Source organism: Bufo bufo, chromosome 6, assembly GCF_905171765.1.
Source record: "Bufo bufo chromosome 6, aBufBuf1.1, whole genome shotgun sequence".
NCBI lineage: Eukaryota > Metazoa > Chordata > Amphibia > Anura > Bufonidae > Bufo > Bufo bufo.
This window is the reverse complement of record NC_053394.1, coordinates 358,056,589-358,200,767: the sequence shown is the minus strand read 5'-3', so window position 1 is coordinate 358,200,767 and position 144,179 is coordinate 358,056,589. Positions and strand designations below refer to the sequence as shown.

The 144,179-nt window shown below is 45.8% G+C and overlaps 3 protein-coding genes across 4 annotated transcripts; 2 read left to right on the top strand and 1 right to left on the bottom strand.

Annotated features, from left to right (window-relative positions):
• Positions 1 to 43,218: 43,218 nt before the first annotated feature.
• Positions 43,219 to 81,378, bottom strand: LOC121005957 (glutamine-rich protein 2-like). 2 transcript variants are annotated; one of them, XM_040438814.1, is made up of 20 exons: positions 81,244 to 81,378; positions 72,641 to 72,745; positions 71,818 to 71,907; positions 68,968 to 69,030; positions 67,791 to 68,244; positions 67,384 to 67,466; positions 62,780 to 62,880; positions 62,570 to 62,684; positions 53,011 to 53,343; positions 51,376 to 51,498; positions 51,124 to 51,198; positions 49,457 to 49,621; positions 49,119 to 49,240; positions 48,646 to 48,711; positions 48,445 to 48,546; positions 47,685 to 47,897; positions 47,299 to 47,455; positions 45,859 to 46,051; positions 44,443 to 44,556; positions 43,219 to 43,376 (listed from the first exon to the last, which is right to left on the bottom strand). In XM_040438814.1, the coding sequence occupies exons 2-20, from the start codon at positions 72,740 to 72,742 to the stop codon at positions 43,306 to 43,308; spliced, it is 2,742 nt and encodes a 913-aa protein (XP_040294748.1). In that variant the 5' UTR covers positions 72,743 to 72,745; positions 81,244 to 81,378; the 3' UTR covers positions 43,219 to 43,305. The 2 variants fall into 2 exon arrangements, with proteins under 2 accessions (XP_040294748.1, XP_040294749.1); XM_040438815.1 differs by lacking the exons at positions 43,219 to 43,376; positions 44,443 to 44,556 and having other exon boundaries at positions 45,893 to 46,047.
• Positions 81,379 to 86,772: 5,394 nt separating this feature from the next.
• LOC121005956 (tripartite motif-containing protein 65-like) lies at positions 86,773 to 103,909 on the top strand. The gene is made up of 6 exons (XM_040438813.1): positions 86,773 to 87,428; positions 88,743 to 88,838; positions 98,992 to 99,222; positions 101,110 to 101,281; positions 101,362 to 101,484; positions 103,088 to 103,909. Exons 1-6 carry the CDS (start codon positions 86,973 to 86,975, stop codon positions 103,663 to 103,665), a joined length of 1,656 nt encoding a protein of 551 aa, XP_040294747.1. The 5' UTR covers positions 86,773 to 86,972; the 3' UTR covers positions 103,666 to 103,909.
• Positions 103,910 to 119,721: 15,812 nt separating this feature from the next.
• On the top strand, positions 119,722 to 139,535 carry WBP2 (WW domain binding protein 2). Its single transcript, XM_040438812.1, has 8 exons — positions 119,722 to 119,876; positions 121,797 to 121,905; positions 129,082 to 129,217; positions 131,073 to 131,165; positions 131,296 to 131,424; positions 135,163 to 135,279; positions 138,168 to 138,244; positions 139,099 to 139,535. The coding sequence occupies exons 1-8, from the start codon at positions 119,818 to 119,820 to the stop codon at positions 139,150 to 139,152; spliced, it is 774 nt and encodes a 257-aa protein (XP_040294746.1). The 5' UTR covers positions 119,722 to 119,817; the 3' UTR covers positions 139,153 to 139,535.
• The last annotated feature ends 4,644 nt before the right edge of the window (positions 139,536 to 144,179 follow it).

Genomic DNA, 144,179 nt, shown 5'->3' with positions numbered 1-144,179 from the left:
TGCTTTGCAAACCCTTTTGGCTCACTCAGGGATCCGTAGCTCCTTCTCCTCAGCTGTTCCTTGTCCAGCACTTCCAAACCTCCTTATATTCCCCTCTCACACTTCTCTGGTTGCCAGATATAGAGCTTCCTGCCTGGACATCTATTCTGACCCTCTGGAGCTGTGTTGCTGCGTTCTCTGGTTGTTGGTCCAGAACGCTACCCTCCGGATCCCTGTTATACCTTTGTGGTCTGCTGTGGTCGCCCACCTGGGTGTATGTGTTTGTCTGTATTGTCTGTCCTCTCCCTGGTGTTTCCCTCTTAGTGTCAGTGGTGCGGACTAGCGATCCCACCGGCCCGTTCACTATCTAGGGCTCATTTTAGGGAAAGCCAGGGTTTAGGCACGTGATCGCTGCACGGGTGAGGAACCCGTCTAGGGACGTCAGGGCAGTCAGGTGCCAGCTGCAAGGTGAGTCAGGGGTCACCACCTTACCCTCTCCCTTGGGCAGGGCTTTCCCTTTTCCCTCCCTGTGCATGACGCCGGTCATTACATTATATCTGGCCCTTATTTTGTGTAGGTAAAAAAAAAAATTTTTTTTACCTACTTAGAATCCAGTATGGATCAAATTGCTGCTCTGTCCAAACAATTTCATGGCCTGTCTATGGAGGTGGCAGGATTGAAGGCGTCGGTCCTCCAGCAACAGCAGCAATTACAACAGACCGCAAGCCCAGCGGTTGCTACTGGTAACCAGGTTGTTGCGGAACCCAAGGTCCCTCTCCCTGACAGATTTTCTGGGGAAGGGACAAGGTTTTTGACATTCCGTGAGGCCTGTAAATTATACTTTAAACTGCGCCCTTACTCCTCTGGTAATGAAGAACAGCGGGTGGGGGTTGTTATTTCCCTGCTGTAGGGGGACCCGCAGTCCTGGGCGTTCTCTTTACCTACTGATTCCCGGGCTCTTCGGTCAGTGGATGAGTTTTTCGGGGCCTTGGGTCTCATATATGACGACCCTGACCGAGTCGCACTGGCTGAATCAAGATTACGGAGACTCCTACAGGGAGAGCGGCCAGTAGAGGAGTATTGCTCTGACTTCCGTAGGTGGGCTACGGATACCCAATGGAACGACCCGGCTCTCAGGAGTCAGTTCTGCTCTGGGTTATCCGAAAGGGTTAAGGATGTGCTTGCATTATATGAGACCCCCTTTTCCCTTGATGCGGTTATGTCCCTTTCTATCCGAATAGATAGACGCCTTAGGGACAGGTTGAAAAAACCGGAGCCATTGGTAACCCCTCCCAAGCAGCAGTTAGTCTGTACGGACTTAGACGAGCCTATGCAGCTAGGAGGAACTACTCGTCAGGTCCGTCCTCCTGAGGCTCGCCGTAGGCGTGGGGTTTGTTTTTTTTGTGGGGAGAGGGGTCATTTCATTAATGTCTGTCCTTCTTTCCTCAGAAACAAAAGACCGTCGTAAAACTACTAACCCCAGGCTGTGTGGAGGATGTTATTTCTTTCTTTCTAGACAGTGGAGCAGGGGTAAATTTGATAGATGCCCATTTTGCCCGCACTATGGGTTTGTCTCTCTGTACTTTACAGAGACCTATTCCCATATTCGCTATTGATTCTGCTCCTCTGTCTCAGAGAAACCTCACCCACATTGTTCATAATTTACACCTTCGGGTAGGGGACCACCATAACGAGATGCTTTCATGTTATGTTCTGGAGGGGCTTCCCACTCCGGTAGTGCTGGGTCTTCCCTGGTTGGTAGCGCACAATCCAGTGGTGGATTGGCAGGCCAGGGAGATATTGGAGTGGAGTGAGCAGTGCAGAGAAAATTGCTTAAATAGCAATTGCTTAGTCTCCTCCATAACTACCATAGGCGTGCGCAGCCTATTGCATTAGGGTGTGCACCCTAAAGCACAAACACAGACGCAGCGCACGCACCTGTGTATAGACCTGCACTATCAATATAATAAAGGGAGAAGAAATCATTTTTAAACTTACCGTATATTTCGCCCTATAAGACGCTCTATTCGCCCTATAAGGTTTTAGAGAGGGACAATAAGAAAAAAAAAATTCATTACACCTCAAATCAGACCCCCAATGTCAATAAGACCCCAATAAGACCTCAGATCAGACCCCAATGTGAATGACCCCCAATCAGACCTCAGATAAGAGCCCCAGTGCCTCATATCAATCCCCCGTGCCCCATATAAAATAAAATTAAAAAAACACTTTCCTGCAACGGACGCTGCCGCTCCTCACCGCTCGCGCTCGGTAATCCTCTTGTACAGTATGCTGTGTGGGCACGCACAGTGTGAGGTCACAGCGCGGCCTCACACTGTGCGCAGCCTTTACAGTGGAGCGCATGAGGACCAGGAAGAGGTGAGTATAGCGCTTCCTGGCCCTCTGGTACTAAAAACTTGATTAGTATTCGCCCCATAAGACGCAGGGGCATTTTCCCCCCACTTTTGGGGGAAAAAATGCATCTTATGGGGCGAAAAAGTGCAGCACGGGGGTGACAGAACCAGTGTTTCCTCTAAGCCTTGGCAGCTGCTGAGCGGGATCGGCTCAGAGCTGGGCACAGCGCCATCAAAGGTGGGCGATAGGAAAACCTAAGATAATCACATCAAAGAGCATAAAAACCACTGCACCATCCCATACAATATACCGTATAACCCCTGCACCATCCTGCACAATATACAGTATAGTCCTCTCTGTTATCACTGGACATTGCTCTACATATATAAACCATATGGGGGAAAAAAATCTCATTGATCCAGAGAACGTACACAGAAAAACTAATAACCAAGAGGCTAAACAAAACCCTGTTTCTGACCCTTATGTTAAAACATAACTTTCATTTGATTGCTCTAATACCTAAAGGAAAAAATATATTTTTTTAAAAAGCTGCTGTTTCTCTAGATGACCTTATGTTGATAGTAGTGGTAGTAGTGGTAATAGAGTCTCAAGGGTCTATAAAAGCAGCTACACTATTTTTGCAAACCTTTGAGACTCTATTAACACTACTATCAACATAAGGTCATCTAAAGGAAAAAAATTCCTTTAGGTGTTAAAACATAACTTTCATTAGATTGCTCTAACACCTAAATGGAAAAAAAAAAAAGAATTGAACCTGCTTTTTCTCTAGATGACCTTATGTTAATAGTAGTGTTAATAGAGTCTCAAAGGTCTGTAAAAATAGTGTAGCTGCTTTTATAGACCCCTGAGACTCTATCACCACTACTATAATGTCATCTAGAGAAACAGCAGCTTTTTAAAATGATTTTTTTCCATTAGGTGTTAAAGCAATCAAATGAAAGTTATGTTTTAACATAAGGGTCAGAAGCAGGTTTTTTTTAGCCTCTGTCTTGGCTATTAGTTTTTCAATTCATAAAGCTCCACATGGAGCTCCCACCCAGCAGTAGATATAAGCCTGCAGGACACTTCACCTGGGCACATGGTGATGGCTCCCTTCCTATGCTGTCCCTGGCACTTCAGCAGCAGCAGGGGCCGCGCGCTTCCTGTCTTCATAATAACTGAAAAGGAAGCTACTGCTGCTGTGTTCAGCTCCCGTGAGAAGGGGGTGTGAGAGGATCAGCCAATAGCAGGGCAGCCAGCTGATACTGGCCAATCAGCAGCCTCCTCCCTTATAACAGAGCTCTGTAATGTACAGAGCTCTGTTATTGGAGATTTCAGGCCTCAGCGGTATTGCTCTGCTGCCTGCAGTGCCGCACATTGTAAACCTCAAGTCGGCTTGATTAGGGTGTGCCCAGGCACACCCGGCACACCCCGTGCGCACGCCTATGATAACTACCCTACCTACATTTATTTCGGATTTTGACGACGTTTTTTCTGAAAAGGGTTGTCAGAAGTTACCACCTCATCGCCCTTATGATTGCCCGGTTAACCTTATTCCCGGCGCAAAATTACCCAAGACCAGGTTATATAATCTTTCAGGTCCAGAGAGACAAGCCATGAAAGATTATATCTCGGAGAGCTTGGCTAAGGGACACATCAGACCCTCTTCTTCACCCATGGCTGCAGGGTTTTTCTTAGTTAAAAAGAAAGATAGGGGCCTGCGTCCTTGCCTAGATTTTCGCGAATTAAATCGGATAACTATCCGAGACCCATACCCTCTTCCTGTCATTCCTGACCTGTTTAACCAGATTGCAGGTGCTAGGTGGTTCTCCAAACTTGATCTTAGGGGGGCCTACAATCTGATTCGTATTAAGGAGGGGGATGAGTGGAAGACAGCTTTTAACACCCCTGAGGGGCATTATGAAAATTTAGTTATGCTTTTCGGTCTGACCAATGCTCCTGCCGTCTTTCAACATTTCGTTAATGACATTTTTAGTCATCTAATCGGCAGGTTTGTGGTAATATACCTAGATGATATTTTAATTTATTCGTCTGATCTGAGAACACATGAGGTGCATGTCAGACAAGTACTGCAGGTCCTACGGACGAATAAACTATATGCTAAAATTGAAAAATGTGTCTTCACCGTTCAGGAGATACAATTCCTAGGTTATTTTTTATCTGCTTCAGGTTTCCGTATGGATCCTAGGAAGGTCCAGGCAATTTTGGATTGGGATCTTCCTTAGAACCTCAAAGCACTACAACTGTGCTTGGGCTTCGCAAATTTCTATAGGAAATTCATTAAAAATTATTCACTTATTGTAAAACCCCTTACTGACATGACTAGGAAGGGGACTGATTTTTCTAAATGGTCTGACGCCGCTAAAGTTGCTTTTTCCTCTCTAAAAGAGAGGTTTACCTCAGCACCTGTACTAGTCCAACCTGATGTCTCTCAGCCTTTTATTGTTGAAGTCGATGCGTCAGAGGTGGGAGTGGGGGCTGTACTGTCTCAGGGTCCGTCTCCTGGCAAATGGCGTCCTTGTGCTTTCTTTTCTAAAAAACTATCTGCAGCAGAAAAGAACTACGATATTGGCAATAGGGAACTATTAGCTATTAAACTTGCGTTTGAGGAGTGGCGTCACTTTTTAGAGGGGGCAGTCCACCCCGACACTGTGATTACGGACCACAAAAATCTTCTGTACCTCAAATCAGCTAAGCGTCTCACCCCTAGACAGGCAAGGTGGTCGCTATTTTTTTACCAGGTTTAACTTTGTGATTACCTATCGTCCTGGGGCAAAGAATACCAAGGCTGATGCACTATCTCGTTGTTTCCCTGGAGGGGGTAATGTGAGTGATCCGGTGCCCATTCTTCAAAGAGGAGTGGTTGTTTCTGCGGTACACTCTGTTCTGGAGGGGAAGGTGTTAGAGGCCCAGGGGGACGCCCCGGTCTCTTGCCCCTCAGAGAAATTGTTTGTACCGTTGAACCTACGTTTCGAATTACTAAAGGAACATCATAATTCGGCACTTGCTGGGCACCCGGGTAGTAAAGCAACCTTGGAGCTATTGTCTCGTCGTTTTTGGTGGCCAAGGTTGCGTCAGGACGTATTGGATTTTGTGTCTTCTTGTTCTACCTGTGCGCGCGCAAAAGTTTCACATAAACGTCCTGCAGGGTCTCTATTACCACTCGTCATTCCCAATAGACCATGGACACATCTGTCAATGGATTTTATCACTGACTTACCTTTGTCTGCGGGTAAAACAGTTATTTTTGTAGTAGTGGACAGGTTTAGCAAAATGGTACACTTCATTGCGTTACCCGCACTACCTAATGCTAAGACTCTTGCTCAGGTATTCGTCAGTGAAATCGTGAAGCTTCACGGGGTCCCCTCCGATGTTGTTTCGGATCGGGGTACCCAGTTTATTTCTAAATTTTGGAAAGCTTTTTGTTCCCGTTTGGGGGTACACTTGTCCTTTTCCTCAGCTTTCCATCCTCAGTCGAATGGACAGACTGAGTGTACCAACCAAAACCTGGAGACATATCTAAGATGTTTTGTGTCTGAAAACCAAGAGTTGTGGTCATCATATTTACCGTTAGCTGAGTTTGCCATAAATAATCGTCGTCAGGAATCCACTGGCAAGTCACCATTTCTTGGTGCATATGGTTTTCATCCCCAATTCTGTAAGAGGGGGGGTCTTCTGGGGTTCCCGAAGAGGAACGGTTTTCGTCATCTCTTTCATCGGTATGGCAGAAGGTGCAAGCTAACTTGAAAAATATGGGAGGTAAATACAAATGTATGGCTGATAAGAGACGGTCGCCAGGTCCGGACCTAGGAGTGAATGACTATGTGTGGTTGTCTACTAGGAATATTAAATTGAAGGTTCCCTCTTGGAAACTGGGTCCTAGGTTTATTGGTCCTTACAAAATTGTAGCCATCATCAACCCCGTGGCTTTTCGCCTGGAGTTACCTCAGACTTTTAAAATCCAGAATGTCTTTCATAAGTCGTTACTCAAAAAATATGTTCCACCTCTAGAACCGTCACCGCTGCCACCCCCTCCTGTTGTCGTGGATGGTAATCTAGAATTTCAGATATCCAAAATTGTTAATTCTCGTCGGGTCCGCCGCTCTCTTCAATATCTGGTGCATTGGAGAGGTTACGGTCCCGAGGAAAGAATGTGGGTTCCTGCGTCTGAGGTAAACACCGACAGGCTAGTTCGGGTTTTTCATGCCTCTCATCCTGAGAGACCTGGTCCTGAGTGTCCGGAGGCCCCTCGTAGAGAGGGGGGTACTGTCACGAGGGTGTCAAGAACCACGCCTGACTCCATTATACCCGGGGTCAGGAAGTCGCAGCGGTTGGCTGCGCTCTCTATGTAAGATAGGGCTGTTTCCTTATGGTAGCTTTCTAGGTTTGCTTTGCAAACCCTTTTGGCTCACTCAGGGATCCGTAGCTCCTTCTCCTCAGCTGTTCCTTGTCCAGCACTTCCAAACCTCCTTATATTCCCCTCTCACACTTCTCTGGTTGCCAGATATAGAGCTTCCTGCCTGGACATCTATTCTGACCCTCTGAAGCTGTGTTGCTGCGTTCTCTGGTTGTTGGTCCAGAACGCTACCCTCCGGATCCCTGTTGGACCTTTGTGGTCTGCTGTGGTCGCCCACCTGGGTGTATGTGTTTGTCTGTATTGTCTGTCCTCTCCCTGGTGTTTCCCTCTTAAGTGTCAGTGGTGCGGACTAGCGATCCCACCGGCCCGTTCACTATCTAGGGCTCATTTTAGGGAAAGCCAGGGTTTAGGCACGTGATCGCTGCACGGGTGAGGAACCCGTCTAGGGACGTCAGGGCAGTCAGGTGCCAGCAGCAAGGTGAGTCAGGGGTCACCACCTTACCCTCTCCCTTGGGCAGGGCTTTCCCTTTTCCCTCCCTGTGCGTGACGCCGGTCATTACAGTTGTCAACAATTCACCAGGTCATGATTTTAAGAATTTATGACAAATTTTATCAATTTAATTTTTTTATGGTTAATTATTTTTATGACCATAATTAATAATTCTTTATTGAATTATTACCCCCCGACAGCACGCTTGAGCGCAAAACAGCCGTCGCCTGTGACAGAGTGAGTCCCCACACTAACGACCATGTTTTAGGGTATTTTCACACTAGCGTTTTTATTTTCCGGCACTGAGTTCCGTCCTAAGGGCTCTATACTGGAAAAGAACTGATCAGTTTTATCCTAATGCATTCTGAATTGAGAGAAATCCGTTCAGGATGCATCAGGGTGTCTTCAGTTCAGTCTTTTTGACTTTTCAGGATGGAGATAATACCGCAGCATGCTGCGGTTTTATCTCCGGCCCAAAAAACTGAACACTTGTCCGGATGACACAGGAAAAACGGATACGGTATTGCAATGCATTTTTCAGACTGATCAGGCATTTTTCAGACTGATCAGGATCCTGATAAATCTGAAAAATGCCTGATCAGTCAGAAAAAAAATGACATGCGTTTGCATACAGTTTGCCTGATCAGGCAACGGAACTGCCTGCCGGAATCAAACAACGCAAGTGTGAAAGTACCCTTAAAGAGAAATAAAGAGACTGCAAAATAATCCGGTGAGTGCCGCAATTTTTATCTTCTCCTCACATCACAAGTGGTCTTAATATTGACTTACTCCCTCTATGTAATTTGTGCTTAAGGCTACTTTCACACTTGCGTTCGGAGCGGATCCGCAGGGCCGGCCTTAGGTGTTCAGGCGCCCTGTGCGAGCTAACCTTGTGGCGCCCCCCCCCCCAAAAAAAAAATAAAAAACACTGCTTGTTGCTGGCATCATGGCATATGCTGGCTGACTATCCAACCAAGTAGTTACCAGCCCGCACATCCCAAAGGCCGGTGTAATGTTATACTTCCCTACTTCGTGAGATTTCCCTACCTTCGTCACTTCCGGTCGCACCGGACATGACGTGAGGAGGTGTGCCGCGCTGCGCAGGCGCACAACGACAGGTTAGGGAAATTTCACAGCAGAGTGCGCATGCGCCAGGAGCCTCGCCGGCGGTTAGGGTAGGGAAAAACTATGGGCCAGTGCGCAGGCGCAGTGATCGGATGGATGTTCTCAGCTGGACACCGGTCGACACTGCGCATGCACCGGGAGCCTCACCAGCGGTTATGGAAGGGAAAAATTACGTACGGGCCAGTGCTTTTTCCCTACCCTAACCGCTGGTGAGGCTCCCAGCGCATGCGCAGTGTCGGCCGGTGTCCAGCTGAGAACATCCATCCGATCACCGCACCTGTGCACTGGCCCATAATTTTTCCCTACCCTAACCGCTGGCGAGGCTCCCAGCGCATGCGCACTCTGCTGTGAAACTTCCCTAACCCGTCGTTGTGCGCAGTGCGCCCCCCCAATATAATAAACATTGGTGGCGCAGTGCGCCCCCCCCCCAATATAATAAACATTGGTGGCGCAGTGCGCCTTCCCCCAACACCCCAGTATAATAAACATTGGTGGCGCAGTGGGCCCCCCCAATATAATAAACATTGGTGGCGCAGTGCGCCCCCCCAACACCCCAGTATAAACATTGGTGGCGCAGTGTGCCCCCCCAATATAACAAACATGAGCGCAGTGCGCCCCCCCAATATAACAAACATTGGTGGTGCAGTGCACCCCCCCACCCAATATAATAAACATTGGTGGCGCAGTGCACCCCCCCCAATATAACAAACATTGGTGGTGCAGTGCACCCCCCCACCCAATATAATAAACATTGGTGGCGCAGTGCACCCCCCCCCAATATAATAAACATTGGTGGCGCAGTGCGCCCCCCCCCAACACCCCAGTATGATAAACATTGGTGGCGCAGTGGGCCCCCCCCCAATATAATAAACATTTGCACAGTGCGCCCCCCTAATATAATAAACATTGGTGGCGCAGTGGGCAGTGCCAATGAGGGTTAAAAAATAAAAAAATAATTAACTCACCTCCTCCAATTGATCGTCTTCTGTTCTTTCTTCATGACCTGTCAAAGGACCTGTGGTGACATCACTGTGCTCATCACATGATACATCACCATGGTAATGGACCATGTGATGAGCTCAGTGACGTCACCACAGGTCCTGAAGAAACAGGAGACGGCAGCTACGCGATCAACTGGAGGAGGTGAGTTAATTTTTTTTAATTATTTTTTAACAGTCATTGGCACTTCCCACTGAGCCACCAATGTTTCTTATACTGGGGTGTTGGGGGGGAGGGGGGGGCGCACTGTGCCACCAACGTTTCTTATACAAATACAGGAGGCGGGTGCCGGAATCACATAGCCGGCACCCGACCTCTGTGACAGGGAGCTGCGATCAGCGGCAGTTAACCCCTCAGGTACCGCACCTGAAGGGTTAACTCAACTGCAGCTGATCGCAGCTCCCTGTCACAGAGGTCAGGTGCCGGCTATTTGATTCCGGCACCCGCCTCCTGTATTTCTATTTCAGGTCAGTTATCTTCATTGGTGGCGCAGTGGCCACAGCCCCTCCTCCTCCTCCTCCCGTCTCTCTTCTTATTGGCAGCGGCGGGGGCAGCAGGCAGGTCAGACACAGGGGAGGGGGAGATGGAGGGGGAGATGGAGGGGGCGCCCCGAGGGAGAACTCAGAACACAAGTGCCGCCTCGCCTGCTGCCGCATATTACATTGCGAGCTGTCGGCCGCCCAGCGCCCCTGTTGCTATGGCGCCCTGTGCGGCCGCACAGCCCGCACACCCCAAAGGCCGGCCCTGCGGATCCGTCTGATGTTTCATCAGACGGATCCGCTCCGATAATGCAGACGTTCGCATCCGTTCAGAACGGATGCATCTGCATTAAAACTTAGAATATTTTCTAAGTGTGAAAGTTGTCTGAGCGGATCCGTTCAGACTTTACATTGTAAGTCAATGGGGGACGGATCCGCTTGAAGATTGAGCCATATGGTGTCATCTTCAAGCGGATCCGTCCCCATTGACTTACATTGTAAGTCTGGACGGATCCGCTCGCCTCCGCACGGCCAGGCGGACACCCGAACGCTGCAAGCAGCCTTCAGGTGTCCGCTCACTGGGCGGAGCGGAGGCTGAGCGCTGGCAGGCGGATGCATTCTCAGTGGATCCGCCTCCACTGAGAATGCATTGGGGCCAGACGGATGCGTTCGGGGCCGCTCGTGAGCCCCTTCAAACGGTGCGCACGAGCGGACACCCGAACGCTAGTGTGAAAGTAGCCTTATCCAGTACTTACCTTATGAATAGTACAGTGATCCTTCAAAATACAATGGCCTCTTTTCTGACCCATCGTAAGTTGAAACCAGACTCAACATACAATGCTAAAGGTAAAATGGCTGTATTAGTTGCTAGTTATCAGCTTTTCCTGACTGTTATATGTAAGGACTTGTTTATTCTGTCTGTCATATGCTTATTTTTCTTAAATCTTCATTTTTTCTTTTATCTTGGATGACATTTTGGGCTTTGGAACCGATTACTCAAGTTACAATGGTTTCAACATAAAATGGTCATCCTGGAACCAATAGAGATCTATCATAGTTTTGCCAGTGTATTTTTACTTTTCAGGTACTTGGGTTTTTTCCCGGACATTTACCTCACATACACCTTTGGGGTGGGGGTGATGTATTACTGTTGCCTCTTCAGCAGTTTAATTATAACTGTATAGCCTGACATTTCACCTTCCTGGTTGCATGTTTCCTAACCATGCCCGTTCTGTATCTAATTATCTTCTAATGCTTAGTTGTTATTGCTTACTTAATGGAAATCTACTTCACTTAGGGCACAATACTATGGTATCTGTCCGATGCCAGTTTACAGTTGTTCTTCTCGTCAATTAACCCCTTCAGTACCGAGCCACTTTTCACCTTAAATCCTAGGCCTATTTTTGCAAATCTCACATGTGTCACTTTATGTGGTAATAACTTTGGAATGCTTTTACTTATCCAAGCCATTCTGAGATTGCTTTCTTGTGACACATTGTACTTCATGACAGTGGTACATTTGAGTCGATATATTTTACCTTTATTTCAAATTTGGTAAATTTTGGTAAAATTCACAATTTTCTAAATTTGCATTTTTCTACTTTTAAAAACGATAGTAATTCCTCATAAAATAGTTATCAATCAACATTCCCCATATGTCTGCTTTATGTTGGCATCATTTTGTAAATGTAATTTTATTAGGATGCTAGAAGGCTTAGAAATTTACATTTTCAACAAAATATCCCAAACCATTTTTTTAAAGCACCAATTCAGTTATAAAGTTATTTTAAGGGGCCTTACATAACGGAAACCACCCATAAATGACCCCATTTTAGAAACTACACCCCTCACATTATTCAAAACTGATGTTACAGACTTTGTTAACCCTTGAGGTAGTCCACAAGATTTAAAGGAAAATGGAGGTGAAATTTCTAAATTTCACTTTCTTGGTAGATTTTTTTATGTTAATGAATTTTTTCTTGCAACACAGCAAGGGTTAACAACAAAATAAACCTCAATAAATATTACTCTGATTCTGCAATTTACAGAAATACCCCATATGTGGCAGTAAACTGCCCTATGGGCACGTGGCAGTGGTCAGAAGGAAAGGAGCACCATATGGATTTTGGAGGCAGATTTTGCTAGAATGGTTTTCAGGCACCATTTTGTATTTGAAGAGACCCTGACGTACCACTAAAGTGGAAACCCTCAAAAAGTGACCCCATTTTGGAAACTACACTGCTTAAAAAATATATTAAGGAGGGTACTGAGCACTTTTACCCCCTAAGCGTTTTACAGAATTTGGAAACACCTGGCTGTGAAAATAAAAATGTAATTTCTTCCAAGAAAATGTTGCTTTAGCCCCTAATTTTTCATTTTCACAAGGGGTAACAGGAGAAAAAGCACCCCATAATTTGTTAGCCATTTTCTCCTGTATACGGCAACGCCCCATAAGTGGTGGTAAACCGCTGTGGGGGCACATGGCAGGACTCAGAAGAAAAGGAGCGCCATATGGCTTTTGAAGCGCAGATTTGATGGATTGGTTTACGGGTGCCATTGGTTTTTATTTTTTAAGTTATTGTCTTATGTGGGGGCTCATTTTTTGTGGGATGAGGTGATGTTTCCATTGGTACCATTTTGGAGTACATAAGACTTTTTGATCGCTTGGTATTACACTTTTTGTAAGGCAAGGTGAAAAAAAAGTCTTGGCATCGTTTTTTTTTTTTTTTTTTTTTTTTTTTTTTTTTACGGCATTCACCTGACGGGTGGATGATGTGATATTTTTAAAGAGCCGGACGCTGTGATACCTTAAATGTCTACTTTTCTCTTTTTCTACAATTTTATTTTTACTTTATTTTGGGAAAAGGACTTGTAACAATTTTTTTTTTGTAAAACTTTATTTCTTCTTTTTTGTTTAAATTCACTTTTATTGAGTTTTTTGAACACAATTGACATAAAAGCGGAAATGAAACTGTACGTACAGAGTACACACTAATGTACATAAATTGTGAACAAGTGTTCACAAATTGTTCAATAGGGTGTTACATAAAGTGTACCAAAGGTATACATAAAGTGTACGAAAGATATACAAAAAGTGGCTACTATAACAATACACCATTTCGACTTTTCCAGCTAACTGGTGCAAAGTTGCCATAACTGGGGGTAAGACATGCCTCTATTAGGCAACCAGCGGGTTTGAGTAACCCACCCCTGCCTATGATACTAGAAAAGCTACACATAACATTAACCCCACAGACACATTAGACAAGACAGACAAATACAAAGGACCAAGGGAAAGGTGGGAATAGAGGGGGGGGGGATGTGTGTATAAATACTTCTTTCAGGCTATACCTCTCCAGACTCTCCACTTGTTCCAAATTTTAAGGAAGGACTCATGTTTCCTTTCAGTCCAACTGATAAGCTCTTCAAAATTGTACACCTGATCGACCTTCAAATACCATCTGTCCAGTGTAGGGGGCAAAGGTTGTAACTAATGTAGCGGAATCAGTGACTTCGCCACAGCCAGAAAATGCGTGATAAGATTTGATCTAGAAGGACGGTCCTTTGGTTTGGCTAGGAACACCATCGCAGGGGTAATTACAAATGAAGATTTAAGGAGACCTTGGATGGCTGCCTCGATTTGTTTCCAAAAAGAAGCAATAGTGTCACACGTCCACCAGATGTGCAAAAAAGAGCCCCTAAGCTTCTGACATCTCCAGCACTTATCAGATTCAATGACCTTATGCAGGAAAAGGGCTTCAGGGGTTTTGTACCAGTGACTCAATAGCTTATAATGACTTTCTTGAAGTCTACACAGCGAGAGAAACCTTGGGCGTGTGACAAGATATAACGTGTCTCTGAATCTGTTAGAGTAAGGCCGAGCTCTCTTTCCCAGGAGCCCAGATAGATCGGCTTTAGCTGATGTGAGTTTATCACAAACTGTTGATACATGAATGAGATCTTCCTCACTCTGGTAAGGTCTGATACTATCACACGCTCGAAATCTGTGAGATTCCTAACTACTGTGTTCAAAGCCAAAAACTTAGAGCAAATATATCTGAAATGAGTGTAATAAAAGGACATTGTCACTGCAGGTATATTTGCAGGGAGGAAGGTCTTAAACGTTTCCATGGAAGGAATTGACCCATCAGAGAAAGCTTCTTGCACCGTCCACCTCTTTAGATTGCGCCACAAACCCTCCTTGGCCAAACCTGGTGAAGAGAGCAGGGCTGGTAGCGAGGACATTGGCATTAGCGGGGAAGGTTTTGGAGCTAAAGTGTTGCCCATTTGTCTCCACACTTCTACTGGGCCTTGTAACATTGGGCTCATGTCCCCATACGATCTAGGTTTGGATTTTGGAATCCACAGGAGCCCTGAGTTATCACCACCGTCCTCCATATTAGTTATGGCAAAGGGGTCAAACTCTCCCACTGGGAACAACAATTGTAGCCATCTGTTTAGTTGCACTGCCCTGTAGTAGGAAAGAACATCTGGAAAGCCCAAGCCTCCAAACTCTTTCTTTCTGATCAACATAGAGTAAGACATCCGTGATCTATTGCCCTTCCATAAAAACCTCATAAGAAGGCTACGCACAGAGGCGAAGAAGGCAGGAGAAAGCAGAATCGGTACCATTTGTAGGACATATAGGATCTTAGGCATGATGTATGTTTTCACTAAGTTTCTAGGAAATCCATAGTGAGTCATAGGATTTAAGGATCTTATTGACCTCTGTTAAAAGTGGAGTGTAATTTAAGCTGTAGAGCTCGGTTATATCTCTCCAGAGGCGGATCCCTAGGTATTTAATTGTAGAGGTCTCCCATACAAATTGTGAACGCATTTTCAAGTCCGATATTAATCGTTTGGGGATTGATATGTTGAGGATCTCGGACTTAGACACATTTACCTTATAATTGGAAATAAAACCAAACTCCTGCAGCAGTTTCTCAATCCCAGGGAGGCTAGAAACAGGTTTCGAGATCAGGAAGAGTAGGTCATCAGCGAAGGCTAGGAATTTTAGCTGTCTGTCTCCTATAGTGAATCCCTGAATAGAATTGTGCTCTCTAACTGCCTGAAGCAACATCTCCATAACTAGAACGAACAGGGTCGGCGACAGTGGGCACCCCTGTCTCGTTCCATTGGTTATTTCAAAGGGCTGGGATAGTGTGCCATTGATATTAAGCCGGGCATGAGGGGAATTGTATAACGTGAAATTCGCATGAATTAATGGTTGTGGAAATGCAAACTTTGGAAGGGTCGCTTCCATAAATGCCCATTTGACTCTGTCGAACGCCTTCTTGGCATCAATGCAGAGAAGCGCCAACGGGATGTTAGATTTGCAGGCCACATAAATATCATGGAACAGTCGGGATGTATTACTCTTCCCTTCCCTGCCCTGTACTTGTTCAGGGCCCACTATGGTGGGTGCAACAGCTTTAAGCCTATTGGCTATATCAGTTTGGCCCATATTTTCAAATCTTGGTTCAACAGGGAGATTGGCCTGTAACTTCCGCAATCAGCGGGATCTTTCCCCTCCTTATGGATCTGTCACGGGTGAAGTTTCAGATAGCTGGAACTTATAAATAAACGACTGACTGGCTTGATCCCAAACTAAGGAGCATATAGGTGAGCCCTTTAAAACCCTAAGAGCTCTCCCTGACTGCTAAGCACATGCAAGGGTCTCAATGGTAGACGATTGCATGCCCACGTACCTAAGACTGTGTGACACCTGAAAACCCTATAATAGTGAGGGGACACGACCACCGGCTCCCTGCACTTAATACGGACGGAGTCAGAGTCACCTAGAATCAAGCCAGCAAGGAAACACAATAAAGGAAAAGACTTATCTGAGCAAACAGCAGCAGCAGCCTCCAGCAGTGAACACTTCATCCAGGAACTAGTATAAACCGCAAAGTGAGGCAGTATGGGAGGGAATATAAAGGAAGACGATTAGTCTAAATAAGTGACACCTGGCAGAAGGAAAGGAGATGACAAAGTGAAACCAAAACAAAGAACGTCATACAAGAGGTAGAGAAGAACGTCTGTCAGACCTTCTCACAGAACTGGCGGTGACAGGATCAGGGTAATAAACGCTGAGTTTGCCTGGGCAGAAATCTACCTGTAAGCAGGGCATTGCATACCTCAGTCAAGCGGGGTATGATAATTGCTTGAAACGACTTAAAGTACTGTAGGGGAAAGCCATCTGGACTTGGACTTTTCTTTGGGGAGAAGCTGTACAGGATGAGGCTATCTTACCTGTCCCGTTTCAGGTATCTCAATAATATTCTGATGTGGAAGGTAGGGTTCTTTTTCTTAAGGGTACTATTGCATCCAAAACGTATACGCTAGCTAATTTACGCAACAGAAAGACTGCATTATTCCTTTTGTTAGGAGAGTTTGCTGGGAGTGTTGCGAGGAAGAGTCTAATAAAGGGTTCAAGACCAGATTTAGGTCTCCCCCCAAAATGATTTGACCTTCAGCGAATAGTTTCAGGGTCTCCAATACCTGAATCAACCAGGTTATCTGCTTCGTGTTTGGGGCATATATATTAGCTAGCGTAAACGTTTTGGATGCAATAGTACCCTTAAGAAAAAGAACCCTACCTTCCGCATTAGAATATTGTTGAGATACCTGAAACGGGACAAAGATGTCCCGTTTCAGGTATCTCAACAATATTCTGATGCGGAAGGTAGGGTTCTTTTTCTTAAGGGTACTATTGCATCCAAAACGTATACGCTAGCTAATTTACGCAACAGAAAGACTGCATTATTCAGGGTCGTAACTAGAAGTGACTGGGCCCCACAGCAAATATTTGTAAGGGCCGCTCCAGCGCGCTTCGCACCTCCCTCCTCCTGTGTAAACCCCACTCCTTTGGCACAGTGTAGCGGTATACTGTATATTGTGGGGCACAGTGGATGCTATATGTGTATAACAAACATATTTCATATGAAAACTTACAGTTACTTGACCCTTGGGGATCTCGGACGCCACTTCTACACTGTGGCCGGGGGCTCGGTGGAGCTGATGTTGTGCTTTATCCTAATGAGAAAGATTTCATAATAAGGATTTAGAGAAGGGGCAGAGGGATAGCAGAGCAGGGAGAGGCTGGTGCTGCTACTAGGGGGTCATACCATGGGGGAGTAATAAAGCCCACTATAATGCCCCCCCCCCCAGTTGTAATAATTCTCCTTATAATGTGACAGTGCAAAAATACCCCCTTGTAATGCCCCCAGTTGAGCTAATGTCCCCATAGTGCCCCCATAATGTCCCAGTATAAAATACCCCTATATAGTGCCCCCAGTGAATTCCCCCATAGTGTTCCTCTCCCCCCTTCCTGCTAGTGCCCCCCATAATGTACCAGTATAAAATGCCCCCTATATAGTGCCCCAGTAGATGCCCCTCAGTGTCCGGCCTCTGATAGACTGCCGGCCTAGTGTCCCCCATAATGCCCCCCAATAATGTGCCAGTAAGTGTCCCCATAGATGCCCCCCCATCATGTGCCAGTATCAAGCGCCTCTCTCCTCCCCCCACATGTCCCAGTATCATAGTGCCATCTCCCCCCCCCCAATGTGCCAGTATCAAGTGCCTCTCTCCTTCCCACCCCCCATGTGCCAGTATCATAGTGCCAAACCCCCCCATGTGCCAGTATCAAGTGCCTCTCTCTTCCCCCCATGTTCCAGTATCATAGTGCCATCTCCCCCCCCCAAAAAAAGTGCCAGTATCAAGTGCCTCTCTCCCCCCCATGTGCCAGTATCAGTGCCTCTCTCCCCCCCCATGTGCCAATATCAAGTGCCAACCCCCCCCCCCTCATGCCAGTATCAAGTGCCTCTCTCCTCCCCCCCATGTCCCAGTATCATAGTGCCATCTCCCCCCCCACAAAAAAAGTGCCAGTATCAAGTGCCTCTCTCCCTCCCCCCATGTGCCAGTATCAGGTGCCAAACCCTCTCCCCCCCCCACCATGTGCCAGTATCAGGTGCCTCTCTCCCCCCCAGGTGCCAGTATCAGGTGCCAACCCCCCCCCCAGGTGCCAGTATCAGGTGCCTCTCTCCCCCCCATGTGCCAGTATCAGGTGCCAACCCCCCTCCCCCCCCAGGTGTCAGTATCAAGTGCCTCTCTCCTCCCCCCCATGTCCCAGTATCATAGTGCCATCTCCCCCCCACACAAAAAAAGTGCCAGTATCAAGTGCCTCTCTCCCTCCCCCCCATGTGCCAGTATCAGGTGCCAACCCCTCTCCCCCCCCATGTGCCAGTATCAGGTGCCTCTCTCCCCCCCAGGTGCCAGTATCAGGTGCCAACCCCCCCCCCCCCCCCCCGATTTGATACATATGCAAATTAACCTGGGATGAGTCAGAGCTTGAAAATATGACTCTTCTCTGGTCACACAAGTCAGATATGACTCTTTTATGTTAATTTGCATATGTATCAAATCGTTTTTTTAACACAATAAAAGCACACAGAGCTATGGGGACTGGGTATTGCGGATGTGCTAGCGGCCATCTAGCAACCCATGTCATCAGCTCTATACCCAAAATTCAGGTGACAGGTTCCCTTTAACCACAAGACCATAAGAATTGCCTTGCTGCTGACTGAAAAAATATGAGACTTCTATTGTTATAGCTGGCTAAGTGTACATCTATACACATGACAGCTGCTCATATATAGAGATATAGCAGAGCTGAGTGTGCTGGGACAGCTGTCATATAGAGATATAGCAGTGCTGGGTGTGTTGGGGAAGCTGTCATGTGTATAGATGTACACTTAGCCAGCTATAACAGTAGAAGTCTCATGTTTTTTCAATCAGTTGTAATGCAGCCTTTATGGCTGTGAGGGTAAATGCTTTGCCACTGATACATTGGAGGTTGTGGGTTCGAATCCCAGACACATCAGGAGACTTTAGGAGACAGTAAGATTAGATCACATTAGCGAGGGGGCCTGGTCAGCCGTTGCTGCTGTGAAGGGGCCCAGAAGCAGCTGCTTCCCCTGCTTCCCCGGTAGTTACGCCACTGGCATTATTCCTTTTGTTAGGAGAGTTTAACCCCTTTAAATTAAAGGTAGTGACAACTATATCTGACATTGTATTCCCGTGTCAGTTGACCCAGCGCAGGTCCAGAGATTGGTAGTGTGAGATCTGGCTAGAGAAGATATGCCAAATCAGGATTCAATGACAGACGTTACTGGAGAAGGTGAGTGAGATATACAGGTGAAGTGGATAGGAATGAATGGGGGGGGGGGGGGGTGAGGCAACAGACGAGGATTAAGACTTTAGACAGACAAGACAAGGACAACAAGTAAGAACCTTACAGATAATAAACTGTCAATGAACAGATTCTAGTAAAGAAATACGATATCTTGACAAGGGGATATTATAGGCCTAGGCCCAGAAAAACAGGTAATGAGGTGCGTCTAGCCTGTAAAGACGTACCTGTAACAAATGATAGCTCCCTTTCACCAACGCCCAAATTTGGGAATGGGGAAAGCGAATGGGAGGGAGGTCAGGGTAGTCAGACAAACCTAGACATGTCGCGCGCCCCAGACCACCTATAAAAGACAACTACAGGTTTGCAAAGACTAAGTAGCCTTGATGCTTAAAGACATATAAAGTAGTAACCTGTAGTGCTAATGATACAGCCTTGGCCACCATACGCAAAAAAAAAAAAAAAAATTGTCCCAGATAATAACTTAAGCCAAGAGATATTAGTATAATGATAGATATACTGTGTATGTAGAATTTTTCTAATGTGTTCAGCATAGTATGCTCCCATAGATGAGAGGCTGTGTGGGTGGAGCTGCAGCAAAGTGAAAGTAAAAATCCCAGCATGCATCACAGCAAGCATCTTCAGAGGAGTGGTCACATGACATCTCTGGCCAACTGTGATACCATAGTAACAACAGCACCTCAGGTGTCATTTCATCACAGACAAGTCAGCATAATGATGAGAATCTCCCATTACCAGCAATGAATAAAGATTATTACCGTTCACAGAAAATAAAGTGATCAGTACAGTACAAACATGTTAGGCTACTTTCACACCTGCGTTTTAGGTGCGGATCCGTCTGGTATCTGCACAGACGGATCCGCACCGGTAATGCAAACGCTTGTATCTGTTCAGAACGGATCCGTTTGCATTACCATGAAGAAAAAAAAAAAAAAGTTTTGACTTACATTGTAAGTCATAGGGAGACGTTTTCAATTGCACCATATTGTGTCAGTAAAAATGGATCCATCCCCATTGACTTACATTGTAAGTCAGAACGGATCCGTTTGGCTCAGTTTTGTTAGACGGACATCAAAACGCTGCAAGCAGCGTTTTGGTGTCCGCCTCCAGAGCGGAACGGAGGCTGAACGGAGGCAAACTGATGCATTCTGAACGGATTCTTATCCATTCAGAATGCAATGGGGCTGAACTGATCCGTTTTGGGCTGCTTGTGAGAGCCCTGAAACGGATCTCACAGGCGGACCCTGAAACGCCAGTGTGAAAGTAGCCTAAGTCTATCTATGAAATATCTATCTATCTGCCTATCTATTTATCATCTATATATCTCCTATTTCATATATATATCTACGGTTCATCTATCTATTTATCTATCTCATATCTATCTATCTCCTATCTATCTATCTATCTATCTATCTATCTATCTATCTCCTATCTATCTATCTATCTATCTCCTATCTATCTATCTCCTATCTATCTATCTCCTATCTATCTATCTCCTATCTATCTATCTATCTATCTATCTATCTATCTATCTATCTCCTATCTATCTATCTATCTCCTATCTATCATCAATCTATCTATCTATCTCCATCCCATATCTATCTTGTATCTATCTATCTCCTATCTATCTATCTATCTATCTATCTCATATCTATATATCTTCTATCTATCTTCTATCTATCTATCTCCTATCTATCTATCTATCTATCTATCTATCTATCTATCTATCTCCTATCTATCTATCTATCTATCTATCTATCTCATATCTATCATCAATCTATCTATCTATCTATCTCCATCCCATATCTATCTTGTATCTATCTATCTCCTATCTATCTATCTATCTATCTATCTCATATCTATATATCTTCTATCTATCTTCTATCTATCTATCTATATCTCATATTTATCTATCTATATTCTATCTATCCCATATCTTTCTATCTAATATCTATCTCCTATTATCTATCTAGCTATCTATCTCCTATCTACCGTATTTTTCGCCCTACACAAGACACACCTAGGTTTTAGAGGGGGAGAATAAGATTTTTTTTTTTTCATGACACCTCAGATCAGACCCACAATCAGACCTCAGCTCAGACCCCAATGTGAATGACCCCCACTCTGACCTCAGATAAGAGCCCCATGCCTCTCATCAGCCCCCCAGCCTCTCATGTGCCCCCCAGCCTCTCCCTCTTATCAGCCCCCTCTGGTAACTAAACCCCCCCCTAGAATTAATCATTGGTGGCAGTGGTCACAGGGTCCCCCTCCTCCCCCCATCATTGGTGACAGTGGTCAGTTCCGATCGGAGTCCCAGCAGTGTAATGCTGGGGCTCCGATCGGTTACCATGGCAGCCAGGACGCTACTGAAGTCCTGGCTGCCATGGTATGTTAGTGAGCAGCATTATACTCAAGTGCGCCCGTGGCCGCCGGGCGCTCCTTCTTCTGTCTGTGCAGCGCATTGCTAATGCTTATAGCATTAGCAATGCGCCGCACAGACCTATGAGAAGAAGGAGCGCCCGGCGGCCATGGCTCACGTGAGTATAATGCTGCTCACTAACATACCATGGCAGCCAGGACTTCAGTAGCGTCCTGGCTGCCATGGTAACCGATCGGAGCCCCAGCATTACACTGCTGGGACTCCGATCGGAACTGACCACTGCAACCAATGATGGGGGAGGGGGACCCTGTGATGTCATTGAAGGTTTCTTCCTCCACCCAGCAACATACAACACCAAGGGTCCCCGAAAGGTGAATTTAATTGATTTTTTGAACGGGGAGATGGTTAAAAAAAACGCTGGCTCCCTGCCCTTTGTTTGAATCCATGCCATGGTCACTGCGTCTGCGCCGTGCAATTTACTCTCACACCCGATATGAGTGGTATTTTCTGTAGTTCTCTCCTCAGTTTAATCCCTGTTACGTCCCCAATCTGGGGTCCATTTATTAAATTGAATTTTTTTTATCTGCAAGGTATTTGTGAGTGACACCCTGTAACGGTATGAGTGGTGGGCTAGCCAGTGGCCACAGTACAGTCTGTGTGGGCCAGACACACACTGGCTTGCAACTGGGATATCACAGAAAAATATTAAATTGAATTTTTTTTATCTAAAAGGTATTTGTGAGTGAGTGACACCCTGTAACGGTATGAGTGGTGGGCTAGCCAGTGGCCACAGTACAGTCTATGGGCCAGACACACACTGGCTTGCAACTGGGATTATATCACAGAAAAATATTAAATAGATTTTTTTTTTTAAATCTAAAAGGTATGTGTGAGTGACACCCTGTATGAATGGTGTGCACACAGTACTGTCTGTGTGGGCCAGACAGTCACTCACTGGCTTGCAACTGCTATTATATCACAGAGAAATAATACATATATAATTTTTTTTTATCTGCAAGGTATTTTCTGTCACACCCTGTATGAATGGTGTGCACACAGTACTGTCTGTCACTGAGCCTGCAGCCTCTCACACAACACAGGCAGGCAACTGCAATATATATAAATATAAAAATAAAATAAAAAGCAGACTGATGTACCAGCCCTGAAAAGGGCTTTTTGGGGTGCTGTCAGGACGCTGTCCTTACAGCAGATGAGTCTGTGGACACAGAACACTGCCCTAGCTAACGCTTTCCCTATTAGATCAGCAGCAGCGCTGTCCCTCCTCTCACTAAGAATGCAGATTCCGAATGAATCTAAAATGGATGCTGTACAGGAGGTGGGAGGGTCTGGGAGGGAGGGTCTGCTGCTGATTGGCTGGAATGTGTCTGCTGACTGTGAGGTACAGGGTCAAAGTTTACTCAATGATGATGTATAGGGGGCGGACCAAACATCGCATATGTTCGCCCGCCGCGGCGAACGCGAACAAGCTATGTTCACCGGGAACTATTCGCCGGCGACCTATTCGGGACATCTCTAGATTTAAGGGTATCAAATGGTATAATCTTCAATATTCTGTAATCCACCATGTCCACAAAGCGAAATATCTTACTAGAAAACCAAGGCCGGAAAAAAGAAGCATGCAGACCTGTTGGAAATATTGGATTAAATAGGAATGAAGTCATGGAAGATTTATCAGATGCTAAGGAGAACCTCTGTCTGCAGAGCTTCCATATGTTGTGTGTTTCGGCATCAGTGTGGTTGGCAGCCGAGACCATATTAGAGAGTTGGGGTGTACCGGTGCCATCCATAGTTTTTCTATTTCCATCCATCTGGAGTATGCAAAAAGGTTTTACCAAGCTGGGATACGCCGTAAATGTGTCGTCCAGTAGTATTTGGTGACATCAGGTACTCCCAATCCTCCTTCTGTTTTAAGGGCTGTGAGGGTGCTACATGATATCCTATGTCTCTTTCCATTCCATATGAATCTTAGAATGGAGCATTGTAGAGCTCTTAATTCTTTTCCCGGTATGGGGACCGGAAGTGTTTCCAATAAATATAGTAGTTTAGGTAGAAACTACTATACTATACTATACTACTATTTAGGTAGAAGCTGCTATACGACCAAAAAGGGAAATAGGCAAGGGCATCCATTTGTTCATAAGGGTTTTAAGCTCTTGAAAGAGGGGAGGAAAGTTATGGGCATATATTGAGGCATATGTTTGAGTCAGTCGCACTCCTAACAATTTCTGACGATCTGCCTGGTTAGAGGGCAGTTGTTGTGGAAGAGAGTAGAGAGAAGCATAATATTTTTGAAAAAGGTTGGAGATAGCTTTAGGGTCATATGTTACATTGCCATTTGACTGCCTTAGGGCTGTTGGTGTTCCTGTAAGATTGAAGTCGCGTAGCTGACGCGCTAAAAGTGTATGTGGTTTATTTCCCCACGCGTAAAAGCGTTGACGGGAGTATAAGAGTAGTTTTTCTGTTTTTGAAAATGCCAACTCTCGTAATCTAGCACGTAAAATGACTATACATCATAACAGATGCCGTGAGCGATGCGTCTCCAATTGAAGCTCCGATCTTTTTAACTGGTCACTGACAGTCGCATACTGTAGGTTGCAGTCTTTTTTTCAGCCTTTTGCTATACAATTTCCTCTAAAGACAGCCTTATGTGCCTTCCATAATGTTGCCACAGAAGAGACAGAAGACTGATTGATAGAGAAATATTCGGATAAGGTGTCTTGGAGCTTTTGCCTGGGTATGGGTCTAGTAAGAAGGGTGTCGTTCATACGCCAATGACAGGTCTTAGTGTAATTTCTAGTTGTTTTAATGAGAAGTCACCTCATCTTGTTGCCATACCGGACAGTCGGTGCATACCTTATCCGATCAAACCCCTGGTCCTGCCGGAATAAGGTAATTACCAAACTAATATAATCCATTCTATTCCCAGCGCTGGTACCGAACATTAGTTTGTTCATTTTTATTCTTGTACATACCACTTTGGATCGGAGCAGCCGTCATCCAATCAGGTACTCAGCAGCGGCTCTGTCTGCCTTAGTGCACATAGAGAAAACCTAATAGCGATAGCGCAGGCACTATTGTATACATATACCTAATTAATGAGAATGGAGATCGGACCGTGATCTGACCATGTGATGCTTCCCACTTCCGCATCATCTAGCAATCTGGGGGTGGGTATATTACCAAAAAAATAGTCAATGCTGGTGTGCGTGTTATGAGGGTGAGAATAGAAGGTGAAAGATTTTGATGTAGGGTAATTTATCCGCCACAGGTCATAGAGTGCGAACTTCCGGATCAGTCATCTAAAAAGACGTGAAAGTCTCCTTTGTTTGGAAGCAATCTAGACCCAGAATAGCTTATGCCACATTTGCGCAACCCAAGGGCAAGGGTGGATTGGGCTTACCAGATGTTAAAACATACTACTGGTCTATCCTACTCCCCCTTCACTCCAAGATATTAAACCCTAACAATAGTAAGCTAGGCTGCCAAATTGCTCGCAGGGTAATATCCTCTTCTGATATGGCAAACCTATGGAGGGTTCCTATCGGCCCCAACTCAGGACGTAACCCCTCCCTATTATACAGGGGTCTACATGCCTCATGGGCTAGATTGTCCTCCCTTCTTAACTTCCCTAGAGGTCCCTCTCCTTTTATGCCTATCAGACTTCTTCCTTTCTACATATTTGATAACTATGTTGACACATACAACCTCCGGTGTGCCTTTGGTGATAGCACTGTGGGTGATATACTCAAGAATAAAGTGGTCCCCTCCCTCTGTGATCTCCGGGCGTCGTTCCAGGTCTCGAAGTGGTCTCATATCCACTTCTCTCATTTCAACTCTATCTGCCGACAATACTTAGATATGGTCCATAACAATTATATACCGACATGGTATGATACCATTTTACACTCCGCCACTTCCAAGAAAAAACTGATCTCACATTTCTACAATAAATGACTAGAGTCACACATTCTTGATAAACCAACATTTATTTTACAGTGGGAAAGAGACATGCAAGTAACTTTTAATATCAGAGATGTCTCTAAGATTCTTAATCACTCGCATGGTGCTTCAAGATGTGTCAGATTACAGGAAAATTCATATAAGCTTATTACGCAATGGTACCGGTCTCCTACTATACTACATAAGTTTGACCCCTCCATCTCTCCGTTCTGTTAGAGGTGCCATAAGGAACCTGGTACGAACTACCACATATAGTGGACATGCCCCAATATTGACCATTACTGGGAAGAGGTGTCAAAAGCTGTCCAAAACATATGCTCCACCAAAGAACCCCTGTCTCCCTGAACTTGCCGACCCCACAATACGATTTGAGCAAGTTTTCTGTCATCACACCTTATTGCAGCAGCCAAAATTCTCATACCTCTACACTGGCTATCAGCACAAGTTCCCTCCCAGCTGATTGGATACACAAAGTTTACGAAATTAGCCGAATGGAAGAACTCTCTATTTGGGAAAATCTTTCTCACGATGTCTACCCAAATATGTGGTCCCCTTGGTTTCATTGGAGTAATATAGCTAACACTATTCCTCCCATCTCCAGTGTCTAGGCCTTAAGTTAGCCTCCTTTCTCTTAAGGGGCCGACGTATTCATTTGTCATAAATGGTTCTCAGTTTCAGTGTACTCTACAAAGTACAAAGCGCCAGGTAGCTCTTATATTGTCATTACCGCTTTTTTATAACTGTCTTGCTAGTCATGAGACCCCAGGTTTTTGTTTGTCTTTGCTTATGTCAATTGTATTAACAATGCGTTCTTTACGCTATTTGCATTTTGAAAAAGTAAATAAAGATTTGTTAAAAAGACGTGAAAGTCTACGCTGAGAATGGACTGTAGTTCCAGCCAGGGACATTCTATCCAAATTTTCAGAAAAAGAAACATTAAAGTCTCCCCCTACCATCACTGCTGCTGGAAGGTAGCGACAAAGTTTCAAAAACACCTTGTTTAAAAAGGAAATTTGTGCAGAGTTCAGAGCATAAAGATTACACAATATAAGTGGGTTGCCCTGAAAGGTTAGTTTTAAGTATAAAATATCTACCCTTTGGATCAGAAAGGGATTCAGTCTGTAAGGGGCAGCTAGCAGATAACAGAATAGCCATAAGTAATAAAACAAAGTTCCAGCACTCACGTTTTCTTTGGTAGCTAAAATCCTCGTCTTTATTCAGGCAGTAGAAACAATGTACAGGACATCCACCCACTAGTGCAGCAACATTGACGCGTTTCGAACGAAGTTCTTATTCTTAACTGTGAGCAGTGTCTTTTCCAGGGATTAAATACTGGACTGGAAACACATGGTTCCACCCCCACCTGGAGAGATGGGGGAAGGGAAAAGAAGGAAAAGGAGGAGCCCTCTGTTCCCTGTATAAGGCACTGTTCACATTGAAAATGCAAAAAGCATCCATCTGAATTCGATGCCTCTATATATAAAGTGGCAATTCCCATAACCAAGATATAAAATTACATATGCAAAATATTACAAACTGTCCTACATAAATATATAAGCATATACATATACAAATATATTGTAGGCAAATCTTGTTCCTCTAATGGTCAATAGAAATGCATAAGTTCATTTTTCACATTAAGACCATTCGGATGTCTAGTATCTAAATCAAAAATCCAAAAAGCCTCCCTCAATCTCACCAAGCGCTTTAGATCACCTCCTCTTTTCGGTAGTTTTACTTGTTTGATCGCAAAAGCATTAAAATGTTTCACATTGCGTTCATGTTTCTGTATAAAATGTTTAGCCACATTGGATATGTTCACACTGGCAGGATTGCTCCAAAATTCTGACTTTGGATTTTCTGGTGGTGCAACCCACATACATCATCTCACAAGCTGTGCAGTGAATAACATATACAACCCCAATAGAATTACAATTAATATACGATTTAATAGCATATATATGAGAAGTGTTTGCATTATGGAAAGTTTTTGTATTCACTACATAATTGCATGTGCGGCAGCGAAAACTGCCACACCTGGTGAAGCCTTTGTAAGTAAGCCATGTATCGTCCTTCTGTTTAAACTGTTGTGTATACAAAGAAGGGGATAAGTTGTTCCCTATAGTTCGAGGTCTACTAGAAACAATCCTACATCCTTGTCTCAACATACAGTAAAGTGCATCGTCATCATACAGTATTGGCAAATACTTTTTAATTGCTGAATTATTTCAAACTGCTTGCTGTACGTTAAGACAAGTGTAGGCATATCCTCCTTAGTTTCACATTGATCAACCTGTGTAACTTTATTAGAGCTTTATATGTTCCTATTGCTGATGTCACCTCAATCATTCGCCCCTTTGTATTTCTTTTTCTTTTTAATCCTGTCCCTGGGAGAAAGAATTTGTAAGGGGAACAAAAGTTCCCTTCTAGTTTTGTTTCTGGAAATTGCCAGACCTCTAGATATCATCCACCCAGGGTAAGCTCTTTGTGCTAGCCGCATTTTAGCAATCTGGATTTCCCTTTCAAAAGCCGCAAGTGTGCTACAATTTCTATGGGCACATGCGAACTCTCCCACAGGGATCGATTTGATCGTGTGGGCTGGATGGTGACTGTCCGCATGTAAAATTGTATTTCCCGTCACTTCTTTAAGAAATGTTTCTGCCTGTATTATGTGTCCCGGTATTCCCGAGAGTTTGAGATCCAGAAAGTTAACACAGTGTTGGTTCTCAGTCTAGGTGAAATGTAGGTTGTAAGGATTATTCTCGAGATACTGCATGAAATCTTGTATGGCAGGTACATCGCCGCTCCAAATAAGGAGCATATCGTCGATGTAACTGCCGTACCACACAATATACTCTGAGAATGGACTGTTAGTATTATATACTAATGTCTCCTCCCAATAGGACATTGTGAGGTTAGCCAATGAGGGCGAGCATTTCGCACCCATTGATACACCTGAAGTTTGGACATAATATATAGAATTGAAGGTAAAATAATTGTGAGACACCAGGAACTGAGTCACAACAAGAACATAATCAATGAACTCATGAGAAAAACTGCTATACTTGTGCAGGTGAAATTCGAGTGCAAGCATTGCCCCATTATGTGGAATCGAAGGATACAAAGAAATTACATCCACTGTCAACCATCTGTAATCATTAGCCAAGGTCATATCAAAGAAGGATCTCAAATCAACAAAAATCAGAATACTGAAAATAGAAAATTGGACAATCCTATTATATCATCAAAAAACGAGTCCAACGTGCGGGAAGAAAACATGCGAATACCTCACACCAGATCAACACGTCAACAGAAAAGATAGTATTAGATCAACAACAATTTTCATTGGATGTAATAAAGTTACGTTAAAACCAAGCACACCATTGTTTTTCTTGTGAAATTCCCAATAAGTTTGATGTGTCACATGACTCTCTTCCTATTGAAAAAACAAAAGTTGTATTCAAAATGGCCGACTTCAAAATGGCCACCATGGTCACCACCCATCTTGAAAAGTTTCCCCCCTCACATATACTAATGTGCCACAAACAGGAAGTTAATATCACCAACCATTCCCATTTTATTAAGGTGTATCCATATAAATGGCCCAATATTGTGTGGTATGGCAGGTACATCGACGATATGCTCCTTATTTGGAGCGGCAATGTATCTGCCATACACAATTTCATGCAGTATCTCGAGAATAATCCTTACAACTTACATTTAACCTACACTGAGAACCAACACTGTGTTAACTTTCTGGATCTCAAACTCTCGGGAATACCGGGACACATAATACAGACAGAAACATTTCGCAAAGTGATGGGAAATACGATTTTACGTGCGGACAGTCACCATCCAGCCCACACTATCAAATCGATCCCTGTGGGAGAGTTCACACGTGCCCATAGAAATTGTAGCACACTTGCGGCTTTTGAAAGGGAAATCCAGATTGTTATGCGGCTAGCACAAAGAGCTTACCCTGGGTGGATGATATCTAGAGGTCTGGCAATTGCCAGAAACAAAACTAGAAGGGAACTTTTGTTCCCCTTACAAAGTCTTTCTTCCAGGGACAGGATTACAAAGAAAAAGAAATACAAAGGGGCGAATGATTGCGGTGACATCAGCAATAGGAACATTGTGGTAATGTGAACAGTGCTGGAAGGTGTGTTGTCCCACCTCAGGTACCTCAGATGGGTGAGACAGATAAAATCCAGAGAGTGGCAGTAGTCTCAGCAAAGCATAGTTTGCTGAGACTTTTTTGTATACATTTTCTGGGCTGGATTTTACTTGGACTGGTGGCTAGGCTTGGTAGAGGGAGTTGCCAGTCCACACCCTTCCAGTACGGGTTTTCTTTTCTACCTGAGGTGATCGCAGGTGAGGCCTACAGTAATCAGGCTCGCATAAAGCGCCTCAGAGTAGGTCATTCTGGGAAGGGAGAAGTGTCTGTGATACTGGAGCAGAGGCTCTGTGTGTGGTCAACAGTCAGGAGGACTGAGGGGCCACAAGGCTATGCGAAGCCTGATCTCTGCCCTGTGTGTACTGATGCTTGAAGAGTGGAACCTGCTAAGGCTTGGAGCCTGAGACACTGACACTAAGCGGTACTTAGAGGTGAGTCAGGGAAACCTATATGTTTAGGTAGAGCCCAGACGGGCAGGAGTTTGTTTTGTAAAACTGTTTATGTTTACGCGGACATGCCGCAATAAAACACAGTTTTGGCCCTTAAATCCTGGTGTCTGTGAAGATGTCTGTGAGTGTGACCCCCTGAAAGAGAGCTACCCCTTACAACATATATAGCTCTAATAAAGTTACACAAGTTGATCAATGTGAAACTAAGGAGGATATGCCTACACTTGTCTTAACGTACAGCAAGCAGTTTGAAATAATTCAGCAAACAATTAAAAAGTATTTGCCAATACTGTATGATGACGATATATATTTGTATATGCTTATATATTTATGTATGACAGTTTGTAATATTTTGCATATGTAATTTTATATCTTGGTTATGGGAATTGTCACTTTACAGGGAGTGCAGAATTATTAGGCAAGTTGTATTTTTGAGGATTAATTTTATTATTTAACAACAACCATGTTCTCAATGAACCCAAAAAACTCATTAATATCAAAGGTGAATATTTTTGGAAGTAGTTTTTAGTTTGTTTTTAGTTTTAGCTATTTTAGGGGGATATCTGTGTGTGCAGGTGACTATTACTGTGCATAATTATTAGGCAACTTAACAAAAAACTAATATATACCCATTTCAATTATTTATTTTTACCAGTGAAACCAATATAACATCTCAACATTCACAAATATACATTTCTGACATTCAAAAACAAAACAAAAACAAATCAGTGACCAATATAGCCACCTTTCTTTGCAAGGACACTCAAAAGCCTGCCATCCATGGATTCTGTCAGTGTTTTGATCTGTTCACCATCAACATTGCGTGCAGCAGCAACCACAGCCTCCCAGACACTGTTCAGAGAGGTGTACTGTTTTCCCTCCTTGTAAATCTCACATTTGATGATGGACCACAGGTTCTCAATGGGGTTCAGATCAGGTGAACAAGGAGGCCATGTCATTAGATTTTCTTCTTTTATACCCTTTCTTGCCAGCCACGCTGTGGAGTACTTGGACGCGTGTGATGGAGCATTGTCCTGCATGAAAATCATGTTTTTCTTGAAGGATGCAGACTTCTTCCTGTACCACTGCTTGAAGAAGGTGTCTTCCAGAAACTGGCAGTAGGACTGGGGGTTGAGCTTGACTCCATCCTCAACCCGAAAAGGCCCCACAAGCTCATCTTTGATGATACCAGCCCAAACCAGTACTCCACCTCCACCTTGCTGGCATCTGAGTCAGACTGGAGCTCTCTGCCCTTTACCAATCCAGCCACGGGCCCATCCATCTGGCCCATCAAGACTCACTCTCATTTCATCAGTCCATAAAACCTTAGAAAAATCAGTCTTGACATATTTCTTGGCCCAGTCTTGACGTTTCAGCTTGTGTGTCTTGTTCAGTGGTGGTCGTCTTTCAGCCTTTCTTACCTTGGCCATGTCTCTGAGTATTGCACATCTTGTGCTTTTGGGCACTCCAGTGATGTTGCAGCTCTGAAATATGGCCAAACTGGTGGCAAGTGGCATCTTGGCAGCTGCACGCTTGACTTTTCTCAGTTCATGGGCAGTTATTTTGCGCCTTGGTTTTTCCACACGCTTCTTGCGACCCTGTTGACTATTTTGAATGAAACCCTTGATTGTTCGATGATCACGCTTCAGAAGCTTTGCAATTTTAAGAGTGCTGCATCCCTTTGCAAGATATCTCACTATTTTTGACTTTTCTGAGCCTGTCAAGTCCTTCTTTTGACCCATTTTGCCAAAGGAAAGGAAGTTGCCTAATAATTATGCACACCTAATATAGGGTGTTGATGTCATTAGACCACACCCCTTCTCATTACAGAGATGCACATCACCTAATATGCTTAATTGGTAGTAGGCTTTCGAGCCTATACAGCTTGGAGTAAGACAACATGCATAAAGAGGATGATGTGGTCAAAATACTCATTTGCCTAATAATTCTGCACGCAGTGTATATATAGAGGCCTCTATATATAGAGGCACACGACAATACAATTTTTTTTTACTGTCTCCATATTCTGAAAGCCATATTTTTTTATTTTTTTTGGGGCGACTGTCTTATGTAGGGGCTCATTTTTTTCGGTATGAGTTGATGGTTTGATTGGTACTATTTCAGTACTTTTTTGATCGCTTGGTATTACACTGTGATGTAGGATGACAAAAAATAGCTTTTTTTTTTTACACTTTTTTTTTTTTTTACGGTGTTCACCTGAGGGGTTAAGGTCTAGTGATATTTTTATACAGCAGGTTGTTACAGACGCGGCAATACCTAATATGTATACTTTATTTATTTACTTTTTGAAACAAAAAAATCATGTTAGAGGCATATTTTAATTTATTATTTTTTTGGGGGGGGGGTGATTGTCTTAGGGTACTTTCACACTAGCGTTTTTCTTTTCCGGCGCTGAGTTCCGTCCTAGGGGCTCAAATCCGTAAAAGAACTGATCAGTTTTATCCCTATGCATTCTGAATGGAGAGTCCGTCCTTCAGGATGCATCAGGATGTCTTCAGTTCAGTCTTTTTGACTGATCAGGCTTTTCAGAAAAACGTAGCATGCAGTATTTTTACCTCCGGCCAAAAAGCCTGAACACTTTGACTGAACGCCGGATCAGGCTTTTTTCTCATTGACTTGCATTAACGCCGGATCTGGCGCTGTGTGTTCAGTCAAAACGGATCCGGCTTTTGCATGTTAAACCCGAAAAATGTGAAAAAAAAGTTAAAGTCCATAAATGGCGGATCCGTTTTTTCCAATGCATTTTTTCATTGTGATCAAAATCCTGATCAGGATTCAAATGTAATCCGTTTTCACACGTTTTTACGGATCCGGCGGGCAGTTCCGGTGTCGGAATTGAACGCCGGATTAAAACAACGCTAGTGTGAAAGTAGCCTTAGGTAGGGTCTCTTTCTTTGTGCGATGAGATGACGGTTTGATTGGTACGATTTTGGGGTGAGTATTGCTTTTTGATCGCTTGGTATTACACTTTTTGTGATGTAAGGTGACAAAAAATAGCTTTTTTGACACCGTTAAAAAATTTTTTTTACAGTGTACACCTGAGGGGTTAGGTCATGTGATATTTTAATAGACGTGGTTGTTACGGACACGGCGACACCTAATATGTCTACTTTTTTTTATTTTTTTCACTTTAAACATGATTGTTTCAGCACAGTTTTTATTTTATTTTTTCAATGGCGCTCAGGTGAGGGGGTGGATCATGTGATATGTTTGTAGAGCCGGTCGTTACGGACATGCCAATACCCAATATGTCTGGGGTTTTTTTCAGTTTTTTTTTTTTACAATTTTATGTTTTATTTTGGGAAATTTAATTATATTTTTTTTTTTTACTTGAAACTTTATTTTATTATGAAAAACATATATTTTTTTTTTACTTTTTTTTTGTCTCAGTCTTGGACTTCAACTTCTGGGGTATGATCCCCTCGGCAATGAATTATAATACAACCTGTATTGTAATTCATTGGCTGTCAGCTTTTATGGCTGGGTCTCACAGGCTTCCGTAGAATGCAAGCCTTGATGCCTATGCAAGGCATTGGGCTTGCCTTCTCTGCCATCGGGTCCCTGTCACTGCAGCGTGAGGACCTGATGGGGAAGCGGAGGGCACCCGTACCCTCCGCGAACCCTCTGCATGCCACTGTCAGCTTTGACTGTGGCATACAAGGGGTTAATATGCCAAGTCTATGCCGCTGATCAGGAGGGCGCTGCTCCTGCACCCACACAATCAGCCCTCCGTACATGTACGGCACTGGTCCTTAAGTCACGTCCACCAGCGCTGTACATGTACGGCGAGGGTCCTTAAAGGGGTTGTCCGAGTTATGAAAAAAATATATATAGCACTGTAAATCTGATGGGCAGCAATATATAACTGAGTTAAGTTTAAGGTTAATTTCCCTGGTTCTCTTCTGGCTCTTTGTTTACCTGCTGCCCTGAGTGACATGTCTGCCTGCTGGGATACTCAGCAGCATGTTGTATGTGTAGGACTACAAGTCCCAGCTGTACAATGACACTGCTGACACACACAGGATCTTCCCCCTACCTGTTCTTGTGCAGAACTCCTTTAGTCTGTGAGCTCCTATGCATTTGTCTCCTCACTGCCTGCAGCTACTCAGGGCTGGATCCCTGAGTCTGTGCAGCTGAAGGGGTTAAGAATCCAGGGATAGAGCAGAGGGAAGTGAAGGGGGGCGTGGCCAGCACAGTGGTCTGGTGTACAGACACACATCTGCTCTCTCAGGCTTGTGCACCAATCATCATCAGAGCAGGGAGAGAAGCTGACATCACAGGTCATGTGACCCTCAGTGAAATCTGAGAAACCAGCAACTGGAGATAAAGTAAGTGAATTGTAAAGTCCTTTCATTTGCCTAGTTAGAAACATACCGTACAAAAAAAAAAAAAAAAAACTTGGACAACCCCTTTAAGGGGTTAACTTTATTTTTGGTCCCACTTTGGGACTTCAACTTTTGGGGGTCTGATCCCCTTTACAATGCATCACAATACTTCTGTATTGTAATGCTTTGGCTGTAAGTATATTACCAGTGTAATACACTTACAGCTTCCAGGGGGCTGGATCTCACAGGCTCACACGGATGGCAGCCACGATGCCTAATGAAGGCATCGGGCTACCGTCCAAGCCATCGGGTCCCCGTCACAGCATGTACAGCGCTGGTATCCTACGGGTTAATGCACCATGTTATTTTAACAGCACTTGCTGTTGGTGGCACTGATCGCCTTCTCTCCCTCCGTTCAGAGGTGAAATTACAGCATTTTCATGCAGCCTCTGCTAGTGGAGCTCAGTGCAAAGTATTATAGCTTCCATTGCACTGTATAAATTCCTATGCAATGAGCTCCCCCTAGTGGTAGTTGCAGGCAGACTGATTTGTACTATGAGAAGTGAAGGTGGAGAATTTATAAATTTATCTATGGCAGTTGTTTGGTGTAAATATATTGATAAATTTGTTGTTCAGAATGAGCGCCATATTTTTGACGCACCTGTTTCATTTTTTCCAAAATAGAAGTCGGATAAAGTGAGTGAGGCCAAGGGCAACTTTTTTATTACAATTTTTTTTTATTAAAATTTATTTTGCTTAATAAAAAAAAATTGTAAATTCGTCTGGGGCATTGTGCTTTGTGTTCTGAACTGAGTGTTCGACGCAGGAGTACTGGGAAATTAAAGTGGCACAGGTTTGCTACAGCTCCTATGAGATCTGTGTATGCCCCTGGTTGGTGGTCAACGGCTACGCTGCTTCCCCTCTACTCTTTGTGGGTACGCTACAGTATGATGCACATTGTGTCCGCTAGACTCTTAAGCGCTTGCTTAGCAACAGCTACGCTAATCTCTCCTATGTTTTGCAATCATGCTTGTCATGACGCTGTAGGTTATGATGCATCTGATGCCTCTTCAACATTATACATCATTGACGTTTCTGTGACGAGGCCGGAACATGTGCAGCAAGACCCTGAAGAGCTGGAGCAGAGGATGAGAGTGGTAGTGGCCCTGGTGATGATGAGTCATGGTGTACCCCCCTCAGGCCTTCACTTTGCTGAGGTCTGTGCAGTGAACGAGGGCACCCTATATTTCATCAGGGCACGCCTGTAGCTATGGTAGTTTTGGGGTGCCCTTGATGTTAAAGGTTCGTGTGGGTGCGAAGCAGGGCATGAAATCGTGTAATGGCCAGTGTGTGTTGAAAGTGGGAGACCAGGCCAGATGAAACCTAACTAGAGTCTTTTTACTGTATGCAGAATTGAAGTTGTAATACATCCAGCAGTAGTTTTACACAATGCAAGTCCTCCAAGATGTCCCAGCATGAGCTAAGCAGATGAATATGGCATTGGCCCTCAGATTACTCTGGCTAAAATATCTTCTATAGGGATCTCTGGCTAATAGCTGTGCTCTTGCAACCGTGTCCACTATTCTGGATGCACAGGGTGTCTTAACTTGTTATCTCTCTGCAGCAGTAGGGTCTGGATCACTTTAAACTGGGTTATCTTGCTGTCTCTCTCTCGCTTTAGCCATGCACATCCTCCTCCTTTAGTTTTTGCTTGCATCTCCTGGAGCTTGTAGAGGTGACTGAGGCTCCAGAGGTTAGAGCTGGAGTATATGGGAGAGGAGCACATGAGACTGCTCCTTCTTCCTCCTTTCTACAGATACTCTGATCAGAAACTTCTGGAGCTAGGGGTGGAGCCAGCCCTCACTCTGAGCTCCAGAGAAACAAACCAAACTTTGCAGATACCCCCAGGTCTGGGGTTCTGTATATCCACTTTCCATGTCTGTACACACCTATTGTCTCTTTACCATCAGGACACTTGCTTAAGTAGTCTCTCCAGGATCCAACAGGTATGTCCATCATGATCTGTTTATATTATTTTCTGATATTATATTTGCAACTGATGCTTTATGATGATATCACTCTGGTTAGGACTCACTATGATGATGTCACTAATTCATGGGTATATATTAAGTTGTTATTCATTGTATTCATGTTGTATGCAGCCAAAACATTGGAATAAACTATACACCTTTTGTTTATGTCCTTATGGAGTGTTGCTTCTACTTTCCATTTGGGACCATGTTAGTGAGTTGGTCCAAACCCCACATTGGTGAGCACCCACACTACTTTTGATTTTTGTTTGCTCCTTGGGGTGCTGTTTCCTCCGTTTTTGTATTTTGCTTGTAAGCATGAGCATTTGGACACCAAGGGGTTAAGTCACAGGGGTCTTGGAGACATCCACATGTTGTCAGGGTTGGTTTTGTTAGAGAAATAGGCTAAAGAATGGGTGACCCATGGAAGGACCTTAGTGATGTCACCAATACTTCTGTATAGCAGTATATTGTGAATTTACTGGCATCCTATTAAGTACTATTACATTGTGTTGCCGTATTCTGTGAGCCATATTTTTTCTAAAATGACATGGCTGTGTAATGGCTTGTATTTTGTGGAAAGAGTTAACATTTTCGTTGGTATCATTTTGAGGTACATACAGCTTTTTGATAGCTTTTTAGAAGGTAGGATGTCAATTTCTGGCATTTGTTTTCACCAGTGTTCATTGTGCAGGTTAAATAATGTGATCATTTTATAAACTAGATCTTTAAGAATGTGGTGATACCAATTATGTGTCCTTTTTAATTTTTTAACATAATAAATAATTTTTATTGGGGCGAAAAGGTTTTTGGATGTTTTTCTTTTCTTTAAATAGTATATTTAAAAAAATACTTATTTTTTTATTTTAGTCCCTGTTAGGATCAGGGACTTAGATTAAGGATAGGAGCCTGCAGGGTCACGCACTCCGTCATCCAAAACTAATCAGCTACTTTCACACTTGCGTTCAGGCTTCCGCTTGTGAGTTCCGTTTGAAGGCTCTCACAAGCGGCCCCGAACAGATCCGTACAGCCCCAATGCATTCTGAGTGGATAAGGATCCGCTCAGAATGCATCAGTATGGCTCCGTTTCGCCTCCGTTCCGCTCAGGAGGCGGACACCTGAACGCAGCTTGCAGCGTTCGGGTGTCCGCCTGGCCGTGCGGAGCCAAACGGATCCGTCCAGACTTACAATGTAAGTCAATGGGGACAGATCCGTTTGACGTTGACACAATATGGTGCAATTGCAAACTGATCCGTCCCCCATTGACTTTCAATGTAAAGTTAGGAGTCCCTATTAATACACTGCGTGCAGAATTATTAGGCAAATGAGTATTTTGACCATATCATCCTCTTTATGCATGTTGTCTTACTCCAAGCTGTATAGGCTCGAAAGCCTACTACCAATTAAGCATATTAGGTGATGTGCATCTCTGTAATGAGAAGGGGTGTGGTCTAATGACATCAACACCCTATATTAGGTGTGCATAATTATTAGGCAACTTCCTTTCCTTTGGCAAAATGGGTCAAAAGAAGGACTTGACAGGCTCAGAAAAGTCAAAAATAGTGAGATATCTTGCAGAGGGATGAGGCACTCTTAAAATTGCAAAGCTTCTGAAGCGTGATCATCGAACAATCAAGCGTTTCATTCAAAATAATCAACAGGGTCGCAAGAAGTGTGTGGAAAAACCAAGGCGCAAAATAACTGCCCATGAACTGAGAAAAGTCAAGCGTGCAGCTGCCAAGATGCCACTTTCCACCAGTTTGGCCATATTTCAGAGCTGCAACATCACTGGAGTGCCCAAAAGCACAAGGTGTGCAATACTCAGAGACATGGCCAAGGTAAGAAAGGCTGAAAGACGACCACCACTGAACAAGACACACAAGCTGAAACGTCAAGACTGGGCCAAGAAATATCTCAAGACTGATTTTTCTAAGGTTTTATGGACTGATGAAATGAGAGTGAGTCTTGATGGGCCAGATGGATGGGCCCGTGGCTGGATTGGTAAAGGGCAGAGAGCTCCAGTCCGACTCAGACGCCAGCAAGGTGGAGGTGGAGTACTGGTTTGGGCTGGTATCATCAAAGATGAGCTTGTGGGGCCTTTTCGGGTTGAGGATGGAGTCAAGCTCAACTCCCAGTCCTACTGCCAGTTTCTGGAAGACACCTTCTTCAAGCAGTGGTACAGGAAGAAGTCTGCATCCTTCAAGAAAAACATGATTTTCATGCAGGACAATGCTCCATCACACGCGTCCAAGTACTCCACAGCGTGGCTGGCAAGAAAGGGTATAAAAGAAGAAAATCTAATGACATGGCCTCCTTGTTGACCTGATCTGAACCCCATTGAGAACCTGTGGTCCATCATCAAATGTGAGATTTACAAGGAGGGAAAACAGTACACCTCTCTGAACAGTGTCTGGGAGGCTGTGGTTGCTGCTGCACGCAATGTTGATGGTGAACAGATCAAAACACTGACAGAATCCATGGATGGCAGGCTTTTGAGTGTCCTTGCAAAGAAAGGTGGCTATATTGGTCACTGATTTGTTTTTGTTTTATTTTTGAATGTCAGAAATGTATATTTGTGAATGTTGAGATGTTATATTGGTTTCACTGGTAAAAATAAATAATTGAAATGGGTATATATTAGTTTTTTGTTAAGTTGCCTAATAATTATGCACAGTAATAGTCACCTGCACACACAGATATCCCCCTAAAATAGCTAAAACTAAAAACAAACTAAAAACTACTTCCAAAAATATTCAGCTTTGATATTAATGAGTTTTTTGGGTTCATTGAGAACATGGTTGTTGTTCAATAATAAAATTAATCCTGAAAAATACAACTTGCCTAATAATTCTGCACTCCCTGTATACCATCGGATCTGAGTTTTCTCCAATCCGATGGTATATTTTAACTTGAAGCGTCCCCATCACCATGGGAACGCCTCTATGTTAGAATATACCATCGTATTTGAGTTAGATCGTGAAAACTCAGATCCGACAGTATATTCTAACACAGAGGCGTTCCCATAGTGATGGGGACGCTTCAAGTTAGAATATACTAAGAACTGTGGACATAACTGCCCCCTGCTGCCTGGCAGCACCTGACCTCTTACAGGGGGCTGTGATCCGCACAATTAACCCCTCAGGTGCCGCACCTGAGGGGTTAATTGTGCGTATCATAGCCCCCTGTAAGAGATCAGGTGCTGCCAGGCAGCAGGGGCCAGACCCCCCTCCCTCCCCAGTATTAAATTCATTGGTGGCCAGTGCGGCCCCCCCTCCCTCCCCAGTATTAAATTCATTGGTGGCCAATGCGGTCCCCCTCCCTCCACAGTATTAAATTCATTGGTGGCCAGTGCGGCGCCCCCTCCCTCCCCTGTATTAAATTAATTGGTGGCCAGTGCGGCCTCCCCTCCCCCCCTAATTAAAATCACCCCCCCACACACCATCATTGGTGGCATCGGAGAGTTCCGATCGGAGCCCCAGTTTAATCACTGGGGCTCCGATCGGTTACCATGGCAGCCAAGAAGCTACTGCAGTCCTGGCTGCCATGGTTACTTAGCAATTTTAGAAGCATTATACTTACCTGCGCTGTCTGTGACTGGCCGGGCGCTCCTCCTACTGGTAAGTGAAAGGTCTGTGCGGCGCATTGCTTATAGCACAGACCTGTCACTTACCAGTAGGAGGAGCGCCCGGCCGGTCACAGACAGCGCAGGTAAGTATAATGCTTCTAAAATTGCTAAGTAACCATGGCAGCCAGGACTCTCCGCTGCCACCAATGATGGGTGGGGTGATTTTAATTAGGGGGCGGGGAGGGGAGGCCGCACTGGCCACCAATGAATTTAACACTGGGGAGGGAGGGGGGGCCGCACTGGCCACCAATGAATTTAATACAGGGGAAGGAGGGGGGGCCGCACTGGCCACCAATGAATTTAACACTGGGGAGGGAGGGGGGGCCGCACTGGCCACCAATGAATTTAATACTGGGGAGGGAGGGAGGGCTGCACTGGCCACCAATGAATTTAATACTGGGGAGGGGGGCCGCACTGGCCATCAATGAATTTGACCTGAGGGGCGGCACCTGAGGGGTTAATTGTGCGGCTCACAGCCCCCTGTAAGAGATCGGGTGCTGCCAGGCAGCAGGGGGCAGTCATGTACACAGTTCTTAGTATATTCTAACTTGAAGCATCCCCATCACCATGGGAACGCCTCTGTGTTAGAATATACTGTCGGATCAGAGTTTTCACAATGTGAAAACTCAAATCTGCAAAAGCTGTTTATGCAGACGGATCCGTTCTGAACGGATGCAAGCGTTTGCATTATAGGTGCGGATCTGTCTGTGCAGATACCAGACGGATCCGCTCCGAACGCAAGTGTGAAAGTAGCTGCCACCACTCGTCATATCAGGCTGACGAGACATCTTGCATTAAATACCGCCCAAGTACACTCTACAACTGCTTGCATTCACAGGTTAGGCTACTTTCACACTAGCGTTCTGCTGTCCGCTCGTGAGCTCCGTTTGAAGGGGCTCACGAGCGGAGCAGAACGCTTCCGTCCAGCCCTGATGCAGTCTGAATGGATGCGGATCCGCTCAGACTGCATCAGTCTGGCGGCGTTCAGCCTCCGCTCCGCTTGCCTCCGCACGGCCAGGCGGACAGCTGAACGCTGCTTGCAGCGTTCGGGTGTCCGCCTGGCCGTGCGGAGGCGTGCGGATCCGTCCAGACTTACAATGTAAGTCAATGGGAACGGATCCGCTTGAAGATGACACCATATGGCTCAATCTTCAAGCGGATCCGTCCCCCATTGACTTTACATTGAAAGTCTGAACGGATCCGCTCAGGCTAATTTCGCACTTAGAAATTTTTCTAAGTTATTAATGCAGACGGATCCGTACTGAACGGAGCCTCCGTCTGCATTAATATGATCGGATCCGTTCAGAACGGATCCGATCAAGCGCAAGTGTGAAAGTAGCCTTAATAAAGCAATCTAGGTAACGCTTCTTCCAAGGTCATGGAATCGTTAGAACACAAGAAGGCTCTTATTAAAGTGAAGTTTTAATATAAAAAAAAGGACAGTGCATAGAAACAATGGGGTTATCATAGAAAATACAACATAAAATATACTGACATATACATACAAAATAACAGTTTGGAAAATAAATGAGATAAAAACAGAACTTAACCTTCGCGTAAGGTTTTAAGTCCGGTTGCCTGGGGGAGCAGAAATATCAGCCAGTCCATCAAGCTAGTGATCCTCAAAGAAATTACAGTTTGCTATACTCCATACATGTGTTAAAAAAGGGTCTGTAGGTTCCCCCACAAATCCCCCCGCCTGTGATGCCTTTTATGACAGTTTTTACGACCTCTGCTGCCCATCAGGTCTGCCTCAAAATCTTTGTATTAAAATATATTTTCGGGCATGCATCCTAGCAACTTCATATTACCTCCATCTACCTCGTCCTAATGTCCCACACACGTGTGTACCAAACATGGCGGAGGTAATGGCTGGCGTTATCTAATTGCTCCCTATTACTGAGCTCTCAGGAGGAAGCATGTGGCCCAAATATGGACTAGGCCACGTATTTATTTGATGTATATCGCAAGATAGGGGTTTCATGTGTGACCTCGGCTGGAAAGGACGTTAGGCTTTTCCTGACCCCTCTAATGGTTCTGGTCTGTGTAAGGCTTGTGTATGACCCTCACGCTATCTTCAGGTTTTATGATAGGGGTCTCCGGTCTGTGAAGTGGTTCCATCTTACTGATTTTATGGCTACCATCTCCTGACCTGGCTTTGAGCAGGGTACATGGACGAGGTTATGACCCAATATTGGAATGTAAAGGGAGGGGAATGCCTACTCCTAACAATAATTCTGATATATTTTTGCGGTGCGGATGGATCACGGACCCATTCAAGTTGAATGGGTCTGCATCTGTCTGCAGAAACCGCACAGATGTTGCCCGTGCATTGCACTGAACGGCCAGCACACGTTCATGTGCATGAGCCCTTAACCGTTCTTTTACCAGGTATGGACCATCGCTTCCAGACCGGTTGTGGTTGAGATCAATAATATGACTTGCAGCTAATGTAACTGGTGTGATCAAGTACAGAATGGATTAGTTGTCTTTATGTTGTATATACTGCTTCTTTCCAAGGGTTATGACCACCCTGCAGTCCAGCAGTGTTGGCCACGCTTGCACATTATATGAAAATGCGCCGGCCTCTCTGGTGGTCGGGGTTGTAGGAGCGTGTATATGCACACATGTGCAGTAACTCCCATCCCGGCCACTTCATATCTGCGCCACATCGGTCGTCATAACTCCTGGGCACGAGCAGTGTATAATGTGACAGAGAAATGAATCAAGCCAGCAAAGGAGGCAATATGGACAATCACAATACATTAGTAAGTGTCTATATTAACTCTGTCTACATCATAAATGCCCTTTGCTGAAGTGAGACAACCCCTTTAAATGAGTATGGCTGACATTTGTGGCATATATTTCTGCCATAGAGTGGAGAGAGGCTCGAACATCCATAACCATAACTCCTTTCATTCTCCACCTGAATTGGGCAGCTGGTAGCCACCTTACCAGGCTGGTCACAGATATGGGTCTCACATTTATCAGACATTTATAGCAGATCCATAAATGTCTAAGTTGGGTATAAACTTTTAAATAAAAATCAATAAATGAATGCCCCAACCACATAAGATTATGTTGCACCCCAGTCCAGATGTTTCCCCATGTCTGCCTCCACCATATCCAGGGAGCAGTAAGTCTCCTGTACACTCATTACTTACCTTCTCATAGCATTATGCCGCACTGACCACCAATCAAATGTTTTCAGGTAAAGTTTATTTGATATAATAGAATGTTTTTTAAAATATTTTCAGGTTGATATTCCCCTGACTTCTGTATTCTCTGGGCAACATTTGAGTTAATCACTCTGTTGATGCAGACCTCCACGAGAAGCTGAGAACGGGCGCCCCTGAGCTCTTCCTAGCAGCGCTGGGACATTAAGAAAGAAGAATGCATCGTAATATATGCCACTATTACAGTCCAGCACTGAGCATACTGGAGGAAATGATATATCATACTATACCTGATGTGGTATAAGATGGTTATTCTTCACACGTGTCCCACTAGGCCACTGCTAGTGGTAAAAACAGAGATATTCTACAGCAATTTATTTGATATGTTCCTAATGATCTGTGTTATAATGTTTTGCACTGGCTTATACCATCTGTATAGAAAATACTGTGTTATGACTTTAGATATAAGCTGTATGCTAACCACGGGTTAATCCAAGCCCTGAGATGCTTTCTAGAACAGGGTTCCTCAACTCCAGTCCTCAGGGCCCACCTACCAGTCATGCTTTCAGGATTTCCTTAGTATTAAGCAGGTAATATAATTAATGTCCATGCATCAGGACTTACCCCAAGTATTCATTCTGTGGGAAATTCTCAAATCCTGAGCGGTAGGTGGGCCTTGAGGACCAGATTTGAGGAACACTGTTCTAGAAGCAAGGCCAAGCTTAAGCCCATAGGCTGGCCTTTCCTTGTCTTACTGAGTGCGGTGTGTTAAACCAAGGCTGCTGAAGGACTCCGGTGAACCTAGGACTCCCGCGCTGCAAGGCACCAGTGCTGACCACTGAGCCACCATGCTGCCCGTAGCAGATGACCCCACAGCCACTTGCCATGTCCCCAGTCCCTGAATTCTGGAAAACCGGAGCACAGTCGTCTCTTATGTCTATTGACTGAGCCAGGGGTGAGATTCTAATTTTTTACCAGCAATTGTGAATTCAGGTTAACCCTTGCCGTATTTGTACAACATGAAACTACAGCTCACAGTATGACCTGAACAATTTGTAAGGGGATGCTGGGAGCTGTAGTTTCACAGACAAGAATGGTTATGAATGCTGTAGGTTATGAAGTAGAGCAGGAACAGATACATGGATGGAATCGGGGCCTCAGATTGGGCAGCATAACCTGGTGGCAGATCCGTTCAACACTTTACCCTTAACTTCTTCTATATGCCGCTATAAACAACATCTCGTACGGACAGCAGAAGATACCTGAGCTTCTTCGTGTGGACGGCACTTTCTGAGAGTAAGTGGCTAGAGCAGTGCCTTGAATGGAAGGCAAAGGCTGTTCGGATCCCGGAGATTTTACAAGGACTTTGGAAACTCCTTTAAGAAAATATTGAGAAATATCCATGAAAAATACATTTTTATGTGTAAGCGTTACCCAGTCAGACTGATTTACATTCCAGAAAAGAAGGCTTTTCTTCACCCAGGGAACGCTGCAGAATACCTCTTGGCACACAGGGCACATGCCAGCTACAACCGAAAAAGATTGAATATAAATCTCTTTACTGCCCACATAAAAATGTTATAAAATTTGGTTGATTTACTACTAAGTATCACGTTTCCTTACTGGACTGTCACTGTCGTTATGGGCATCTCACCGGGTGAAATAAAGAATGGTAGGGATTAATGGTAGGCCTCCGCTAACCCTTTCACTATCCTAACCCACGCCAGAGAATACCACTACCCTCTGCCGGCACTAATGTTTATGGCCGCTTCTCTGCTATTACGTATGTGAGGCACACAGCGGGCACCATTTATAGGGAGCACCCCGCTGACACAATTGTTTTCAGGGCGTACTGGTCCTGCTGTTAATAGGGGAACCCTGGCTTCCGTATATATGTGTGTTATATGTGTGGTAAAAAATTTCTTTGTACAGTATGACAGTGGTATTTATGTGCACCATATGGTGGCTTTACTCTACCTGAAACTTTGGCAATAGGTAAAATTGAGAACTTGCTTGGCTTATTTATGAATAGAGACCAAGGGGGTCAATTATCAAGATTAAATATTCCTATATTAGGTGTATTTCAGGCGCAGATTTCGGCGCATCAGCTAGTTGCGCAGCAATCTGCGACTTCTCACCGCTCGCGGGGTAGGCGGGGAAGGGGACAGGTCAGCTCATTTACCATTTTCTACGCCTGTTTTAGGTGTAGAAAAAGGTCTGAATGTAAGACAGCAAAGAAGCGGTCTTACATTTCGAACTGGCACAGGATCCGCTGGCGCCTCTTCATAACTTCGGCGGAACCACCGCCAGCTTAGGGGTTTCTTAAGACCGGCGTCTAAAACGCTGGTCTTAATAAATGCGCCCCCAAAATCGTTCTAATTAGATGAGAACAACTAATGTGCAGAGACAGAGAGTTAATAAAAATAACAGTAGAGGACTAAAGCTGGCCATACTTATTCGGTGACAGATCTCTCTCAGGAAAAATGAAAAAATTATGGCTCTGGGAAGGCCGGGAGTATAAAATGGAAAATTGCTGTGTATTCAAAGAGTTAATACATATCTGTGGGTTGGGACTAAAAGCCTTTGCTAAAGGTTGCTTGCCATCTACCTAAGAGCCAATGTCAGTTCTACTACATAGTGGCCCAATTCCTTTGAGAATATTCTTGCTCCCTTCTTACCAGAACGAATATCGGAAGATGTGGCAGAAGAACAGACGTAAAGACTCTCTTTTCTCTTCAGATTACATCCACTTGCTTTGTGATGAGTAGCAAGTTCTCTCTTGCCATCTTTAGGCTTAGTTGTTGGTAAATGGTTGCCCGTCCTGCCACGATAGATGTGCCCATCCTGGCCTAATACCAATACTTCTTCTTTCTGATGGTAAGGTGGAGTGGAAAATATACAGTCATGTACACACTGGACATATTTGCCGTTAATTAAAGTTCAACCATATTGACAATAAGGTTTTTAAAACCAAATTCTTAAATTGAGTAAAGTATGAGCACAGTCTCTGAGATGCGCAGCCTGCCATCGCTGCCATTACAAGGTGTCCAAGTCATTGTCAAATTCACATCAGTATGGGGCAGATTTTCAATGTGGACTTTGTTGCAGATTTGCTGTGAATCGGGCCTGTGTGAATATGCCTCAATGGTATGAAAGCAACCATTAAAAACTAGGTAACAAATCCTGTACTTTTCGCCCTATAAAGATGCACCTGATTAAAAGACACACTTAGGTTTTGGAGGAGGAAAATCAGAATTATTATTATTATTTTTTTTATCAGACCTCAGATCAGACTCCCAATCTTCATCAGACCTCAAATCAGACTCCCTATCTTCATAGGACCTCCAAATCATACCCCCAATCTTTATCAGACCTCAGTTTAGACCCCCTAATCTTCATCAGACGCCTAAGCTTTATCAGACCTCAGATTGAATCCCCCAATCAGACACCAGTCTTTATCAGACTGCCAAACTTTATCAGACCTCAGATCAGACCCTCCAATCAGACACCCAATCTTTATTAGACCTGAGATCAGACCCCACAATCCTCAGCAGACCTGAGATCAGACATAAGATAAATAAATGAACTTATCTCCTCTGCCCCGAATGGCACACTCTTCCTGCACTCACTGCTCCCTGGTCTTCCTCCAGGCCCCGTGCTGGACTGTGTGTCAGGTCAAAATGCATGCCTACATGCAATACATCTTGACGATATACGCATTAAGAACACAGTGCAGCCCGAGGCCCGGAAGAAGATCAGGGAGCAGTGAGCACAGCGAGCACTAGCAGAGCTATAGTCACCGTGCCCTGTGCCTCCTGCACACTGCAATTTTTTTTTCTCCACTTTTGGGGGGGAAAAGTGCGTACGGTTTGTAGCACACGGAGATTTGTAAAATGTCATCCACCTGCCTGCTGCTGTAATCCACTACAGATTTTACCTGCACAAATCCACAGGTAAAATCCACCGCAATTCCGTCCTGCGTGTATTCACCCAAACAGATCAGGAATCAGGTATATGAAGTGACAAGAGTAAAACGTTACAGTCATTATATTAGTAGCTTGTCCTTTGTCACTCCTGTCTCTCTCAATGTCTCCCCTGCCTTATGAAGCTCTTCTTACCGTTAAGCCACACTCAGTAGTGTCTTTCTTCTGCAAAGAACATGAGCTGACGACTTTCATATAACGTCTCTGTGAGGAGGTCAATGTGTGACTTCCTCCGCAGCTGCGAGAGCTGGACATGGACCTCACACTACCAAGCTCTGGTAAGCGTCCATCACTAATGGAAAAAGACATAAGATTAGCCAGGTCCAATCACTTCACACAACCTTACAATAAAGTGCTGAAGGTTGACAACCACCTATATAACATGGTGGCCATGTTACCCTACTGCTTCAGGTGACCGAGCTGCACTCCTGTGGTGGAAGCCTTGCTGACTATCCACTAAAGTTGTAACTCAATATTTTCCACACTGGCTCCAGCCTAAAACCCTCATTTCTTATACTCACAATCTCTGGTTGGAGCTGGACATTTTGGAGGTCTTCCCTAGAGTGGTACAATGATGGACGATGGGGTTCTTGAAGGTTTTATCTGAACCTCCAAAATGCACTTGTACTCTTGCAATCTCCTGACACATATGAGCATGGATTCTGCGCAGGTGATTGATGTTCATTTCCAGCTGCGAGGCCTCACATCTCGCCTGGTAAATTCTCGACTTTAACCTATGGGTGTGATAACACGAGTGTGGAAAAACATCCTAATATTACACACATATAGACGCTACAGGCATTGTCATAAGGGATGAAGTAAATGATGACATTTCCTCTGTTTTCTACCATTATACATCTTGTGGCTGTCTGGGACAGACATGATGGGAGGTGTAATCTCACAACAGTCGGACAGACACAGATTGGGACTCACAGCTCTCATAGATCATTCTAGGTCAGTTAAAGGGGATCCTTCACTTAGCAAAGCATCCTGAAAGAGCATCTCCGTCGTTCTATAGAGGACCCAGCATGTCTCTGCATTACATAAACAGCCAACTGTCTTGGCGCCATGGAATGCTTAGGTTCCCCAATGGTGGCGCTGCAGGGAAGCTGACCACCCGGTTTCTCAGCAGATCACAGTTGATTGCTGGGGATCTCAGAAGCAGGATCGGTTTACTCTCAGGGGGATTATTCCAACAAAAATGGACAGCCAAAAGTAGGCATCCCCTTAATACAGCCAAAGATGTAGTTTAAATTTGAAGCCACAGACTGCCTCACCCACCTGCGGCTCTGCTGGCGGACTTGGTTGAGTTCAAACACAGTGTTTGGCCGGTTGGAATGACGTGCTGGTAGCCCAGGAATCTTTGGGATGGTCAATGTTGTCCTGAGAAAACAAAAAACTATGGGTGAAATGATGGAAGATAAAAAAAAATTTTTTAAAAATCACTTTCCATTGTGAGGTATGCTTCTTATAAAGACTTACGGGCCGGGCACCATCATATTCACACTGCGGTCACAGGAGATGCAGTGAAATCTTGTCATCAGCTGCCTGGATGGAAAAGATGGAAACAGATAATCATTCTTCCTCCTCTCTGTAATAGAAGTATCTATGGTACCTAGAACCATCTACAATACTCAGGTTTTCACCAATGACATAGCTTCCTCTGGATAGGTCATCAGTATCGGAGGGGCTCCGACAAATATCGACCTACCTATTGCGAGGATTGCTAAGTGGGTGAAATTTTACAAATCTGATCCCCGTTCTGCCGTCATTTTCCTCGTGGAAAAATAAGCATGCTTATTTTGTTGCGGATTGGTCACGTAATTTCACCACTTTCAATGTAGTCAGGATGAAACACATAATGACTCAACACAAAACTGCATATAACGTGTCTTATTGCTTCGGATCCAGCAGGGATTTACAGACTTACCCTTCCACCTATGATAACCACTTACTTGCGGATACCTGCAGCCTCATCAGCCTGATACTGCGGTGGATGTTTCTGCAGCTGCCGGCGAAGGTCTTGCCAACGCTCCTCCAAGATGTTCTTCACCGACTCAATTTCTATGCGGTTCAGCTGAAGAGTGAAATCATGAAATCATGTTAGAAACTGTAGTATTGCTGAACTCAACCTGGTCTTTGTGCTTTCATATGGAATAACCAGTATGATCATAGACAAGAATCTGAGCTAATACTTGGAATACACCTCCTCTACAGTGCTACCCATTCATGGAGAATCAGGACCATGAGGACTGTGTTGGACTGAATCTAATATTTACATGACCCTGCTCACTTTATTCTCCATCTCCAGACTGATTTTCTCCAGTAGTCTCTGCCAGTCTTGCTCCTGGGCGCTCATTTTGCCAAGCAGCTCCTGTATCATTCTGCTCAGATGTTCTGTGGTGGCATCAAATTGTGTGCGGCTCACTTTCCTTTCCAGCGCACTCTTGTCTGCTTTCTGTCCAGATAAAGGTGAAAGGTTACAGATAATCAGATGCAAACAGAAGTGGAAAAAGACGGCATCCTCTAAATGTGCTGCGACTATAGTATTCCAGGTACAGAAGGAGTGGTCTCAGGTTTACTGATGTCATGTCGTGTGGCCTTTGGGCAGCATCTGGAGTTTTTCACATCTGCCATAATACGGTAGTTAATAGTCTCTCGTCTGTTGGTGAAGTACCCCAGAACATGACTACTGCAAAGGGTGCATTTAAATGTTGTTATTTACAGTAATAGCACTGTATGGACAATTGAGTGTTAAATGGGTTATCCAATCCCTATGATGACCCCCAGAATGCTTGGGACTCTCCTCTAGAGCATAATTACCTGCTCCCGGCACCCGCGTCCCTCCGGATCCCTGCATGGCCACCGTTGCATCTCCCTATCGCGCTGATCAAAACATCCGGCGACGGGGGGAGCAGCCAATAGCAGGTCGCGATGGTGACCAGCCCCCCTAGCATTGTGGGTGACGCAAGGAGGTTGGTCATGGGGAGATGCAGCAGCGGCCGTGCAGGGATCCGGAGGGACATGTGTGCCCGGAAGCAGGTAAGTATGCTTTAGAGGAGGGGCCCGGGCATTCTGGGGGTCATTATAGGGATTGGATAACCCCTTTAATACCTTGTCTCATCCTATTAGGTTGAGAGATTTATTTACCAATACCAACTTGGCTTGGTTACTGACTCCACCATTCCCCAGCCATTGCACATGCCCTCCTGCCTTGCACCCAGACCTACACCTAATATCAAAGGCAACCCAACTACCACCAGTAAGGGGCCCCAACAACAGGGAGTGCCCCGAGGGAAGAAAGGATTGCCAATGTGAGTACCAAAACCACCCTCCAGGCCATTAACAACCACTCCCATCCTACACTCAGTCCACCCGGGCCACTGTTGCGCCATCTGAGCTGAGACTCTGCCCTACTGAAGTGCGGGAGAATTGTGGAGTACGTCCTGCAAGGAGCAAGAGAGGCCATGTCTCTCTGACCTCCAGGGGTGTACGCCATTAGCACCCAAAATAAATCGCCCATTTTTTCTCCAGTTACCTTAGGCTGGCACTGGCCATAAACTTCAGAAAACTGTCAGATGGACACTCATTCGGCCTAGAACTATTCTTTCAAACCCGCATAAAAATGCACACTTGACTCAGCTGAGCATGCATGTGTTCTTAATAAGAGGTAGGTAGTAGAGAGCTGACGGACACCTTTGGCGGTAGCTTCTTCGGGGAGAACAAGAGGTTCAAGCATGCTGAAATTCAACTTGCCTGAATCTTTTTTCCCCTTCAGGGGAGAGACAGAATTCCTCTATATACATTAGATGACCGTCAGTCTTGTAAAAAAGGGTTCAGCCAGCATTCATCTTAAGTGTTTGGACACTTATCATAACTCAAGACTGAAGAGCTCCTTCAGTAGATAATGGGATTATATAAAGGGGAACATATCTGATGTTACATCGACTTCATACTCACCACATCAATCTCCAGCCCAATCAGCTCTTTGTCGGCTTTCTTGTTCTCCAGTTTGCCCACTGCCTGGTAAAGGATCTGCAAGAAGAAACACAGTGGCATTGTAAGAAGAGAGGACACGCGAAGACGGGTTCTGCTCACGGGAGAGAAATGAGACAATAAATCAGACGAACGTAGGAGAGATGAAGACAGGAGGATACATGAAAGGTTTAAGGAAAACTAAAGAAATAATATGGCCCGTCAGGTCTTTCTCACGTCAATGTGCTGCTGCTTTTGTTCATGGTCCTGTATTAGAGATCTGGTGGTCTGGGTCAGCTGCTCACATTCCTCCTGGAGCTGGACCATGGTGTTCGTGATGTAACCAATTACTTCTGTGTCCTAGAAGTGGAAATTGAAGAGTTAAAAGGGACTGCAAAAAAAGAAGAGCGAATGTGGCCTTGCAAATGTAAGGTCCAGAGCTCAAATCCAACCAGCGCACGAGTATGGAGACTGTATTTCCTCAGTGGACCTATGAGTTGTCCGGTCTAGAGAACCAATTTCCATATAACATATTAAGGAATTAATAGGGGATGTGCCTCGGTTTAGGATCCTTATCTCATGGCAACAGTGGAGAAAAATTACAAAGAGTGTCTTTCACCCTGGAGGACCTGTCCTGTGCTGCATTATGGCGGCGCTGCAGGGAAATTATACACTTAAGGGGTCATTTATTATACTGAAATACGTCTATATTTGGCATATTTAGGCGCAGATGGCGGCGCAACAGTTAGTTGCGCTGCTATATTCTACTTCGCCCTGCTCACGCTAGGTCTAAAATAGTGGGGGTGGCGCGGGCGGGGATGGGCCGGTAGGCCAGTCTCATTTACCATTTTCTACGCCTGTTTCAGGTGTAGAAAACGTTCTAAATGTAAGACAGCTCGGAAGATGGCCTGCGCCTCTTTATAACTTCAGCGGATCCACCGCCAGTTTAGGACTTTATTAAGATCGGTGTCTAAAACACCGGTGCCCCTTCATGCCAGGTTTCCCCAGATTACAGCTAATTCTGGGGGATCAGAGTAGAGGGACACTTTGTGATCTGGGGGGTCAGAGTAGATTGACACTGTGATCTGGGGCGGACACTTTGTGATCTGGGGGGTCAGAGTAGAGGGACACTTTGTGATCTGGGGGGGTCAGAGTAGAGGGACACTTTGTGATCTAGGGGGTCAGAGTAGAGGGACACTTTGTGATCTAGGGGGGTCAGAGTAGAGGGACAATTTGTGATCTGGGGGGTCAGAGTAGAGGGACACTGTGATCTGGGGGGTCAGAGTAGAGGGACACTGTGATCTGGGGGGACACTTTGTGATCTGGGGGGTCAGAGTAGAGGGACACTTTGTGATCTGGGGGTCAGAGTAGAGGGACACTTTGTGATCTGGGGGGTCAGAGTAGAGGGACACTTTGTGATCTGGGGGTCAGAGTAGAGGGACACTTTGTGATCTGGGGGGTCAGAGTAGAGGGACACTTTGTGATCTGGGGGTCAGAGTAGAGGGACACTTTGTGATCTGGGGGTCAGAGTAGAGGGACACTTTGTGATCTGGGGGGTCAGAGTAGAGGGACACTTTGTGATCTGGGGGGTCAGAGTAGAGGGACACTGTGATCTGGGGGGGACACTTTGTGATCTGGGGGGTCAGAGTAGAGGGACACTTTGTGATCTGGGGGGTCAGAGTAGAGGGACACTTTGTGAACTGCGTTTTGTCAAGGGACATTTCAAACAAGTAAGGATTGTCCAAAACAGACACCCCTTTAATGTGATTGAAAGCAATCTGTGTACAGTGTGCATCCAGCAAGGTCCCCCTTATAACATCCATATAGACAGGGATTGCATTGATAAGAAAACTCCTATAGCCACGTAGTTACCTGAATGGAAGGATCAGATGCTTTCCTGCCCACCTGGAGGTCTTTACCGTCTCCCTCTCTAGATGTATAATCGGTCACCACTTTCTGCAGATGTTCATACTGGCTGACTAGTTGGCTGACTTTCTTCCCTATGTCAATGGTGCAGGCTGGACATGTAAGACGCTCCTCAGATGTTGTGGTGGTATCAGGAGATGGCATGGCACACCGTGCTGGGAGTTCAGCCTCTGTAGTCGATACTGGTGTACTGCTATCAGAATCCTTGGGGATACTCATGGCTAGAAGAGTGGATGAGGAAGACGCCATAGTCGTCAAGATCCCACGAAGCATGTTTAACTGTGGGATAAAGAAACGTGTAAATGGACAGTTCAAGAATATGACACAGTGGTCATCCTGCCCTGCTATGAAATCTGCAGTCTATGTACGAACATGTGCTATTCTTAAAGATGTAGTTACTCCACCGCCATGTCTACTGTACAGATGCCCACAGATCTGTTGCACAGACGCCGCTTGTGGTGAAGGGCATCTCACATGGCTGACAGTGACCTCTATGAATCTGGCCTGATTCTCCTCACGTCACACTTTAGGCAGGGTGCTGACTCTTTTCAAGGAGGCCAGCTGTATATGTGTAGACTTATTGGTGATGCTCCATTGGAAAATAACATACAAAGAAGTATCTCCAAGAGAAAGGGAGACCAACGCTGGCCTGGCCCTGTCAATCAAGAGTAGAAGGGCGTAGAAAGGGGTGGGAGAACAGGGCCTCTAGGAGCAGGTGCAACGCTCCCCCTGCTCCTAGAGGCAAATTAGCATATAGTAAAAGTTGTAATTGCACAAAAAAAAAAGAATAGCAGAGTTAAATTCAGGTGACATTTGCACATGTATCATGTCAGCCTGTTTTTTTTTTTTTTTGAATCAGATCTTTTTTATTAAACATTTTACAGTGTAAATACACATTTTAACACATTGTAAACAAGGATGACATAGAGATATACTGTCCATAAGGCTAAAAACATAAAGGGTATCAGCCTATGTGTATTAATTAAGAACCCAACCGACCCCCCCCCTCCCTCCCTCCCTCCCTAACCTGCAAAGTACAAAGGCACATTTTAAACATTTCCATTCAGACGTCGAAACGACAGCCATAAATCCCATAGTTTTCCAAATTTCGCTGGGCATCCACGCTTCTGATATACCATCCGTTCATAACTCAGCATCGTGTCAACCGCGCTTAGGAATTCGCCTAGGATTGGCGGCGCTGTCTGTATCCAATGCAGAGCGATTAACTTTCTAGCAACATATAACATTCTACCTATAGCTAATTTATGTACCTGACCTGTGGCCAGTTCAGAGACATAGCCCAACACACACACTTTAGGATCAGAGGGTACTCGTACCTTGTAAACGTCCTGTATTGTCTGACGTACCAACTCCCAGTATCTCCCTAACCTCTCGCACGTCCACATCATATGCAACAAATCTGCAGAAACCACAGAGCATCTTGGACATTCATCCGTGGGTCTGAACCCTATACGGAACAAAAAAACCGGAGTTTTGTAGACTCTATGGACAATAAACAGCTGCGAGAGTTTACGTCCTTCACTCAGGGAAGAGAGAGGTATCGCCTCCAGTATGTCAGACCATTGGTCATCAGTTAATTTGCCAACATCTTTTTCCCATTTACTTTTAGCCACCAGTGGATGGGACATTAGAAACTTATCAAGCAATAGCTTATATATACAGGATATCATACCTCTCCTCGCCCCTCTAGACAAAATCTGGTGCAATGCAGCATCTCTCCCTGCCACCTCAGTCGTACCTTTAAATGTGGCGTTGTATGCATGTCTCACCTGAAGGTACTTATAAAAGTGAGTTCTAGGCAGTTCATACTTCTCCTGAAATCTGGTAAATGACATGAACTTCCTTTCCTCCAAAAGGTGACTCACCCTCAGAATACCCTTTCTTTTCCATGCCCCAAACTCAGACAAGGAGAGGAATTCTGGCAGCACGGGGTTATCCCACAGTGGAGTGTATTCAGTATTGCCGAGAACCCCCCTCAGGAGCTTGACCTTATTCCATACAGACTGCATCAAGTGTCCCAAATCGCCCATCGGACCACTCTTTCCAGTCCCCCTAGTCTCAAGGATCAGCATTAGGTCATTAGAGGACAAACAATGTTTAAGCAACTGACACGACATCTCACTCGACTCCAGTTCCATCCACCCCTTGAAATGTTGGCATTGTGCAGCCAGGAAGTACACCCAGGGGTTTGGCACTGCCAGACCCCCTTCTGTTTTAGGATATTGTAACGTTTCAAGCTTAATTCTCGGTTGCCCCTTACGCCATATGAGCTCCCTGAAGATAGCATTGATTGGAACAAATTTGGACTTTGACAGCCAGACCGGGGAGTTATGTAGAACATAAAGTAGCTGGGGCATCAACACCATTTTAATGAGGTTAGCTCTTCCCGCCACTGACAGGTATAGTTTACACCATGCCTTAGTTTTATTACGAAATTTAATAACCAGCGGGTCAAAGTTAAGGCGCCCAAAGTCTCGGATTCTCGGGGATATATGGATACCCAAATACTTAAAGGTCGCTACACATGGAATACTTCTGTCTCGCACTGTCTGTGATTGTACTTGCCCGTCGAGCAGCATAATCGCCGACTTACTCCAGTTAATAGTCAGACCCGACAGGTCCCTGAAGCAATCAATGATTTTCATAGCCGCTTCCAAGGATGGACCAGTATCCCCCAGAAAAAGCAAAGTGTCATCTGCATACATCGCCACTTTATTATTAACTGTCCCGTATTGAAACCCCTTAATGTCCGTTGACTTACGAATCGCTGCAGCTAATGGCTCAATCGCAACTGCAAATAGCAGAGGCGACAACGGGCACCCCTGTCTAGTACCCCGGCCCAGACTGAACTTGGGGGACACCCCTCCATTCGCCCTGACACATGCTTTGGGTTTAGAGTATAACACCCGAACCCAGGATATATATTCATCTCCAAATCCCATATACTTCATAACTCTCCATAGGAATCGCCACTCAATGCTGTCAAAGGCCTTGGCCGCATCCAAAGAAAGGATAGCTCTATCTCCAACATTGTCAGCTGGAAGTTGAATACTGGCAAACACTCTTCTAATATTGATTGACGTTGATTTCTGAGGCATGAAGCCTGTCTGGTCAGAGTGTATGACAGACAGAATCACTTTAGACAGACGCATGGCCAAGACCTTTGCAAGCAACTTAACATCAGTGGAGAGTAACGATATCGGTCTATATGAGTCAGGGAGAGAGTGATCCTTGTCCGGCTTAGGAATGACTACTATTACCGCCTCCTGCATAGACGGAGGAAGCTCCCCCCTTTCCTTGGAATAATTGAATACCTTCAGAAGTTCCGGGAGCAACACTTCCGCGAAGGACTTATATACTTCCGCCGGAAGCCCATCCAAACCTGGAGCCTTGTCATTAGCCATAGCAGCCAATGCCGCCCTCAATTCTTCTAGCTCAATCGGCTCCTCTAACCGCCTACTGTCTTCCCTGGAAAGCTTAGGAAGATCTAATGTGGCCAAAAAGGCGTCAATCTCTTCATCCGAGCATGTCACCTTGGAAGCATACAGAGAGGAATAAAAATTATTCAGTATATTCAAAATGCTATCAGTATCGCGCCTGAGGACGCCGCCAGCATCTAACAGGCCAGATATACATTGTGACCCTTGCTGCGCTTTTGCGATAACAGAGAGCATATGGCCTACACTCTCACCTTCAGTAAAAAATTGCTGCTTATAAAACAGTCGTTTCCTCCCTGCTACCTCCAAGAGGTGACACCTCAACTCCTCCTGCCTAGTCTTCAAGGTATTGCTTGTTATGCTAGAAGGATTTAACACAAAAGCTTCCTCCGCTAGCTTCATATTATCATGTTTCTGCCGATCAAGCTCTCTAGATTTAGATTTAATCCGACTGACTGTTTTAATAAAGGATCCTCTAAGGAAGGCCTTCATCGCTTCCCAGACGACTAACGGCGACGCAGTCCCTTCGTTTATACAAAAATATTCCCTAAGGGATTGAAGCATATCGGACGGGTCACCCATCAGTTTTAACCAAAAGGCATTAAGTCGCCAATATCTAACCCCCGGCCTGGCTGTCACAGAGATATCAAGGGCGATGCTAAATAAGGAGTGGTCAGATAGGGTCCTAGAGAGATATTCTGAGTTCTGTACAAACGGGAACATATGAGCATTTACCAGACCCAGATCTATACGCGACAGGGAGCCATATGTCGAGGAGCAACACGAGTATTTCCTGTCCAGGGGGTGGGTCTCTCTCCATACATCCATCAGACCTACTTCCCTCAGTATTCTTGCAAACGAGGTTTCACCCGTATTGCTACCGCTAGGTGTGATCTGGCATCTATCAAGCGAACTGTCAAGTACATTATTGAAATCTCCCACTATCAACATTGGAAGTTCAGAAAATTCTGCCATAAACTCTATAAGCTTCCTTAAAGGCACCGAGGAAAATGGTGGGGGTATATAGATTGTCGCCAACACCATTCTCATCCCTTGGACCACACAATGCATTCCTATAAACCTTCCCTCTTCATCCACACATTCCCTGAGACATTCAAATATGATATTCTTATGAACTAGGATACTAACCCCCCTGGAATGCGAGGAGAAGACGGAATGCGCCGAATACCCCAGCCACAGCTTTTGCATGACATGTAAAGATTGTTTGGTCATATGCGTCTCTTGCAAGCATATTATTGCCGGCTGATATCTAGATAAGTAACGGAACAGACCATGTCTCTTCGTAGCATCCGCCATTCCCCTCACATTCCAGCTAAGTATTCTCGTGACAGGTCCCATAAGAATGAATACATATATAAAAGTACATTTGATATTTACACCTCTCCACCTCCCAACAGCTGCGAGGAAAAATAATGTTAGTCACCAGACTGTAGACTCCCATCTCTTCTCTATTGCCCACGACAAAATATACAAGGACTGTACGTCTTAGCATTTTAGAATTGCCATCAATAGCACCTTTGACAGTATTAACCCCCGCTAAACCCTTCCCCCCTCCCTCCCCCCACCCAACCATCCCCCCCCAGACAATAAACATATGTAGTATAAATAGATTCAGTAATGAACTCGGGGCCAACATTATGAACCTGGCCCAACAGCGCCTGAAGCAGCACAGCATCCAGCACGATACCGTACGCAGGCACATTAAGAATGTGGGGAGCAACCTCGGGCGTATGCTCTACCCACAAAATGTCTCCAGCAACCGGCTAAAGACAAAAGAAAATGTCCACAACGGTGGGTGGACAGTCCAGGGGACATCAAAGCTTCACTCAGGAGCAGGAATGTCCATCAGTCTCAGGTGTCTGTTGATGGAATCCTAAGGTGACGCTCATTTTGATCCAGCCACTTGACCGCAGAGTCCGAGTCTTCAAAGAATACAGCGGATCCAAACGCCACCACCCTGAGCCTGGCCGGGAACATCATGGAGTACTGTACTTGCAAATCTCTCAGCCTCCGTTTAATCTCCACAAAGCGAGCCCTCTTTTTCTGTACATCTGACGAATAGTCAGGGAACAGGGACACCTGAACCCCATTGATTTTTAAATCAGGATGCGACCTTGCGGCCCTCAGTATAGTGTCTCTGTCTCGATAATGCAGGATTTTAGCCAGTATTGGACGTGGCGGACGTCCTGGCGGCAAAGGCCTGGTGGGGACCCTCGTTCAACAGCATACAGTGCAGAGAGTCCTTTATCACGGAATTTTTCCGCAAGCCATTTCTCAATAAAATCAGTAGCCTCTGGGCCCTCAGACTTCTCAGGAATGCCCACCAGCCTAACATTATTGCGGCGAGAGCGGTTTTCAAGGTCGTCAGTTTTCGCATAGAGCGCCGCTATATCCTTTGACTCAGCCCTGCTCTCTCTCTGTAGGGTAACAGCCCCATCTTCCAGATCTGAGACCCTCCTCTCCACCTCTGAGGTGCGCTCAGCCACCTTATGCAGGTCATGCCGGATAATAGATATGTCCGCTTTTAGGCTTCCAATGTTAATGTTCATATTCTGGAGAGTGACGTTACAGCTGGCAATAGCTGCCATCACATCTTTCAAGGTGGGCTCAGGGGCATTAATCACTTGCAGGCTAGAACTCGCCCCCCCCTCATACTGGACTGGGGAATGCTGGTCATCATTACAGGGGCCGTCTTGCTCCCTTACTTCTTCCTCCACTTGTGCCAGGGTGCCCTCTTCCTCTCCCCATACATGGCTGGGGGACTGGTGTGATTTATGAGCGAAGCGCTCTAGCCGCGCTGCCGCTCCCTGACTCACCGCCGCTCTCAGGTCAGGCCACTCTTCCTCCTCAGCGCCATCTTGGGATCTTGCCTCCCTGTCCTGCCGGCTCGGCGTTTTGCCTCTTTTCGCAGGCATATTGCTGCCACTTGTACCGGACCGCTTCCTGACTGTGTCCCCCGCTCCTTCAGAAGTTTTAGTATTATTTCGCCACCGTTTGCGGTGTTAAAGACAGGATAATCGCCGGAGCTAGTGCGGCGTGCGTCCTACTCCATGCGCCGCTAGGCTCCGCCCATGTCAGCCTGTTTAATAGTGAAAAGTGAAAAGTGTGGTGACAGAAATCCTTTAACAACTTGTTTACCTCGGCATGACTTTATATGTTGGGGCACCAAGCTGTTATCAGTAACCTGCTATGTATTTACATTAGGATCTGCCAACTCCCTGTGGGGCTACAGATGATGTAAGCGTGACCCCTGCTGGTTGAAAAGTTAACTGCGGTCTGTGAATTAACCCCTTCCAGACCCGACAGTGGCAAGAAGGGGGTTAATTCATTTTTTTTTTTTTCCTTGAAAAAAAAAAAAGTTACAAAAATTAAAATAAAAAATATATAAAAAGTCAAATAAAAAATTTAAATGTTATAGCTACTGTATAGTTATTAGTTTTAGCAATAATATAGCAGACTACACGCACATTTTTTACTCTTTTTTCTTAAAAAAAATAAAAAATAAAAAAAATCAACATTTTTCATAATTTTCACGGCTTTTCCTTCAATATTTTTTAACATTGGACCTGTCTAATGGCACAAACGAAAGGTCTAATGAGTCCGTTGAAAAATACTATCAGATACAGGTAGGTTGGCTCAGAAATTAAATATTTATTTGCAGTTATATAGGCTAATTTAAAAAAACTGAAACACTGGCCTGGCAAGGAAGGGGGGGGGGGGTAAACACTCTGGTCTCTGGTAATGAAGCGTTGTTTTGGGGTGTTTGCCCATCATCAGTACAGAGTAGGATTACGGCTGTGATGCCGTGGATGCAGCTCAGGCAGGGTACTGGCTCTTTTTAGGGAGACCAGCTGTTTATGGAGACCTAGTGGCACATCGCTGGTCTACTTAGAAAGAACCAGTACCCTTTCTAAGCTGCATCCGAGGCATTGCACCAGCCAGGCAGCAATTGTTCCTAGATTTACAGACACCCCTCCCCCACCCCCGATATTTCGTTCACAACCTGCTCTTATTTTCATATTTTCTCATGTAGAAGGGTCCCTTCCAGTAACACATGCTGGATGTGAGGTGAGATCTTCATTTCTGGACTTGTTTTTCCTTCTACAGCACATGATGGATTGCTCTCCCTTGTGCTGTATGACTCCCATAGGTTCTCTTCTTTCTGTGCACATTGATAAATGGGACTCACTTCCCCCAGTACTTTCCACCTTGTCTACAGCCTGTACGATTGGTCCTCACTGAAAACTTGGATGATTTCCCCCTCTCCACATCTGCAGTATATAACCTCCTCTCCCCTCCAAGTTGCTATCTGTAAGGCCTCTTTCAGACGAACGAGTTTTCCGCGCGGGTGCGATGCGTGAGGTGAACGCATTGCACCCGCACTGAATCCGGACCCATACATTTCTATGGGGCTGTGCAGATAGGCGGTGATTTTCACTCATCACTTCACGCAGCATGCTCCTCTTTGTGCGTTTTCCACGCAACGCAGGCCCCATAGAAGTGAATAGGGGTGCGTGAAAAGCGCTAGCATCCGCAAGCAAGTGCGGATGCGGTGCGATTTTCACGCACGGTTGCTAGGAGACGATCGGGATGGGGACCCGATCATTATTATTTCCCCTTATAACATGGTTATAAGGTAAAATAATAGCATTCTTAATACAGAATGCATAGTACAATAGGGCTGGAGGGGTTAAAAAAAAATAATAATATTTTAACTCACCTTAATCCACTTGTTCGTGCAGCCGGCATCTCTTCTGTCTTCATCTTTGCTGTGCAGTAGGAAAAGGACCTGTGGTGAAGTCACTACGCTCATCACATGGTCCGTCACATGATCCATCACCATGGTAAAAGATCATGTGATGGACCATGTGATGAGCGCAGTGACGTCATCAAAGGTCCTATTCCTCAAAGAAGAAGACAGAAGAGATGCCGGCTGCGCAAACAAGTGGATTAAGGAGAGTTAAATTATTTTTTTTATATTTTTTAACCCCCAACACCGATCCCAAACCCGAACGTCTGTGAAGACGTTCGGGTTTGGGTACCAAACATGCCGATTTTTCTCACGCGCGTGCAAAACGCATTATAATGTTTTGCACTCGCATGGAAAAATCGCGCATTTTCCCGCGACGCACCCGCATCTTATCCGGGCCAAAAACATGACGCCTGTGTGAAAGAGGCCTAACAGTGGGAGAAGGGAGGGGGAGAGCAGAGAGAGCTGTCAGAAACAGGAGCACGTGCTGTCGGATATATGTCAGGTTCAGCAGCACGGTCGGTTTTGCCACAGACTCTACACCAGCAAAATGGTAAGAGATTTTAATGGAGATGATTGAGAATGTTTTGCATGTAAGGAGGAAATGAAAATTAAAAAAAGTAGGGCAATGGTCTTTATAGCCTTTTATGTGTTATTGATTAGCAGATATGTCCATTCTTACCTTTCCTGTTGTCCTGATATGTTTGCCACACCATGGGCCACCACAAGATTTCTGATATTGTGTCACAAGAGCTCTATCCCATATGTCTATGTGCAGCCACCCAGTAATTGGGAAAATCTTGAATTGCAGCCTTTCAAGATTTTCTTAGCATGTCATGATATTGTATTGAATTGGTTTCATGAGAAATTCAAGTTCTAAACTATATTCAAGCTAAGGCAACGTGGACACATCTGTATCCTGCTTAGCATTACATCATGATCAGTGTCATACATAAAAGAGAGGGGCCCCTTTTGCAAAGATCTAACTGCTGGGGTTGCCTCTGGTGTTTGCTTCTCTTCCACACCCTTTCATGACCCCGTGGCCATTTCACCCCCCTCTAGATAGTTAACATTGCAGTTCCTTTGGAGACAAGAGTCTTAAAGAGGTTCATGCTACCCAGCAACCATCCATGGGACCATCCACATGCACCTCCATGGTACCGTACACATGCTATTAATAAGGCTGTTGAACATTTTGTCCTATTATACCAAATATATCATCTTAAGCTTTAGCAGTGCGGCAGTTTATGTGCTATGCATCTTGCCGTTTTCTAACCTGATCTTGTAGTTGTAGAGATGTATCAGCCACTGACTGCTCCATGGTGGCCTTTTCCTTCTCCTGCCTATCACGCAGTTCCTTCAGTTCTTTTTCAATGTCTTGGATGGTGGCACTTGGAGAAGAAAGGGATATTCACAGGAAACTGTCTTCTTATGTCTCTTTTGGCCACTCTAACCTCCAGACTTTACCCTCATTCTCCATGTTTACCTGAGATGGCCTAACTGCTGATTGATCTGGTTGGTGTCCTCCAACTTCTGGTCAATTTGTTGTGTTAGTATTGGGTCCAGTGCTCTCTGCAGTTGCTCCAGCTGAAAGCAACAAAAGAGAAGTCAAACATCAAATTAACCGACTGAAATGACAAAGGTTACGTCCACATGCAGCGGCTGAGACGTGGCCGAAGTCCAGCTTGAACTGTGTGACCATGCAAGCCGAGGCAGTGATCATCTAACTTATTCCAAACTGACTGCCTTTCACTATTTGGTTTAATGGCCGCCCGGTTTTGCAGGTTTCATTGAACGGTGAAAAAACTACTTGCATGGCCATGTGGATCAAGCCACACTGTGGACACTTCTTAGCGACGCCATGGCCTGATCATTTTGTTACTAAAACAGTGCTATTGCAATTGATATTGTGTGGTCATTGGTCAATGCATATGTGTGGGGTTTCAGTTGTGTGTGGCTGCCGATTGTGTTTTTTCACCCTTCATGAGGCTATTCTACAGCATACATCTGGACAGAGTTTTTGCAAACCCCATGCACATGTAGCGGTAAAATTCCACATGGAAAAATATGAACCCTGCGGACTTTCAGATCCGTAGCAGGCTCCTTATATTGTAGAAATGCTGCAGATTTTCTGTACTGACTTGTACAGGTGAAGCACCTGGACACAATGTGGTTTTTCTGTGAATTTTTTTTAACAGCATGGCACAGACCACTTACATGTACAGACGCCCTAATACAACTCATTTCTATGGTGGAGACAGGCGATATTAAAAGTACCAAAATACCACATACTGGTCTACACCTCCTGCTGAATTAGGCCTCACTCTCACATACGTGGATTTTCACGGACCGCGGTCCGTGAAAACCCGTCCTGCTGAATGCACAAGCGCACGGCGTCATTGGTTGCTATGACGCCGTGCGCTTCATGCCTCTGCCGCTGTACAGTAATACACTCGTATGATCTACAGTCATGTGAAAAAATTCGGACACCCTTTGAAAGCATGTGGTTTTTTGTAACATTTTTAATAAAAGGTTATTTCATCTCCGTTTCAACAATACAGAGAGATTAAAGTAATCCAACTAAACAAAGAAAACTGAAGAAAAGTCTTTTCAAGATCTTCTGTAAATGTCATTCTACAAAAATGCCTATTCTAACTGAGGAAAAAGATAGGACACCCTCACATGTATTCCCTCTTAAATTGGCTCAGATCTCACACAGGTATATCACACCAGGTGCACATAATTAGTAGATCGTTACTCTGCATGTTGAATGAGGCTTGCCCTATTTAAACCTCAGACATTTAGTTTGGTGTGCTCCTGACTGTTGAAGTGAGAGTGAGCACCATGGTGAGAGCAAAAGAGCTGTCAGAGGACTTCAGAAAAAAGATTGTAGCAGCCTATGAGTCTGGGAAGGGATTTAAAAAGATCTCAAAAGATTTTGAAATCAGCCATTCCACTGTCCGGAAGATAGTCTACAAGTGGAGGGCTTTCAAAATAACTGCCAACATGCCCAGGACTGGTCGCCCCAGCAAGTTCACCCCAAGAGCAGACCGCAAGATGCTAAAAGAGGTCTCCAAAAACCCTAAAGTGTCATCTCGAGAACTACAGCAGGCTCTGGCTACTGTTGATGTAGAAGTACATGCCTCTACAATCAGAAAGAGACTGTACAAGTTTAACTTGCATGGGAGGTGTGCAAGGAGGAAACCTTTGCTTTCCAAGAGAAACATCGAGGCCAGACTGACATTTGCCAGAGATAAAGTTGACAAAGACCAGGACTTCTGGAATAATGTTCTTTGGACAGATGAGTCCAAAATTGAATTATTTGGACACAACAGCAGAGGACATGTTTGGCGTAAACCAAACACAGCATTCCAAGAAAAGAACCTCATACCAACTGTGAAGCATGGAGGTGGAAGTGTCATGGTTTGGGGCTGCTTTGCTGCAGCAGGACCTGGTCAGCTCACCATCATAGAATCCACGATGAATTCTACTGTGTATCAGAAGGTGCTTGAAGAACATGTGAGACCATCAGTTAGAAAATTAAAGCTGAAGCGGAACTGGACCATGCAACATGACAATGACCCAAAACATACTAGTAAATCAACCAAAGATTGGCTGAAAAAGAAGAAATGGAGAGTCCTGGAATGGCCAAGTCAAAGTCCAGATTTGAATCCCATTGAGATGCTGTGGGGTGACTTGAAAAGGGCTGTACGTGCAAGAAACCCCTCAAACATCTCACAGCTGAAAAAGTTCTGCATTGAGGAGTGGGGTAAAATTTCCTCAGACCGATGTCGAAGACTGGTAGATGGCTACAAGAACCGTCTCACTGCAGTTATTTCAGCCAAAGGAGGTAACACTCGCTATTAGGGGCAAGGGTGTCCTATCTTTTTCCTCAGTTAGAATAGGCATTTTTGTAGAATGACATTTACAGAAGATCTTGAAAAGACTTTTCTTCAGTTTTCTTTGTTTAGTCGGATTACTTTAATCTCTCTGTATTGTTGAAACGGAGATGAAATAACCATTTATTAAAAATGTTACAAAAAACCACATGCTTTCAAAGGGTGTCCTAATTTTTTCACATGACTGTATATAAAAAAAATTAAAAAAAAGTTATGGCTCTGGGAAGGCAAGGAGTGAAAAACAAAAATGCAAAAAAGGAAAATCACCTGGTCCTGAAGGGGTTAAAGGCTATATTCAAGTGAAGGGGGCCCTGCACAGGCGGGTGACTGAGAGCGCTGCTGTGCAGGAAAACATAAGGGGACGCAGCCTAGGCCAGAGCTGTGTGTGGCCCCTTACACTCCCCGAGGTGGGACCTCCACCGATCACAAAACGATGGCATGTCCTCGAAAAATCCCACTACTTTATTAGATGGGAATAACCCTTTCCCATCCTATGATCCACCACACCTTGAGGACCAAATGAGAGAAGACGGTTGTGTGAAATCCAAATGGAACAAACCAGATCAGTCACTAAATACATTGAAATTCAATGGGTGATGGATCTGGTTTTTTAGGATCCTAAAAAAACGGATAAGTCACCATTGACATACGTTGTTTTTAGTGACTGATCCAGTTTGTTCCGTTTCTATGACCGGACACAAAACCGCAGCTTGCTGACGGAACTGAAGACATCCTGATGCATCCTGAACAGATTTCTTTCTATTCAGAATGCATTAGGACTAAATGGAACCCTTTTTTTCCGGCTTTGAGATCCTCTGCCGGATCTCAATACCGGAAAAGAACAATGCAAGTGGGAAACAGGCCTTAGTTCAGTAAAAGACAGAGATGTTAGATTTAAAGTTGCACCAAATTTATCAAACATTTTGCAACATTTGATGAATTTGGTGCAAATTACAGCAAAGCGGACTCCTGCAAAACGGACTTAAAAAATTCCCCTGATGTCTGTAAAGGCAATATAAGCAGATAGTTATGGGGTTCGCCAACGACCCTTGGGCTGTCTGTCCATATACAGTGCATTCAAAAAGTCTTCAAACCCTTTTCAAATTTTGGTATGTTGCGACCTTGTGCTAAAATAAAATAAAAATTCCCCTTCATTCTGCAGTTAATCTCCCTTGATTAAAAAGGATAAGAACATTTTCAAAATTTGGCAAATTTATTACTAAAATTTAACATGGACATAAGTATTCAGACCCTTTAGCTCTAGGGGCTTCCCATTTCTCTTGATCACCTTTGAGATGTTTCTACACTTTGACTGGAGTCACCTGTGGAGCTGTTTTTCAGCAGCTGGGACTGGTTAGGATTCAGGGAAAGCTGAATGGAGCAAAGTACAGAGATATATTCTTAATGAAAACCTGATCCAGAGAGCTCTGGACCTCAGACTGGATAGAAGGTTCACCTTCCAACAAGACATCGACCCTAAGCACACAGCCAAGACAACACAGGAGTGGCTTAGGGACAACTCTGTCAATGTCCTTGAGTGGTCCAGCCAGAGTCCAATTGATTGAACCTAATCGAACATGTCCACCGACGGTCCCCATCCAACCTGACAGAGCTTGAGAGGAATGGCAAAAAATCCCCAAATCCAGGTGTAGAACTTGTGGCATCATCCCCAAGAAGACTGGAGGCTGTAATCTCTGTCAAAGGGGCTTCAACTAAGTCCTGAGTAAAGGGGCTGAATACTTATGTCAATGCAAGTTTTTCATTTTTCCTTTTCAATAAATTATCAAAGATTTCTACCATTCTGTTATAACTTTCACATTATGGGATATTGAGTGCAGAATGATGGTCGGGGCGTGGGGGGGACTTGAATTTTATTTTATTTTTTTTAGCACAAGACCACAACATAGCAAAATGTGAAAAAGTGAAAGTCTGAAGACTTTCCGAATGCACTGTAAAATATGGGTATTGAACACATCACGTGCTGTTGCTGAGACAGGGGAAATTTTCTTGTATGTACATTATGATCAAGGAGTGAAATGCAGAGATTTCTGTTATTATAGAAAGAATACAGTTAAATTAGCAGCTGCTTTCCTGCTTGTGCTTCCCCGGGTACATCTGTAGTGCCTTATGTAAAAAAAAAAATGAAAAAACACCACGGTATTCGCATGTGTCAGACTATCTGCTCTCTCACCCTATCTTCTCTCAGGTCTTGCATCTCTTTATTCAGGCAGTTCAGTTTCTCCTGTAGGTCAGGTACAGTCTTAGCAAGGTCATCTAGAAGGAGGAAGGATGTCACTTGTATGCAAGCAGGGTATGATTACACAACCACAAGTCCTGCAAAACTTGGCCAAATATCACAGTGCTAAAAAATATGCCTGATATACTATACAAATATGGTGCCATAGATAGCTGTATGACTTGCTGCTATTTATGCCACGTGGTGGCCATCGAAGACATGACTAATGATAAGTTAGAATTATTAAATAATCTATCCCACATTCATTGGATAAATCACTTTGCTAACAGGCTTGTTTCTCTTGCACTTTGAGACCACTTCTTACATTGGATGTTTGCAGTAATGTGCTGGACAAGCATTACCTGAATTTATCTGCAAAAGTCCAAGTTCGGCGCGGTCGGCCTTGTCTCTCTCCAGTGCATCCACTCTCGTAGAAAGCATTGCATGCTCCGTAGATGTAGCTCCAGCCGGAAGAACAGGGGTCACTTCAAGCGACCCAGGAGCAAGCGTGGTATCCATGCTAGTCATAGAAGGGTTAATCCCAGTACTCTGGGCCATGGAGGACTCTAGGTAAGTTGGGTCCGTCTCATGCATCTGTCCTGGAGTGTCCTCCAATGTACCCGCTTTCACACCATGTGTTGTCCCCACAGGAAGGGCAGATTCTTCAGCCTGGCTGGATCCTTGAGTCTGAGACAGTGTAGTTTGAGAAGTGGTCAATGTGGTTCCATTAGAAATTGAGACCTCAGTAACTTGTGCAGGTCCAGACATAGGACTGATGATGTCACCAGGTGGTAAAGAATATGGCATCTGGGCATCCTAAGACATGAGGAAAGTTACAGAAGAATGAGACGATCATTGTATAATCTCTCAGTCCTGCCTCCACCTCATAGATTCGAGGTACAAAAAGGTCAAAGTACAACTTGTCCCAAAAAAAAAAAAAAAAGCCCTCATATGGCTACATGAACAAAAAAAATAAAAAAGTTATGGCTCTGGGAAGGCAAGGAGTGAAAAACAAAAATGCAAAAAAGGAAAATCACCTGGTCCTGAAGGGGTTAAAGGCTATATTCAAGTGAAGGGGGCCCTGCACAGGCGGGTAACTGAGAGCGCCGCTGTGCAGGAAAACATAAGGGGACGCAGCCTAGGCCAGAGCTGTGTGTGGCCCCTTACACTCCCCGAGGTAGGACCTCCACCGATCACAAAATGATGGCATGTCCTCGAAAAATCCCACTGCTTTATTAGATGGGAATAACCTTTTCTCATCCTATGATCCACCACACCTTGAGGACCAAATGAGAGAAGACGAAGACATGTTCCTGACTGAACAAACAGCATTTTACATCTGTCATGCCAATCTCAACTCATAAAAGAAGATCTAAGTAAATCCTCAAGTAAATACAGTTTATGTGGAGACGTATTGTAAATTGTCCTGCTTCTATTTTACACATGTGAATCATGAGTCTTTGGGGAAAATGAATGTGATATTTGGCAATACAACCTGTTACAGGGAGCGGGGGTCGTTCCCTCATCCACACTGGTTACCTGAATTTCCGGACGTCTTGCCAAAATCTCATACAATACTTCCAACTTGTCTTCTAGAATTTTCTACAGGAAGATATGAAGAAGAAAGAAATGTTTGAACACATAAAAGAAGTGATGTCCTACGTCCAGCAACATTACACTCAAATCCAATATGGAAAGTGCAGCCCAATCTGCAGGCAGCATGTTATAGAGCAGGAGGAGCTGAGCAGATTGATATATAGACATATAATAAAAACGTCAGTATAAGGGTCCATTCACACATCTGTATGTGTTTTGCGGATCCGCAAAACGCGGACACCGGCAATGTGCGTTCCACATTTTGCGGACCGCACATCGCCGGCACTATAATAGAATATGCCCAAACTTGTCTGCAATTGCCGACAAGAATAGGACATGTTCTATTTTTTTCGGGAACGGACGTGAGGACCCGGAAGGGAACCAGCCAGCATAACGTGCGGCCCCAAAGAAATGAATGGGTCCGCAATTCCGTTCCGCAAAATGCGACATGTGAATGGACCCTAACTTGTATATTATTCATTTATATCTCTGCTCTTTCCATGCTTAGGAGTCCAGTAGGCTGCCCTTGTATTCACACAGGTATAGCTGTCAATCAGTGAGTACAGAAACCCCCTAAGGGGGTGTGGGGGTAGACAGGGCACGTGCCCCAGGTCCTAAGTGCCAGAAGGCACTGACAAACCACTCTGCCTTCACCTGGGTATTTAGATAGTTCCCGTTCCGATTATAATGCTCTAATACAGGCATGCTCAACCTGCGGACTTCCAGCTGTTGTAAAACTACAACTCCCACAATGCCCTGCTGTAGCCTGATAGCTGTAGGCTGTTCGGGCATGCTGGGAGTTGTAGTTTTGCAACAGCTGGAAGGCCGCAGGTTAAGCATGCTTCCATAGACATCTCTGGTGAAGAACTCTCTTCAGACATGGCAGTCCCAAACAAGTCACAGCCAGGTGTTGGTTGAGGCAACAGGATCTCGGAACAATAGCTCTAGCATTGCCCGCTGGCTGGATACAACATCTCTCTCACAGACCAGGCAGCTACCCGTCAGTACCATGAAACCTGCCACATTGTCAGACCCTTTCACTTGTTTCACATTCTGTTATGTTGCGGCCTTGATTAGCCCAATCTGCACCCCATAATGAGAAAATGAAAACTGAAATTTAGACGTTTTGCAAATGTATTAAAAAGGGGAAACTAAAATTTAACATGGACATAAGCAGTAAGTTCAAATCCTTTGCTATGACAGTTAAAATTTAGCTCTGGGGGCCTCCCATTTCTCTTAAACATCTTTGAGATGTATCTACACCTTGATTGGAGCCACCTGTGGTAAATTCAGTTGATTGGACATATTTGGAAAGACATGGGTCTCACAGCTGACAATGCATATCAGAGCAAAAACCAAGCTATGAGGAGGAAAGAACTGCCTGTAGAGCTCAGACAGGATTGTGTGGGAGAAGGATACAAAAAAAATTCTGCTGCACTGAAAGTGGCCTCCATAATTCTTCAATGGAAGAGGTTTGGAACAACCATGACTCTTCCTATAGCTGGGCGCCCCACCAAACTTAGTAATTGAAGGAGAAGGCTCTTTCTTGGTAAGAGAGGTGACCAAGAACCCAATGGTCACTCTGGATGAGCTCTAAAGATCCTGTCTGCAGATGGAAGAAACTTCCAGAAGATTGACGATCACTGCAGCATTCCTCCAATCTGGGCTTTATGGTAGAGTTGCCAGAAAGAAGCCTCTCCCTAAAGACACACGAAAGGCCACCTGGATTTTGCAAAAAAGTACCTAAAGGACTCTCAGACTGTGAGAAACAAGATTCTCTAGTCTGATGAAACCAAGATTGAACTTTTTGGCCTCAATTCTAAGTGTCATTTTGGAGAAAACCAGGCACTCATCACCTGCCCAATACCATCCCTACAGTGAAGCATGGTGGTGGGAGCAACATGCTGTGTTTTTTAGACTAGACCAAAGGTTCACCTTCCAACAAGACAATGACCCTTTGCTCATGGCCAAGACAATATAGGAGTGGCTTAGGAACAACTCTGTAAATGTCCTTGAGCGGCCCAGCCAGAGCCCTGACTTGAACCCAATCGAACATCTCTGGAGAGACCTGAAAATGGCAGTAGACCAACAGTTCTCGTTCAACCTGACAGAGCTTGAGATGATCTGCAGAGAAGAATGGCAGAAAATCCCCAAATTCAGGTGTACAAACCCTGTGGCATCATCCCCAAAAAGACTGGAGGCTGTAATCGCTGCCAAAGGGGTGAGAAGAAGCAATGATTCATCTATGTGACAAAGAAGGGTGGGGATCTGGTAGAGGAGAAGCTAAAGCATGGTGTCTGTCAGTTTGGAGCTTGTAGATTAGGTGAAGTTGGGGAGGCATTTCTGCACACACCTTTCTTTGGATGTACCCATCCTGTACTTAATGACATAATCATCTAATGTTCTGGTTATTTTAACATAATACTGGTATACAGTATTTTCATTTTTGGCACATACTTTGACCATTAGACCCAGGAATCACCATGTTTGGCTGCAAAGGCCCAAGTAGAAAACAGCCCTGGTATAAGGCACTCCAGAAACAGACAGAACTATTGGTGATCCTGTGTGGTGTCTGCCAATTTGGGCATCTACTAATGAGTAGTGGCATCATGGCATTGGGTACAAGGCTCTTTTGGAAGGCCAACATCTCAGGTATCTCTCTGAGAAATTAGGAAGGTTTTTCCGCCATCACAAGAAATACAGTATAGAAGGTATAAATGAGTATGGCGTTCCTAAATAGTGCAAACCTTACAGTAGGTAAGCCAGTTAGATGTCTTTCACCTCTCTACTTACCAGACGAGCCTTCAACAGTTCGAGCTCTGTTTGTAAGCTTTCTATGTCTTTTTCTGTCTCTGTCTTCAGCTGCATCTGACTCAGGTTCCCCTAGGTACAGACATCAGAATAAACTGAACACATTTATCTATAGACATGAACCCCACAGAAACATCATCATTTTGAGTCCTACACAGTTTCTAAACCTTTTGTAGGAGAACTATCCCTTGGTGGGTATGAGAAACCAGCAAATGGTCTTGTTATCAGTTCTGCAGTATGATGGCTTTTCTGCTTCAGACCAATATAAATGACCTGCATGGATTGTAGCGAGGACAAAGGGAAGTGTCTCTGAGCTTTAATGATTTAAGGACCATCATCACTTCACAGCATGGCGTAAGAACAGGCTGAATTGGGTATGTTATAGTAGGTTATGGATCACTATGTTAGAGTTTTAGGTTATGTGTATTGATGAAAGGTTTATGCCCCTCCTCGCTTTACTGTTAGGCACCATGCACACGACCGTATGTATTTTGCAGACTCGAAACTGCGGATCCACGAAATACAGATACTGTCCGTGTTGCATTCACATTTATTGCGAGCACATTGACTTCAATAGGTCTGTGGTCCACATTTTGCGGCCAAGTATAGGATATGTCAATTCTGCAAAATACAGACCACGGACCCACTGAAGTCAATGAGTCCGCAAAAAAAAAATGCAGACAGCACACGGACCGCATCCATATTTTGCGTATGTGCGATTTGCTGGCCGCAAAACGGATACAGTCCTGTGCATTATACCTTAACTAATGTCTCCTCTGCAGTGCGGTTACTCTGTGCCACTTACCACCCCTGCAGTGTCGGGCAGTTTCTGGATCTGGTCTTGTACCCCCCGCTGTGACTCTTTCAGGGTGTTGATCTCCAGCATGAGGTCCTGCAGCACTGTCATAGCCTGAAATCACAAGAGGGAACATGGGGATGAGGGCAGAGACTACTCACACAGGGCAGCTGCACAATGGTTTCTGATGTGGAGCAAAAACCCAACTACAAAAGGCATGTATGTTTTCACTGCAATTTGCGGCGTTAGTGATGCTCATTAAATCCTTAGAATTGCTGGTTTTTTAAAAAATTTTGTGGTTTTCACCATGTGGCAAATACTGAGGCACAACAGCGTCATGAGAACACACCTTTAGATCACCTGAATGGAGCGACTCATTACTGATGCACTTGGATAGAATCTGGGTTAGCTATATACAATGCAACCGTATCCAGAGTATTTCCAGTCAATTTTATGTACTGATTGTGTTACTAAGGGGATGTGGAGGTAGGCAGGGCACGTGCCCCAGGTCCTAAGTGCCAGAAGGCACTGACAAACCACTCTGCCTTCACCTGGGTATTTAGATAGTTCCCATTCCGATTATAGTGCTCTAATGGGTTCATTGTTAGATTAGTAAATCAGTGTCCACACAGTGAAATAAATCTTCCCTGAAGACAATTTCCAGAAGGGCAAAAACAGCCTGACTGCTGCCCCCTGACACACCAGTGCCCTGCAGACTACCATAGTGATGGAGGGCACTGGAGATGGCACCTACTGGTCTGCACGGTCACTTCCAGGACCTGATCAGGGACCTGCTCCTCACCTTACACACGCCTTCCTCATTCACCTCCAGCCTGCTCTTCAGCTTCATCATCTGCCACATGTCCTCCACAGCGCTGCTGCCGCCCTGCTGGCCGGATGTGCTCCTTGCAATCAGATCTAATCCAGAGGGCAAGTTGTTCAGAACTTCCAGCTGTTTCTCTAGGTGCAGGATCCTGTCCTCCAGGACTCCCCCTGGTGGCGGTGGTGGGTACTGTCCGGTGCACCCAGGTAGCTGGACGCTAACATCCTGGATGTGTAAGTGCTTGATGATGGTGTGAAGGAGAGTGTGCAGAGCAGTGAAATTCACCGCCCCCACTTCTGGGGTCCCAATGGCCAAATTGGCCAAGTCAAGTAGACGGACTTTGTCCATGCTCACCCATCCATTTGCTGATCCGTCTGAGCTCTGACTAATCGGAACACCAGCCTCTGATAAGAACACTCATAGCTCACAGCACAGTTGCCTGGCAACCACCGCAATCAGAAGACCACGCCCACTAGTGACATCAGCAGCTGCTGAACCAACCTCAGCGCACTACTATCACACTCCCATATATTATCAGTGTATATAATCAGGAGGCTGATATTTTCTAGAAACTTGTACATATACTGTATATTTACATATAACTGTCACGGTCTTTGTTATGCGCCGTGACATTAGGCTTTGCTCCCCTTCTCCTGGTTCCTCCCCTGTCTGGTGCTGGAGGGGTTGACTTCCTGGCTGGGTGTGGCCACTTGGGTTTTATCACCTGTGGCTTCCAGGCTGGAGTCCGTTGTACTCCAGCCTTTGTTAGTGCTGGAGCTTTGCTCCTGTCCTGGGTGTTTTATCTGCCCAGTCCTTGAAGGCCACCTAGTGGGAAATCGATGTCTCTCCGATGTCATCTATGTCATCCCGTTGTCTACCTTCCCTTCACTACCCTTGCATATGTTTGGTCATGTTTATGTATGGGTGGTTGTTGTTTTGTGTAGTGGTTGTTACATGTCTGGTCTGTTGGTGTCTGTAGTCCTGCATGTTTGCTAGACATGTGTAACATCCCGGAGTATGTTACTAAACTCTTTCTCCCCGCTACATCCTGTTAAGTGTATGTATAATGTCATCCTGTGTAATTTATATCACTTTCTCAATAATGTGTATTATTCTCGGCCTGTTATATATAATTTGCTGTAATATTCATGTACACCAGCAATGTGTTCAGCAGGTCTTAATTCAGTTTAGTGTTTCTAGACTGGAATAGTACATTCCAGTCTAGCTCCCCCCTCTTTGAGCAGTAGTGGGCTGGCCCATGTCCTGTCTCATGGGGAGGAAGGAAAGTTCGAGTTAGTGTACCAGCCACCCCGGCTAGGGGAAGGCTGTGTTGGTAGGAGCTCCCAGTTACAGGGATCCCAACCCTGGAGCTAGCCTCGACTGAGGCCAAAGATCTCCATTCCCAGACTGAGCCATCAGCCTCAGTGCTGGTAGAAAGCAAGCAGCACCTCCAGTCCTCCAGGAAGAGCATTCCCTGTGAGCATAGCTGTGAGTACAGATCCAGAAACCAGGAGAAGCCAAATTCCTCCTCAGCTAGTCAAGCCCATATCAATCAGAAGATAGACAGAGCAGAAGACAGATACCTGCCATATTCTCCAGGCACATAGTATAGGAGCAGAAGAGATATTAATCCATGCCATACATTGCCAGAAACCTGCTGGGACCTAAGGCTAATGCTGTACCTCGTATGGATTCAAGCTGCAACCAGTAAAGACAAGTTGAACTTTATTACAAGTCTGGATCTCATTCATTACCACCAAGTTCCTCAATTACTCCTACTAACAACACTCAATTTATTGCAAGTGAGCCAGGATCCAGGAGTCCAGCCGTACCACGGTAGGAGACACCGTTGACACTACACAGAGACATTATCCCCACTCTGGCATTCCTCACCTGGTACGTGAGTTACAACATCTTAAAGGGCCCTGCAACAGTACCCTGCGCAAACTGCAATTGGCGTCACAAACAAACCATAGACTTTTATACACATATCCTGACCCACTGCATAACTGGCCACCGTACCACGGTCCTGCTCGTTGCACATGTTCCAGTAGTCATTGTTGCCCCAGCAGAAGTGCGTGTTGTTTCTGGGCTCTTACCTGCCGATTCAGTAGCTGTTCACTGCCTGTCCCTTTCCTTGCAGCTAGGCCGGTGAGACTCCTGTTCATCCGTTTCTTGGAAGAACAGGTCATCTCACCCCTGCTCCTATTTCAGGGATTATCAGGGCAACTCAGGGTCCGAGGTTCCTGGGTATGAGCCGTCCTACCTCCTGGGTCCACTCATATGGTTAGGAGTCAGGGCAAGGATTAAGAAAGTTCTAGGAGGTGACCCGCTCCCTTATCCCAGCTTCCTGGCCTAGTTGCTATCCCGTCTGCTCCTCATTGTACGTTGGGGGGTTACCCCCACATCCCACCGTGACAATAACCCTTATTGACCAGACCTGATACTTTTTTTTAATTTTCTGCACGTGGTGGATTAACGGCCCTAACCTTTTAATTTGTTGGGCTAACAAAGTAAATTTTGTACTATTTTTATTGATAGTTTTTTTAGAGGTTTTTTCTTTTTCAACTGGGAAAAACAAAATCTTTTTTGCGGGGCAAGTTGTACTTTTCTAAAGCCACCATTTAATATGGCATACAATGTAGGGTGGAATTGGGGAAAAAACTAAATTCCTCCTTCATTTTACGAGTTTTGTTCCCATGACGTTCCCTTTGCTGCAAAACTGACCAGCGTCCTTTATTCTCTGGGTCAGTATGATTACAACGATATCACATATGTATAGGTTTTTTATGTCTAAATAGTGTAAAAAATATTTTTTTTTACATCACCATATTCTAACCCCCCTTACCTTTTTTACAGTTATATCTACTGAGCTGTTGGGGGCTAATTTTTTGCAGGACAATCTGTAGTCGTCATTGATACATTTTTGAAGCGTGTGTGACTATCACATTTTATAAAAAAAATTGTGTAAGAGAAGCGATGAAAAAATTGCAAATTGGCCATTTTGACCCTTTTTTCTATTACTCCATTCACCATATTGAAAAAATATGTTTATATTTTAATAGTACGGACGTTTTCAGACACAGTGATGCACATGATTTTTATATGTTTTGTTATGTATTTACTTTTTTATTCTACGGAAAGGGGGGTGATTTAAACTTTTATATTTAATTTTTTATATATTTTTTACGTTTCTTTATGGTTTTGAAGTAAGTATTTGAGCCTACAAACCCTTTTTTTTATTTTGAACCGAAGACCCATGATTTGAGGAGAATTGCTCATTTCTTATGTTGGCCTTCCACCTGCTGGCCAAAATAAGAATTGCAGCTTCAATACCCGACGGGATGGGCAGTGGAAGTAAAGACCCGGAAGGCCGAGTATGTGACACCTTAGCACGTGCACAAGTACTACAGGCTAACATAGTCCTCAACACACTTACGCAACCTCGGCTACCAGAATCTACGAGATATGAGATCAACAGTGGATCTGCTCCCAGGGTGTCCTGCGAGAACAGTACAGTGATGTTTCTAGAACACCTTGTGACGTAATTCAGATGGAAAAAACAACTTCCCCGGAGAAGAATCTGATGTAACTCCCTGAGCCTCCAACACCTCTGCCTCCAGGTCGGGATATAGGGCGGATATAACTACCCCTTAGGACATTATCGGACCAGGATCTTCCGAATCACCTTTCCCAGGAAAGCTACGCGACAAAGCATCAGCCTTGACATTCTTAACCCCAGGGCGATAGGGGACAATGAAATTAAATCTGGTAAAAAAACAGCGACCATCTGGCCTGTCTTGGGTTCAGTTGTTTCGCCGACTCCAAGTAAGCCAGATTTTTTTGATTAGTAAGCACAGTAATAGGATGAATTGCTCCTTCCAACCAATGGCGCCATTCTTCAAAAGCCAACTTAATGGCCAGCAATTCCCTATTACCCACGTCATAATTTCTTTCAGCAGTCGAGAGTTTCTTAGAGAAAAATGCACATGGGCGCCATTTACTGGGTGAAGGACCCTGCGACAAGATTGCTCCTACTCCTACCTCAGATGAGTCAACTTCCACAATGAATGGCTGTGACACATCCGGTTGCACCAGAATAGGGTGCTGTCCGCATCCGCATTTGCAGAGCGCGGCCCCGATCTTCGGGTCCGCAGCTCCGCAAAAGATAGAACATGTCCTATTCTTGTCCGCAGCTTGCGGACAAGAATAGGCATTTCTATAGGGGTGCCGGGCGGGTGTGTTGCAATTTGCGGGTCCGCAACACACCACGGACGTGTGAATGGAGCCTTAGGCCTCCTGCACACGACTGTATGGCTTTTTCAGTGTTTTGCGGTCCGTTTTTCACGGATCCGTTGTTCCGTTTTTTGTTTCCGTTGTGTTTCCGTTTCTGTTCCGTTTTTCTGTATGGCATATACAGTATACACAAATTACATAGAAAAAATTGGGCTGGGCATAACATTTTCCATAGATGGTTCCGCAAAAACGGAACGGATACGGAAGACATAAGGATGCATTTCCGTATGTGTTCAGTTTTTTTTGCGGACTCATTGACTTGAATGGAGCCACGGAACGTTATTTGCGGGCAATATCAGGACATGTTCTATCTTTCAACGGAACGGAAAAACGGAAATACAGAAACGGAATGCCAATGGAGTACATTCCGTTTTTTTTGCGGAACCATTGAAATGAATGGTTCCTTATACAGACCGTATACGGAACGCAAAAAACGGCACGTAAACGGAAAAAAAAAAACGGTCGTGTGCAGGAGGCCTTAAATGAATGTCATTCACCACCTGCGACAGCCATTTTTGGGTAAGAGGTGCTGAATCCATGGCAAAGACAGAAATACTTTTCTCTAGTGCACTAGTAGTCAAACCATGCATACGAACAAACTGTCCATCAATCAGGTTAACCCCTGCCCCACTGTCGATAAACACTTTGATTTCCACAGTTTTGGACTCTAGCGCCACATCGGCAGACAGGAGAAATCTGGTACTATCAGTAAAAGACAAAAGTACGTTTTCGTGCTCTCCACCCACACCACCAATAGTAACTTGGGGATTAAACTTCTTTTTCGTGTTTTTAACTTGACGCTGCAAGAACGGACAACTATTCACAAAATGTCCCTTCTTTCCACAACAAAAACAGACCCCCTTTATATGACCAAAGCTCTTACCAGCAGTCCCAGGAGTAGCCCCCCCTAGCTGCATAGTCTCTCCACCCAAAGTATCAGAGGGAGCCGCCATCTCATATGATAGTACCTCCTGAGAATGAGGGACTTTAGATCTTTCTCTCAGACGTCTATCTATACGTACAGCAAGTGACATGGCTGCCTCCAAAGACTCAGGCTTCTAGTGAAAGGCCAACGTGTCTTTCAGCCTCTCAGATAATCCCTGACTGAATTGACTACGCAGAGTTGGATCATTCCACTCCGTATCCGTAGCCCATCTCCTAAATTCAGAGATCTCCGCAGACCGCTTTCCCTGCCGCAAGCCACGCAACTTAGTCTCGGCCAGGGAACTCCGTTCCGGGTTGTCGTATATCAAACTCAGAGCTCTGAAAAACTCGTCCACCGACCGGAGGAACTGTGACCCAGTCGGCAAAGAAAGGGCCCAATCCTGGGCGTCTCCTTTAAGCAGCGACATGATAATACCCACTCTTTGACTCTCAACATTTTATAAGGCTTTATATAGGGCAATTTTGTTACTGCTTCCTATAACGTAAATGCAAAAGATTTGAGAATGAATAAGCTTACGCAGGCTAAGTGTATAAATATATTTACTAATATACGATACTAATATACAAACAAATCACATACAGAATAATAAAAAGTTAATAAACATCACTAGCCTAAATATGGGGTAGGGTTCCGTTCGGCGACGCTATAACACATGGCTGTCTACCACGTTACTACACATGACCAACACAACAGGGTGTACAAGAGATAGGGCAAATCAATATTTACATCCTACCTAGGATGACGTTCCATGTGGAATCCCCATTAATTGTTAGTGCAGACCACAGTTATTCCCATCAGTTCCCCCCCTCCAGTGTGCATCACACATGTCTCTGAAATCACTCAGGAATGTGTTCTTATCAGCACAATGGGGGATGTGTACTACATTCACAAGGCACATCATTACACAGAATGATAATAATAAAAGGCAACAGAATTAAAGGGACAGAACCAATCAGAACTTAAAAAATACCCTTACAATACACTTCCATATATACTCTTAGTACCTAGTGTCTTGAAAAATTGGAAATTGCAGCAAAGCGTATATAGATTATTCAAAGAACACATCTACAGACTTTCCTGTAACCTCATGTAAAACAGGAGGAGTGGTCGCGTATGGAGTGCGCCTCCAGCTCCATGATCACCAAGGTTAAGAGAAGCATTCGTGAAGCATAGTAGGAGCAGATGCGGACTTTACAACAGTGCAAACCAAGCAAAAGCTTGGGGCCCGGGCCCCTACTGGCCACAAGTGATTGCCTGAAAATACATGACTAAACTATGGGTGGATATAAGTCCTGCGCAGCCAATTCAGCACATTGGCCCAGTGGGGGAGTGGAAACTCTTTCCAGATGTGGAGTAGTAGTGGAAGTTCTCAGGCTGCGACTGAGAGTAGGGCTTAGCGGGCTGACAAGGGTGGAGCTCAGTAGTGGAACTGGACGGAGTAACAGGTGGAGCTCAGCAGGCCCCCTAGACATAACTTTGCATGGGTCCCCAGAAATGCCAAATCTACCCCTGAGTGGGAGTTGTAGATACAGGAGGGTTTTCATCAGCATAGCTGCCAACTGTCCCGTATTGGCCAGGATTATGCCTGATTTTCAGAGACAGTCCTGCAAATTTGCACTGTCCCGGGCCAAAAAATGTGCCGGTGTTCTGCCAAATCTCTATACCTTGCGAAAAGTCTATACCAGAAGTGACACGGCCGCACCGGAAGTGACGCGACGGCACAGGAATCAGCTGGAGGAGGGTGTGCGCGGCGCTGCGCACATCCACTGGCTTAGGAAAGAATCGTTGCAGCGCCGCGATAGAAGTACTTAGTGCACTGCGCGTGCGCACTTAGGGGTATAGAGATTTTGCAGCGCAAAATGTTGCATCAGATCTCCCTACCCCTGAGTGCGCACGTGCACACAAATCATCAGTTGCAGTTCATCCTGATTTGATCTGATCATTTGTGCGCGCGTGCGCACTCAGGGGTAGGGAGATCTGATGCAACATTTTGCGCTGCAAAATCTCTATACCGCGCGGTGTACGAAGTACTTCTATCGGCGCTGCAACGATTCTTTCCTAAGCCAGTGGATGTGCGCTTGTGCAGCGCCGTGCACACCCTCCTCCAGCTGATTCCTGTGCGGCCGCGTCACTTCCGGTGCGGCCGCGTCACTTCCGGTATAGACTTTTCGCAAGATATAGAGATTTGGCAGAACACCGGGACTGTCCCTGATTTTCAGAGCCAGTCCCGCAAATTTGTGCTCTCCCGGACCAAAAAATATGCTGGGACTATCCCTGATTTTCAGAAACAGCTCCGCAAATTTGCACTGTCCCGGGCCAAAAAATGTGCCTGGACTGTCCCTGATTTTCAGAAACAGTCACGCAAATTTGCGATGTTCCGAGCCGAGCCAAAAAGTGGGCAGGGCTAACACAGACTCCACCCACAAATTGATGTTTCTGGGTGAGACTGGGGTGTTCCAGCTTATATGCCCCGATTTTACCAACTCAAATGTTGGTAAGTATGCATCAGGATATACTGTATGAAGTAAGTTATTAATGGTTAGTTACCGGTATGGAAGACGCCGTCCTGCCCTGCCGACTCTCATCCTCCTTCTCTACCCGCCAGGATGTGGTGCCAGTCACCTGCTCTTACTTATTGACCTTCTCATCTATGTCAATGGTGGACGAGCATGTTGTGGTGGAGCAGCCTGGAAAATAACAACCAGGGAGGAGGCGATAAGGACGACATCATAGTGAAAACCCCACACAGTACATGTACAAATCAGCTGTAAATAAATGATATATCAAACATAAAATAAGACAGATACCAGCTTCAGATTTTAACCGAAGGGCTATGGGAAATATTAAAGGCAGGACACACAAGCATTTTTTTATTACTGGCCTTTAATGCAGCATGTTAAAGCAATGGCGGTTTTTTTTCATGCATTTTTCTTTCCCCTTTTCTACAGAGAAAAAAATGCAATTGAACACAAAAAAGCCATATAAAATGAACATTATGCAAAAAAAGAAAAGAAAAAAAATGGCAAACTAAATTTGTATACGAGGAGCACTCACATCAACCGAGACTTTACACAAATTGATGACATGACACCAGATCCTTGGCCATGGCATTAGTGCTGCTCTTCTACTAGGCCAGATGTCGCGTACGCTGCTGATGGCCCCACATTGACTTAAAATGAGCTCCATCACGGTTCTGTTCAAAATTGGTATTGTACAATGATTAACCCTTTAAAGGGTAATGGTCATATTTTTTTTTATTTGCTAGTTTATTAGAGGTAGGCATGTATACCTGAGTAAGTCTGTCAATGATTGTCAAAATATCTGTAATTACCTTATAATAACAGCTTTCATTAATGTCCTCTGTTCCTTTCCACTGCTCCTTTAAAAGACCGTTGCTAGGGCTTGTCTGTCTTCCTTTTAGTATAAACAGAAGACTGAGGGGCGGTCCTTCACACTGCATGCCTGCATTAGGCTTCAGAGTGAGGAGGCGTGTCTCCCAGTAATCCAATCTGATTGGCTGGCAGGGAGCTGCTGGCTACAGCAAGTGTGTATAGGAAGTGAAGGAAAGCAGTTTTGGCCTCAGAGAACTGGCAGAGGAGCCATCTTGAAAAGGTCCTCATATTGTAAATGTTTAAACAGCAGTAACTAAGGGAAAACCCCAAGGAAAACAGTGGTATGTGAAGTAACTAAAGATTGCTATATGCAAAATGCTGCTGCAGCAGTAACATATGCTAAAATTTATTTTTTTGATGAAAACATGACAGTTACCCTTTAAGGTCAGGGCCTATTTTCATTTATGCATTTTTCCTCCCCACGTTACGATAACCATAACTCTTTCATTTTTCCCTTCATATAGCTATATAAGAGATTTTTTTTTGCGGGACAAGATGCATTTTTTATCTCCACCATTTAAATTTACCATATCTCGTATTGGAAAACGGGAAACAAATTCTCTGTCTGGCAAAACTGAAAAAAAATAAAAATTCTGCCAAGGTTTTTGTGGTTTTGTCATCACAGTATTCACTGTGCGATAAAAATTACCTGACATCCATATTCTGCGGCTCAATACAAAGGTGGCGATACCAAACTCTTTTTTTTTTTTTGTTTTACTACTTTAAAAAAAATAAAAACCTTTGAAAAAAATCAAACATTTTCTTTGCATTGCCATATTCTGTATGAGGGCTTGTTTTTATGGAGCCCCGCCATTTTCACTGCGTGGGGCTGCGATCGGAAGGCAGAGGGAGCCGCATCCCTCTGCCTTCACGCACAGGTGCCGTGATCAGCGTTGATTGCGGCCTCTGAGGGGTTAAATGACAGGGATGGCTTGATCACCGCTTCCTGTAAGTGCGGCCGGGTGCCGGCTGTATGATACAGCCGGCACCCACCCGTGTATGTACATGTCTTCACACATTATGACGTACAGGTACGTCATAATGCGTGAACGGGTTAAAATGTGTTGTTTTTTTTTCATTTTTGTCGGACAGGGGCTGCCGAATCTAGTAAGGGTAGATCTTACAGCGGCCCCTGGCATCCCATCAGGCTCAAACTGGCCCACAGGCGAACAGGTGAATCCCCCGGTGGGCCCCTAGTCCCCCACCCCCTGCACAATAGGCACACTAGACAGACTGCACTACATATAGACAGTTTAGGGCTCATGCACATAAACTTATGTATATTATGGTCTGCAAAACACAGATCCGCCCAAAAAATCTGTGTGGCGTCTGTGTAGCATCCGTTTTTTTTGCGGATCCATTGTAACAATGCCTGTATTTGTCTGCAAAACGGACAAGAATAGGACAATTAGGACATGTTCTATTTTTTGCGGAACGGACATGCAGACATGTGGCCCCATTGAAATGAATGGTTCATGCATACGGGCAGCAAAAAAAAAAAAGGGACGGACACGGACAAAAAATACGTTAGTGTGCATGAGCCCTTATTATTATAGATGCATCGGGTCACCAAGATAACTTCTAGGCACAGAGGCAGGCCAGCAGTACCCTCTTTCTCCATAACCTGCCTTCTCAAAGTCGCTGAAGGGACCCCCATTATGAATCATCTTGGGCATGCTGCTGCTGCCTGCCCCTGTGTGAACACGTGTCTGTATGTAGCTGGACAGTGCGCCCCCGGAATGAATTTTACTGGTCGGCCCCAGTAATGCAAATATTTTTTTTTTCCAGTTAATAAATTAACAAAAACGACAGAAATGCGGTACCGCTGTGATTGTACTGACCCGTAGACCAAGGCCTCATGCACATGACCGTTGTGTGTTTTGCGGTCCACAAATTGTGGATCTGCAAAACACGGATGGAGTTCGTGTGCATTCTGCAATTTGCGGAACGGCACGGACAGCCATTAATACAGTCCTGAGCAAAAGTTTAAGACCACTTGAAAAATGGCAAAAAATCCTATTTAGCATGGCTGGATCTTAACAAGGTTCCAAGTGGAGCTTCAACATGCAACAAGAAGAAATGGGAGTGAGACAAAAAAAAATTTGAGCATTCAATTTAATGAAAACAACAAATAAACTGAAACAGGCTGTTTTTCAGCTGATCAAAAGTTTAGGACCACACCTCCAAAAAAAAACTAAACCCCCCCAAAACAGAAATCCAACTTTCAAACATGAACTCAGTAATGAGTAGCTCCGCCATTCTTGTTTATCACTTCCAAAATTAGTTTCGGCATGCTTGATGCAAGCGTTTCCATGAGGTGAGTGGGAACATTTCTCCAAGTGGTGAAGACGGCCGCACGAAGGCCATCTACTGTCTGGAACTGTTGTCCATTTTTGTAAACTTCCCTTGCCATCCATCCCCAAAGGTTCTCAATTGAATTTAGATCAGGGGAACACGCAGGATGGGCCAAAAGAGTGATGTTTTTCTCCTGGAAGAAGTCCCTTGTCCTGCGGGCATTGTGTACTGTAGCGTTGTCCTGTTAAAAAACCCAGTCGTTACCACATAGACGAGGGCCCTCAGTCATGAGGAATGCTCTCTGCAACATCTGGACATAGCCAGCGGCCGTTTGACGCCCCTGCACTTCCTGAAGCTCCATTGTTCCACTGAAGGAAAAAGCACCCCAGACCATTATGGTGCCCCCTCCACTGTGGTGCGTAGAAAACATCTCAGGTGGGATCTGCTTGTCATGCCAGTAACGTTGGAAACCATCAGGACCATCAAGGTCAAAAAAATCTCATCAGAGAATAAAACTTTCTTCCACCTTTGAATGTCCCATGTTTGGTGCTCTCTTGCAAAGTCCAAAAGAGCAGTTCTGTGGCGTTCAAGGAGACGAGGTCTTTGAAGACGTTTTTTGTTTGTGAAGCCCTTCAGTCTCAGATGCCGTCTGATGGTTATGGGGCTGCAGTCAGCACCAGTAAGGGCCTTAATTTGGGTCGAGGATCGTCCAGTGTCTTGACGGACAGCCAATTGGATCCTCCGGCTCAGTGCTGATAACATTTTTTTGGGTCTTCCACTTGACTTTTTTTTTCCCATAACCCTCAGGATCATTTATGAAATTCCAAATGACTGTCTTACTGCGTCCCACCTCAGCAGCGATGGCGCGCTGTGAGAGACCCTGCTTATGCAGTTCAACAACGCGACCATGTTCAAAAAGGGAGTTTTTTTGCCTTTGCCATCACAACGTGTGACTACCTGACAGAAAATGACAATGAATCCACATCTTTGCACAGATTTGGCCTTTTAAAGGCATGTGGTCCTAAAATTTTGATCAGCTGAAAAACAGCCTGTTTCAGTTTATTCGTTATTTTCAATTAATTGAATGCTCAAAAAATGTTTTGTCTCACTCCCATTTCTTCTTGTTGCATGTTGAAGCTCTACTTGGAACCTTGTTAAGATCCAACAATGTAAAATATGATTTTTTGCCATTTTTCAAGTGGTCTTAAACTTTTGATCAGGACTGTATAACTGCCTATTCTTGTCCGCAAAACGGAGAAGAATAGGACAGGTTATATTTTTTGAACGGATGTGAATGGGTCCGCATCCAAGCCGCAAAAACTGCTGCTCGGATGCGGACCAAAATAAAGGTTCGTGTGCATGAGGCCTAAACGGAACGTGACATTTTTACTGCCCAGTGAATGCCATAAATATGAATCCCGCAAAACAATGGTGGAATATAATTTTTTTTTTCAATGCCTCCCTGTGGCATTGTTTCTACCAGATTTCTGCGACACAGCATAGAATATTAAAGGGGTATTCTGGTTAGATTAAGTTATCCCCTATCCTGTGGTCCCGGTGGTGGGACCCTCACCGATCACGGGAACAGGGGCCCCATACCTTCTTGAAATGAATGGAGCGGCTGGTTGGGCATGGGTGCAGCCGCTCCAGTCATTTCTAGAGGAATTCCATAAATAGGGGAGCACTGTACTATCTCCACATGTGCGACCGGTTGCTCCGTTCATTTCAGAGGGCGGCAGGAGGTACGGGGCCCCCGTTCCTGTGATCGTTGGGGATCCCAGCGGTAGGACTCCCACGACCTAATAGTTATCCCCTATCCTGTGGATAGAGAAAAACGTAATGTAACGGGAAATCAAAGGTTATGGCTCTTGGAGGGCAGGGAGTAAAAACAAAAAAAAAAACGGAAAAATATTAAATGGCTGCGTTGGGAAAGGGGTTAAAAAAATAGCGACAATCCGAGTCCCAGCAAGTCAAGGACTGTTGGTAAGTACTGATTTAATAGGTTGCTATGAGCTAGTGTTGAGCAAATCAAAGTTAGCGAAGTGGAATTCGATCCGAATCTCAGGAAAAATGCGATCCGTCATGAATCCGAATTTCTTGTCGCTTCGTGGTAACAAATCCATTTTTCCTGAAATAGCGGTAAAAAAAAAATACATACTCATCTCATCCACCTGACGTGTGAGGTCACCACGTCAGTGCGCTGGACGGGCGTGGTGACATCATCAATGATGATCTCACCGCGCCCATGGTGACGTCATCGCGCGTGGGATTTGGCATGTTTTCTTCAATCAAGATGGCCACGATGACCTCTCCGCCATCAAATGGGAGAAGCAAGTACGTATTTTTTTTTGTTTTAGCCCCTGAAATCGATCATCATTCCAGCACATAAGCAATCAGCTCTGATGTGGGACTGCACTGGTGACATGTTCTTCATGACTGTCTAGGACACATATATTATGACAGTGTCCCTTTAAGAGCACGGTTGCCCACGTGACCTCCTCTCCTCCTGCCGATCCCAGCAGCGCTACAGAGACGTTTCACTTTCTGTTTCTGGGCGTCAGCTGCTCGGTTCCTCCCGGTGTCAGCAGCATGGAGGCGGACGACCCGGTGTCCCACCTGCGCAACAACCTGAACTGCAGCATCTGCCTGGAGGTGTTCACCAAGCCGCTCTCCCTCCCGTGCGGGCACAGCTTCTGCCAGGAGTGCATCCATCAGCACTGGGACCGGGAGGTAGCCTCGTCCCCCATGTACACCTGCCCCGACTGCCGCCTCGCCTTCCCCCAGCGGCCGGAGCCTCAGAGGAACGTCAGCCTCACTAAGGTGGTGGACGATATAAGGGCGCTGGAGAGGCGCAGTGCCCTGCTGCCCCCCGTGCAGACTGACAGCGGCGCCCGCGGTGCCGTCCCAGCGCGATGCCAGCGCCACCTGCTGGACGTTACCATGTACTGCTCCTCGGACAGCCGCTGCATCTGCCACAAGTGTATGCTGACAACCTGCAGACTACATGAGGTGCAGGACCTGGAGGAGAGGTGTCAGCAGGAGAAGGTGAGGCCCCTTGCAGACGAGCGTGTCCGGATTAGGTCTGGATGCGTTGCAGTAAAAAAATGCGCGATTTCGCAGGCAAAGTCGTTCAGTTTTTATCCCGCGGGTGCAATGCGTTTTATGCGTATACAAAAAAAACATCTCTTAGTAACCATCCGTAAAAAACTCATCGCGTCCGCACTCGCTTATAGAACATGCTGCGATTTTCAAGTGATGCGTGAAAACCAACGCACGTGTACACAGCCCCATTGAAATGAATAGGCATTTCTATAATGGGCCGCCCTTTCCGCTCTGCAAATTGCGGAAGGCACATGGGCGGCATCCCGTGTTTTGCGGGGCCGCAAAACACGGCATGCTCGTGTGCATGAGCCCTTATCAGTAAGATAAGAACTGAGCTGTAATGAGCGTTTTATAAGGTCAGAGATCAGAAGCCGTCAGCTGAGCTGCCTGATGGAACAGAGTGAAAATTCAGAGCCTGCTACTAGAGAATCTCAGGGCATCTTACTCTCCCTCGTTTCCCCAATACAGCCGTCTCCGCTGCGGGCTCTTCCATTCGTGTCCCCACCGGATGTGGCCTCTTCTCTTTCTGTTCCGCTGTATTGATTGTAATGCAGCTGAACGGGAAAAGAAAGAGGCCACATCCGGTCGGGACCTGAGAGGAAAAGCCCACAGCGGAGACGGAAGCATCGGGGGAACGAGGGAGGGTAAGTGCTATATAAAAAAGCTTCCCGACACAGGTTAGTTATAACTACTAATTAAAGGGCATCTGTCAGCAGTTTTGTCCCTATGACACTGACTGACCTGTCACATGTGCACTTGGCAGCTGAAGACATCTGTGTTGGTCCCGTGTTCATATAAATTATATTTTAATATATGCAAATGAGCCTCTAGGAGCAACGGGGGCGTTACCATTACACCTGGAGGCTCTGCTCTCTCTGCAACTCCCTTGCATAACGAAAACGGTCCGGATCCATTTTGCAGCCCATAGACTTCTATTATGATGGAATGCATTCCGTCATAGAATTGCGTTATGGTCCGTGGTAACGGAATCCATAACGCAATTTACCTTTTACCAACAAACGAAGTCTGAACGAATTTCAAAATATGAAATTCGCTCATCTCTAGTAATAATAATTAAAGGGACCAATACGAATACCCTTCTACCACACTGCGGTATTCTACCTGGGGCATCCTGCAGACTGCTGTGTGGTGGTTTTCCCATATAGATCTGGTTTTCATCAGAACAGTGAATACGTCCTTTGTATAAACTTCATGTATAACATTCAATCTTTACTTTATTTTCTCCCCATGCAATAGGCGAAACTTGCGAATGACTTGCTGGCCAGTGAGCGTCAGCAGAAGCACACGGAAGAGGAGCTCCTCAAATGGAAGTGTAAGATGGAGAACATCGAGGTAACCTAAGCATGCTGAGGTGTTCATGAGGTCGTATAATACACGTACATGTACATTTTGGTGGCCCGGCATCACTATGGACATCTCTGAGCAGTGCCAAAGGGGGTTCGGGGCTTTCAGTGTTTTCCGAATCATTAGGGGTTGACCTTGTTATCATCTTAAGTTCCGTATGACCTATAAGAAGACACGTGTGTTATGGTGGCCATACACCGAAGATGAACATCGGCCAAACCCCCAGATTTTGATGGGATCAGCCAACCATTTAGGCCCCTTTCACACGAGCGTGACAGATTGGCTCCGGATGCGTTCAGTGAAACTCGCACCATTTTGCAAGCAAGTTCAGTCAGTTTTGTCTGCGATTGCGTTCAGTTTTTTTCCGCGCGGGTGCAAAGCGTTTTGATGCGTGATAAAAAACGGAAGGTTTACAAACAACCTCTCTTAGCAACCATCAGTGAAAAACGCATCGCATCCGCACTTAGGCCTCATGCACACGACCGTTGTGTGCATCCGTGGCCGTTGTGCCATTTTCAGTTTTTTTTCGCGGACCCATTGACTTTCAATGGGTCTGTGGAAAAATCGGAAAATGCACCGTTTTGCAGCCGCATCCGTGATCCGTGTTTCCTGTCCGTCAAAAAAATATGACCTGTCCTATTTTTTTTTGACGGACAACGGTTCACAGACCCATTCAAGTCAATGGGTCCGTGAAAGAACACGGATGCACACAAGATTGGCATCCGCGTCCGTGATCCGTGGCCGTAGGTTACTTTCATGCAGACGGATCCGAAGATCCGTCTGCATAAAAGCTTTTTCAGAGATGAGTTTTCACTTTGTGAAAACTCAAATCCGACAGTATATTCTAACACAGAGGCGTTCCCATAGTGATGGGGACGCTTCTAGTTAGAATATACTACGAACTGTGTACATGACTGCCCCCTGCTGCCTGGCAGCACCCGATCTCTTACAGGGGGCTGTGATCCGCACAATTAACCCCTCAGGTGCTGCACCTGAGGGGTTAATTGTGCATATCATAGCCCCCTATAAGAGATCAGGGGCTGCCAGGCAGCAGGGGGCAGACCCCCCTCCCTTCCCAGTTTGAATATCATTGGTGGCCAGTGTGCGGCCTCCCCCGGCCCCCCCTCCCTCTATTGTAATATCATTGGTGGCCAGTGTGCGGCCTCCGTCGGCCCCCCTCCCCCCTCTATTGTAATTTCATTGGTGGCCAGTGTGCGGCCTCCGTCGCCCCCCCCCCCCCCCCCTCTATTGTAATTTCATTGGTGGCCAGTGTGCGGCCTCCCCCCCCCCCGATCACTGGTGGCAGCGGAGATTCCGATCGGAGTCCCAGTTTAATCGCTCTGGGGCTCCGATCGGTAACCATGGCAACCAGGACGCTACTGCAGGCCTGGTTGCCATGGTTACTTAGCAATATTACAATATTAGAAGCATCATACTTACCTGCTGGCTGCTGCGCTGTCTGTGTCCGGCCGGGAGCTCCTCCTACTGGTAAGTGACATGTCTGTGCGGCGCATTGCTTAATGATCCTTCACTTTCGGGGCTCCGTTCTTGATATAGGTGCGAGTCCCAGCGGTGGGACCCGCAACTATAAGACAATGGGGGCATATCCTAGCGATATGCCCCCATTGTCTGAGATGAGAAAACGCCTTTAACTGGAGCAGACAGGACTCGTATTGGCTTTGCATTACACAGATGGTCCATTGATTTTAGTGAACTCCCTTTGACTCCTTATTTTGCCAGGAAATGAGAAGAAATGATTTCTTCATCAGCGGATGAGGGGCTCTCAACAGTGGTCAGCTCATTGTGGGGGTCCAGTTGGGGTTCCCCATGATCAGTTTATTGTCAGGGTTCAGTTATGTGTCTCTGGGTGGATTCCTTCTGGGGTTTTCTTGGAATTCAATATTAATGACCTATCCTCAGAATAGGACATCAATATCTGATCCTTGGGGGCAAGTTAAAAGGAATTGCATTAATGCAGCTGAAAATTAGAATTTAGTGAAAAGGTTCAATATTCTCGGCTCAAAGTGTCACACTCTAGTCAGCTAATTAATCCACACCCCCTGAGCAAAGGGGACCTGAGATTGTGACTTTGGGGTTTTCATAAGCTATAAGCCATAATCATCCAAATTATAACAAATAAAGGCTTGAAATATCTCGCTTTGCATGTAATGAGTCTATCTCATAGGTTAGTTTCACCTTTTAAGTTGCATTACTGGAATAAATGAACTTTGCACGATATTCTCGTTTTTCGAGTTTGACCTGTATATGTACCAAATGTTTGCCTGTAACTAAACACTTTTGCAGCCATGACCACAACATCACAGACATGAAAGTATTGATATTAAAGGGGAATTGCAAATTACAGAGGGACAGGAGGAGAATCTGGGACTACAAGTTCATGATGACCTTTGACACACTTAGATGGACTCATGTCTGCCTACATCTCTTAAGGAATGTGGCTCTCAGATCTCTTTGGTTCATCACATTCATGGACAGAACATCCATTAGAGGACAATAAAACGTTCACACTTCTTATCTATAATCCTAGAATTGCTCCAACAATTTACTGTCACATCTGTTTGTTTCCTCCTCCACTCATACTGATCTGCTTCACATCACTTGTCTCATCTACCGCATTACTCCTATTTACTTTGGCGTATAAATTTGTGGAACTTCATACACTGTCTTAAGAAACGCCTGACGAAGAGGCCCAAGTAGCCTCAAAAGCTTGCAATTTTATCATCATCTTTTCAGCTAGCCATTAAAAGGTATCAACCACTGAGGGATCTCAATCTTTTTTCATCTCTCCATCCAGGGATTCTATCCAATGACTCTCTATACCCAGTGATTCCATCCAGGGATTCTATCCAATGACTCTCTATACCCAGTGATTCCATCCAGGTATTCTATCCAATGACTCTCTATACCCAGTGATTCCATCCAGGGATTATATCTAATGACTCTCTATACCCAGTGATTCCATCCAGGGATTATATCTAATGACTCTCTATACCCAGTGATTCCATCCAGGGATTCTATCCAATGACTCTCTATACCCAGTGATTCCATCCAGGGATTATATCTGTCACGAGGGTATCAAGAGCCACGTCTGACTCCGTTATACCCGGGGTCAGGAAGTCGCAGCGGGTGGCTGCGCGCTCTATAGCTAAAGATCATGGTGTTTCTTAGTTATTGTTTTCTGTGTTTGCCTTGCTATCCTTTTTGTCTCACTCAGGGATCCGTAGCTTCTCCTCCTCAGCTGTTTCGTGTCTGCCACTCCCTACCTCCTTATATTCTCCCCTCACACTTCTCTAGTTGCCAGTTATAGAGCTTCCTGCCTGGACATCTATACTGACCCACTGGAGTTGTGAATCCTGGTTGTCGTTCCAGAGTGCTACCCTCCGGATCCCTGTTGGGCTTATTGTTGTCTCCTGTTGTCACCCACCTGGGATTATATGTTGAGTCTGTGTTGTCTGTCCTTCCCTTGGTGTTTTCCCTTAGAGCTAGTGGTGCGGACTAGTGTTCCCATCGCCCTGTTCACTACCTAGGGCTCAGCTCAGGGAAAGCCAGGGCTTTAGGCACGTGATCGGCGTACGGGTGAGGAACCCGTCTAGGGACGTCAGGGCAGCCAGGTGCCAGCCGCCAGGTGAGTCAGGGGTCACCACCTTCCCTCTCACTTGGGCAGGGCCTTCCTCGTTCCCTCCCTCTGTGTCACGTATGTGATAGCCACGCCGACTGTGATATTATAACTGGCCCTTACTTTTTGAGGAAAAAAAATAAATAAAAATTATATAATTTTTTATTTGTTGTTTTTTTTTTTCTCTACTTAGAATCCAATATGGATCCTATTGATGCCTTGGCAGAACAGCTTCAAAGCCTGTCTTTGGAGGTGGCAGGATTGAAGGCGTCTGTTCTCCAACAACAGCAGCAAATGCAGCAGACCGCACCCCCAGCGGTTTGCTATGGGTAACCAGGTTGTCACTGAACCCAAGGTTGCTCTTCCCGACAGATTTTCTGGGGGAAGGGACAAATTTGCAACGTTCCGTGAGGCCTGCAAATTATATTTTAAGTTGCGCCCTTACTCCTCAGGTCATGAAGAACAGCGGGTTGGATTGTCATTTCCCTGCTTCAGGGGGATCCGCAATCCTGGGCGTTCTGTTACCCCCTGGTTCTCAGGCTCTTCGGTCAGTGGAGGGATTTTTTGGGGCTTTGGGTCTCATATATGATGACCCTGACCGAGTCGCCCTGGCTGAGTCAAAGTTACGGAGACTCCTACAGGGAGATCGGTCAGCAGAGGAATATTGCTCAGAGTTCCGTAGGTGGGCTACGGATACTCAGTGGAACGACCCGGCTCTCAGGAGTCAGTTCTGCTCTGGGTTATCTGAAAGGGTTAAGGATGCACTGGCGCTGTATGAGACCCCCCTTTCCCTTGATGCTGTTATGTCCCTCTCTATCAGAATAGATAGACGTCTTAGGGAGAGATCGAAAATTCCGGAGCAATTGGTTACCTCTCCCAAGCAACAGTCAGTCTGTACTGACTTAGATGAGCCTATGCAGCTAGGCGGAACTTCTCGTCAGGTCCGTCCTCCCGAGGTTCGCCGTAGGGGGGGGCTTGTTTTTTCTGTGGGGGGGAGGGTCATTTCATTAATGTCTGTCCCTCCTTTCTCAAAAACAAAGACCGTCGGAAAACTACTAACCCCGGGCTGTGCGGAGGATGTCAGCCGGGGGGTATACGTTTCCTCCATACGAACATCTCAATTTGTGTTACCAGCGGTCATTGTTTTTGGTGTTAAGACGGAGTCTATTTCTGTTTTTCTAGACAGTGGAGCAGGGGTAAACTTGATTGATGCCCATTTTGCCCGCACTATGGGTTTGTATCTCTGTACGCTGCAGAGACCTATTCCCGTATTCGCTATAGATTCTGCTCCTCTGTCTCAGAGAAACCTCACCCACATTGTTCGTAATTTACACCTTCGGGTAGGGGACCACCATAATGAGTGTCTTTCATGTTACGTTCTGGAGGGCCTTCCCTCTCCGGTGGTGCTGGGTCTTCCCTGGTTGGTAGCGCACAATCCAGTGGTGGATTGGCAGGCCAGGGAGATATTGGAGTGGAGTGAGCATTGCAGAGAGAATTGCTTAAATAACAATTGCTTAATCGCCTCCATAGCTTCCCTACCTACATTTATTTCGGACTTTGAGGACGTTTTTTCTGAAAAGGGTTGTCAGAAACTACCACCTCATCGTCCTTATGATTGCCCGGTTAAGGCTACTTTCACACTAGCGTTCTGCTGTCCGCTCGTGAGCTCCGTTTGAAGGGGCTCACGAGCGGAGCAGAACGCTTCCGTCCAGCCCTGATGCAGTCTGAATGGATGCGGATCCGCTCAGACTGCATCAGTCTGGCGGCGTTCAGCCTCCGCTCCGCTCGCCTCCGCACGGCCAGGCGGACAGCTGAACGCTGCTTGCAGCGTTCGGGTGTCCGCCTGGCCGTGCGGAGGCGAGCGGATCCGTCCAGACTTATAATGTAAGTCAATGGGGGCGGATCCGCTTGAAGATGACACCATATGGCTCAATCTTCAAGCGGATCCGTTCCCCATTGACTTACAATGGAAAGTCTGAACGGATCCGCTCAGGCTACTTTCACACTTAGAAAATTTTCTAAGTTTTAATGCAGACGGATCCGTTCTGAACGGATGCGAACGTCTGCATTATCGGAGCGGATCCGTCTGATGAAACATCAGACGGATCCGCTCCGAACGCTAGTGTGAAAGTAGCCTAACCTGATTCCCGGGGCAAAATTACCCAAGTCCAGGTTGTATAATCTTTCGGGTCCCGAGAGACAAGCCATGAAAGATTATATCTCCGAGAGTCTGGCTAAGGGACACATCAGACCCTCTTCTTCACCCGTGGCTGCAGGGTTTTTCTTTGTTAAAAAGAAAGATGGGGGCCTGCGTCCTTGCTTAGATTTCCGTGAGTTAAACCAGATAACCATCCGTGACCCATACCCTCTTCCTCTCATTCCTGACCTTTTTAATCAGATTGCGGGTGCTAAGTGGTTCTCCAAACTTGATCTTAGGGGGGCCTACAATCTGATTCGTATCAGGGAAGGGGATGAGTGGAAGACAGCTTTTAACACCCCTGAGGGGCATTATGAAAATCTTGTTATGCCTTTCGGTCTGACCAATGCCCCTGCTGTCTTCCAACATTTCGTTAATGATATTTTTAGTCATCTCATCGGCAGGTTTGTAGTCATATACCTAGATGATATCTTAATTTATTCGGCTGATCTGAAAACACATGAGGTGCATGTCAGGCAAGTACTGCAGGTCCTACGGACGAATAAATTATAAGCGAAAATTGAAAAATGTGTCTTCGCTGTTCAGGAATTACAGTTCCTGGGATATCTATTATCTGCTTCAGGTTTCCGCATGGATCCTGGGAAGGTCCAAGCAATTTTAGATTGGGATCTTCCTGAGAACCTTAAAGCCCTACAACGGTTTTGGGTTTCGCTAATTTCTATAGAAAGTTCATTAAAAATTATTCAGTGATCGTTAAACCCCTTACCGACATGACTAGGAAGGGGACGGATTTTTCCAAATGGTCTGACGCCGCTAAAGATGCATTTTCCTCTCTAAAGGAGAGGTTTACCTCGGCACCTGTTCTAATTCAACCTGATGTCTCCCAGCCTTTTATTGTCGAGGTAGATGCGTCAGAGGTGGGAGTGGGAGCTGTATTGTCTCAGGGTCCGTCTCCTGGCAAATGGCGTCCTTGCGATTTCTTTTCCAAAAAATTATCTTCTGCAGAGAAGAATTATGATATTGGAAATAGGGAACTGTTGGCGATTAAACTGGCGCTTGAAGAGTGGCGTCACTTCTTAGAGGGAGCAGTCCACCCCGTCACGGTGATTACGGATCACAAGAACCTTCTGTACCTAGAATCGGCTAAACGTCTCACCCCTAGACAAGCTGGGTGGTCGCTATTTTTTACCAGATTTAACTTTGTAATCACCTATCGTCCTGGGGCAAAAAATACCAAGGCAGACGCATTATCTCGTAGTTTCCCTGGAGGGGGTAATGTTTGTGATCCGGTACCTATTTTACAAAGAGGAGTGGTTGTCTCTGCTGTACACTCTGTTCTAGAGGGAAAGGTGTTAGAGGCTCAGGGGGACGCCCCGGCCTCTTGCCCCTCAGAGAAATTGTTTGTACCGTTAAACCTGCGTCTTGAATTATTAAAAGAACATCATAATTCGGCACTTGCTGGACACCCGGGTAGTAAAGCAACCTTGGAGCTTTTATCTCGTCGTTTTTGGTGGCCAAGGTTGCGTCAGGATGTAATGGATTTCGTGTCTACTTGTTCTACTTGTGCACGCGCGAAAGTCTCTCATACACGTCCAGCAGGGTCTTTATTGCCACTTTTCATTCCCAATAGGCCATGGACACATCTGTCTATGGATTTCATCACTGACTTACCGTTGTCGGCGGGTAAAACAGTTATCTTGGTAGTAGTAGACAGGTTTAGCAAAATGGTACACTTTATTGCGTTACCCGCACTTCCTAATGCTAAAACTCTTGCTCAGGTGTTTATCAGTGAAATCGTGAAGCTTCACGGGGTCCCTTCCGATGTGGTTTCGGATCGGGGAACCCAGTTTATTTCTAAGTTTTGGAAAGCTTTTTGTTCCCGTTTGGGGGTTCACTTGTCCTTTTCCTCAGCTTTCCATCCTCAGTCGAATGGACAGACTGAGCGTACCAACCAAAACCTAGAAACATATTTAAGGTGTTTTGTGTCTGAAAACCAAGAGTTGTGGTCATCATACTTACCGTTAGCTGAGTTTGCCATAAATAATCATTATCATTATCAGGAGTCCACCGGCAAGTCACCATTCCTTGGTGCATACGGTTTTCATCCCCAATTTTGTACTTTCAAAGAGGGTTCTGGGGTTCCCGAAGAGGAAAGGTTTTCTTCATCTCTTTCATCGGTATGGCAGAAGGTGCAAGTTAACTTGAAAAAGATGAGTGGTAAATATAAATGCATGGCCGATAAGAAACGGTCGCCAGGTCCGGACCTAGGAGTGAATGACTATGTGTGGTTGTCTACTAGGAATATTAAGTTGAAGGTTCCTTCTTGGAAACTGGGTCCTAGGTTCATTGGTCCCTATAAAATAGTAACCGTCATTAACCCTGTGGCTTTTCGCCTGGAGCTACCTCAGACTTTTAAGATCCATAACGTCTTCCATAAATCGTTACTCAAGAAGTATGTTCCACCTCTAGAACCATCGCCGCTGCCACCTCCTCCTGTTATTGTGGATGGTAATCTGGAGTTTCAAATAGCCAGAATTGTTGATTCTCGTCGGGTCCGCCGCTCTCTTCAGTATCTTGTGCATTGGAGGGGTTACGGTCCCGAGGAAAGAATGTGGGTTCCAGCGTCAGAGGTAAACGCCAACAGGTTAATTCAGACTTTCCATGCCTCTCATCCGGAGAGACCTGGTCCTGAGTGTCCGGAGGCCCCTCGTGAAAGGGGGGGTACTGTCACGAGGGTATCAAGAGCCACGTCTGACTCCGTTATACCCGGGGTCAGGAAGTCGCAGCGGGTGGCTGCGCGCTCTATAGCTAAAGATCATGGTGTTTCTTAGTTATTGTTTTCTGTGTTTGCCTTGCTATCCTTTTTGTCTCTCTCAGGGATCCGTAGCTTCTCCTCCTCAGCTGTTTCGTGTCTGCCACTCCCTACCTCCTTATATTCTCCCCTCACACTTCTCTAGTTGCCAGTTATAGAGCTTCCTGCCTGGACATCTATACTGACCCACTGGAGTGGTTAATCCTGGTTGTTGTTCCTGTGTGCTACCCTCCGGATCCCTGTTGGGCTTATTGTTGTCTCCTGTTGTCACCCACCTGGGATTATATGTTGAGTCTGTGTTGTCTGTCCTTCCCTTGGTGTTTTCCCTTAGAGCTAGTGGTGCGGACTAGTGTTCCCATCGCCCTGTTCACTACCTAGGGCTCAGCTCAGGGAAAGCCAGGGCTTTAGGCACGTGATCGGCGTACGGGTGAGGAACCCGTCTAGGGACGTCAGGGCAGCCAGGTGCCAGCCGCCAGGTGAGTCAGGGGTCACCACCTTCCCTCTCACTTGGGCAGGGCCTTCCTCGTTCCCTCCCTCTGTGTCACGTATGTGATAGCCACGCCGACCGTGATAATATCTAATGACTCTCTATACCCAGTGATTCCATCCAGGGATTATATCTAATGACTCTCTATACCCAGTGATTCCATCCAGGTATTCTATCCAATGACTCTCTATTACCCAGTGATTCCATCCAGGGATTCTATCCAAAGACTCTCTATTACCCAGTGATTCCATCCAGGGATTATATCCAATGACTCTCTATACCCAGTGATTCCATCCAGGGATTCTATCCAATGACTCTCTATACCCAGTGATTCCATCCAGGGATTCTATCCAATGACTCTCTATACCCAATGATTCCATCTAGGGATTCTATCTAATGACTCTCCAGTTATTCTATCTAATGACTCTCTATTACCCAGTGATTCCATCCAGGGTTTCTATCCAATGACTCTCTATACCCAGTGATTCCATCCAGGGATTCTATCCAATGACTCTCTATACCCAGTGATTCCATCCAGGGATTCTATCCAATGACTCTCTATACCCAGTGATTCCATCCAGGGATTCTATCCAATGACTCTCTATACCCAGTGATTCCATCCAGGGATTCTATCCAATGACTCTCCAGTTATTCTATCCAATGACTCTCTATTACCCAGTGATTCCATCCAGGGATTCTATCCAATGACTCTCTATCCAGAAATTACCCCCTCTATCTAATTACTGTTTCTATCCAATGACTCTCTATCCAGTGACTCTCTCCAATGAATCTCTATATCCAGTGACTCTCTATCCAGTGAGTCTCTCCAATGAATCTCTATATCTAATGACTCTCTCTATCCAGAGATTTTTTTTTTTCTAGTCAGTTATTCTATCCAGTAACTCTCTATCCAATAAATAATTCTATCCAATGACTCTCTAGCCAGTTATTCTATTCATTGACGCTCTCTATTAGTGACTCTGTCCAATGACTCTCTATATCCAGTGAATCTATCCAATTATGCTCTCTCTGTCTCTCTCTCTCTAGGATTTTCATGAAAAGACGATGTCTGGAATAAGGAAGAAATTTGATCAAGTGCGTAAGACATTGGATGAAAGTCAGGTCCTTGTTGAAGAGTCTGTTATCTGTGAAAAGAGCGCGGCGCTGGCACGAGCAGCTGAACATGTAGGGCATCTAGAGCGCCATCTGCAGGACCTAGAGAAACATCACATGGAGGCAGAAGTGCTGCTAAGGAATTACGGGGTTGCATTTCTTGAGGTAATGAGATTATTTGCTGAATCCAAGGGTCTTGAAATGACGTGTTGAACTGACAGAAATGTATTTAGCCTGATGTCAGCACCATAAATTCCTACAGTCATATTACAAGGTGACATGGAGCGTTAGTGTCCTTACCCAGTCTAGAAATCGCCCTCGGTGGCTCTCAAGCTGCTGGCAGCTCCACATACTACTGTGCTCCAGAGACACGGGATATTATAGCATTACCAGTTTCAAAACCATATCACAGGCGTCACCACTGCGGTCATGTCCGTTTTACTAAATACTTGTTTTCTATGAAATAACAATTCTGGAGCATATTGTATTAAAACTTTGTATTGTACTGCCCCTCTGTTTTTCCTCCCGGATATTTAGGGTGTTACCATTGCTCCTTTCAAAGGAGTGTGTCCTTTGAAGCGTCAGCACTTACTGGGCTGCCCCCATTGGCAACCGTTGTCAGTTTGGTCATAAATTTCTAGGAGGAATAACAGAGGAACACCTTTCTAAGAAAAGATGCTCTATTTCTGCCTAACGACCATGTGGATGAAGCAGTAACCAGCACTGACGGGTGTTATTGGACGTCTGCACACTCCAGTAAATGGCATGGACAGGCAGAGCTGGGGACGACAGACTGGTATTAGGCTCATGTTCACATCTGCACTCAGTCCATCAAGGTTTCCAGTACTTCTAATGGTAAGAATAGTGTAGCATAAGGTGGACCCTAGGCAGGACCCCCAACTTACCCCGTTTGGATCTGCTTTACGATCTATCCAGTGCAGCATCATTGCTGAACCGCAACGCAGATGTGAACGGAGCAACTGCACATTATGTATATGTCGTGTAGGATAAAAATACACAATATGGAATTTTGAATCAATAATAATAATCCTTATTTATATAGCGCCAACATATTCCTCCGCGCTTTACAATCAGGGAGTCATAAATTGCATAGCAGCAAACAAATCAACAAATAAAACAAGAGGAAGAGGGCCCTGCTCGCAAGAGCTTACAATCTATGAGGAGATGGGGTGACACAGAAGGTAACAAGTGCTGGATTCCAGGTTCAGAATAATGATTGAAAAGGGGGGGGGGGGGGTGTGAGTGGAGAAGGGTTAGATCAGGGGATGGGATAGGCTAACCTAAAAAGATGTGTTTTTAGGGCGCACCTAAAGCTGTGGATGTTATGGATTAATTTGATTGCTTGGGTAGGACATTCCAGAGAACTGGTGCAGCTCTGGAGAAGTCTTGGAGATGGGAGTGAGAGATTCGGATTATGGTGGACGTCAGTCGTAAGTCATTAGCTGAACGGAAAGCACGGGTAGGGTGGTAGACAGAGATGAGGGAGGAGATGTAGGAGTGCAGCACTGTGGAGAGCTTTGTGGGCGAGAACGAGCAGTTGAAATTGAATCCTGTACTGTGCGGGCAACCAGTGCAATGACTGGCACAGAGCGGAGGCATCGGAGTAGCAGGCGGACGATAGGTGAACCTGGCGACTGCGTTCAGGTTAGATTGGAGAGGGGAAAGTCTGGTGAGGGGGGGGCAATTAGTAATGAGTTTCAGTAATCCAGACGGGAATGGATCAGGGCAACAATGAGAGTTTTTGTTGTTTTCACAGTAAGAAAGGGCTAGAGAGATGTCTCAGCGAGAGAATGAGTATAGGGGGTGAAGGAAAGATCCGTGTCCAACATAGCACCGAGGCATCCACCAGACAACACTGGCATTTTCCGTTAGAACAGTTTATACACATATCGCCCAGATGTGGACCAGAGGGGCACTCGTTTGGCCTCCATCAGGTGAATATGGGCATATGCTGAGCATGCACAAATGTTACATATGATTCAGCCTGTACGCTCAGCACTATACATGGGACTCTCCATGGTACTTTTGCAGGGTCTTCCTCAACTTATGCCCGTCGGGGCCACTCCAAGATCCCCAAACGTTGAGCTCAGTGGAAACCTGCAGATGGAGGTCGTGACTAGGATCCTACCTGAAGTCACCAGGCTGCTCCAGATGGAACTACCTCCGTTGTTACACCCAGAGAAACCAGTAGATAAAGGTAGAGGTTGGTACGAGGCCGATATACCGGAAGACATACGCGCCGTGTGATAACCGATAACACGTGGCTCTCGCTCTCCTCTGCAGAGACCTCAGGATCTCCATCTGGCATTGCTGTAAATGACGCCTGTTGTGTAGAAGGGACCTCACCGGCAACTCCACGCAGAGAACCTGCAAGAATCAGTGCCCTCAGAGCACAACTCTGTAAAGGTAATGTCATTTTTGGTAGGCCAGTGTGAAACAGATTGGATTGTTTATTGTCACTGTTCTCTAGCACAAATGAAAATGACTATCTCAAGATCAATTGCTTTGATCAGTCTCCCTGTGTGCATCTTTTCTTATAGTGCAGTTCCCCTGTTATTCCTCCTAAAAATTAGGAACAAATGAACAACTGGGTATCACTCTCCCCCTTGACAAATGGGCGTGTCCCTACACAATTTGACAATGTGTCAATGGACAATGTTAGTGTACAAGGACACACCCGCAACTGGTAACGCCCATTGGTCAGGTTATTCATACATTTCTACGAGGAATAACAGAGGAACAACACACCATAGAGTTATTACCAAAGTTGGTATTACATGAGGAATAATACTGAAACGGCCAGGCCAGGAGAGGTGACGGGTATCCTTTTCACGGCTTTTGACAGGTGAGATATTACTGTTTTTATTTGTAATAAAACTTGTGAATTAAAGATCTGGGAAGGATAACCCCTTTCTTGGCGGAGGACTCACTGGCAATGAGCTAGTCACAGCAGGCCCGGCAGCTCCTTCCCGCAGCAGTCATATGAGGAGAGGAGAAATGTCCTCCGGGATCTGGGAGCCACCCTCTATAAATTGACTATTAAAGGGGCTGTGCCATGATTGATGTAATAAAAATGAAAATTAGACCTCCTATAGTACATCCTCTGCATAGGTCATTAGTATCTGATTGGTGGGCGTCTGACACCTGGTACAATGGACGGACTGACCATAAACCCTACAGGGAAATTTTAACGGTGGGCTGATGCCCCGGGGGCCGCCCGAGCCCTCCTCACAGCCACCGGACAAGTTCATAATGATCTGATGCTTTCAGCATTAGTTAGTGATGGGAGCATCAGGTACTTTTGCACCTGGCCAATGCCCGCAGGTGCCCTCTTGAATTCAACTGTATAGCCGTCCTCAGGATGACGATACAGTTTCATACTGTGGCGAGGGCAGCAGTATTATGTGCTGCACTGTGGTATTTGTTTCTGCTGCGGCAGTATATTGTGTTGTATTTTGTGCTGCACTTCTGTGAATTTGGACCCGCCTACAACGTAGGGCCACTTTTTTTCCCAGGGCCACTTTAAGTTCCCAGTCTACCCCTGCCGATCACCTGTTTTAGAAGGCACCAGCACTTGCAGTAGTGCTGCGGCCTTCTCGCAGCTTTCTCTTGTCCATGTGATGTCACATTCTTCAGTCACGTGGCCTAGGACCCGCTCAGCATGAAGTGAATGGGGCTGAGCTGTGATGCCAAGCGCAGCCGCTATACAATGTACGGCGCTGTGCTTGGTGAGCTGAGAGAGAGCTGGGGTGCTACTGCGAGCGCAGGTGCCTTCTCTTACAGCTGATTGGTGGGGGTCCCGGGTGTCGGACCCCCACCGATCAGATACTAATGACCAGTCCAGAGGATAGCAATCCGATTGTACAGCATATCCTCAAAATATGTCATTTTTTTTTTGTGTGAAGGGAATACCCCTTTCATCGGTAGTCCAGCCAGGGACCTCTCACCAGCTACAAGTGACCCATATCACCAGCACTTGGTTCTGACACATACTCGGTTTGATCCACAGATTATCGGAACCTGCAGTTTGACCCTGAGACCGCCAACAAGCATCTGGAGATATCCCATGGGAACTGTAAAGCCACTCATCACAGATCACAGAGGAATGGTGTGCCCGACTCCCCGGAGAGATTTCAGAAATGGCAGGTGATGTGCACTGAAGGTTTTTCTGAGGGAAGTCACTACTGGGAGGTCATTATATCCACCCTCTTCGTGGATATAGGAGTAGCATTGGGCTCCTTGAAACGTACCAACGAACAGGAAAGTATCATCGGAAAGAACAGTTCTTCGTGGAGCCTGCAGCTGCGCAGCATGCACCACTCCGCCTGGCACAACGGCCAGGAGACGAAGCTTCAGCCAACTAACTTTACACAGATTGGCATTTATCTTGATGTAACGGGCGGCACACTCGCTTTCTACGGCGTTAAGGATGGTAGCATGCGCCTCCTGCATTCTTACCCCTGCCACTTCTCTGAGACGGTGTTCCCAGTGTTTTGGATTGGAGAAGATGCACATGTCACCATCTGCACTAGACCGAACACCGCGATGGAGGCCGAGACAGAAGATCAGAATATCCCAATCTCATGATCCATCCATTTATTGCCCTGCAGTGTTAGTATTGTGGAATTAAAGGGGTTGTCTCATGGAGGGGGGTCCTGAGCTGAGGACCACTAACAAAACCCGTCCAGGCATTATAGGGTTGGCTGTTTATTGAATCGCCATCATGTAGGGCTGCAGTAAACGATTATTTTAGTAATCGAGTATTCTACCAATTATTTTTTACAATTAATCGAGTAATCTAATAAGAAAAAATGAATTAATAGACTGTGTTTTCCTTTATAAAAACTCATCAGTCCCCAACTCCCTTCTTTCCCCCCAGCTCCACTATCAGCTCCACTATCCCCCAGTGCCTTCAGCTCTCCCCCACCCCGGTGCCTTCAGCTCTCCCCCCCCCCCCCACCCCGGTGCCTTCAGCTCTCGCCCCACCCGGGTGCCTTCAGCTCTCGCCCCACCCGGGTGCCTTCAGCTCTCGCCCCACCCGGGTGCCTTCAGCTCTCGCCCCACCCGGGTGCCTTCAGCTCTCGCCCCACCCGGGTGCCTTCAGCTCTCACCCCCACCCGGGTGCCTTCAGCTCTCGCCCCACCCCGGTGCCTTCAGCTCTCGCCCCACCCCGGTGCCTTCAGCTCTCGCCCCACCCCGGTGCCTTCAGCTCTCGCCCCACCCCGGTGCCTTCAGCTCTGCCCCCCAGAAGTGAGTGCAGGGGCTCTGGGGGGCAGAGAACTGTAAATACAATCCAGGAGTGCAGTTTACGTCTCATAACTGCGCTCATCCTCCGCTGTTTTTAATGCTTGTCAGGACTATTTATCCAGCGGCTGTTTTCTATACATGATTATGGGGAAAGCCATCTTGTCCAAGCTGTTGCTGCTCTAAACCAGAAGGACATAGAAAATATCCTAAACTCTAAACCAGAAGGACATAGCTTATTGACTTCTGTGGGAGAGGGCATGCTTCATGTTGTGGGCATGCTTCATGTTGTGGGCATGCTTTGTGACCTGTGCAGAGGTTAGCATGCGAGGAAAGGGAGATGATGATCTGCGTCCTTCTATTGTCCATGTGATTTGCCTCCAGTTATAGCAGGCATGCTCAACCTGCAGCCCTCCAGCTGTTGCAAAACTACAACTCCCATCATTCTCTGACAGCCTACAACTATCATCCTACAGAAGGGCATTGTGGGAGTTGTAGTTTTACAACAGCTGGTGTGCCGCAGATTGAGCATCCCTGATAGGCTAGGACAAGGTTCAGTAACCTCCGGCACTCCAGCTGTTGTGAAACTACAACTCGCAGCATGCTCTATTCACTTCTATGCTTTATTCATTTGTGTAACATGAAGGTTGGCAGGCTGGGGAGCGGGTATGCCCTTCACTGCTGGTCGGTAATTCACAGAGCAAGATGTTGCAACTCGGTGAGGTCATATACAAAGTTAAAGATTTTATTACTTGCCGTACGTCTTTTGTGGTTTATGTCATTATTTGTATATGTCGGATGTTCTATATTGGAAAAACTATAAGACCTCTTGTTCTGGTTCTGGCCAAGCTGCCAGTTCGGTTGATGTACTGCTCCAAATTTAATTAATGTACGTGCACGGAGAGATCAAATCTGAGACAACCCACTGCTCGGAGTTATAACAGGATCTCTGCTTTATTTTCTGAAAACAGCAGACAATACATAGGTTTTATGACATGAAGAAGTGGGAGGGGGGGGTGTGAAAGATAGAGTATATCTTTTCTATTGGCTACGAACTCTATACTTTTCTGTAACCTTGACGGCTCAGAGGAAATTCCTCCCCCCTCCCCCCTTGCTCGTGGGTGAAACCGTTACTTCTTCTTTCTTTGTAACTGCTTGCTTGAGCTGAACGGAAACCACAAAGAAACACATGATAAAACACAAAGTAAGATTCTAGTTTATAGGTGTTGGCTGAATGCCTGGCCGCCATCTTAGCTAAACATAGTCCTCAACAAGCAAGTATCCATTTTGTATCAATAGTCCATAACAGTCCCCCCTTGGAAACTTGATTGTAGACTTTCCCTTCGCCTAGCGAATCCCCTGGGCATACCATTCGTATCCTCTTCACCCGCAGTGGCGACAACCTACCCCTTATAGGTAGGCTCCCGGTTGCTCGGACTTGTGGTAATACCCTGGGATTCATCTCACCCTATCTCAGCCAGGCATCATTGTGAGGAGGGGGAGCTGTGTTGAACGATGTTTCCTTCTGTCCTTCCTCATCGTAGAGGAGCATAATAGGTCGTTCATCAGTTTTCTTCATTCTTTTTGAAAAGCGGGTCACACAAATAAGAACGAGCTTAATCACTACATATATCACCAATATTATTAGGGCTACCTGCAATATTACTTGGACAATTCCCATGAACCAACCCCCAATACCTTTTGAACCAGTTATTGGGGTTAAGGGAAGAGAAGGTATCAGACCACCATGTATCTTTATCAGCTTTATGTGCATCCAGCCATTTATCTCTTAAATCCGCCATCTTCTCTATATCCACCTTAACTTGCAAATTACCCTGCGGGTCTATGTAATGGCAACAAGAGGGTCCCACAATCTGGCACATACCTCCATCTTTAGCTGTAACATAATCTAGAACTAATGTGTGTTGGTTGGTGACGATGATTAACTGGTTTTGCACAATGTTTGAGGTATTCATAAGTCTCATCACCTCCCATATTTGGTCATCCAGGTAGTCTGTTGCTACTACCAGATGATCCCACATCTGCATTATCATGGGATATATGAAGATGGAACTAACAATTTTGTTGGTAATGCTCATCTCTACTACATGTGGCTTGCCATTTGGTCTGGGTGTGTTATCTTTGGCCCTACGATACAAGGTGTGTTTAGGTACTGCATTTATGTCAATTTCAGAGTGTGGTACTATAAAGGTAGCAGGAGTAAGCCTGGCGATGGTGCACAGTCCTGTGACATTCTCGGATAACCATTTGTATGCTTTGTGTCCACAAACTAAGTATATGTCGTCTGGAACTGCTACTGCTGTGCCATTGAATAATCGGGTAATCAGTTTGGCTAATTGTGTCCCTTTCGCCAACTCATCCTTTTGACTGACTTTCGGTGTCGTTAGCTAATATACCTGTCCGGAGATCCTGTACAGTACGGTTGTTACAGGGTAGGTCCTTTCCGTTCACAGCATCTATACCAATACACTGCACGTGGCTGTCTGTTTTTGAATCATTGCAACCTGAGTGTATGTGTGGACTAAATGTCATACCTTTGGTTTGTACTTGGAGACAATAACAGTGTGTCCAGCTAGGAAAACATGTGACATTAGCCCAGTGTCCCTCTTGCCAAGGAGTAGAGCTATGATCTACCGAGGGTCCTGATCTGTTTATCATGAGCCATGGGGCATCTGCCCACCCTGCAACATGTAAGGCTACTTCCCTGTCCTTGTTTGTACTGGATTTAACTTGGTGTATACTAGTGAGAAAGATGGTAGAATTAGACAGGTCAATCAGTTCAGAAAGGTCCAGGGGTATTGCAAAATAAGGCATACTGGTTGAACTCACGGGACTGTGGGTACAGATCCAACAATCTCTCAGAGTTTCAGTCTCCTTCAACCCCTGGACTAAAATTTGATGGTGCCGTATCAGTGAATTGTCCCATTCATCACCCAGTGGCGTGAATACTGCAGATATGCCCACTGTCAAAGTCATGATCAGTATGTGAATCCTCATGGCTTATGGTTCCTGGAACGGTGGGACAGCCTTCACTCTTTTACAATGTGAAGCGTGGATCCAGGTGGGTCTCCCTTCGAGTTTCACAGAGGTTGGGGTGGTCAGCAACACCTGGTAAGGTCCCTCGTATCGTGGTTCGAGGGTGCTTCTGACGTGTTTCTTGACCACCACCCACTCTCCAGGTTTGAGAGTGTGGCTTCCCTCCAGGGAGTTAGGATCTGGAATGGAAGAGAAAACTTGTGTATGTATATTAGACAATTGCTTGCTCAAGGCCATCACATATTTTGCAACAGATTCATAATGCATTTGTAACTGTTGTGGGAAATACTGTCCCATTCTTGGCCCTGTTCCAAATAAGATCCCATATGGGGTTAGTTTGTGTGGGGGCCTTGGTGTATGCCTAACTGAAAAGAGGGTTATAGGCAAACACTGAACCCAATTAAGCCCTGTCTCCCTGGTCATCTTCAGCATTTTAGATTTTAACACCCCGTTCAATCTTTCGACTTTGCCGCTGCTTTGGGGCCTGTATGGGGTATGATACGCCAGGTGTGACCCTACCATCTTCCAGACCTCTTGGGTTAGACTAGCAGTGAATGCTGGGCCCTGATCACTCTCAATGACCTCAGGTACTCCGAACCTACAGACAAGCTCCTGCGTCAGTTTTTTTGCAGTAGTGGTTGCTGTCTGGTTTCGGACGGGGTAGGCTTCTGGCCACCCAGAGAACAAGTCTATCACTACTAGCACATATTGAAACCCTTGGCACATTGGCATCTGGATATGATCGATTTGTATCCTCTGAAAGGGATATAAGGCTTTCGGGAGACATTTTCTGGGAGTGGGCTCGGTTCTGCCGGGGTTACACTCTGCACAGATGAGACACGCTTGAGTATGTCTCACCAGGACAGGGGTTATCCCTGGGGCCACCCATATTTTGTCAATTAGTTCTTTCATGATGGTTTTGGATTGGTGGGTGGGCCCATGGGCCACTGAGGCTATTAGGGGATAAAGAGCTCTGGGTAGGCAGACTCTCTTTCCTTGTATCCAGAGTCCAGATTCTTCTTCGAGGGCTGATTCTTTCAGCCAGATTTCCTTTTCCCTGGGAGTGGCCTGTTTCTTCATTTGTTGCAGTAGGTCCCATGTGATTTCTTCTTGTTCCAGGTCTTCCTGTGTTATCATAATCTGGTCTGACTGGACTCTTTCCTCTTTCACTGCTGCTTCCTTGGCCGCTTGGTCAGCTAGGGCGTTTCCTCTGGCCTCAGGGGTGTCAGCTCGAGTATGGGCCTTTACTTTGATCACTGCCACTTGGTTGGGCAGGAGTACTGCTGCCATTAGGGCTGCTACTGCTGCAGCATTCTTAATCGGGGTTCCTGCAGCTGTGATGTAATCCCGGGCCTTCCATATTAGTCCAAAGTCATGAACCACTCCAAAGGCATATCTAGAATCTGTGTAGATATTGGCGGTAGAGTCTTTTGCCATGAGGCAGGCTTCAGTGAGGGCAATGAGTTCAGCTTCTTGTGCTGACTGGTCTGGGCGCAATTGTCTTGCACACAGTACTTCATGTTCACTTGTGACTGCCATGCCTGTATGGAACTTCCCCTTGTCATCGGCGTACCTTGAGCCGTCCACAAAGAGAATCCAATGAGGGTTTGTCAGAGGAGTGTCTTGGACTGATGGTGGTGTCCCTACTTCAGCTTCCATCATTGTGATGCAATCATGTTCTTGTTCCTTGTAAAGAGAGTCGGTTGAGGCCCATAGTTCTTCTTCCTGAAGATCCTCTTCAGCATGTAGATCAATAAAATCTTCAGAATCTCCATTATACTCCCCCCTTGGAAGAGGAAGGAGTGCAGCAGGATTGAGGATGTGGCACCTCTGAATGGTGACAATATCTGGCAGAAGCAAACTACACTGAAGCCGGAGGTGGCGCTGTGCAGTGAGGTGTTTAGGTGGAGTCTGCTGGAGGATGGCAGAAATGTCATGGGGAGCCAGAATAGTGAGGGGATGACCCAGCACAACGTCAGATGTGACGTTTAGAAGAGAGCTGGCAGCATGGATAGCTCTGACACAGGAAGGGGCAGCTCTGGCTACCGGGTCAAGACACTTAGAATAGTGACCCAAGGGTCGATTGCGGCCACCATGAGTTTGAGTGAGGACTCCAGTGGCGTGACCTTGGCGTTCCATGACATACAGCCGGAAAGGAAGGTTGTAGTTGGGGATGCCAAGAGCAGGGGCAGATGCAATGGCGGCCTTCAATGACTGAAAAGCTTCTCCGGCCTCCATTGTCATCTGGAAAGGAGTAGCAGCATTACGAGGTATACAGTCATATAAGGGCTGCATGAGGACAGAAGCATCAGATATCCAAGGCCTGCAGTAGGAGATGAGTCCCAGAAAGGTTTGCAGCTGATGAGGAGTGTCCGGGAGTTGGATGTCAGAGATAGCCTTCTTCCTCGCCTTAGTTAGGTGCTTGTGACCTTGAGAGATGCAATGACCTAGGAAGACAACTTTGGGGAGACACAGTTGTAGTTTGGCTTGTGAGACTCGACATCCAGCAGAGGCTAAAAACTGGAGAAGTGAGACAGATTTTGTCATGCAGATTTGGGGAGAGACCGCACAGAGGAGAAGGTCATCCACATACTGGAGGAGTTCCACATCCGGGTGATCTGCTTGCCAGGGTTGCAGAACAGAGGACATAGCCTTGCTGAAGCAGGAAGGGCTGTTTTGAGCCCCTTGAGGCATAACAGTCCAGGTGTACTGTTTGCCTGCATGTGTGAAAGCAAAAAAAACCTGATATTTCTCATGTAAGGGAACAGAAAAGAATGCATTGGCCAGATCAATGACAGTGAAAGTAGTGGCAGTGGGTGGAATGCCAGCAAGGAGTGTGTGCGGATTGGGGACAATAGGTGTCTCAAGAACAGTAGCCTCATTGACAGCTCGGAGGTCCTGCACCATGCGGTACGTTGGAGGCTGTCCTTTCTCCCTTTTCTTCCGTACTGGGTAAAGGGGTGAGTTACAGGGAGAAGTAGTGATCTTGATTGCCCCATTCTGCAGGAGGGCCTGCATCTGGAGGGTAATAGCATCCTGTTGTGAGATAGAAAGCGGATATTGCGCTTTGTATGGCAGAACCTTGGGATCCTTCAGGGTCACAGTGACCGGTGGGACATTGAGGAGTCCGATATCATGGGGTCCTTTGGTCCAGAGAGTATCGGGGATGAGGTGCAAAATGGTTTGCAGCGAATCCCCTTGTTCATATGAGTCAGCGTCCTGAAGTGTGGTTAATGCCATAAGGAGGCAAGTATCCTCCGGGTGTAGGGCTGTACCGAGGGTGACTGTTCCATCCTCTTTGAACTGTATGTTAGCCTGGATTTTCTGAAGAAAATCAGAGCCTAACAGATTGAAGGGGCATGTTTGGCTGACAACAAACTGCGACATGACTCCTGCAGGGAGGTGGAGTTGGGGGGTTTTAGTCCGGGAGAATCTAGGAGAAGTGACTGTGGCTTGGTCACGGAGTTATGTTGCACAACCCCCTCTAGTCCAGAACAAGGTAATTGAATGTCAGTGAGCCAAGAATGAGGTACGGCAGTCTCACATAATACACTGCGGGCTGCACCAGTGTCCACAAGAAATGAAAGTTCCTTCCCTGCAACCTCGAGCGTCACTCGAGGGGTGGGACCGGTAGGGGGGGTAGAGACTGTCATATATGGAATGTCCCCTCCCTGCACTGGTTTGCCAGCGTCCTATTGCGATGAAGGGGGCTGAGTGCCCCCCTGTCGCCGTTGATTGGTTGGCCACAGATGTTTGCTACGGCAGTGTCGTTTTATGTGACCGGGCTTGCCGCACCCATAACAGACATAAGGGGGTGGGTGTTCTCCACCATCTTCTCCTGACATTACGGCTATCACAGCAGCACGGGTTTTCTTTGTGTTACTCTCTAGACCCTTTGCAATCTGCTCCAACATATCTAGTGTCAAGAATTTCCACTCGGGGCGACAGGTCACAAGGGCTTTGTTTATCTCTGGTCGTAGGCCATCGACAAACGAGCGGGCCAAGAGTCTGAGATGAACAGGCTCATTCTGACTAAAACCCATGTCTTTGTAATTTTGTTTAATCCTCTGAGCAAATTTCTCGACAGTTTCAACTTTTTCCTGTGTCATATCCTGTAATGTCGTGGATTGGTCTGCTAATCTTGCTTTCGCCCATTTCTGTAGTTGTTCTATAAAGAATTCTCCAGACTCATGATCCCGGGGGTCAAAGTTAGCACCTTTAAGTTCAGGGATGTGGATTTGATCCATTATCAGTGTGGAGTATTCACCTGTCTTGTTTTCCACTATACTTTGCAGGTCCGACCATGTGCACCCATAGGTTTGATGCACTTGGGACAGTTTCCTGAAAAAGGGCATGGGATGGGTCTCAGGGTCAGGGAGTAAATTCACTATGGTGAATAACTGTTGTGGGGTGAAAGACACAGACACATATTTTGGTGGTCCCTGTGGCCGGTTAAGTGCTAGGGCTTCTTTCAGTGTCTCCAGGTTTCCCTGCTCAATTTTCTGTAAGTTCTTTTGTAACTCTGTAATCTGACCCTGCAGTATTTGATCTTGTGAACGTCGTGATGGGCGCACGACCATGGGCACAGTCCACTGTGGTGCCAGGGATAAAGTTGGCGGATCACCGTAGTCTGTCGGGGTACCCCGCGAAGGAGTCTGCATATTACCCGGTGCATTTTGTATGCCCATTGTGAATTCTGCAGCACCGTCTGCATCCCCCTGTTCTGCTTCATCAGGTTGCCCCCCTACCATTATAGGAGTAAGGGTGGCAGGTGAGTGGGGTAGCATGAATGTACCGTCCGGGTTAACCATGGGGTACAAGGTAGTAGGAACGGGCAAGGGTGACATAGGAGTGACGGGGGGGTCCGGACCGAATGATATTAAAGGTCCGTTCATGGGCGTTGCCTGGGGACAAGATGGCGCTGTAGCTAACACGGGAAGTGATGGGACGTGCTGGGGAGTAGTTACCAAGGTGTGGTTTTGTGGGTGGGGAACCCCACAGGGAAGGCACGTATCACGGGAGGAGGGATTCTGTTGACCACATGTTTTGCAGGTCCACCCACCTGCTTTCTTCCCGGCGCCATTATAAGGTGGTGGCAAGTCATGTATCAATGCAACACCAGGCTTACAGAAATATCTCTGTCTTTTCTCATCAAAATTTAGTTCCCCCCCCGGTCTGTTCAAATTCTTTACTACAGTCCAACCACACACGGACCATGTCTGTCAATTTATCATCTTCTAACTTCCCCCTCTTCTCGTTTAACAACACTTGCCAGGTGGCACTACAAAGGATGCCTCCTTTACAGACACTATAACTCTTCTCCAACTTAGTTAATCCTTTTATGAAACGTTTGCCTCTCCTGTCCGCCACGTACTGTTCAGGTAAACAGTAGCCCTTCGGGACACTTTCCTCATTTCCCATTATCTCTCGTACCTACTGAAGCCGCCTAAAGACCTCTGTATAGAGTAATCACTGGACGTGAAGACCTTTGAGTCCCGGTCAGCACACTCTGGGCTACCGCGAACCGCTCTCCCCCCTTCTGTGATCGTCCCCTTTATGGAGATTCGAGTCAGACACCGGGCTGAACTCCGATACAGGCACACAGGAGAACTCCGTGTCTCAGTCAGTGATACTTGTCAACAGGGTCTTCACAACTTATAGGCACAACACAGTACATCAAGACTTTAAAAAACATATGGGGTTCTTACTTTCATGCCCTCGAGGACGTCCCAGACTGCTTCCGCACCCCTCCCTCAGACGAACACCAAGAGGCTACAACAGGGGACACTTTATGGGCAAGATGACTCAATTTTCTTACCTCATATCACGGGTTGCGATCCCGGTGTCCGTTAGTGCGCCTCTCCTCGTCTGGTCTCTGGGGGTACGGGAACAGAGGGTCCAATCCTCGAGCCCCACGTTGGGCGCCAAAATTGTTCTGGTTCTGGCCAAGCTGCCAGTTCGGTTGATGTACTGCTCCAAATTAATTAATGTACGTGCACGGAGAGATCAAATCTGAGACAACCCACTGCTCGGAGTTATAACAGGATCTCTGCTTTTTTTTCTGAAAACAGCAGACAATACATAGGTTTTACGACATGAAGAAGTGGGAGGGGGGGGTGTGAAAGATAGAGTATATCTTTTCTATTGGCTACGAACTCTATACTTTTCTGTAACCTTGACGGCTCAGAGGAAATTCCTCCCCCCTTGCTCGTGGGTGAAACCGTTACTTCTTCTTTCTTTGTAACTGCTTGCTTGAGCTGAACGGAAACCACAAAGAAACACATGATAAAACACAAAGTAAGATTCTAGTTTATAGGTGTTGGCTGAATGCCTGGCTGCCATCTTAGCTAAACATAGTCCTCAACAAGCAAGTATCCATTTTGTATCAATAGTCCATAACACTCTTTTTGAGCGGGTGCGAGAGAACCTGGGCTCCATTAGAACGGGACGGGGGTCTCCCCGCCTAGTTGAACATGTCTGTGCGGTCCACGGCAGTGATCCGTCGAAGGGCATACCTGATGGGTCCCCACTATCCTTCCAGTTTTTAATAATGCGTTGGACAGCACTTAACCCAATTTTAGTCGTTTCTGCAATCTCCTTAGATGTTTTCTCTGCTTGATGCATGCCAATGATTTGACCCTTCTCAAACAGACTAACATCTTTTCCACGATCACGAGATGTGTCTTTCCACATCGTTGTTTAAGAAATGAGAAGAAACTCATTGCACCAGTTGGGGTTAAATAACTTGTTGCCAGCTGAAAGATAATCGTCCATGCAGTAATTATCCAATAGGAGGCTCAGAACTATTTGCTTAGTTAAATCCAGGTGGTGACTTTTTTTTGGACAGGCAGTGTAGTGATAGGCCTAAGGGCTCATGCACACGAACGTATTTTCTTTCCGTATCCGTTCCGTTTAGTTTTTTTTTGCGGACTGTATGCAGAACCATTCATTTCAATGGGTCTGCAAAAAAAACTGAAGTTACTCCGTGTGCATTCTGTTTCCGTATGTCCATTCCGCAAAAAAGTAGAACATGTCCCATTATTGTCCTCATTACGGACAAGGATAGGACTGTTCTATTAGGGCCAGCTGTTCTGTTCCGCAAAATATGGAATGCACATGGACATCATCCGTATTTTTTGCAGACCGCAAAATACATACAGTCGTGTGCATGAGCCCTAACTCTATACACAAGGCTTCCAGGATGATTACTAGTATATTCCAATGCCGGCCTGCAGGTGGCAGCACTGCATTGGAATATACTGAATCCTGTATTCTGTAATGCATAGATATACAATACAGAATACAAGAAGCAATATCATATAAAAAAAATTTATATCACCCCTCTAGCTCTAGCATAAAAAAATAAACATCATGGGCATCGCTGCATCCAAAAATGCTCGTACTATTAAAATATAAAAATATTTATCCTGAACAGCATAACAAAAAAAAAGAAAATCGAAATAGCCAATTCGACATTTTTTCATCACTTCACCTACCAAAAAAAAATTCATAAAAAGTGATTAGAAAATGGTATCAATAAAAACTACAGATCCTCCTGCAAAAAAAATAAAAAATAGCCCTCGCACAGCTCTGTAGCCGTAACCTAAAAAAGCAGGCGGGTAAGTGGATGGGCCGGCAGGCCCCTCTCATTCATCATTTTCTACACCTGTTTTAACCCCTTCCCGACCTTTGACGTACTACTGGGTCACTAGTGGAGTACCTCAGGGGTCAGTATTGGGCCCTATTCTCTTCAATATATTTATTAATGATCTTGTAGAAGGCTTGTATAGTAAAATATAAATTCTCGCAGATGACACTAAACTGTGTAAAGTAATTAACACTGAAGAGGACAGTATACTACTACAGAGCGATCTGGATAGATTGGAGGCTTGGGCAGATAAGTGGCAGATGAGGTTTAACACTGACAAATGTAAAGTTATGCATATGGGAAGGAATAATGCAAGTCACCCGTACATACTAAATGGTAAAACACTCGGTAACACTGACATGGAAAAGGGTCTAGGAATTTTAATAAACAGCAAACTAATCTGCAAAAACCAGTGTCAGGCAGCTGCTGCCAAGGCCAATAAGATAATGGGTTGCATCAAAAGGGGCATAGATGCCCGTGATAAGAACATAGTCCTACCACTTTACAAATCATTAGTCAGACCACACATGGAGTACTGTGTACAGTTCTGGGCTCCTGTAAACAAGGCAGACATAGCAGAGCTGGAGAGGGTCCAGAGGAGGGCAACTAAAGTAATAACTGGAATGGGGCAACTACAGTACCCTGAAAGATTATCAAAATTAGGGTTATTCACGTTAGAAAAAAGACGACTGAGGGGAGATCTAATTACTATGTATAAATATATCAGGGGTCAGTACAGAGATCTCTCCCATCATCTATTTATCCCCAGGACTGTGACTGTGACGAGGGGACATCCTCTGCGTCTGGAGGAAAGAAGGTTTGTACACAAACATAGAAGAGGATTCTTTATGGTAAGAGCAGTGAGACTATGGAACTCTCTGCCTGAGGAGGTGGTGATGGTGAGTACAATAAAGGAATTCAAGAGGGGCCTGGATGTGTTTCTGGAGTGTAATAATATTACAGGATATAGCTACTAGAGAGGGGTTGTTGATCCAGGGAGTTATTCTGATTGCATGATTGGAGTCGGGAAGGAATTTTTTATTCCCCTAAAGTGGGGAAAATTGGCTTCTACCTTACAGGTTTTTTTTTTGCCTTCCTCTGGATCAACTTGCAGGATAACAGGCCGAACTGGCTGGACAGATGTCTTTTTTCGGCCTTATGTACTATGTTACTACGTCATGGGAACCACTGCGTTCCCGCAATTTGACGTAATAGTACGTCATGGTGCCTGCGCGATCACTGCAGGAGCCTGGCAGTCCGTGGTAGCCGGGCCCCTGCTGTATCCGCCGGCATCGCTGTAAAAGCACATGCTGGCGGATTAACCCCTTGTATGCCGCGGTCCGCGCTGACCGCGACATAGAAGGGGTTTGTGTCGAGTGAGTGATTGCATCGAGTCCCCGCGCTGCTGTGGCGGGGACTCGATGTGTCGGAAGGCAGCTCAATGTCGTGCAGAGGCTGTCCAATGCCTTGCACGGCATCGGGAAATGCCTTCTACGGGCAGGGCCGGTGCAAGGATTTTTGTCAACACAAGCGAATCTACATTTTGGTGCCCCCCCCCCCCCCATCATTTCACATTTCTGCCCCTCATGATTCATGTCCATTTCTTGCCCCCCCATCATTTCACATTTCTGCCCCTCATGATTCATATCCATTTCTTGCCCCCCCCCATGTGCCAATATCATAGTGCCATCCTCTCCCCCTGCCCCCTAATGTGCCAGTATCAAGTGCCTCTCTCCTCCCCCCTCCATGTGCCAGTATCATGGCGCCAATAGCCCCCCTCCCCCGTGGCAGTAAAGTAGCAGTCCGGTATTTTAAAAAAACAAAAAAAACTTTTTTATACTTACCTCCATGACAGCAATGCGATGCAGGCCTCTTCCGGCCTGTGTTCCCACCAGCCTCTAGTGTTGAAGATTTGGTGCTTGTGTTCTTATTTAGCCTGTCTTTCAGAAAAGTTTATGCTGGGATTTGAACCCATGACCTTCTCTATGAGAGGCAAAGCACTTACCCACACAGCTATGAGAGCTTTTTTTAAGCCAGTTACTTAAAAAATAAAAATAAGACTTCTACTGTAGATAACTTTGATACCTAGTGTACAACCATACACATGACAGTTACCCCAACACACCCAGCTCTGCTACATCCATACACAGTGTGCTGGGGCAGCTGTCATGTGTATGTACACTAGGTATCAAAGTTATCTACAGTAGAAGTCTTATATTCATTTATTTTAAGTAAGTGGCTATACAGCTCTCATAGCTGCCTTGCCTCTGATGTGAAAGGTTGCGAGTTTGAATCCCAGGAGAAACTTTTCTGAAAGACATGCTAAATGAGATTTAAATACACCAGGATCTCGTAGCTCAGAGAGTGTGTTGTTGCGGCTGCTGTCTCAGCCTGTCAGCTGCGTGCCGCTCGCTCTGTGACTGAGACAGTGACGGCTGCTCGGCACACAGTAAGTTAGCATGTTAATTGTCTTCCGCCCCGGCGCTGCCCCCCCCCTTCTCTGCACCCTCAAGCAGCCGCTTGGGCTGCCTTATGATAGAGCCGGCCCTGTCTACGGGTGCCAAGAATATCCAGCCTCAGGCCCGGTGTCCTAGGCAACCTGTTAGTGTACTACTCACTGTAGTACACGAACAGGCAATGCATTACAATACAGATGTATTGTAATGCATTGCAGAGGGGATCAGACCCCCAAAAGTGAACATCAGAAATAAAGTAAAGAAAAAAAAAGTTTTCCTGAGTCTGGAGGAAAGAAGGTTTGTACACAAACATAGAAGAGGATTCTTTATGGTAAGAGCAGTGAGACTATGGAACTCTCTGCCTGAGGAGGTGGTGATGGTGAGTACAATAAAGGAATTCAAGAGGGGCCTGGATGTATTTCTGGAGCGTAATAATATTACAGGTTATAGCTACTAGAGAGGGGTCGTTGATCCAGGGAGTTATTCTGATTGCCTGATTGGAGTCGGGAAGGAATTTTTTATTCCCCTAAAGTGAGGAAAATTGGCTTCTACCTCACAGTTTTTTTTTTTGCCTTCCTCTGGATCAACTTGCAGGATAACAGGCCGAACTGGATGGAAAAATGTCTTTTTTTGGCCTTATGTACTATGTAATAAAATTAATAAAGTAAAAAAGAAAAAAAAAATGCCCCTTTCCCCTTATTTTATAATAAAAAACTGAAAAAACAAACAAAACCCATACATATTAGGTATCGCCGCGTCCGTAATGACCGGCTCTATAAAAATATATCACATGATCCACCCTGTCCTATAAACACCAATAAAAAAAAAAAACTATAAAAAAGGGCATTTTTGTCACCTTACGTCACAAAAAGTGCAACACCAAGCGATCAAAAAGGTGTATGTCCCACAAAATGGTATCAATGAATCAGTCACCTCATCCAGCAAAAAATGAGCCCCTACCTAAGACAATCGCCCAAAAAATAAAAAAAACTATAGCTCTCAGAACATGGAGACACTAAAACATCATTTTTTTTGTTTCAAAACTGCTATTATTGTGCTAAAGTGAAATACATAAAAAATATACATATTAGGTATCGCCATATCCGTAACAACCAGGTCTATAAAAATATCACATGACCTAACCCCTCAGATGAACACCATAAAAAATGTGTAAAAAAAAAAAAAGCCATTTTTGTCACATTACATCACAAAAATTGCAACAGCAAGTGATCAAAAATGCCCCCCAAAATAGTACCAATCAGACCGTCACCTCAGCCCGCAAAAAATGAGACCCTACCTAAGAGAATCGGTCAAAAAATAAAAAAAGCTATCACTCTCAGACAATGGAGACACTAAAATATGATTATTTTTTGCTTCAAAACTGCTATTATTGTGCTAAAGTGAAAAAAAAAAAAAAAAGTATACATATTAGGTATCGCCACGTCCGTAACAACCAGCTCTATAAAAATATCACATGACCTAACCCCTCAGGTGAACACCGTAAAAAAAAAAAACCTCTTGCCATTTTTGTCACATTACATCACAAAAATTGCAACAGCAAGTGATCAAAAAGGCATATACCCCCCATAATAGTACCAATCAGACTGTCACCTCATCCTGCAAAAAATGAGACCCTCCCTGCACAGTTTGACACTATCCAATCACTGCCGTCATTGTCACACAGTGCAGGGATTCCCCATCATACTGGTAACACCCAGCTGGCAACTCAATCATAATCTTCTAATAGGAATAATAGGGGAATGGCACACCATAGAGGTGTATGAAATGATGCTGTAGAATTGTTATCACAAGGTGAGAAATACATGCAGTCTTGGCAACTTGTCACTGCTATGCTGTGATCCCTAATCTGCTAGACTGCTTTGCGAGGGGTTATTCCTCTGGTTTCATGCTCTAGTGCAGGGATCTGCAACCTTCAGCACGCCAGCTGCTGTGAAACTACAACTTCCAGCATGCACACCTATTTATCTGGTGTTGTAACTCCCATAGAAATGAAAGGAGGATTCTGGGAGTTGTAGTTTCAGAACAGCAGGAGGCCGCTGACGCCTGCTGTAGAGTCTGTGCACCTTCACTGGCACACAGGATGCCATGCCAGCAGCAGTCACTGCACCCCCTGCCCTGACACGTGCCCCTTTACTTCCTGTTATTGACGTCTCTGCTGCAGTCACGTGATAAGATCCGGCCACTGCGCGGCCGTCTCCATCGATCTGCAACGCAGAAGGGGGCGGAACAACGGTTGCCGCGTAACCACGTCGCTGTGAGCGCTGATTGGCTGCAGCCGGAGTTGCGGGACGTGAGTTACTGCAAGGCAGCAACATGGCGCTGAACAGAAACCACACGGACGGCGGAGGTGTCATAGTGAACAACAGCGAGAGGTGGGTGAGGGGCTGTAAGGCGGTCACCTCCACCTGCCATGACTGTCTACAGTAGGAGCGCTCTGACTGAGCTGCGTAGCATCCTGGGTACCAGAATGTCGTGGAGGGCGGGGCTTGGTATGATTGACAGGGCTTCTCGCCAATCAGGATGCGCTATTTTATTATTATGCGTCTGTCCGGGCACAGCGCACTGCAGCTGGTGCGTTATGTAGAGTCATGTGCAGATGACGAGACGTCAGGAGCCGCACGGTCCTTGTACAGCGTCAGGGGAAGTTTAGGAGGCAGGCTGAAGCAAAACTGGTGTTGTTGCTCTTAGCAACCAATCACAGCGCAGCTTTTATTTTTGAAGAGTAGTATAAGAAATGAAAGCTTCACTGTGATTGGCTGCTTTGGACAACATGGAAAAGTTCTTTTAGGCACTTAACAGTCTTGTTTTAGGCATCTGTCATGTTGCTGGAAACACCAGAGACATTTCTGAGGGTTTGTCGCCTCTCTTGACACCTGTCTTCTTAGTGAAATAACATTTCTGGAGCATCTTTCAAATCGCTGTTCCTCAGTTTTTTCCTCCTGGAAATGTGAATGAGTTGACAACTGGATGTTACTGTTCCCCCTTGTGATTAGGGTGTTACCAAACATAAACCGATCCTGTCAGCACCGATTTGGCGGTGTCAGACTGTGCAGGGGCACACGGGGAATGGTAACACCCAGCTGTCAATTCAGAAATACATTTCCAAGGGGAATAATGGAGGGACAACACAAAGCAGAGTTATAAGAAAAGATGTTCCATAATTATTTTATGGGGAATGCAGATAGTTAAAGGGGTTGTCCAGGCTTTTAATACTGATGACCTATCCTCAGTGCCATTCGCTTCGCCCCCCTCAGTGCCATCCGCTTTGCCCCCCTCAGTGCCATCAGGTCCCAGCGCCAGTGAAATAAAATACTTACTTCTCCTGTAGGGGTGCCGCTCCACAGCTCATCCTCTTCTTCTTCGAGCGCTGACGTCACACAGAAGCGCGCACTATGACCTGACGATGTGTCAGCAGGACAGTGCAGCGCGGTGCGGGCCGGCGGGTGACCACGGAGCGGTGAGTAATAGCAAGAGCTTCACTCACGCTCCGTGGTCACATGACACAAACGAATCGAGTAATCGTTTCAGCCCTACACCTAAACAATGCTCAGAGCAGGAAAAGATATGACATAAGCTATACCCAGTGGTCAGATGTCCCATTGCTGGTTCAGTCCTTGACGTTTCCAGTCTCCACCATTCTGAAGTGATGGCGTCCTGTCCATCTTCACCTTAACTGCTGCAGCCAATCACTAGCCATCATCGGTCACGTGTACATGGACGGCACATGATCGCTGAGGCCAGTGATTGGCTACAGCGGTCAACGGGATGTGTTGACTTTCGAATGGCAGGGACCAGACCGGTGGCGCTGCAGGACATTTATAAGTTGCGCATAGCTTATTCTATTATTTTATAACCTTTCCCGCTCATAACCTTTTTGAATTATCTCTGGCACATCTGAAGGGTGGGGTCAAGCAATAACGTTTGAGGGACTAATTAGGCCTCATGCACACGACCAAATTGTAGGTCCGCCTCCAGTCTGCAGTTTTGGCAGATTGAATGCCGACCTATTCATTTCACCACCAGAACAGGCAGCGCCCCCACAAAAAAAAAAAAAAAAAAGAACATGTCCTATTCTTGTCTGTTTTGCGGACAAGAATACAATGTTTCTACAGGATTTTTGAAGAAAAAAAATGGCGGCATGCACTCCACTCGGCTGGAATACGTGTTTTGCAGACCGCAAAACATACGTTCTAGTGCATGAAGTGAGGCTTTAGCTAAATCCAGTCCTACACTGGCGCCAATCTATTGCTAAACTCGAAATGTTCACTCTTCTTTTTTTTCCTTTCTTGCAGTGTTTTGATGTCCTATGAACATGTGGAGCTGGCATTCAGTGACATGGAGAACACCCCTGATGTTTTTCGAGGAACCAAGAAAGGGAGAGTCATGCTAACACCCTACAGGGTAAGAGAATGTATGGCGATTGGTGACAACCATGTTTGCTTCCTGATATGTAAAGTAACGCCTGTCCTAAGGCCATGTCTGGAACGGCAGCGTAGATCCATGGAAGTGAATGGGGATGAGCTGCATTACCACATACAACCTGTGGACAGGTGTGGTGCTGTTTTGGGTAGAAAGCAACTAGTGTTGAGTGAAGTGAGCTTTGGATGCTTCATCCGAAGTCGCTTCGTTTAAAACTTTGGAATAATACTGTACAGAGATCCGTCTCCGTACAGTATTAGAATGTATGGGCTCCGATGAGCCAAAGTAAGTTATTCACAAAGTCGTGCGTGACTTCGTTGAATAACTTCGGTAGTTGATTTTTAAAGTGGAAAACCAGTTTCAATTGCACCATATTGGGTCAGTAAAAACGGATCCGGCCTCATTGACTTACATTGTAAGTCAGGACGGATCCGTTTGGCTCCGCATCGTCAGGCGGATAACAAAACGCTGCAACCAGCGTTTTGGTGTCCGCCTCCAGAGCGGAATGGAGGCGGAACGCAGCCAAATTGATGCATTCTGAGCGGATCCGCATCCATTCAGAATGCATTGGGGCCGAACTGATCCGTTTGGGGACACTTGTGAGAGCCCTGAAACGGATCTCACAGGCGGACCCAGAAACGTCAGTGTGAAAGTAGCCTAAGATACAAACGGATCTGTTCTGAACGGATGCAGACGGTTGTATTATCTGAATGGATCCGTCTGTGCAGATCCATGACGGATCCACACCAAACGCGAGTGGGAAAGTAGCCTTATTCTGAAGTTTTGAACGAAGCGACTTCGGATGAAGCATCCAAAGCTCACTTCTCTCAACACTAAAAGCAACCATGTTTTTTTAAACCTGAAAAACTCCTTGAAAAGAGTTGTCTAGCTTTTTTCACTTTTTTTAAATTTCCACCCCAGCTTGCAGAACCTGTGGGAAAAATCCACACTCGCCTGCTCCCCGCCGCTCCCTGGTCTTCCGTCTTTAAACTACCAGATGACCGGAGTCACATGCGTGGCAGCGGCTAATGACAAGCTCCTGCAGGTCCCAAAGCAGCACATGACCCAGCAATAATGTGCCTCTTGGGGACATGTTACCGCTCAAGCCCGTCATTGCATGTGACTCCATCCATCACAGATGAGGACCCGAAAACCAGCAAACCCTGATATTGATGGCCTTTTCTATTAAACCCTCATCTGTCAACCCATGGTGACACTTGAGCTTCATCGTGGTCAATATCAGTGCCAAAAGAGGGACATTTGGAGTGCTACCAGTACCAGTTACAATGTTCCTTATACCAGCACCAGTGTCCTTAGAATCGGCCAGCATGCCCCTTGAACCAGTCGAGCAATTTTGTCCGACATCAGCAGAACCCTTATCTTTACTCCTGCTTCTTTTGCACCCAAGTGACTTCTGCCCTGGAATTATCCTTACTGCCCTTGTGCTGAATGTATTCGGCGCATGCACAGATACATGTAGTGGAATCTGTTGTATCTGCGCATCCTCCAGCACAAGCACAGAAGAGGATAAATCAGGTGACCACTGCTATCTTGATTTCCATGGACATGGCACTGAACCTGGTGCTCAGGTAAGACTTGAGGAGGGGTTTCCTAGGCTAGGAAGGTTAGTGCATTACAAAGATTTTTTTATTTTATTGTAAAGCGGCCAACCAATTTAACCTGAGACATTTTGGTGGCAGTGACACCCACCTCACAGTGTGAGAAGCTTGTATAGTGTATACACTTTTCTCTTCCGTATCATTTGGGGACACAGTCTTGACCTTGGGTATAGCTATTGCCACTAGGAGGGGACACTAAGCAAAAAAAAGTGTTAGCTCCTCCTCTCAGCTATATCCCTCCTGCAGACACTGAGCTAATCAGTTTTAGCTTAGTGTCCGTAGGAGGCAGACCTCCCTGCTTTGCAGGTCTGCTGAATTTTTTCTTTTCATTCTTTAACATTTTTCTCTTTCTCTTGAATACATTGGGGGACACAGCACCATGGGTATATGCCCAGCTGCCACTAGGAGGCTGACACTAGAAGTAAAAAGTGTTGGCTCCTCCTATCTGGGCTATACCCACTGCAGATGCAGGAGCAACCAGTTTTTTTTCTAGTGTCTATAGGAGGCAGACACGACCTACTTTTTTCCTGCTGCTATTTTGTTGTTTTATTTTTACTTTTCTTCTTTATACAGGTTTTTCTCCTGTTGCAGGGGGTGCTCCATCGTGGGTTGCCACTTTAGTTGCACCCTCTGCGGGCGCGTACTTCAGTACCGCTGGTCACCCAGTCCCCATTACTGCCGCCGCAGTGGCTTGCCAGCATTCCCACGGGCCCCCGTGTTGAGTCTGCTGATGGGTTGACCCTGCTGCACCTGAAGACTTCAGAGGGTAAGTACAGCTCCCCCTCCCCCCCCCTCTGGACCATCCCTTCTAGTCCCAGCTGGGCCTCCGGGTGTCCTCCTTGGCCAGGGCGTCTGTTCATGGGGCTCATGTGCTGGACAATGGGCCTGCAATCCTGCCTCCCAGTCGGGGGTCCGCATTCCTCCCCCAGAATCGGGTGGTTGGTCAAATTCCCCTGTTCTAGTAGGTCTCCTGGGTGCCTCTCCTCGCTGGGGTCCTCATACTTCATCCCCCCGCTTTTCGGCCCGCTAGGCCGTGACCTAGCTCCGCCCCCTTCTTTCTTCCCGGGCTTCGGCCCGACTCCTCCTCTCACTGGGAGGGACCTCCTGTCTAGCTCCTATCACGGCCAGGCACGGTCTTTTCCTCTGGAGGGGTGGTTTCTTCTGCTGAGAAGGAGAAGAGGCTCCATTTTGCAGCTTTGGGCCTGATCGACATCTAGAGTGTTCCTGTCCTCCCATCGCTGCTTCTTCGCATCGTGGGGCACAGCACCTGGGGCCTGGTAGGATAGCCTCTCTGGCTATACATTTTTTTTCTTTTTTTGCCATCCTGTCCTCTGCTAGTACGGACCCTAAAGCCCGGGTGCCTATTGGTGTGGCTATTTTTTATGCCTGCTCTAAGTGCAGTAAGGTTTTTCCTTCCCCGCAACCTAACTCGCTCTGCGTGCTGTGCGTTGATCCCATGCCCCTTACTGACTCCCTGGCCCCCCCTGCGGTGGCGATAGCTATACCGCCTCACTGTCCCAGGCCATAGGTGACCTTGCCAGCCTGTCCCGGTCCAATGGCCTTTATCGAGTGTTCCTTCCCCAGGACAAAGTGGTGGCTCTCCGAGACGCGGTGGTTCGCCTTCGCAAGCCGTCCCCTCTACCTCTTCGGACGTTCATGCTGTTTTTGGGCCGGATGGTTGCCTCCTTCGAGGCAATCCCATTTGCTCAATTCAATTCTAGGCCTCTTCAGTTGGCGATCCTATCCAGCTGGGACAAATCCCAGCCGGGCCTCGACCGTCTGGTTCGTCTTCCCCATCTTGTCCGCAAGGAGTTGTGCTGGTGGCTTCTACCTCGCACCCTATCTCTGGGCAAGTCCTTTCTTCCCCCTCGTTGGCGGGTGATCTCCACGGATGCCAGCCTGACTGGGTGGGGAGCCGTCTTCGGGTCCCTCTCTGCTCGGGGCCTGTGGTCAGCAGCGGAATCCTCCCTGCACATCAATATTCTGGAGCTCAGGGCGATTTTTCTGGCTCTTTCTCATTGGACACACCTTCTCTCCGGTCTTCCGGTTCGAATCCAGACGGACAACTCCACTGCGGTGGAGTACCTGAATCATCGGGGGGCACCAGAAGTGTGAGGGTCATGGAAGAGGCATCGCGCATACTTCGGTGGGCGGAGTCCTTTGTTCCGGTCCTCTCCGCAGTCCACATTCCCGGGGTCGACAATTGGGCAGCAGACTCACTCAGTCGCCAAAGCCCCGACTCGGTCCCTTCACCCAGAGGTGTTTCTTCGTCTGTGTCAATGTTGGGGCAGGCTGGACATAGAGCTTTTCGCCTCCCGTCTCAACCACAAGGTACCGCGTTACTTTGCGAGGTCCCGGGACCCTCAGGCGCTGGCCTCAGATGCTCTGGTTTTTCCTTGGTCCCAGTTCAGTCTCATGTACCTCCTTCCTCCCATTCCGCTCCTTCCCAGGGTTCTCAAGCGCCTGAAGTCGGCCCGGGCTCCGGCAATTCTGGTGGCCCCGGACTGGCCCCGCCGTGCATGGTACGCGGATCTTCTGTTCCTACTCGCAGACGCGTCGTGGTGTCTCCCTCTACGTCCCGACCTCCTTTCCCAAGGTCCGCTACTCCACCCGAGTTTACATCAGCTGCGTTTAACGGCGTGGCTGTTGAGGCCACGGTTCTGAGGTTCCGCGGTATCTCGGAGTCTGTTATCCATACTATGCTCCCCGCACGCAAGCCCCAGTCTTCCAGAATTTATCATCGTACCTGGAAGACCTATTTTTCCTGGTGTGAGGCTGCTCAGTTTCATCCTCTCTACCTTTCTATTCCCAGAGTCTTGTCTTTCCTCCAGGCGGGCTTTGACAAGGGCCTTCGGCTGGCCTCTCTCAAGGGTCAGATTTCGGCCCTATCTGTTCTTTTACAGAAACCCCTGGCTTCTCGCCGCCAAGTGAGAACCTTTTCTGCAGGGGGTCGCTCACCGCGTTCCACCTTTTCATCCTCCTGTGGAACCGTGGGACTTGAACATTGTCCTGGACGCTCTTCAGGCCTCTCCTTTTGAGCCTTTACAGGATATTTCTCTTTCCTTTGTCTCGTTTAAGGTCGCCTACTTGTGGCGATTACTTCTATTCGCAGAGTTTCTGAACTTGCTGTGCTCTCTTGCAGATCCCCTTTCTTGGTGTTTCATCAGGATAAGGTGGTTCTGCGTCCGGTCCCTTCCTTCCTCCCTAAGGTGGTGTCCTCATTCCACATTAATAAGGAAATTGTCCTTCTGTCCTAACCCCTCTCATTCTGGGGAGCGTTCTCTTGACCGTTTGGATGTTGTTAGGGCCCTTCGCCTCTATCTTCGGTTGACTGAGCCCTTCCGCTGGTCGGACTCCCTCTTTATGGTCCCTGAGGGTCCTCGCAAGGGCCTGCAAGCTTCCAAGGCCACCATATCCCATTGGATTAGGTCGGCAGTTAAGGAGGTCTATGTTGCAAAGGGTCGTGTTCCTCCCTTTCGGTTGACCGCTCATTCCACTAGGATGGTCGGGGCTTCCTGGGCGGTTAGACATCAGGCCTCAGCTTCCCAGGTCTGCAAGGCCGCCACCTGGGCCTCTGTCCACACGTTTTCCAAATTTTATCACATCCACTCTGTGGCTTCTGCTGATGCCAGTTTGGGTCGCAGGGTTCTGCAAGCAGCCGTGAGTTAGTTGCGTTGCATGGCTGTTTTTCTGCCCTCCCTTGTGGACTGCTTTAGGACGTCCCATGGTGCTGTGTCCCCCCAATGCATTCAAGAGAAAACTATATTTTTGTACTCACCGTAAAATCCTTTTCTCGTAGGATGCATTGGGGGACACAGATCCCCACCCTTTGTGGCTACGTTTTTTTCTGTTGGTCCTCTCTGGTTTAGGACTTGTTGGCTTACAGTTTTTTCTTTTGCTCCTACTGCTTTTCTACCTACTGGTTTGCTCCTGCATCTGCAGTGGGTATAGCCCAGATAGGAGGAGCCAACACTTTTTACTTCTAGTAGTGGTGCTGTGTCCCCCAATGCATCCTACGAGAAAAGGATTTTACGGTGAGTACAAAAATATAGTTTTTTCTTACCTTTAGCTGGGCTGAGGGCTGTCCCCAAGCCCGCTGCACATTCCCGGTCTCCAGAAGGCAAGGAGGACCAGAGGTTCCCGGGGGGGGGGGGGGCAGAAAACGCCAGACGGGTGAGTATTCTCTCAATGGAATATCCCCCATGGAGGCCTACTTACCTCCACCCGAGGCCTCAGTTTTGGCAGGTGCCCCTTCCCCGGTGGGGGGAGACTTCTGCCTATTCCCAGACTTTCTCTAATAGCTCAGTGTGTTATTAGGTTGTTTCCTAGTAATCTGGTGACTAACCTGCATGTGCATTTAGAAGCTAAGCAGGATGTGTTGTTGATGAGAGTCCAACCTGGTGTAGTAATTGCTCTAGTCCCACCAGCTGCCAATAAGCTCCGCCCCTGCCTTCTGCTTAACCCATTCCTTACCTCAGTGCTACTGTGCTGAGGAAAGTGCTTCTGGGCTCTCTGCTGAGACTTGCAGTGCTGGTTATTAGTACAGATGGATGTGGGTGCAGTTCCCTTAGGTCTGTTTAGTTAGAATTGAGCCGTTTTAGACGTCCTCTTTCCGACGGACAGATTCGTTATTCGTCATTCCGGAGGGACCGAGACGAGGGCTGGCTGTCTCCAAAGTTTCCATTTCTCGATGGATTTGTTTGGCTATTGTGGAAGCCTACCGCTTCAGTGGCCGGGCTCCACCCTTCCGGGTTACTGATCATTTTGCTCGGGCAAGGGTTGGGCAGTACATCATGGGGCTTCGGCCTTTTCCAGGTTTTACAGAGTGCACACCTTTGCATCTTCTGACGCTTCTCTGGGGCGTAGAGTTTTGCAGACGGCAGTCCTCGGATTGGCCAGATGGCTTCTTCGTTTATGACCCATCCTGGGGACTGCTCTGGAACGTCCCAAGTTCAAGACTGTGTCCCCCAATGATACGGATGAGAAAACTAGATTGTTGTACTTAACGTAGAAACTGTTTCTCTTCCGTTCATTGGGGGACACAGCTCCCACCCTGTTTGTACATTACTGGTTGTCCTAGATGGGTCCTTCTGGTTCTTCAGGATGACCCATCTCCAGTTTTCTTCCTTTTTATTATTTGCTGTTGGCTTCTCCTGGCTGCTCCTACTGCTTTTGTACAAACTGATTAGCTCAGTGTCTGCAGGAGGGATATAGCTGAGAGGAGGAGCTAGCACTTTTTTTGCTTAGTGTCGCCTCCTAGTGGCAATAGCTATACCCAAGGTCAAGACTGTGTCCCCCACTGAACAGACATGACAAACATTTGAGTAATAAATGTAAGGCTATATTAAAGAATGGATTTCTTTGAAGATGCTCCTTCTTCCAGTTAAACATCCATCATGACGCCAGTGTGAACAGAGCCGGTCACGTTGTGTGCTTTATTTTTAATCATATTCTATATTTTATATGTTTATGATATTCCAGTGTATTTCTTCCTAAAGCAGTACATCCTGCTAATGTAACATTCCTATTAAACCTGCAGGTGATATTTTCATCCAAAGGAAGAGACCCAATGCAGTCGTTCATGATGCCGTTCTACCTGATGAAAGATTGTGAGATCAAGCAGCCTGTGTTTGGAGCCAATTTTATCAAGGGCACAGTGAGAGCAGAGCCCGGAGGTAGGATGCGTCTCTCCAGTCCGGCAACTTATGGCTGTATTAGACAGCCCGATTCTGCCGGCGATTGTTGGGAAGGAAACGTTCCTTCCCGGCAATCGCCTGCTCGCTAGTGGGGGAGACCGCTGCTGCTACATGCATCTATCGCCTCCACAGCATGGGGAGGATCAATCGTTACCATCGCTCATCCCCATGCCATCCAGTTGTTTGCCGGCAGCAGATCATGATTAGAAAGCATGATCTTCTGCCGCCAAACGATAGTTTTTAAACCTTTCAAAAGATTTTGATTGCCCAATGAGCAATTTGCTCATTCATCGGGTAATCAGCGGCAGTATTACACTGCCAGATCATCGCTAACGAGTGTTCATACAAATGCTTGTTAGCGAGGATTGGCCCAACAGTCAACTGGTGTAATACAGACTTTAGAGTATACTCACACAGTGTAATTAAGGCCTCTTTCACACGAACGTTCTATCTTTTTGCGGAACGGAAGTACAGGACGAAACCCCACGGAAGCACTCCGTAGGGTTCCGTTCCGCATCTCCAGATTTGCGGACCCATCGAAGTGAATGGGTCCGCATCCGTGATGCAGAATGCACACTGAACGGTGCCCGTGTATTGTGGGTCCGCAATACGGCCATGGAGCGCACACGTTTGTGTGAAAGAGGCCTAAGGCTGCAATTACAGTTGCGTTCTCTAGCCCGGCAGGCTGTTCCTGCAGTGTTATTTGTCAGGCTGACGGAAACAGACAGACTCGTGGTATACTGTCGTATACGGCAATGCCGGATACAGTGAGCCTGTCACATCAGGCTACCGGATTCCCAATGCAACTGTGAACGCTTTTTATTTTTTTTATCTGTCAAATCCTCAAAATGTGGATGAATCCTTACATGGTGGCTATTCAAAGGTAAAGGTCGCTCGTCCTCATCCAGCAAGGATATTGCTGCATGTAAATGCACCTCTCACCTCCTCTGATAAGCAGGTAATTGTAATTGGGAATGAAGGGTTCACTTCAGATAGGTGCCTGCTCAATCTGCCTGTGTAAATGGGCCTTAATACATGGACAGTCTGTTCCACGACTTTACCGTGGGCAATATTGCAATCAACTTTGTCCAATATTTAATTGCCAATGATATCACATGATGTAGGACTAACATAGAATTTACATATCTGGGTGTGATGACATCATCATGCTTCCAAGCTGCCTATTCACAGTGCATGTAAGGCCTCATGCACACGACCGTTGTTTTATTCCGTGTCCGCTGTTCCGTTTTTCGTGATTTTCTGCGGACCCATTGACTTTCGATGGGTCCGTTGAAAACTCGCCTAATGCACCGTTTGTCATCCGCGTCCGTGATCCGTGGTTCCAGTCCGTCCAAAAAATATAACCTGTCCTATTTTTTCACGGAAAACGGTTCGCGGACCCATTCAAGTCAATGGGACCGTGAAAAAACGCGGAGGCACACAAGATTGTCATCCGCGTCCGTTTTTTTTTTCCTATCATTTGCATGGCAAACTTGACTTTTTTTTACTTTCCTTCATGTCTGGTGATCCTCCAAAAATAAAGGAAGACACACGGAAACAAAAACGGAACAACGGAACCCCATTTTGCGGAACGGAACACAGCAACGGTCGTGTGCATGAGGCCTAATACAGCAGGGAGGTGTATGACTGCAGGGCCTGAGCTTACATAGAGTCAGACTTTTCCTAATGTATTATCCTTGCATTTCAGCCGTACTAGCATAAGAACCTATCTGCACTTTCATGTTGATCCAAACTGTACATTAAGCTCCCGGCCAGAACAGAGCTCTGTAATCCAACTAACGCGTGTTTAGTTCTTCCTGTGCTTCTTCTGTAGGCGGCTGGGAAGGCTCTGCAACATTCAAACTTATTTTTCCTGCTGGGGGAGCTATTGAGTTTGGCCAGCACATGCTACAAATGGCCTCACAAGGTAAGTGAGACATGTCCAATGCACAACATGCACATAAAGAATGATTGCAATGGAAATTGTTTCAACAGAGGTCTCTGACTTGAGCACATACCAGTGAATATGTCGCCCTGATATATCTTTGTGTTTTTAGCTTCAAGAGGGGGACCACCACCCGATGCATTTCCATATATGCCCAATGGAGGGTGTGCCTATCCACCACCTGCAGCTAATGGGATGTATCCTTCTCCTACTGGCTATCCCTTCCCCCCACCACCTACAGGTAAGATTGATTACCTGCAAGAATTCACAGCAATAACCCCATATTACATTTCTGTTAGGGCATCAGGCACACGACCGTATGTATTTTGATATTGTGCATTCTGTATTTTGCGGAACGGAACAGCTGGCCCCTAATAGAAAAGTCCTATCCTTGTCGGTAATGCGGACAATAATAGGACATGTTCTATTTCCTTGCGGAATGGAAATCCGGAAATACAAAAACGGCAGGCACACGGAGTAACTTCCGTTTTTTGTTTGTTTTGCAGACCCGTTGATATGAATGGTTCCGCATACGCGATTCCGCAAAAACAAACGGAACGGAAAGAAAATACGTTCATGTGCATGAGCCCTTAAACATAGTGCTATACACACAGGTGTAGCTGTGCCTGATACTGTATCTCCTTAATTTGCATTAGACCCGCTAACACGTGTTGAGACGTAAATCTAAATCTTTTTACAGTTGGTCACTAGGACCATTGGTTGTCTCTGGATTGACACGTGTTGCTAGTTTACCATTACTAAAATGTAACGTTTATTATTTTATCCTTAAAATTGACTAGAACTCACATGGTTAAAATTATCAGTTGTGCCTGGACTATAGCTGTTAGCATTATATATTTTTGTATGCAGTTGTGAACCATCAGGGGGCAGCCTTAACTTATATCTCCTGGCTGCCTCTACTACCTCCACACAGCAACAATTGTATTATATTTGATGCACACTGTTATTTCCACAGTGCGCTATCTTAAGATAGCAATCGTCCTCCTAGTTCCCTCTACTGCTAATAGTCATATCGTACTGTCTTGCTAGACATGGCACTCACTGGCTAAAACAACATGTATCACTTTCTGCCCCCCGACATGTTTCGCCAAACACTTGGCGTCTTGGCGTTACTAAGTATTCGAGCATGCGCAAAAAATAGAAAAATAAATGACAAGAGCGACTGGCACTAAGTCCAGACGCATGCGCACTAACATCAGAAGCGAGCGGAACGAATCATAAGTATTCGAGCATGCACAAGAAATAGATGACATGAGGGACCAGTAACTAAGTCCGGGCGCATGCGCATTAACATCAGAAGAGAGCGGAATGAAGTATTTAAGTACACAGACATGCGCGGCGACGGAGGATACCTGCGATCATCACTAAGTTCATGCGCAAGGACGGACGGCGCAGGTAAGCGCCGATAGGTGGAGAGAGAGGTGGGAGGACCAAACCACCCTATGCATCGAGAAACGTGTACACTGATTGGCCGAACATCGCATTGAACAGTAAAAGATGCAGATTGGCCAGCGCAGCTATGACACACGCAGGGAGGTTTTAAAAGCCTGGCCCCGCCCCCAACACATTCACTGCCCAAACCCCTGAAGACGCCAAGTGTTTGGCAAAACATGTCGGGGGGCAGAAAGTGATACATGTTGGTTTAGCCAGTGAGTGCCATGTCTAGCAAGACAGTACGATATGACTATTAGCAGTAGAGGGAACTAGGAGGACGATTGCTATCTTAAGATAGCGCACTGTGGAAATAACAGTGTGCATCAAATATAATACAATTGTTGCTGTGTGGAGGTAGTAGAGGCAGCCAGGAGATATAAGTTAAGGCTGCCCCCTGATGGTTCACAACTGCATACAAAAATATATAATGCTAACAGCTATAGTCCAGGCACAACTGATAATTTTAACCATGTGAGTTCTAGTCAATTTTAAGGATAAAATAATAAACGTAAAATTTTAGTAATGGTAAACTAGCAACACGTGTCAATCCAGAGACAACCAATGGTCCTAGTGACCAACTGTAAAAAGATTTAGATACTGTATCTCAGCTCATTGAGGTTAAGGGCTCATTCAGACGGCCGTATGTTGCTTTCCGCATCTGATCCTCAATTTTGCAGATTAGATGCGGACCCGTTCACTTCGGACAGCACACTGTGTGGTTTCTGCATCTATTCTTCCGTTCCACGGCCCCCCAAAACAAATAAAACATTGAAGTCTATGGGTCTGCAAAAATGCAGAATGCAATCTGGTTTTTGGGGGACATGCTGAACTGTCGGATCCGCATTTTTGCGGACAACAGAAAACATACGGCCGTCTGAATGAGCCCTAAAGGCGTTGTATCGTGAAGATGACCCATGTCAGGGCACATACAATCATGGAGAGAAGTCTGCCGCTTAAGACTCCCCCCCCCTCTTTGTGAACCAGAGGCAGTATTACATTGACAACCTTTTGTCAGATCTATTACAATACTGCATTTCTTCTGCTGCAGCTTTAACCCCTTAAATGGGTTGTGCCACAAAAAATATTCTACATTTTCTCAAACCAGCACCTGGATCTGAATACTTTTGTAATTGCGCCGTGTAATTAAACATTTAGTATAGCCAGTGAGCTATTCAATACAATGCATCTGTATCTACATCAGTCAAGGCATAACCCCTTTAACGTATAATCACACAGAAAGTACGTGATCAGCATTAAGGGGGTGTATGGAGCAAGTTCACCTGCTGAGCTCGCTCCATACATGGCGGGTGCCGGCTGTATAATAGGTTAACAGCTGTCTGTAATGACTGGTTCAGCATCATTGCCGACCCCAGTCATTTAAACCCTCAGATGCTGCGTCTACGGCTTCTGTGGGGTTAGGCAGAGGGAGGGGGCATGACTGTCTAAGGCCTTGTGGAGGTTCCCAGGTCTGTCTTGGCTAACTGGCCAAAAAGCCATGCCTAAGGCTTGGCAGGTAGTCTCTCAGAATACTGCAATAGACTGCAATAGTGTTCTGCTGCAGTTTATGGGACAAGCGATCAGAAGATAGCATGTTCCAGTCCCCTAAGGGTTACTGTGTAAAGAGTAAAAAAAAGTTAACAAAAAAAATGTAGATATAAAACATTTAAATCCACCTCTTTGCCAATTTTGCATTTAAAAAAAATACATAATAGGTATTGATGCATCTCAAAATGCAGTGAATGCTATAATGGAAAAAGAAAAAGAAAAATCCACAATTTGCCATTCTTTGGTCACCTTGTCCCCTCAAAAACATTGAAGAAAAAGTGATCAAAAAGTCGAAATGCTCTGTAGACGAAAATATAAAAAAAAGTTATGGCTGTCCTAAAATGGTGATGCAAAAACGTTTTTTATTTTTTTTAGTAGTAGAGCAAAAAAAATAAAATTGGTATCTCCGTAATCGTACTGAGCCGCAGGATAAGGACGTCAAGTCATCTTTTGCGCACAGTGAGCTCTGTAATATCAAAACTCAAAAAAACTTGCAGAATTGTGGGTTTTTGTCAGTTTTACCCCACAAAGAATTTTTTCCCCCATTTTTTCAGTGCAAGTGTATGGCATGATCGGCTAAATACAATCAACCATTTGCCACTTTGTGCAATACAATTGTGATGCGTTTTTTGTAAACCGACTCCCCGATCAGCCACTTTAGTCTGCCATTTTGCTCCTCTTTCGCACAACGATCCCACAGATGACTGAAGATTAGTCCTCTGGCCAACCACAATCTTCTGTGTACGGCCGTGGTCCTTGGGACCCACACCAATCATACAGTGTGGGCCTATACCAAGAATACTCCATCAAATAAAAGTTATGGACGTCCCCCACTTTTCTGCTTGATCGCTGGATGCTGTTTTCATCATTTTTAAGTAAAGTAATTCTAACAATTGAACTTGGCTCTCATCGGGGCAGAGGGATAGGGTTTCCTCCATTGTCACAGATTGTCTTATGTATTCCATAAATTATTTTACAGACTTTTACCAAGGGCATGACAGTTATATGACATACATGCATCCTCCACCTCCTCCTTACCCAGGACCTATGGGATCGTCAGCTGCTTCTGCTCCTGATTTGCCTTCTACACCAGCAGGTAGGTGTTCACGTGTACCATTTTATTTCAGTTTTTCCTCTGCAGGAAAATACGTTTTTCAAAAAAGTACTTTTAGAAATGCTTTCCTAAACTGTAAAACTGCAGCAAAAATGCTTGTATTTTCGGTAGTGTACGACTTCCTACATCAATTGAGATGCCCGGACAGCCAAGAACTTTATATTAGAAAAGAAAAAAACATTTTAAAAATGGTCCTCTATTTATTGATTACTGTTACAGACTTGTTATGGTGCCCCTGGTGGGTTTTTCTTTTGTTCCCTCTCAGAATTTCCATCCTTTGTGTCAGAGCTGGACATCACACATGCCCAAAATACCACCCCAGCAGCACCAGATGCCACAGTGCCACACAAAGTATCTACCTAGCACCGCCAGATACCACAGTGCCACACAAAGTACCTCCCCAGCAGCACCAGATGCCACAGTGCCACACAAAATACCTCCCCAGCAGCACCAAATGCCACAGTGCCACACAAAACACCTCCCCAGCAGCACCAGATACCACAGTGCCACACAAAGTATCTACCTAGCACTGCCAGATACCACAGTGCTACACAAAGTACCTCCCCAGCAGCACCAGATGCCACAGTGCCACACAAAATACCTCCCCAGCAGCACCAGATACCACAGTGCCACACAAAGTATCTACCTAGCACCGCCAGATACCACAGTGCCACACAAAGTACCTCCCCAGCAGCACCAGATGCCACAGTGCCACACAAAATACCTCCCCAGCAGCACCAAATGCCACAGTGCCACACAAAGTACCTCCCCAGCAGCACCAGATACCACAGTGCCACACAAAGTACCTCCCCAGCAGCACCAGATGCCACAGTGCCACACAGAGTACCTCCCCAGCAGCACCAGATACCACAGTGCCACACAAAATACCTCCCCAGCAGCACCAGATACCACAGTGCCACACAAAGTACCTCCCCAGCAGCACCAGATGCCACAGTGCCACATAAAATACCTCCCTAGCAGCTCCAGATACCACTGTGCCACACAAAATACCTCCCCAGCAGCACCAAATGCCACAGTGCCACAGAAAGTACCTCCCCAGCAGCACCAGATGCCACAGTGCCACACAGAGTACCCTCCCAGCAGCACCAGATACCACAGTGCCACACAAAATACCTCCCCAGCAGCACCAGATACCACAGTGCCACACAAAATACCTCCCCAGCAGCACCAGATACCACAGTGCCACACAAAGTACCTTCCCAGCAGCACCAGATACCACAGTGCCTCAAAAAAATGCATCCCCAGGAGCACCAGATACCACAGTGCCACACAAAATACCTCTCCAGGAGCACCAGATACCACAGTGCCACACAAAATACCTCTCCAGGAGGGGAACAAATACCATAGTGCACCATTAAATACCTTCCCAGCAGTGCCAAATACCATAATGCATCACTAAATTCCTTTCGGTCCTCTGAAGATACCACAGTGCAGCACAAAATACCTCCCCATTAACGTCAAACAAATATCATAGTGCTGGTCAAATATCACAGAGCAGCACCATTAGCAGGAGCATTGTCCTCCTTCTGACCCCTCAACCTACTAACAGCAGTATCATCGCCCTTTGCAGCCTTCCAATTGGTAGCACCATTACCCCCTTCTCATCACTTTCCCACCAATAGCAGCATTATTGATCCCCGTTTTCACTGGCAGCAACATTGTCCTCCTTGCCACCCTTCTCCCTGAAGAGGATGCTCTGAGAGATGCCGTCATGAGCCACCATAACAACCATATAGCAGCAATATCTAGACATAGGAGCCGATTTTATTTTATTTTTTTAATCTTTCCAACCTGATCTAACAGAGAAATATAGTATTTAATTGTGGGACAACTCCTTCAGTATATAAATCACCATTGATTTCAGTGGAGCTTTGGCCAGAGATTTCCAATGCCTAAGGTATTGTATTGTGTTCTCAACTTCTTTTGGGTACTTGGACCTATCCTTCTTGTCAGTAGTTCAGACTGCGGTTGGTGAGATAATGGGAAGACGGAGTATATAACTCTGCAGACAGATGTGCCTCCATTGAACCAGACCGCAAGCAACCTGTGTAGTCTGATCCTGTAGTCTCTACCCTCTAGAGTCTATACCCTACTTATTGCCAACCTTCCAGATGTATGTTACCAAGGCATAGGGGGTAAATGGAAGGGAGTATGACTGCAGGATCAGACTACACTGTTTTCTTTTGTAGTCTGTTACCATAGAGACACAGAGCCGTAGAATACACTTCTTACCAACTACAGTATGTTCTTAGAAGACATTCGAATGAAGCAAAACGTAGCCTTTAATGTCTACGTCCGGGGGCAAAATAAACTTTGGCTTATGGAACAAATACAAAGCTCCATGTAACTTGATGGCAGTCATTTTCCCATGGGACGCCCCTTCTGCTCCAGATGATGTCATCCTGATCGCAACGGTCAATCAGATGACATCACTTCCTGCCTCATTGACCACTGAGTCTCATTTTACATCTGATCGGTCACAGATGAGCAGCATATCGGTCTCAACTCTGAAGCCATTAGCTCAAAAAGGACCATAGCTGCAACCATAGCTAAAACATGGTCACATTGTGACCTGACAGTCACCAGAATTCCAACCCTACTGGGTTTCTTCACACTGTCGGGTCAGAGCTTCGGCAGGATGTACCTCAACCCCATTGCAATATCTTGCCTTGCATTGTGCATGGGCCAAAGTCACTATGTAGCTCCAGCCTAAAAGGGAAGCAAGAGGTCAGCAAGAGTGATGGAGGCTGCAATTGAAAGGATTTACATGAGCAGGTTATGGTGAATGTAATGAAAGGTATAACGTGCTCCATTTCTGACTCCGGCTTGTGCTTCTGCTTGTTTTGTAGCTGAGGCGAAGGCTGCAGAAGCGGCTGCCAGCGGTTACAGCAGTCAACCCAACCCTCCACACCTTTACATGCCACCGGTAAGTCTCCTAGAGGGTGGTGGTAGCTTCTGAATAGACTTTAAATGGTCATTCTGGTGACAAACAGTTATCCCCTATCAAGTGGATAGGGGATAACAGACTGGTGAGGCTCCAACTACTGTGACCCTCACTGATCATAAGAACAGGGGACTTGGCTCCCCTGTTTGATTGGAGCCCTTGTTGACCAAGTTTACCATGGCTCCATTTATTTTTATGGGACTGCTGGAGATGGGCAAGTACGGCGTTTGGCTATCTTTGGCACCTCCATAGACTTTGAGCGAAGCAGCGGGGTGCATGCTCTACCAGAACTCCATTTAAACAGGGACCCCATTATATTGGTTGTTAGTTAGAAATTTCTAATTTGTTTGACCACAGCACTCTTTCTTGACTTGGTAAAATTGGGTGCACGTCCGGGTTTTGTTCTTAGCGCCACCACAAGAACTGTATACGTCGTATAAATTTAGACAGCACTCCTACAACAGTTATGATGCTCAGTGAATTTTATTTTATTTCAGCCGGGCACAGTGGTCCACAAGAAGCAACGTTTCAGGCTAACATAAGACCTTCATCAGGCTGTCTCGTGACCACATTAGGGACGCAGCCGGCGCGGGCTGCGTCCCTAATGTAGTCACAATACTGCCTGATGAAGGGCTTATGTTAGCCCGAAACGTTGCTTCTTGTGGACCACTGTGCCCGGTTGTTAGTAAGAAAGTCACAGATTTATCATCGTTTTCTGAAGCGACAACCAATATGGCTGCACTTCCTGTGATATCATTAGCACAGACGTGAAGATGATTGCTCTGACCGCTAAATTGTCATGCCATCAAAGTGATATGCTCCTTGTTTTCTTGCAGGACTTCCCTCCTCCACCTCCTTATTTCCCCCCAGAGAACAAGAAGGACCAGTAAGGAGCCTTATGAGAAGCAACTTCTCTCCAACAGCTCCAGGACCAGATCTTCTGTAGACCCCAGGAGCTGACTTCTTCCTTTAATACATTACAGGGGCGTAGAACTCTTAATCAGCCCTCATAAAGACCTTTTGCAACACCACCTTCCCTTTTGGTTTGTTCCCCCCCCCCCCCCCTGCATTCAACACTCTGGGTTATATCATGGCTGACAAGTCTGAATGCCTCTTCCTGTACAACGCATGCCCTAAGGCTAATCCCTGAAGCCTGATTGCTGTGCACATGCTAATAATTTAAAAGAAATTAATTTATTTTGAAAGACGTAATTCTAACCTAAAATATAGTGTGTGTGAGATATTAAATTGAAGTGAAGGTTTATTACTGGCTTCCGTGGGTCCAGAGGAAATTCCTTTAAATTTTTCTTAAGAATATTGGTACTCAGATTTCTCTGGGGGAAGGGGGGGGGGTCCTATCTCATGGGGCGTGTTCTTTCTGTTGTAGCTGTTCCCCTGTAACTCACAGCTTCTAATATTCTAATAGAAGATATGGATGGTGGCAGCTGAAGATTTAAACTGAGCACATGCGACCACTTCAGCAAGATGGACAAGAAATAAGGAAAAGAACAAGCAGCAGGTGGCGCTATACCGATAGATTTCATTAAATAGCTCAGTGGCTATAATAAATTTTTGATTACATGCAATTACAAAAGTATTCAGATCCAAGTGCTTTTTTTAAAAAAAAATGTAGAATATTTTTCGTGCACAACCCCTTTAAGGGTTGCAGTTACGTTTGGGTCATACAGGCAGAAGCTAAAGTAGGCAGAAATTCTACTTTCATTGTACTTTAGGCTCTGATCACACTAGAGATTTTAGGATTTCTTGTTTAGCTCCCGAGGATTTGTATGAAATCCTCAACTGTGTGCTCAAACGTTTAGGGCGGGTTTTCAGCCTCTAAATGTAATCAAGAATACTTAAAGGCGTTCTCCGGGCTTTTAATATTGAATGTTTCCAAGTATGTCTTTAAAGGTGTTGTCCGTTTTTTTTAAATTATTGAAGACCTATCTTCAGGATAGGTCATCAATGTCAGATCGGCGGGTACCTGACACCCGACATCTACGCCGATTAGCTGTATGAAGGGAAGGTGCATGCGTGTCGTCTCCCTTCTCTCTTCCTGCTCGCTATAAGGGCCCTTGCCCTCCGAGATATATGGTCCGTGAGTGAGCCATATTTCCTGGAGCGACATTGATAGTGTGCAGGGAAGCACACAGCATCATAGATTACTGTGATACTGTGCACATAGGGTCGCCCGCGAGACTATTATCCCATACTCATACGATCTTATGAGTGCAGGACAATTTCACCGCGGGCAGCCCAACGTGCACATCATCATTGTAATCTATGATGCTGTGTGCTCCCGTGCGCACTATCAATGCCGCTCCAGAACTCACGGTCAGGTGCAAGGGCCCTAAGGCCCCTTTCACACGGGCGAGTTTTCCGCACGGGTGCAATGCGTTCACCTCACGGACCCATTCATTTCTATGGGGCTGTTCACATGAGCGGTGATTTTCACGCATCACTTGTGCGTTGCGTGAAAATCGCAGCAAGCTCTATATTGTGCGTTTTTCACGCAACGCAGGCCCCATAGAAGTGAATGGGGCTGCGTGAAAATAGCAAGCAAGTGCGGAGACGATCGGGATGGGGACCCGATCATTATTATTTCCCCTTATAACATGGTTATAAGGGAAAATAATAGCATTCTGAATACAGAATGCATAGTACAATAGGGCTGGAGGGGTTAAAAAAATAATAAAAAAGAATTTAACTCCCCTTAATCCACTTGTTCGCACTGCCGGCATCTCTTCTGTCTTGTTCTGTGAGCAATAGGACCTTTGATGACGTCACTACGCTCATCACATGGTCCATCACCATGGTGATGGACCATGTGATGAACGCAGTGACGTCATCAAAGGTCCAATTGCTCACAGATGAAGACAGAAGAGAAGCCGGGCTGCGCGAACAAATGGATTAAGGGGAGTTAAAAAAATTTTTTTATTTTTTTAACCCCTCCAGCCCTATTGTACCTGTATTCAGAATGCTATTATTTTCCCTTATAACCATGTTATAAGGGGAAATAATTCAATCTACACAACCTTGAACCCAAACCTGAACTTCTGTGAAACTGACTGCAATTGCGTACCTACTCGCGCGGGTTTGCCGCAACGCATCCGGACACGCTCGTGTGAGAGAGGCCTAATAGAAATATGGCACTGGGTAAAAAGCAAAATAGACATTTCTAGACATCTTTTCTTGTAACTTCAAATTCTACATGTAATACCGTACTACTATATAATACTGCCATATATCGCCCACACAAAGCTGCCACTCAAGTACCCAAATAAAACTATTTTAGATTTCCACTGGGCCCTTCCATCAGCGTTTTCTTCAAGGTTTCCTATGACTTTTGCATGCAGCGCTGCTCTTACTGTCAAAGCAACGGAAACTTTGAGTCAATGGGCTTCATCTGCATTTTCCAGATTTGTCGTATGGCTGATTCACCACAGAGTTATGACAGATATGAACTTCTGGCTTGACAAACGTCCTGCAGGCCAGGTACGTCATCGCAAGCCATCTCCCATGGCTTCTATGCACTGCGCATTGCTCAAATGCTGTGGAAGGTGGCTTGTGACGACATTACCTACCTTCTCGGGTGTCAGTCAAGAGAGAATGGGGATTGTGAGGTGACTCTTACAAGGAACAGCTCCACACCCTTGACTCCTTACACGTATTGGCATTGTGCCGAAACGCTCTGAAAATAAGATCATTATTGTGAAAGTGTCACTGTCCTGGATAATAGGTTGATGGTAGTTTGGGGGCCTAAATCCTGATAACAGGTTCCCTTTAAAATACTATTCAGTAACTAAATAAAACTCCTATACAGCATCCACATTGCCACACAGATCCATAAGGACTGGGAACTTAATGTGGCCCTGGGGAAAAAAGATAAAGTGTCCCCATGTTGTAGGTGGGTCCAAATTGACAGAAGGAGGGACAACAGAAGTAAGCAGGGACAGCACAAGTAGGTGGGCCGGCAATACTGTAGTGCAGCACAAAATACCGCCACCTCCACCACAGTATTCAACTGTATCACTGTCCTGAGGACAGTGATATAGTTGAATTCAGGGGGGAACCTGTGGCTGCTGGCCAGCTGCATAATTATCTGATACCCCTAGCATTAATTAATTCTGAGGGCATCAGATCGTTATGTACCTATGAGGAGGGCTTGGCCGGCCTTCTGGGCATCAGCCCTCCGGAAAATTTCCCTGTAGCCAGTGTCGGACTTGCCCACAAGAGGATCCTTCAGGTAGGCCCAGGCTCTGATACCCTAGTGGGCCCCAAAGGTCCAGGACAAAACAAAATCCAGTTTGGAGCTGCTATTGGAACCAATCAATTACCACTAGGGTCTATTTCTATTAATTAAAACCTATTATACTTTATTGATGATATAGGGGTTGGGCCTTGAGAATAATTTCCTCTTGTGTGCCCAAGAAACCCCAGTCCGACACTGCCTGTAGGGTCTATGGCCAGTCTGCCCTCTGTGTGCATATTGTGCTTTAGCTGCACCGTTCTTTCTGTAGGTGGGAAAACTACTCATTGTAACTGAGCAAAGTACAAAATCCAGAAGGTCATGGAGTCAGTGGGTTGTCACCCCATAAATGCAACGACAATGGATTCTAAGGTATAAATCAAAAAGATAGGGGTCATTCATTATCCTGAAATATTTCAGGTGCAGATTGCGGCACAATGGTTAGTTGCCCCGCAATCTGCCACTTTTCCCTGCTCACGCAGAGTCTAAAGAAGTGGACGGGGAAGGGAACGGGCCATAGGCCTGTCTCATTCATCATTCTCTATGCCTGTTTCAGTCATAGAAAATGGTCTAAATGTAAGACAGTCAACAATTACTTTGTGGACAGGGTATCCTAATATTCTAAAATGTAACTTTTACTAGATATGCCATAAAACAATGAATCAATAAAATTGACCATAACACCAAAAACAGTGAGCAAATAAAAAAAAAGACTGAATCGGTATCAACACACCCTACTGTTGTCTCGTCGTAACATGAGATCCAATCTTACCGGCTAGGACAGGTCGCAATATTAGTAAGATACAGTCTTACCGCTTCCAGACATGTAGATTGCAGGCAGGCATCAGGTGTGTGATAAAAGACTATCCTTAAGATGCAGTGGCCAAAGATATTAAAGACAGGTGCTCTGGTTGTGACTGTAAAGAGCAGCTACACAATAGTGACCCTAGTTATTATTCCCTCACAGGTGGTTAAGAGGAGGAGGGCTAATACATTGGCTGCCTAGCAGACAGAGAGCACCTGACCCCATACGGAACCTGTCCCTAGTTAGGGGGCCTATTCCCTATGCTTGCCGTCACTCTATCCCTACATGTCACGTTTCGTCCTTGCTACAGGACTCATCAGGGGAATATATTTAGTAAAGTTTGACTGAAAGACACAAAAGAAAGGAAACAAACATACTAACTACAAGTGCTCCATCATTCTCAAGATTTTGTCATATATACACCATGCAGATAGTGCACACCAATCACCTCCTACTTCTTAGTACAGTACAGTCATGGCCAAAAGTTTTGAGAATGACATAAATATTGGAAATTGGAAAAGTTGCTGCTTAAGTTTTTATAATAGCAATTTGCATACACTCCAGAATGTTATGAAGAGTGATCAGATGAATTGCATAGTCCTTCTTTGCCATGAAAATTAACTTAATCCCAAAAAAAACCTTTCCACTGCATTTCATTGCTGTCATTAAAGGACCTGCTGAGATCATTTCAGTAATCGTCTGGTTAACTCAGGTGAGAATGTTGACGAGCACAAGGCTGGAGATCATTATGTCAGGCTGATTGGGTTAAAATGGCAGACTTGACATGTTAAAAGGAGGGTGATGCTTGAAATCATTGTTCTTCCATTGTTAACCATGGTGACCTGCAAAGAAATGCGTGCAGC

Excerpts from the sequence above, each read along its gene's own strand:
- LOC121005957 (XM_040438814.1), bottom strand. The coding sequence starts at position 72,742 with ATGACAGTGCTGCAGGACCTCATGCTGGAGATCAACACCCTGAAAGAG. Across the intron at positions 49,622-51,123 it reads TTGGGCTGGAGATTGATGTG|AAAGCAGACAAGAGTGCGCT; the intron begins GTGAGTATGAAG and ends TTATCTGGACAG. Across the intron at positions 48,547-48,645 it reads AATATGATGGTGCCCGGCCC|GACAACATTGACCATCCCAA; the intron begins GTAAGTCTTTAT and ends TTGTTTTCTCAG.
- LOC121005956 (XM_040438813.1), top strand. The coding sequence starts at position 86,973 with ATGGAGGCGGACGACCCGGTGTCCCACCTGCGCAACAACCTGAACTGC. Across the intron at positions 101,282-101,361 it reads ACCAGTAGATAAAGGTAGAG|AGACCTCAGGATCTCCATCT; the intron begins GTTGGTACGAGG and ends TCTCCTCTGCAG. Across the intron at positions 101,485-103,087 it reads CAGAGCACAACTCTGTAAAG|ATTATCGGAACCTGCAGTTT; the intron begins GTAATGTCATTT and ends TTTGATCCACAG.
- WBP2 (XM_040438812.1), top strand. The coding sequence starts at position 119,818 with ATGGCGCTGAACAGAAACCACACGGACGGCGGAGGTGTCATAGTGAAC. Across the intron at positions 119,877-121,796 it reads ATAGTGAACAACAGCGAGAG|TGTTTTGATGTCCTATGAAC; the intron begins GTGGGTGAGGGG and ends CCTTTCTTGCAG. Across the intron at positions 131,166-131,295 it reads GCTACAAATGGCCTCACAAG|CTTCAAGAGGGGGACCACCA; the intron begins GTAAGTGAGACA and ends TTGTGTTTTTAG.